Raw genomic sequence first — 104,365 nt, 5'->3', positions numbered from 1 at the left:
TTCTAGTGACCTAAATTAACACTCACTGCTCAGAGATCAAAATGTGTGAAACGTTTTGTGAGATCTTCACATTACAGCAGCCTACAAGCATAAAACTACTTTCACATTATATGTCAACAGGAAATCTCTATGTAACACACTTTTTAATATCAAACATGCATTTATCTGAGAGGCACACACATAACAGTCATTGCAGTCAAGGCCTCTTTAATTTGTGTGCTGTCATAATAAATAAAAACAGCACATTTCATTATCACTGAAGCTCATGAAGCACGGCAACAGAAACATCTTAGTTTTGGCATGTAAGATTTGATTAGAGAGACTGGTTTAATTCAGTTTGAGATTCGGTTGTATTCTGTTTTATTTGATTGTATGTGCATTCAATTTGTTAATTTATAAGATTTTTAAATGTGCTTTAAAATAAGAATGATGCAAACAAAATTGTTCAGTTTAATGTTGCTTCCTGTGCTCATAGATGTGAGAACAGAGCACTGTGTTATTGTGAAGTGTATTTCCTTATCCTGCAGATAAGACTCTATGCTGTCTTTGGATAGACTGTGCTCAACAGTCATAGGGCAGCGATGTCTAAATTATCTCATATTCACTTCAACTGAGATTAATCTGGGACATCATTAAAGATAGCACCGTTTCTATTAACTTAGGAAGTAATATCTCTCTCTGGGTGTATTTTTAATAAGACCTACAAAGAATGCTGAGTAAATGGATTTTGAATTTGTTTTATTTTTACACACTGAAATCAGTAAAGTCAAGACATTGATTCTCTATGGTCACCCCCAGACAAATTAAAACCAAGAGTGATAAATATTCACAGACTTTATTATGAGTAACAGCCTAATAAAACTGAGTCATTCTTGGTGCAATAAAGAAGCGCTGTGACATATCGCTGGGATAGTGCCTGATTGTTATGGTAGGCCTACACTTCAAGTTCCTCAATTTTACTTTGGTAGGTTTCCAAGATACCATCACAGTGCCACTGTATTTTGGTACTTGTTGTTATTGACATATATTGTTCTTGTTCTATATAATCAATACAGTAGACTAATATGCATAAACCTTACGAAAATTAACCATGGTTTTATAATAGTAAAAGTAAAACACTCTCTAATACTTGCACTCTCCATTCCAATTTTCTAAGAGAAAAAAAAAGAAGAAAAAAACACTTGCACTCTCTATTCTAATTCTAAGAAGACATAGAAAAACACGTGACCCTTTAACACTAGCATCCTCTATTCTTTTCAAATTCTATCTTCTTGTTTTTATTTGTATTATTTTTTTTTAAATTGACCTCTAATACTAGCATTTTCTATTCTGTCTCCTTTTATTTTATTTTTATAAATACCCTGTAACACGAGAGTTCCCTGTGCTTTTTTTATTCTATCTTATTTATTTATTTATTTATTATAAAACTTGCTACATGTACTGCCTAACCGAGACTTGTCACAACACTAACATATTGTTCCCCTTCTGATTGCTTCTATTTTCCTCATTTGTAAGTGGCTTTGTATAAAAGCGTCTGCTAAATGTAAATGTAGTGAAGAAGCATGTGTTTTAGAGCGGTGTGTTGGTGTGTTCTAATCAATATCTGTTTAGGCCCCACAGAAAGGTTCCTCCTCCTCCTCCACCTCCTTCGACCTTTAAGTCATGAACTCTGTTTTCTCTGTCTTCACTTCGCATTCCCGGGGAACCGAGCTGAAAGGCGGAGACGACAGATCAGAGAAATGTTTTTCCCGTTCCTCCAGATGAGCCGTGACGACCGACGCGCGAGAAAGCTGTATGTTTAAGGACATGTTTTCATTACCTTTCGGTTTCTGTGAGGTAGGACAATTATTAGCCTGTTCCGACACACGCTGTTTTGTGTCATTTTGTGGCCGTTCCATATTCTTAAACGTGTGTGGTCGTGTAATTCACGTAACTGTTATTCCATGCGAGTTTGTGGGCTGAGATGAATTTGTGTTCGGAGGTTTTGATATTTAGCTAAAGCGCTAACCGGATGCTAGCGACCGTTATTTAGGATAACGTTAATGTACACACAAGCCACTGATAGCCGAGCCATTTGCGGTTTCCATTAGAGACGAGGATCGATCGGGTGCTTGAACTGATAACAACGTTTACTAGTAGTTATATATATATATATATATATATATATATATATATATATATATATATATATATATATATATACCCTTTAGATGTAAACACAGATTCACTGATAGTAGCCTAGGTATGTTTAAGATCCAGAATGGTAATGCATAATTAATATGTGCTTTATAAGCAGTGTTTGAGAGTAACTAACGTTAGTTAAATGTAACGGAATTATGTCAATTAATTAAAGAATAAATGTAAATGTAATCAGTTACAGTTACTGAGAAAAACGTCTGTAATTAAAATACAGTTGGTTAAAATGTTAACTACTAAAAAGGGGGTTACATTAGATTTTTAATTTTTCACACTCAAACACATACAGATTTAATGATTTTTTTTCATAAATGATTCATAAGATTAACTAATAGTTAGAAGCCATTGCCATATATAAGATGAAATATAATAATAAAGTATTTTTATAGTACAAGCAATCAAACCAGCAACAGCTCAAAAATGTGATTGCAAAAATTATGTTTTTTTTTTTTTTTTCCAATTGGGAGCTAGTGTTAAAGAGACCCTGTTGTTATTTTAACATTATATTAATAATATATTTTGTGTGTTTATATTGTATTATTATTATTATTTTTATTTATTTTTTGTAATTTATCAAACGCTTTTATCCAAAGCAGCTTATAAGTGAGGAAACATAAGCAATCAATTGTAGTATTAAAATAACTAAAAACAGATGCAAAACTAAAAGCTAAAACTTTATAAATACTACCTATTCACATTTTAAAAATAAAAGAATTAGATAGAAATGACAAATGCATACAACAAAATGTAAAAATGTAACATTTAAATGAAAAAAAAAAATACGTTTTTTTTTTTTTTTTATATAATGAAAATGCTTAAATGTTCATGCTTACAAAAATTTACCACGATACCTGGGTTCATACCAAAATGTCATAGTTGGTTAATAAAAATAATGCAGAGGCTTGTTTCAGTGGTATAAGTCTTGCCACATGAAGCCTATTTTTACATTTTCAGATCTGAATTAAATGGTTTAAATGGAAAATCTGAATTAAATGGTTTTGTTTTATTAATATGACAGACCACACGAAACAGAAATAACTCCTTAAAGTAAAAGTTGCATGTTAGCACCTTTAAAGCAGCTTCCAGAATATTCAACAAAATCATTTGAAAGGGTTCAGAGCGATTTGGAACTATAGTAACTAGGTTGCTTTGGTAGAAACAATGGTTACGTGTAAGTGAGCATGCTTCATTTCACCTGCAAGCCTGAACATAATACACATAACCGTCCACATAAGAGTTAAAAACGTCACCCGCCATGTTGAACTCATCGTGCATTTCACCTAACATTTTACTGTTTGCTTTAAGCCATTTAAATAGTAGCATAACGATAATAAGTTATACATTGACTTGTGAAAGCGTGCCGTTATTGATCAGTGTGTTGCATGCTTGTGTTTTCAGGTGACTCAGACCAGATGAAGCCTTGTGTGAGATGATCAGGATGAAGTTCAAACAGAGCTTCATGTTTTTAATTTGTCCCATCATGGTGCTGATATTCTTCTACTATTCGTCCTGCAGACTGCACTTACGGATCACAGTCCAGAAATCTCGTGAGTAACCGTGTCCTCATATGACATATGTTTTTCTCACTTGGAACATGTAAAAAGGAGAACTTGTAATATCGTGCTGGTCGCTGTTTTCCGTTAATTTATTTTTGGTGAGCTATGCTTTTGTTTCTCTGAAGTTCTTTTCATAATGGTAATGTTTAATTTCTCTGAGCGGTGAAATGTCACAGCTCTAGATCTGGTTTTCCCCTGATACATTACGTAATGGCTGAAATTAGTTTCTCATTGTCTGTGATTCTGTCTAGTTTTCCTGTTTGGCATCAGGTCAGTGGGGTAGCCATGTTCTTAAACTAGAAAAAGACCCTGGAAAATAAAGGTTTGGTTTGTGATGATGGCCAGATGAGGGAGCTAAGGGCCCATCGCTGACTAAGACAAAAAAGTAGCCAGCAGGCTTAAAATGGTCAGCTTTAATACACAAACTGATCTTTGCTGTGATGGAAGTTTTTAGGGGGTTATTCAGAACGTGTTTGTTTAGCAAAAAGATCTATTTTTGTCCCCTTCACATATCTTGGATTTCTCTGTTGGTTTGTTTCACACTACAGGTCACTGTAGTTTCACATGCATAACACTGCATCACCACAATCATGTCACAAGATAAAATTAGAAGCTGTGGTATCTGATATTATCTCCACCTTAAAACCAATGCGATGATTACACAGCAGAAAGAATCCAGTTTCTACTGACCTAGCAACAAAGGAACTCCTGTCAGAAAGATTTATGTAACGCTTTTGCTCACCAAGACTGCTTTTATTTGCTCAAAAATCAATAATATTGTGATATATTATTGCTATTTAAAATAAGTGTTTTCTATCTGAATATAATCTCTTTTACTAAGACCGATCAGCATCTGTTAGTAATTTTGCTGCAGTTTGCTCATACAACAGACCAAAGCTTTAGGGCCTTTTCTCTTTCACCAGGCTAAAATTGAACCACAAAATGCTAGCATATTGCTTACTGTATAACCAGGGTAATTTATAATCGTGCATGTGCAAGAATGGAAAATTAGCTCTTCAGTGCACACTTTGCTAACGCTGCTGCATTTTGCACATTCCTTAAACAGATATGGTGTGCTTTTCTATGAATGTTCACTTGGCAGAAACACTCGACTGTAAATCAGAATTGAATTTGGCCCTGCTGTTTTATTATGGATGTTTGGTACAATTGTCAAACGGTTTTATAAGATTAGATGGAGTCCAACAAATAAAACAGATCTTCTAGTGAAATGTCCCTGTTAAATACAATGGAAATGGACAGGTTTAATGAGGTCGCCTCGCACCCCACTGAGTAAAATACATTTGTAAAGAACAGGTACATTGAGGCCTTACTCTTTGAGTAAAATACACTAGTTATTGTATTTTTTGTTTTATTATTTTATTTCATTTTTGTATGTGTCTTGTTCTTTTCTGTTAATGCACACATGTATCTCTCTTCTGTAAAGCACTTTGTAAACACTGTTTTAAAAGGTGCTATATAATCTTTCTTTTTCTTTTTTTCCCCCAATAGTTCACTCCAAAACAGCACCCTGAACAGTTGCTCATCCTCAGACAATACAAGATGTAGATTGCATCAGTGTCTCACCAATGGATGCTCTGCAGTGAATGGGTGCCGTCAGAATGAGAGTCCAGTCAGCTGATAAAAACATCACAATAATACACACCTCTCCAGTCCCTCCATTAACATCTTGTGAATTGAAAAGCTGTATGTTTGGAATAAGCAAATCCATCATTCAGCTTTTCACTTCAACAGACATTAACTGATGGACTGGAGTGCTGTGGATTATTGTGATGTTTTTATCAGCTGTTTGGACTCTCATTCTGACGGCACCCATTCACTGCAGAGCATCCGTTGATGAGGAAGTGATTTCATACGCTTCTCCGAATTGGTTCTGATGAATAAACTAACTCATCTACAACGTATGACTTGAGGGTAAGCAAATGTTCAGCTAATTTTCATTTTTGTGTGAACTGTTCCTTTAAGCACTATTTATGTGTCTAGAAAAAACTATTTTCAAGTATCTAGGCAGATGTTTTTCAAGATCATTTAAGATTCAGTCAAGAGTGTCCAGACTTCAATCCAGTATTTTAAATCACATTGCAGTAGCTAAACAGGTTTATAGCTGGTTGGTAAATTTGTATGCATTGCAACATTTCTCATAGCTTTTCAGGAACTGCAGACGCAGGACGTGTTGTGTCTTGTGCTTGTTGTATACAGAATGCAATGTTTTGTTATGCACTGTTGTCTGACCTGCTAAGCAGTGTTTCAGATGCTGAGTGAAGTCACGGCCTTGTTTTGCTGGCATCACTGTAGTCCGGGTGCCGCTGTTAAACACTAAAGGCATCTGATCACACTCAAACGGAGGTGATGACATGCCTGCTTTATAATGAACTCACACTCTTGTGTTTCAGAGGCTGATTTGGATAGGTTACCCTCCGCGGGACGGAAAGTAGCTTCAGGTAGAGGTTTACCGTAAACTGTATTCTACAATAATGTTGGGAGATTCATCTATATAATTGCATTATAAGGGAGAACAATGTTGAAAACGGCTGTGCTTCTTCATATTTTTATGGAAACCATGAAACATTTATCTCAGGATTCTTTGTTTAATACATTATAAATGTCTATACTGTCGTTCTTGATCAATTGAATGCATCCTTGCTGAATAAAAGTAAACATTCATTTACAAAAACAATCTTGCTGACCCCAAACCTTTTAAAGGTCTATGACTATAGAAAACCATTGATCTAATTATTGTTTTCTCAAGCAGCCTAGTTCAACATTGTTTAAAAGTCATGAAGTTTAAATAAAATATAAAATAATTAAATGACTAAATTGCAAATCTGGTCTCCCAACATTATGAAGCTTCTCAGTTGCGTTTGTAGAACTTAAGCAGAATTTTCCCCTGCAAACTCAGTTACAAAGACATCTGACTGCTTCTGTCCGACATGATCATGAAGTTAATAAGGATTTATATGTTTATGCTTTGCAGATTTCTTTTGCCAAATCAAGCACTGGTGAAACAATCTTCTTACCACTATTAAAAAGTCATAAACCTGGAATGATTTATATGCTGTACTAAACATTCATCTATTAATGAGTATATATCAGTACAGTCCTTCCCATAATAAAACTGACAGTCACGATACTGCTACTACTAATAATGTTGAAATATGGATACTGACTTTTAAATGATTAAATTAGTAACAAATGTATTTTTCCAGCAAGAAGCAACAATGTCTGTGACCTGCAAATACTTTATTGGTGTTTATAAAAAAAGTGTTTTTTTTACTGTAATACACAAGTAAACGTTTAAAGCATGCAGCTATTCTGTTGTTTTAAAGGCATTGTCATTAGTGTTGTCAGCGTGTCACAGATGTTGTCAGTAGAGCTTAAGCTGAATTTGACCCAGAATTGGTCATCTTGAATGACGCAGTGAAAAAGGTGGCAGGTAGCTGACAGAAGCACTGTGATCTTTGTAGAGTCCCTGCGCAGAGATTTCTGCAGCGACTAACACCTGCTACAGCTACTGCCACCATAATGCAGCACTAACACAGCTCTCCTGATAATTTACTCCCCTCTCATCCAAGATGTTCATGTCTGTCTTTCTTCAGTCGCAGAGAAATGAAGGTTTTGGATGAAAGCGTTCCAGGATGTTTCTCCATATAATGGACTTCAATGAAGACTGGGGGTGCTGAAGGTTAAACTGCAGTTATAGTGCAGCTTTAAAGAGCTCTACACGATCCCAGCCGAGGAATAAGGCTCTTATCTAGAGAAACCATCGCTCCTTTTCTGTACCGACCCAGTGTTTACGAAGCAAACGTGCAAAGGAAGTCAAACGCCCTTGTGTTGCCCATGTGTGAATCTGCTGATGTGCATCGCAGAGCTAATGCAAAATGGTTAAAAAAGTATTAAAAAAAAATGACAAGCATGAAAATGACTGGTAGTTTTGCTAGATAAGAGCCTTATTCCTCGGCCCTTTGAATCTGCACTGAAACTGCAGTTTAACCTTCAGCACCACCGGTCTTCATTGAAGTCCATTATATGGAGAAACATCCTGGAACGCATGAACATCTTGGATGAGATGGAGGCAAGTAAATTTTCAGGAAATTTGTATTCTGTAAGTGAATTAATTTGTTAATATTTGTTTTCTTACTTTCCTATTTCTTCTTTTTCTGTTTGTGAGTTCTTTAATTCTCTCATTCGTTTGGTTTTTTAGCTCTGTCTTTTGTTTTTTAATACTTGCTTTGTTTCTTTCGTTCTTTTGTCAATTCTTACATTTTTGTTTTCTAAATTCTTTTTTGATCTTTAAATCTATTTTTAAGGGTTCATAGTTTTTATGTTTATTGTTTTCTTTTAGTCAGAAAACAAAACTAACCAAATCTTTCTGTTTTGACCTGTCCACATGATTACTGTTGTATAATAGGTCCTCGTGGGTGAAACTTTATTACTTGGTTCAGTGAACGGTTCAGTCTAATGTTGCATAAACAATAATATCCTTGTGCTTATCTTACATGATGGCAGCCAATCCCCTTTTTATGATTTCATAAACATCGTATTTAATCTTTATTCGTTTTATCAGCTTACGCATTTATATAAGGATATGTGTATATTTTTACATCATCCATATCATTTTTAGTCAAATAATGTTGTGTGATGATAATAAGTTGTATAATGAACTACTTTCATATCCCTCAAAAGTTTCATGCTTTTTTTTTTTATTCTTACACCAATCAAAAATTTGATGTCAGTATTACAAATGTAGATAGTTTCATCAAATACTTGGGAAATGTCTGGCCAGAAGCATACTTAATGCAAGAAAGCAAATGCTTGATCTATGCATTACAAGTGCACTTGTGTTATGGGGAGGTTATCAAGCTGTTCATAATCCACTGGTAACTAGGTGTGTGAAATTATAGCTTCACTAAAGCAAAAATGCTATGCAAACATGCATTGTGTAATAGATTGTGTTCTGCAGTATTTGTAATTCCCTTCTTTTCTTTTTTTTGCGTAGAGTATGATTCAGCATTTTTTTATTCAGAGTAATTGGTACTTTTGAATTCCATTTTATTTAAGTGGCATATTCAGTTTGGTTTCATTTATTGTTTTTGTGCAACAGTCACATGTACAGCCCATGCTGGTCTATAGACAGTAAACAGCCTCTCACATTTCTTTCTGTGTAACTACAATAATAATCTCTTTCTTTATAACACATATCCTTTTCTGACAAAATATTTCCATCCCTTCCTGTTGGCACAGTGACGATAACACAGTGCATCTCTCTCTTCTGTCTCTTTCAGGGATATAAACTCTGTTGATTTCTTGTATTTCTTATTTCTTTCTCTAGAGTACGACAAGCAGGGATTCCTTACCAAGTTTGACAGAAAACTGTAAGTAACACATTGTTGAGCATGTAGATTTCGATGTCAGCATGAGGTTCTTTTCCAAAACCTAGTGAGTTGCCTACTCGGGCAGCATTTGAACATGCACTCTTCTATATAGGGCAAGACTGCTCACTAGGTTTAGTAACAGAATTTGAGCGTGTGCATGTATGTGTTGAGTGCACTTTGGCCTGTACTGTCCAGCAATCTGTCTCTCTTTATAACTCGGCTTGTTGTTTATTTGAGCTTTACTTTGGAGGGATAATTAATGGCGCCCTACAGCATTTCTAATGAATGATCTCTTGGCTCTCACCCAGCCATGTCTGATGTAACAATCCTGATTGTATTTAATGGGAGGTCCTTTACCCGAAGTAAAACATGGCTCAAGCTCTCTTATTACCATCAACGGCCATCTGTATAAATGGCACTGTCAACAGGTCATCTTTATATGTCCAGCTCTCACAGTATTGATGAAAACTTACTAGAAAGTTTCCATTTACCGGCCTGTGAATGGTAGGTTTATTCAGCGCTTATATAAAATAAACTACTCCTCAAGCAAGTTGTCATCTCATTGAGCAAGATTTTAGTGTTGTACATCCTCTGGGCACAGTGAGATTGACACACCTCTCTCCAAACCACAAAGCATTTCATAAGATACAGAGCTCTGTTTTATGCATGCTAATCTGCTTGACTTCCATAATCGTCAAAATTTATGTCAATCCAAATTTAAACCAGTATGGTCTGGAGCATTTTAATTTACTCGACAGATCTCGTTTGGAATTAAGTGTTCATTTAATATGCAGGCATAGTTGGAATAAAAAAATCCTTCTTGTGCATGTTTAATATTTCACTAAATGCATTAGGATAATTTACATTACATTTATGCATTTAGCAAAATCCTTTTATCCAAAGTGCATTCAGGGAACATTTTATTTTACCAGTATGTATGTTCCCTGGGAATTGAACCCACAACCTTTTGCGCTGCTAACACCATGCTCTATCACTGAGCCAAAATAGAAAACTTTTGTACCCATGTAAAAAAAAAAAAAAAAAAAAAAAAACACTTTCCAGTGACTTAAAAAAAAAAAAATCTGTTTAATGTTTCCTTTCCGGAAAAAAAGTATCAACTACTTTTTAGATTTAAAGTTAGATTTAGATTAGATGTTAGATTTGATAAAGCAGTAAATATGTGTTATAAGTGTTGAAAATGAAGACACAAAGTATTGTGACACTGTGTTTGTGGACCCCTAACATGCAGTAGTTAATGTGATTACTCTGTTACTGGATATGGTCTTCTTCTGTCTTTGCTTCACAGGCCTCTGGAGCTGCAGTATAAATATGGTAATCTCAGTAAAGGCGAGTGTAAACCGGGTTACGCAGAAGCCAAGATGACTTCAATCTATCCAAAGTAAGCTTATCTCATCATACGCTGTGAAATACTGGAAGTTCACAATAATATATTTGTAAGTCTGCATGCAGACATGCACCTCATTCTTCTGCTGTTAACATCTCGGCAATTTAGATAAATAATTTAGATTAAGATGAATAACAATCACATTAAAACCAGGAATATGAAAGTACAAAGAGTTTACTCTTCTTGACCTTTCTGAGAAATTACAAGGTTTCTTTATCGGTTCTGTACAAGCATTTCTGGTCAGTTACTGGCAAGCTGGTTACTGCTGCAGATACATGAGCTCAACCAGATATAATCATCTTATAAACACACAAAACAAATCTTATAATGGTAACTAGCAATAAAATGTAACTGGTATTAACCCGCTTTACAGGTTAAGGCTGTTTTTGCTTGTTTGTGTGTTTTTAGAAGGCGTGAGAACATACAGTTTGTTCTTTGGATATTACTTTTATTTTTATTATAGTGGACGATGTAGCCTCAAAATTATATCAAGATATTTTAAGAATATTTGCGATAGCAAACCACAACACCATGGTTACAGTTAGCATTACGCTTCTGGTTTCCTGACGTTTGTCAGCGCTGTTTATAACAGAGATTTCTGTGCAGGGTTTGAATGATTCTCACTAGATCTCGCAGCACTGTGCAGTAACAGTTTCGCGTCGTAGCATGTTTCAAAAGCGGCTCTTCGCATTGCTTCGCTAAAGATAGACGCCTCTCCTATTTTTTAGGTAAGAGTCTATGCTTGAATATGCTCTAGAACCGCCCTCGCAATACTTTGATGTCATAGACTGATCGGGCAGCGCTGCTTTAAGTCGAACACATTTATTTGTGTTGTTCTTGTGCGCACTAGGGAATGTAAATGCGCCATATGTCATTGCTCGTTATATCATTGATATCGCGATACGACACTTTATCATGTAAAAATGTATCGTGGATATCAATATTATCGCGGATGGTACGATATGCCACACCCCTACTGCCTGAACCTTAGAGATTAATATAAACTACAGTTATGGATCTTATTCATTCTTATATCATCAGAATCCTTTTAAAACCACACTTTATTATTATCATTCTTATGTGGGCTGCATACATACATTTGATTGTGTGTTGAACTTTTAGTTAATTTTTGGTTTTCTGGTTCTTGTTTCAGGTCACGTCATCACGATCAGAATTTGAAATATTCAGTTAATAGTTTAGATTTTTTTATAGATAAAGGAAAGGATGGTTTTTCTTTTATGATTGTTTTTATTTGTTTAAAATATTCTAAAAAAATTATTTTAATCATTTACTAAAAAAAAATTAACCACAATTAAGTTGCTTTTCATTTGTTAAAACTGCAGTAGGTAAAATTTTTTTATAAAAATATATTTTTTAAATATTTGTTAAACCTGTCATTATGTCCTGACAGTAGAATATGAGACAGATAATCTGTGGAAAAAATCAAGCTCCTCTGGCTCCTCCCAGTGCTCCTAATGCCATTTGCAGTTACGGACCGCTCCCGGTAAGAAACAACCAATCAGAGCTGCGGTCCGTAACTTTGTTTGTGTTCAAAATGTAGAAAAATTTATATAATAAGTGAGTACACATGAATCCATTTTCCAAACCATGTTTTTAGCTTGTCCTGAATCACTAGGGTGCACCTATAATAAGGGTTTATATTCGGACTATTTTAGATTGCTTCGGGGGTGCCGCTGCGGAGTAACCCAGTACCTTTGTGATTCTTCATAGACATAAACAGAGAGAAGTAGTTCCGGCTACGATGTTCTTCCGCAAGAGCAAGCAGTTCTGTTTATTTACCGCTAGAGCGTCAAAAGTTACCTCCCGCAGCTTTAAAGGAATAGTTCACCCCAAAAAAGATAATTTTGTCATCATTTAATCCCCCTCATGTCGTTTCAATCCTGTATTATTTTCTTTCTTCTGTTAAACATGAAATAAAATAATTTGAGAAACATCATTATTATAATTTTTTTTTCATAGAATTGGCCAATAGTGACCAAAACAGTTTGGTTAACAACATTCTTCGAGAATGTCTTCTTTTATGTTGTGTAAAAATGGGGCTCAGGGCCAGATCACATGACTCAAGTTGGTCTTGATGCTGAACCTTTCTGGGTTAAGTGGAGTCAGATGGGAATATTAAATAGACCATGACATCTACGGTATTTGTTGAGACACTAAACCTACGACATCTAGTTAGCCTTGTAATTAGCATCTGACATGCTTTGTTAAACATGATCCGGAGACCTGACCACTTGGAAATAAAAGCAAAAATTCAGCCAACTAGTAATAATCAAGTGCATACATGTGAAGCTTACAGCATCGCATGCCAGTTATGTTTGAGACACAAATGCATCTTATCATAAATATGGTATGATGAGCTCAAAAGACTTATCAGTTCTATTTAAATCAAAGTATTGAACTTTGATCTTTAATCTTTGATATCTGTGTCCTTTGAAGAGATAAAAAAAGAGAATGAAAATAGTTAGTTAACATGTTCAAAGACAAAAGGGGATTCCAGCATTAAAAATTAAAGTTTAATACAGCTTTCATTTTTGTTTTTGTTTTTCATACATTGGAATTCGTCCTGTTCAATTTCATTTTTTTTACTGTCATTTTTTTGTCAGTCATATTTAGTGCAAGCATCAGTAGATGACATTTCAAGAATGTATTAAAGGATTACAGTGCAGCCCCCAAAAAATGAATCGTCATTTTAAATATTTGCCACTATATCTTTCAAACTTCTAGGTTTTATCTATTTTTAAGCAAGAAGTGTTTAATCATTTAAAATATAATACAATGTAACATGATAACTTATTCTTTAATTTTTACATAAATATATCTGTCACTCTGAACATTATTTCACACATATCTTGACATTTTAGTTTCACAAATATTATTTGCAACATTACAACAGAACCTTTACCATGTTTTCTGTATATAGAATCACTTTAGTAAATTTAATTTGAAATGGGATATGACGTCTTTGACCTACAGTCAAAAATGAAATGAATGTGAATAACTGCTCAGATCATTTGGTCTTGAAAGAATTCGGTGAGAACGTTAATATTGAGATCTGAGCACTATTGTAGTCCTTTAATAACTTCTGAAAATGGTATTGGCAACAATCTCTAAGAAACCCTTTTTATGTTTTGTTTTAATAGCGGGAGGGTTAAACTTACGTCTAAATTGATTGAAACACCTCCTGAAACTTCCTGTAACGGTTCATGTCAACATACGTTCTGTGAAAATATGGCTTTTTAAAAATGTGCATTATTATGAAATGAATGTCCGATTGCAATTTAGGACTCGCATATGATGGGTTCCCATACGTGAATGTGTTTGGAAGATCAAGCCGGTGAGAAACGCGGGAGTGTGTGTCACCTTCACTTAAACTGGTGGGATGTGAGGAAGAGCAGAGTCTCAGTTTTGTTGGTGGGAATGGAGTACAGCGGACCACCTGTGTCATTAGTGCATTACTCCAGGGCTCGGACAGCTGCGCACGGCATCACAGAAGTATTCAGGTGTTGTTTTGTCTGCCAGTGAAATGTTCGGGGGAAGTTTGTGACGTGGATAGTTGTATCAGGTGCACGCTGGGTGGAGGATGTTGACAGAAATCAGGGTGTTTCTCTGTGAAATACAGCTTTGTCAGGTGGTATTTGTGACTGGAATGGGAAGTGTTTTGTTAGCCGTGTAAATGATTGTAGAGCATGTTAGCTGTGCGTGCTACATAGCACAGAACAATAAAAACATTTTTATATAGAAGTACTTGAGAACTATTATAATATGTTGGTCACATGATGCAGTTTGTCTTCTATTCCTTGTATAATGTCTTTCTTTTTTACATGACCTATTTGTGTAGTTGTACCTTATATTTTATTATCTGTATTTAATGTTCTACTGTTAGTGTTATATGTATGCACCAGGGGTCTGAGAGTATATACTGTACATGTGGAGGAATGTAATGCATCAGACATTTTACTTCATTTTTTTCTCATTGTTATGATACAGTAATTGTTTCAAAGTTAGTGTTAAAATGTGTATTTCCTTGTCACAATGCACAAAAATGTGTCCTAAAATAAATGTATTTTTAATATATATATATATATATATATATATATATATATATATATATATATATATATATATATTATATATTCATTTGTATTATAAATGATTAAAAATAGAAAATAAATTCACATTTTTTTAGCCCTAATTTTAAAAATAATTTTATTATATATATATATATACAGTATTGTTCAAAATAATAGCAGTACAATGTGACTAACCAGAATAATCAAGGTTTTTCGTATATTTTTTTATTGCTACGTGGCAAACAAGTTACCAGTAGGTTCAGTAGATTCTCAGAAAACAAATGAGACCCAGCATTCATGATATGCACGCTCTTAAGGCTGTGCAATTGGGCAATTAGTTGAATTAGTTGAAAGGGGTGTGTTCAAAAAAATAGCAGTGTGGCATTCAATCACTGAGGTCATCAATTTTGTGAAGAAACAGGTGTGAATCAGGTGGCCCCTATTTAAGGATGAAGCCAACACTTGTTGAACATGCATTTGAAAGCTGAGGAAAATGGGTCGTCCAAGACATTGTTCAGAAGAACAGCGTACTTTGATTAAAAAGTTGATTAGAGAGGGGAAAACCTATAAAGAGGTGCAAAAAATGATAGGCTGTTCAGCTAAAATGATCTCCAATGCCTTAAAATGGAGAGCAAAACCAGAGAGACGTGGAAGAAAACGGAAGACAACCATCAAAATGGATAGAAGAATAACCAGAATGGCAAAGGCTCAGCCAATGATCACCTCCAGGATGATCAAAGACAGTCTGGAGTTACCTGTAAGTACTGTGACAGTTAGAAGACGTCTGTGTGAAGCTAATCTATTTTCAAGAATCCCCCGCAAAGTCCCTCTGTTAAAAAAAAGGCATGTGCAGAAGAGGTTACAATTTGCCAAAGAACACATCAACTGGCCTAAAGAGAAATGGAGGAACATTTTGTGGACTGATGAGAGTAAAATTGTTCTTTTTGGGTCCAAGGGCCACAGGCAGTTTGTGAGACGACCCCCAAACTCTGAATTCAAGCCACAGTACACAGTGAAGACAGTGAAGCATGGAGGTGCAAGCATCATGATATGGGCATGTTTCTCCTACTATGGTGTTGGGCCTATTTATCGCATACCAGGGATCATGGATCAGTTTGCATATGTTAAAATACTTGAAGAGGTCATGTTGCCCTATGCTGAAGAGGGCATGCCCTTGAAATGGTTGTTTCAACAAGACAATGACCCAAAACACACTAGTAAACGGGCCTGGTCTTGGTTCCAAACCAACAAAATTAATGTTATGGAGTGGCCAGCCCAATCTCCAGACCTTAATCCAATTGAGAACTTGTGGGGTGATATCAAAAATGCTGTTTCTGAAGCAAAACCAAGAAATGTGAATGAATTGTGGAATGTTGTTAAAGAATCATGGAGTGGAATAACAGCTGAGAGGTGCCACAAGTTGGTTGACTCCATGCCACACAGATGTCAAGCAGTTTTAAAAAACTGTGGTCATACAACTAAATATTAGTTTAGTGATTCACAGGATTGCTAAATCCCAGAAAAAAAAAAATGTTTGTACAAAATAGTTTTGAGTTTGTACAGTCAAAGGTAGACACTGCTATTTTTTTGAACACACCCCTTTCAACTAATTGCCCAATTGCACAGCCTTAAGAGCGTGCATATCATGAATGCTGGGTCTCATTTGTTTTCTGAGAATCTACTGAACCTACTGGTAACTTGTTTGCCACGTAGCAATAAAAAATATACTAAAAACCTTGATTATTCTGGTTAGTACATTTTACTGCTATTATTTTGAACAATACTGTATATATATATATATATATATATATATATATATATATATAATTTTATAATTTTTTATGCTATTAATATTAATAATAAAAATCTATTCTGCCAAGGAATACAGGTCATTAGAATAAATACTCTAGATTATTTTCGGCGGTCATTAAGCGGCGTAACCATTCCAGTCGAATTAGTTTTATTTGATTGCTAGAATTTGCAACATTGTAGCCCAGTGTTTTTTATTACATCGTCAGACCTTGAATAATTATTGAATCGAATCATATTACTAACAGACACAATTATTCTGGCTAGTGTCATATGGCATACAGTAAATAGCCTGTTACTTTAGAAGATCAAATCCATCTCAGGTCAGTTTCTACTTCTTTTCCATAAGTATATAATCCATCATCATTTACATTTGCATTAAATATAAAATAAACACAGAAGGGCACGCTCCTTTACATCCATGTCAAAAATATTGTTATTGAATGATGAAGATTTCTTTTCATTCTTTCAAATATAATTTTTGTCCTGTTTTTGCTACAGCCAAAAAAACTAAAAATAGCACTTCAGATGAGAATTTGTGGTTGAAAACATCCAGACTGTGGAGTGATAGTGTGCTAGCTTTGACTTGTGGTTTCTCTCTCTCTGTCTTTTATTGTTTTAGGTTTTCAAAACCAGCGCCTATGTTCCTCGATCCAAATTTCAAGAGGCTATCAAAGATTAGCGGTTACCTGCCTCCATTTGGAGTAAGAACACAAGGTATTTCTTCCTTTCTGAGCTGCTTTGAGTCTGTTTTTATTTCACGTTTATTTCCGCCATGCCATATCACAAGAGAAGGGGGGGAAAAAACATGCAACTGAAGCATATTTTCATCTCAAATATGTATATATTTTGTAACTTAAGTTTTCATTGAGTAAAACTGTGTGAATTTAATTAAAACCATGTAAAAACTAATGAATTCTGTATTAATATATTTGAATATAATCTAGTTGGATATAATGTGTTTTTTACAATATTTTCACACAAATATTGCACATATTCAGACGTCTAAAGTTAAATATCCTCTAAGTGGTTATGTTGTCCTTCATCAAGAGTCCATTATTAAGGCGAAAAGCATCTTTCTAATTTTCGTTACAGTAAAGATGTTTATTTTAAACTGTAATTTATTCCTGTGATGCGCAGCTGTATTTTCAGCATCATTCCACCTGTCTTCAATATCACATGATCTTCAGAAATCAGAATAATATGCTGATTTGCTGCTCAGTTAATACTGATGCACAGTTATTAATAATGGTTATTATTTTTATTATCAATGTTGAAGAAAGTGTTTGCTACTTAATATGTTTGTGGAAAACATGATACCTTTTTTTCAGGATTCTTTGATGAATAGAAAGTTCAAAAGAACAGCCTTTGTTTAAAATAGTAATCTTTTGTAACATTATAAATGTCTTAACTGTCATTTTTGATCAATTGTATGCTTCCTTACTGAATAAAAGCGTGAATTTCTTTCTTTTTTATCTTACTTCAAACATTTGAATGATAATCTATCATGATTTCTAAAACATTAAAAATAATAATAATTTACATAGATGAATCCATTTGAAAATGATTTCATGTAGTTTAAAAAAAAAACAAACAAACAAGTATATGCCAGTATATTTTCCTCTAAATAAATGTCTACACATCACATACAAATTAAACTAATGTCAACTTAACCAGTCACCAAGAGCTCATTTCTCCGTGGCATCTTATTAATAAGGTTTTCAGTGCTTCTTTCATCCATTTAAAGCAGAAACACAAGGTATTTTTCAACTTTCAAATCACCTTCGTTCATGCCTGCCCTGGAGGTTTTAATTGTGATTACCTTCCAGCCTGTTTAAATCACAAATGTGCTTGTTTAGTGATGAGTTTTCCTCTGACTCTGATCTGCTTTGGCAGATGGTGTGGGACATTAAGAGCATTAAGAGCATCCGTCCCGCTGATGTTTCTCAAGTCGTGTCTTTCAGCAGAAACACTCACACATGAATTACGAGTCTGTGTGGGAATTGCTGCTGTCTACCGTGCTCTAATGTGAGGTTGAGATTGAAACGCACTTGAACAAAGCCCTAACACTATGGATTCAACTTTTTATGCTGCAGACATGAATGATGTCTTAAATGGTGTGACATGTTGAGGAAAGGTGTGCTATTACTTTTCCAAACAGACTATAAATGGACAAAGAGTGACTCCGATCAGTGGTTTTGTTGTTGCGTACTTGACATTTGAATCCCGTTCTATTGTCTAGTTTTTTTTCTCGAGTGGAAAGCCTTTCTGTTTTACTAAAAACAGCATGGCTTGATTGTGCCTAAGATAAAGAGTGTTCTAAACTTTGGGGGGTGCTGACAACACATTTTTGTGCAAACCGTGTGACCGTTATTACTGATAACTGTGTGAAGTGATGTGGAACTGTAATGCGGTCAAGAGAGCTGCCTGGAACTACATTCACCGTGCGTTTCCCAGAAAATAATTGCACACCTCAGAACGTTCGTCAGCCAATCACATTCAAGCATTCAACGGCCCCGTAATGTAATTTTGGTTAAACTACATCTTTAACGCAATCCAAAATTCTTGCATAGTTCACAAAGATCTTCCATCCTAAATATTATGTAGAGTTAGTGTAATTAAAAGCCAGATCATGCTGCATAAGCCTGCTAAAGGTTGTGATGAGGAATAAGTGGGCGGAATGACTAATATGGAATCACAGTATGAGTCACTTTAGTCAGTGTCGAAGATGCCTCAATGTGCTGTGGTTCGGAAACAGCAACTGAGTAATTTTCTCACAATCTCACAATTGAGTTATTCCTGTTAGAAAAGCAAAAAATCTAACAGCTGTTTGTTTTTTAGACCACTGAGTCTCCGGTGTGTTTTTATGTAGTTTTTCTCTCTAAATAAGTAAATAATTGTTTCCTCCGTCCACAGAAAGGATCATCGATCATATTTTACAAGCTACAAAGAGATATTCACTAGGTTCAGAACTGGACAGGTAACTAATGTCCACATAAACACTCACTCCTTTGCTCTTACAAGAACATATCGTTTGTTTATTGCATGATGAACCATATCTCATATATTAAAACTTCAGTGCTCTACAGACCATAATTTTCTCTAATGTTTTTTTAAATTTCTCCTGTAGATTAAGTTGTAAGAAGTGTATCATTATTGGCAACGGAGGCATTCTGTTCAACAAGTCCCTGGGCTCCCAAATCGATCAGTATGATGTTGTCGTACGGTAAGTTATTATAAAAGTTAAACAATTCTATTGATTTCTGCTTATTGTATGATGATAAAAGTAGACAAATCTGCTGTTGTTTCACATTTGATGAATGATTATGAATACAAACATTGATGGTTAATAATGTTCACGGTGGATCTTGTACATTATTACAGGAATATTAAGTAAACGAAGGCAATGTTGATTTGTCCCCTGGTTTAGACTGAACGAGGCTCCAGTCGCCGGGTTCGAGAAGGACGTGGGCTCGAAGACCACCATGCGTATCACGTACCCCGAAGGAGCCATCCAGAGACCGGAGCGCTACGAGAAGAGCTCGCTTTTCGTCTTATCTGCCTTTAAACTCATGGACTTCAAATGGCTGCGTCTCATGGTGTTCAAAGAAAAACTGGTAAGACATCCAAAAATCATAAATCATTAATTTGATTTATTTTGCATCCAGCAATAATGTTTCATTTTAAAATGTTTAATGCTATTTTCCTGTGAAATCAGCACAGAGAATGTCTCCTGATAAGAAACGAGTCAAACTATTTAAAAACAGAATTGTGTGATGCACACATGAACCAGTAGGGGGCAGCATAGTGTCTGCTCAGAACACTAATATTACACATGAATGCTTGGGGTCAAAAATCTGGATTTTATTTTATTTTTATGGGAGTTTTTTTGGTGGCCAAGTTGTTTTTTCTTGCCCCAACAATATTTTCACTGGTCACACCAAAAAAAAAAAAATAATAATAATTTTAGAAAGATTTATTTTACTTTTTTATTTATTTATTTGTTACCACATACAGCTTTAATGTGACCATAAATATCAAACACATTTGCTGGAAAACTATTGAATGCAAAGCAAAGCATTACTGATTTTTGCAGGTTTCAACACATTTCTACTGATGCTTTCAAGATTATAAAGTCATTTTTTCACTACATATTATTATCTGGTGACATATCTGCAGAATTTGCATTAAGTTTTCAAGGAATAAAAACACATGTGCAAGGTCAATGAGTGTGACATTTTCGAGACATTGCAGAATGAAACATCAAAAGCTGACCACTTTTCAGTTTGTGAAATCGGTTTTTGACCACAGGTAACTATGAAACTTCTTTTGCATTGTGGGTAAAGTAGAGACGGATGTGGGCTTTGTGTTTGACGTGTCTTTGATATGCAGCTGTGTGTGAGTCAGACAGTGTAGTGTTTCCACAGGTGACTGACAGGAACTCAGTGATGTGCTTAATTGTGTGTCCCGGGCTGGAGAATGGGCATCTTATCTCCCGGGTTTGGGTTTAGTCAAGCAGCTCGTTCTCTGTGTTATCTCCAGAATGCTAATGAAAATGGCGCACACATCTGGCCTCTCTTCTCTCGTGATGAAAGCCGACTCTGGTTCACTCAGCTCAAGGACGTTTCCCCAGCGCACAGCACTGTAATAAAAGTCACCGGTGTGGAACTGGTCTTGAGGAGCTGCTGGTAATATTTCTGTTGTCACGCTTTTAGCACTGGATATTTTTCAGTGACTCTGTGTCATAATAATAATAATAAATAAAATAATATTTTATTTTGCAGGCCAGAAAAGATTTAGTGTAGTCTTCTGGTTTTGAATCAGATTTTGACTTCCTGATTCAAAATTGAGTGTTACACATTCAACAAATTCTTCTCCAATTGAATACTTTTAGAGAAACGGCTGTAGAGATTAATGCAAAGCAAACCAGACGAAGGCCACACACAGGTTGTTTCCTGAAGGTTAGTGGCTTGGATTTGATACTCTATACAGCACACTTTCCCATGCGCAGCAGCTTGACTCAGTCTTTCTCTTTCTAAAAACACAGATACCATGCCTTCTGCCTTCTTTATCCTTCTCCATTAGAATCCCACTGCCAGCCGAAAGGCCATTAGGGCTAAGAGAGAACTGTAGAAGACGAGAGAGAAATTAATTTCTTGAATCTGGGACACAAGTGTTTTTTGTGGGGGGAAAAGTAAAATTTTCTAAATTTAAGGCCATGCAAAAAAGGATCCTGAAGTATAAAAATGTCTAATGTGCTGAAACATTTCTTATTATCATTGTTGAAAACAGCTGGATATGTTTTTTTATTTTCTGAAATCTTCGATGAATTTAAAATTCCATAGAATGGAATTTATTAGAAATAGAAATCTTTTGTAAAATTATAAATGTCTTTACAGTCGTTTTTGATCAATTTAGTGCATCCTTGCTCAATAAAAGTCTCGTTGATGCCCAACTTTTGAGCAGTATAACCATGAACCATGAACTACTAGTATATTTTAGATGCTTTTAAAAGTCTTAAAAAGGATTTACGTTTCATTCTCTTAAAATACAGCTTATTCTGGAAGGAGAAAAAAAAATAGTTTCATGCCATAGCGTGCGCTTTAAATAGATCCGTTACCATTTACTGAAAAAACAGTGATTTACTGAACAGACTGAACAATAAATGAACCAATTTGAGTCAAATTTATTTGTAATTTTGCGTAATGATAAACAGACAAAAAACTTTGCGGCAAAGACCAGCAAATTGTTTTCATTAAAAATGTCTCTTCCATTTTGAGAGCACTATCCATCACTGACCCGTCCACGTGAGACATGCTACAATCACGACTAATTAACACAAGAAATTAAGCAGAACGTGTAGCTTCGGTGAAGGTTTTGAAGTGTGCAGACTGTCTTCCGTTCAAAACATTCAGACAGGAATACTGATGAGGATAATTGAGAGGTCAGAGAGGAAGTAGATGTTTTTTCCTTTGTGTGTGTTTATTGGCCGTAGTCTTTGACGCAGAAATGCTCTCATTACTTGAATCTCTGTTGATTTTAAATTAAATGGCAGGTATGTCTTCAGAAAGCAAAAGAGCGGCCAAGATATCTTGTCGTAAATGATGCGTCCCCACAGCTAAATCATCAGTTTAGACTAATGCCACCATATGTGAGATGTTAGGCCTTTAGGAGGTTTGGGTTGCGTCAGCTGTTCTAGCTGTGGACGGGTCGTCGCTGTCCTCTTGCTTTTGTCTCCTCTTTGAAATCAGCTTCAAACACAGCCGTACAGAAAGGCAAACATGAGCAGGTGGACAAGGGGTCAATAAACTAGCTGCTGTTGTCTCTACTGTTAGTGCAGTGAGTCACGTCGAGCTGCTTTGGATGACTAATTGCAGAAGAGAAGGAACATTGAAAGAACATTTTACAAGAGAAGATTGCATTTGAGAAGATAATATTTCATTTGACTTTGATGATATGATGCATCTCAAAATTTGAGAACATTCAGGAATCGTTTTGAGAGCGTAAAAAATATGGAGAATATATAAGAAGGTTTGATGTGACTCGAGAATAAAGAGAAACATTGCAAGAATATTTCACAAGATTTAAAAAAAATGAGTGTAGTGGAAAAGATAAGATTTCATTTTTTTGATGCGAGACAAATTTTAGGTCATTCAAGATACTTTGAGATCATTTGAGATTTTAAGATTACAGGAAATTTAAGAGGATCTGATTATACTCAAGAAGAGAAGGAAATAATTTCACAAGAAGAATAAGAGAATTATTGAATTTGAAAACAATATTTAATTTGAGATGATTTGATGTGAATGCAATCGTAGAATATTCAAGGTTTAAGATAATTTGAGAACAAAGAAGAAGAAATGATTTGAGAAGGTAAATTTAGAAGAATAGAGAAGGGACTTTTTAAGGACATTTCACAAGATGGTTCAATTTGACTAAGATTATTTAATGTGACTCAAATTTGAGGCCAAGAGAAGAGAAATAACATTTCACAAGAAGATTAAGAACGTGATTGAATTTGAAAATCTAAGATATGACTAAGATGATTTGATGTGACTCAAATTTGAGATCGTTCAAGAAGATCTGAGGAAAAAAATGGTAATATATGTTTATCTACTGTTAATATACTGTCAGGTTAAGAAGATCCAGTGTGACTTGAGAAGGAACCTGGCTGAATTTTAAAAGATTTAATTTGATTTGACTGAAATTTGAGATCATTTGGGAACATTTAAGAAGAAAACATTAAAGATTTGACTTGAGAAGAACATTTCACAAGACGTTTAAAAACAGATACGATTCTGTTCGATTAAGATGATGTGATGTTACACCAATTTGAGAACATTTAAGAAGATTTGAGGTAATTCAGATTTAGTTCAACTCAAAAAGATATGATGTGGCTCTTAATGTTTGATTTAACATACTCAAGCTGAAAACGATTTCCTGAATATAGTGTTTTTCGAACCCTGGTGAACTCCTGTATTCTCTCTCGCCTTGGGCGCCAAATAACCTAGAGCCGGCCCTGGATGGCAAACATGAGGTCTAGGTAGGGTTCGGATCAGAGCTCAAGTCTATGAATCATTAGATGCTTTGTATGACATGTTTGGCTTACACACTGCAATACACTGGTGTGTATGAGTGTGAAGTGTCCTCAGAGTCTGGTGAGTCAGACATGAGGAGACAGAGAGCTGGGGGTCAAAGTCGGGGTCAGCGGCCGCAGAAAACCACACTGGTTTATGAATACCACAGTGTGTGTCAGTCCACCGGAAACTGATGGACTCTGATAACGTCTGCGACTCGCACCTCCAGAGTGTCAGAGCGACCATTGTTGTGTATGAGCCGTGGTGCAGGGAAACACAGGGCCCACTCCACGCCCACAGGTTACCCCCTAACATCATCACACAAAAATGTGACAGGACTCTTTTAACCAAAGGAAGGGAAGTTTGGAGTTAAAAACGAAGGGGTTTGGGGATTTCCCATCTGAGAAAGTATGTGAGTGTGTGGATAACTGACCATCAGAAAGTTCAGTCAGTGACTGATTTATTACGTTGATTTAAGTCATGAGTCTTTTTCAGTTTATTTAGAGATTCGGGTGTTCATGAGTAGATCAACCAAAAGTTTTAATAATGAAAAAAACTTTCTGGAAGCAAAATGCCACTTCTTTTCTCCTTTTACGAATTGAGTTTTGACAAAACTCAAAAGAAATTAAACATACACTATAATCTTTATTCTTCACCCACGTTTGATATTGTGTATATTTACACCATGTTGATAATATCAGAGATGAAAAAGCTTGTTTTTTGATTTCATTAACGACAATGAAAAGACAAAAAAAAGAAACAATGATCATTTATTTCAATGAAAACAATGCATTGTTAATTCATTCATTAACTAGTTATGTTTTGCATTTATTTAGTTAGTAAGTTATAATGACAGCCTATATATTTAACCCCCCATTTTTTAAAGATTTATTTCTACACCTATATTAAATGACTAAAAGAATTTGGAATAATTATGAATTGTATTATACATGTATTATTTAGCATTTACTGGGATTACTTACTTTAACAGTGTGCTGGTTTATTTCTTTATAAACCGATGCAGAACTTTATGTTTGGTCTGGTTCCTTTGTAAGTGTCTTTTAGAACTTTTAGAACTTTTAAAAGAATGATCATATCATATCCAGAACTTAATTGGCTGGAAAAAGGGCAATCATTGATGCTCTTATATTATATCTTATATATACATATATATATATATTCTTTGGTTTATCTCATAAGTTTAATTTAACATTTCAACCAAAATACATCTTGTTTTGCCGTAGCGCTGCACATTCAGCAGTGTGGTCATGGTCAGATTAGTTTTCCTCTTGTTGCTACGGCAGTGTTGAGTGACCCTCTCTGTGAAACAGCACAATGAGCCGTTTGGACGCACTACAGCTGCATCAGCAGACATATATCAGCCAGAGTTGAGAGTCTGTAATCATTAGTCAGCTCTTCTGCAGGTCTGTTTCGAGCAGCTCTGTGATCAGAGAAACTCTGCGATGTAGGAGGGGGATGATTGATACACGGTCTTCCTGTCTTCTTGTTTTTCATGGGGCTTTTAAAAGCCCCTCTGCTCTTCACGGTGCAGGGTATTATGTCCATCTCTCTCTGACCGAGCACGTCACATTTTCCACCTGTGTGTTTATACGAGTCCAGCACCGGACAACAGATCGATTCACCTCTGCTTCAGCGCTCGCTCAGAATATGTCAGGATTTGACCTGCACCTGCTTCCTGCATCATGAGGAATGCCGGCCAGGCCTGAAGTATAGTGAGGACTTTTAGAAAATTACTTAAAAAATTAATACATGCCAAAAGTTTGTGGTCAGTAAGATTTTTTCACACAAAAAAGATTGGGGTTGAATTTAAACCACTGATTCTTAGCAGCCTCATCTTTCAGAAATGAATATAAAATGAATTTACTTTCGCAGCATCTTCTCGACATGATGTTAACCAAACGTACAAGCTACACTGTTTGAGGATGGGTCAAGTTGTGCATGGACGGCCAACGTAGAACATAGGCTAGTGGGATACTGACGACTCGTTTCGGCTGTTTAGAGTCGATTCTTTATTTTGGAAGACAATATCTGTATTTTTAGTGCATTTTCAGCTCTACAGCTTTGCAGATCGTTTACATTGAACAACAGCTACATTACACACTCCATGAAAGGCATAATAAGTGCACTTTTTAAATTCTTGGAAAACCGTTTATGGCGACTGATAGCTGTGAGCATATTATACCGTGACGCACATGCTTTGTGTTACACCAGAAAGTAAGGCTCCCTGGGTCAAAGCACTTGTTGTTTTTGTGTAGTTGTGCGACCCTCTGTAAAAGCCTGTCCCTCCCTTGGAAAGAAAACAGGGGCAGGATGTAATTACACGGCGTGTTTATATGTAGTGCCGTGACTTAGGATGCTCCAGAATGTCCCAGGTGTGTTTCGGCTGCAGGTGAAGTGGGCATCCACTGTGCTCTGTGTTCAGACACGCTCTTGGCTCCAATGCTTCACCCTTTATATTCTTTTATTCAAAGTGAGCGGCTTATTTACTCAGCTGAGAGCGTTATTCAGCGGCCGCGGGGGACTGTTCTGTGTCAGCTTCACTTTCTGCGCTTATAATAGCGTATTCACAGAGCAGGAGTGTTTGAAAAGAAAAGCTGGTAAAGACCGGCAGCGAAGTCACGCAGGTTTATTCGTTTCACCTGTTTCTTGTATTAATTCAACTGTCTTCTGTGTTATGCTCTTGACGTCTTTTAGCGAAGTTATGACGGGTTCTGGAAGTCCGTGGCACGTGTCGTTCCCAGAGAGCCAGAAGACATGCGCATCCTGAACCCGTATTTCATCCAGGAAGCGGCCTTCAGATTCATCGGCCTTCCACACAACAAAGGTGTCATGGGAAAAGGGGTGAGGAGCAAACACTGGATAAATATTAAAGTATATTTTCTGGTATCACTGCAAATTGGCTTTTAACAAAATATTTTATGAAAAACTGAACAAAAAATGAATAAAAATTTATACAAATGTAGAATAATTTATAAATTAAATGCACACACAAATATATACTATTTTTATAATTTACTTGTGTATATATAATAATTTATATGTACAATAATTTATGTTTTTACATTTATTTATTCATTTGTTCAAATATTTGTGTATAGAAAAAATATTATGTATTTGATCAAATATTTCTGAACATTTTATATAATATTTCTGAATATTTTATGGAAAAGGGTGTGTGTGTTTTATGGAAATATGTGTGTGAGCCTGGACCACAAAACCAGTCATAAGGGTAAATTTTTCAAAATTGAGAGTTAGATCATCTGAAAGCTGAATAAATCATCTTTCCATTGATGTATAGTTTGTTATGAGGACAATATTTGGCCGAGATACAACGATATGAAAATCTGGAATCTGAGGTTGCAAAATCCCCTTTAAAGTTTTCCAAATGAAGTTCTTAGCAATGCATATTACTAATCAAAAATTAAGTTTTAATGTATTTGCAGTTGGAAAAGTACAAAATATCTTCATGGAACATGATCTTTACTTAATACCCTAATGATTTTTGGCGTAAAAGAAAAATCAATAATTTTGAACCTTACAATGTTTTTTTGGCTGTTTTTGACACCCATATTCTATTATTTTTTTATTTATTTTTTAACCTGTTTTGTACTTTTGCACAACAAGTCGCTCTTGAAATTGCATCAAAACCTCATCTATGATAGATAGTTTTAGATTGTTTTCCCTAAAATTTAACAAACAAACAATAAATAATCCATGTAGATGATCAAAATGTACTGAAATGACCCCAAACTCTCTTGCACTGGCCCGGGTCAGCAGGTCATCCTTATTGTTGCGCCCCTTGAGCTGATGTTGAGATGAAGTGTTGGACGGTCACATCTTCACCTGATCCTGAGTCTGTTTGTGCTCCGCTGTCATAGAGATGTGATCCGATGTGTTTCCTGTTATCAGCATGCAGCCGAGTGTCTGGAGCTGGATTAGTCCAGAGAGTGTCTCTCTGTGGTGATAAGACTTTCACATTGAGACTCATCTCTCCAGCCTGTGACTGGATGATCCCTCTCTGCTGATACACACACACACACACAACACACTGTGTCTCTGATAAAGTCAGTCACAAGGTGTATTATCTTGTCCTGGAGTGTGTGAGCAGTGCACTCAACTACCCTGAGTGTCCAGTCCATCCCTGGCTGGTCAGTGTTTGCTCCACAAATTTCATCTGTAGTATCAATTAAAGCTTGATTGTTTTATTACTAATAACAGGAAATGAGTACTTGACTACAGGTGTTTTTTTTTTTTTCATGTTACAACATTTGCAGCACTTGAATACTTTGTTTAATTACTTTTGCTCAAACAATATAGTTGTAAATACTAACTGCATAAGTTATAGAGATGAGAGATTTGTAAATGAATGTATGATTCTTTTGAGACGACTCTTTTTAGCGAATCGTTTGGTTTATAAAATTGGTCTAAATTGTTTATTTACGAATATGTCTGAACTAGATTAGTAAGTGAATCACAGATCATTTACAGATTTGTATTTTTTGTGTCACTATTATAAGTATATCATTTTTGTTTATTAGTGTAAATGTTCTTTTAAATGACTTAGACATCAAAATTTTGATTCAGATTCATTTTGATGAATTCAAAATAGTTTATCAATTTTCAGTGTGTTTATATAAATGTTGATGTTTGTGGATATATATAATAAAAGTATATATTTTATGTAAAGCACATTATTGTTTATTTTTCAAATAATACATTTTGTATCATTTTTCACACATAAATGTTCATTTTTCAATTTCACACTTTTCACTTCACATGTTTTCCATAAAACATTTTCTTAAAAGGTATTTTGCAGTAATGACCAGAAGCAATATTTTTCTTCATTAATTTAAAGTTTTCTTAAACTTGAGGGTTCATGAAGGTATCTTTACCTACATACTCAAGAATGACTGTTGGGTGTTTTATACGTGTCTCTAAACTGGTGCGCATGCTAAAAGGGTTTTGTTTTTCCAGAATATTCCTACATTGGGGACTGTTGCGATCACGATGGCTCTTCATAACTGTGATGAGGTGGCGGTGGCCGGATTCGGATATGACATGAACAAACCTCATGCACCTCTGCACTACTACGAGAAGCTCAAGATGTCTGCAATCAAAGAGGTAACCGCACCACACGGACACGTCTCTCTAACTCCAAATCTTAGAATTAAAAGAGGTTTCAACAGAGATACCATAGAAGAACCATTATTGGTTCACCTTTCAGTGAACAGTTCTTAAAATATGTTTTTTTTGTATAGGTTGAAGAATATTTTAATAATCTGCAAAACCTTTTTTTTTTTTTGTCAAAATAACCTTTTGTGCAATAGAAATGTCCCATGGGTGTTTAAGCTTTTCCATGGAATCATCGATACCAACAAAATAATTGTCAAAGTGTGACGTGTTTGATAACAGATAAAAACAGGAATTCACTGAAGTGAATTTGTCCCTCATATTTTTAGGCCCTGAAACCTGATTCATTTCTGACCTCTATATTATCACCGTCAGAAGAAATGTCTTCGATTGACATCTAAAAAGAGTAGAATGTGAATGTAAATGTGTCTGAAGTCCATCAGTGATGTCCGCTCGCTGGTTGATGATTTGGGAATATCCCGTCCGTTGAGTCATGTCCATACACAGGTCACATGACCTCACGCTGTTCTCTGTTCCAGGAACATGCAGAAACCTGAGAGGTCAGAGTAATGAGGCAGCGTTGGCAGTCCAAGCTGTGTGTGTGTTCTTCTTTCAGTGTTGAGGAAACTACTGTCGAACCACTAATAAAGTGAAGCAGTCATTTACATTTTTGCATTTAGCAGACGCCACATAAAATATGTAACTATTTATCCAGTTTAATAAAATAAATGAACACCAATAAAATAAAGTAAAAACTGACTCCAATATTTTTTCCACATCATGCTAAACTTTTAAGACTATGAGACATTCACACTTCCCAGAAAGTACTGATTATGGTTCTTTTGTATTGCAAACATGATACTTGACTCTGAACTGCTGCTAAACAGTATTCTTTTGTCTATAATATTCTGATCAATGGTGCCCGTCTCAAACCTAGATTGTCTACACTTCATCATTTCGTCTGTGTTTTGTTTAGGGTATGCGTACGAGCATCGCGACATCGCAAAACAGTATACCGTCGCTCAGCCTTTTCAAACTTCTTTTTGCCCGCAAACGAAGAACGAAAACGAACTTCAAAGTATTTCGGCGCCTTGAGGGAAATAAATAATAAGGGAATGAAACTTGCAAATGCTTTGGGACCGTACAAAAAATGCATAGTGTTGTTGTTGTTTTGTACAATTATTTTTAAAGAGATATAACCTTAAAAAATATATTTGGGTTATTTTGGACCCGTGCATGTATAGATACAATTAGATGTCACAAATACTTTTGTAAAATCATCTTTAAGTTATATTAGTGTCACAAAAATAAATGTAGCTTTTTTCCCACATCTCACACAGTTTTGAGATTGAATTTTTTTTTTTTTTGATAAACATGAAAATATATACTCCGATTGACAAACCATTACAGCTTGAAAATTGTTTGAAATGTAGAAATTGAAAGTTGAATTTATTTTATTGAGCAGATTATATGTTCTTATACATTTCATTCAAAGATGTATTCAAATAAAATTTCTCACCAGTATTGGGGAAAAATGGTTGTACTTAAATAATATTAAATGATGGTTTTATAAAATAATGATATTTTAGGTCCAAACATTAGTATACCGAAAGCAATATGAGGGTTATATTTGCAAGGCATAACAATGCATGTACACGATTACACTGGCATCACAACACTGGCATGAAAGAATAAAATAAGATACTTATTCGTTTTTTGTTTAGAAGATGCATGTTTTATCAAAAGGCGATTCAACTTAAATTGCAAATCAGTAGATGGCACTGTATTTCACAGTGATTGTTATTTCCTCTCTTTACCCAGAAGAGCATCTCTGTTGTTGTGCATGTTTACTTTAGGTGGGCCGTCCGAACTGCTTTTGTGGCTTGTGAAATCAAAAGCGCAGTCACATATGCAGACGTCATGGCTCTTTTAAAACTAGCACGTGACAGACTTTTGATGAGCGTTCACCCTATTGTGCTCTTTCTGTTTCTCTTTTTCTCTCACACACACCCAGTCGTGGACACACAACATATCCAAAGAGAAAGAATTTCTCCGAAAGCTGGTGAAGGGGGGCGTTATTCAGGACCTTACCAATGGGATCTGACGTCACGTCCCCGTCATGCAGCGGATAGATAGTATTCACCATATCACTGGTGACTGGCCTCCCAGCCGAAAGACTCACACTAACGTGAGCCGTCAGACGACAGAGATGTTTGAGCCAATCGCATGATGCAGCCGGAGGAAGTGACCTCACCTCATATGCTGGACAGTGTCCATGGCAGTCTCACCTCAAACATGGTAATGCTTTATTTAAGATGCCACGTAGATGAGAAAAAGTCCGTCCCTGTGTGCCACGGCGCCCGACAGAGACTGGAAACGTGCTGCTTTCTCCTGCTTTTTTACTCCATTGTATTCAGTATTTATTAGACAGTATTTTAATCGTCGTTGTTGAGATGCTTTACTTTTTAAGCTTAGTCAGCTTGAATGCTTTATCACTGTTCTCTTCAATCTCAGGCTATGCACAAAAGCACACAACAAATGATTGCCACTGTTGATTTTCTGCCGCTCTTCTGACGTGTGCCATTAAACCAATCAGCATCATTTGTTTCCTGCACCTTGCACATGTGTAACCCTCTGTGTATAACCTGATTGTGAGACCAGCCGGATTAAAGTATTATCAAGACTTCTACATTCAGTCTGAAATGGGCTTTTCATTTGAACTGTCAGTTGATGTGTAAGGGGAATTTAAATGCGCTACAAACAGGCTAGATGGAGATGTACATGAGCGCCACGTTTTTTAAGATGCTGTGTCAAGTTAAAAGAATTTAAACTTTTACATGCAGTGCTGCTCATCAGTGTCAGTTCCAAAACAGTCGACCAGTCAGAAGACTTTGGAGGCGGGGCAAGCGTTGCAAGCTTTTGTTTACAGTAGCAAGTTGGCTTGGAAACTGGAAATTGGCGGATGAGGCATTCTGCACTGTGCTTTTTTTAAAACCATTCCTGAGCACCGTGTCTCATGTTTTAAATGCAAGAATGCATTCGGTGTGAACGGCCCCTAATAATGCATATGAATTGTATGTTATAGTAGACCTTCAGTGAGTACTGTGTTAGTAGCAAATGACATTTCAAGTCAAAATACTTTATTCTCTATGCCATTGTTGTACCACCTATAAAATAAGTATTTTAATAAGTAAGTTAAAATAATGACATGTCAATAAAGTAAATTTTATTTCACATTTTTGAAGTACTACATTTTCTAGTTGAAGTACAACAGCTTTTCTCTATAGCGTCATTGATTTTAATGCACCTGTTGTGAGCTACAAAGTTGTTAATTGATACATTACCCATGATTCTGTGAAGAAATTAAACAAATTGAATGTATACCTGTTGAAAATCAGCATATGGATGTTTGGAAGCATGGCTAGTGGTTTATTTTGTTACTCTCATATTTTGCAATAAATTAAAAAAATGTTAACATTTTTATATTTATAAAACTATTATGATATAGTTTTATTATTTTTATTGCACTTAAATTTAGAGTTTATTTATAGTATAGCAATTTTATTTACTTTTATATAGCATTTGCACATGCTGCTTCACATTAATAAAGGAAAATAAGATTGTTGATGTTGTAAAACTGGTTATAAATCTCAGGCAGCTCTAGAGAAAACAATAGTGTTATTCAGCTCAGGTCAGTTCAGTGTTGATAAAGTTCAATAACTGGGTCCGTTGCAAACTTAGTGTCATTATCTTGCTCAATTTAGTTTGAAATAGTCAAAATCAATTTGCAATGCTATATCGTTTTTCAGATGCTTTTTTGCTTCAAATCAAAGTTTGTTTCAACTCATGCTGGGTTGGTTTGGTTCATGGCTCATAACGAAGCCTTGTCTAAAAATTCCCTATTGGAAAAAATAAACTAAAAAATACTTCCAGCACCAAGGCTGCTAACAAATTGGAGAGGCATTAATGCACTTGATTAGTATTTTGAAATGGCAAGCTTTGCCACTCTTTCTGCGCTCGTTACGCTTCTCGACCAATCAGATTCGAGAACTGGATCTAACTGCTTTATATATCAGTCTATTACTCATTATCTTCCTGTTACATGATTGAAAAACATCAGCACCTGTTTATGGAAAGCTCATGTTATTATTTAAACTTCCACCTGATCAACCTGCTTTTTTTCTCTCTCAAACAAACGGATGTTTATGTGTGCGGTCCGGCTGCTTGTCTCATGACTCACGGCGGCGCTGGGGTTTTCAAGAAGTATTAGGAATTTTTGAAGAGTCCGTCCCGTCAAGCTCTGTTCCTGGAAATCCTCCTGTTTGGTTTCTGAAACCTGTACAAATCCAGACCGTATGGATTCATAATCCACCTCTTTTCCTTTTTTTTTTCTTTTTTTTTTTTTTTTTTTTTTTTTTTGGTGGCATGACGTTCTGCTCCAGGCTGTTCAGATTCATGTAGCAACATATCAGAATGTGATTATAGTTTTTCACGTGTGTGTCTAGTGGGTGATGGCTTGTCTTCTGTGTGTTTAACTGTGTTCACCTGCTGGTTTAACCAAGGCTCTGAATCCAAAGACTCTTTCAGCACAAACACGAGAGGTCTGGATCAAGGATATTAATGGTAAAAGATTGAACCAGCAATCAACTAGTTACCAGACTAGTTACAGAGGATTACTCTAGATCAGTGGAAGAAATCAGCTGTTATGTTTCAAAGCAATATCATCATTCTGGATTTGGTTTTCTGTGTGTTTTTATGTTTTAATTTTAAGAAGGTGTGTTTATTTTTGTAACAAATGTATTGTGTCATCGTTTTATGTTAAATAATTTTGGTCGGTGACTTTACAAGTTCTCAACCTGAATATTTTGACCTCTTATCCATAGAATTGAATCAACCTGAAAAGTTTATGAATTTTTTACACTACTATTCAAAAGTTTGTTTTTGGAAAGGTTTTTAAATGTTTTTCAGAGAAGTCTCTTCTGCTCACCAAGGCTGCATGTATTTGATCAAAAATAGAGTAAAATTGTGAAATAATACAATTTATTAATGTAATTTATTCCTGTGATGCACGTATTTTCAGCATCATTCCTCCAGTCTTCAGTGTCACGTGATCTTCAGAAATCATAATAATATACTGATTTGAACATTTGATTATTATCAATGTTGAAAACAATTTTGTAGAAACGGTCATACAGTTCTTTCTGTATTTTTTTTTGATGAAAAAGTTCAAAAGTACAGAATTTATTTGAAAAAGAAATGTTTTATAATGTTATAAATGTGTTTACAGATTTTATTTTATTTATTTATTAGAAAAATATCTGAATGGTAGTGTATATGGGATTTAGAAAAATACACCATTTCGTTTTAGAGCCATTTCCATTTTTTTAATTAAAGTACATCACTGTCACTTTCGGTGGGATTTTCCTGCTGGATAAATATAAACAGTGTGAAAGAGTTAGTGAAAGTTACTGAGTTAATAACTTTTAATAACATCTTCAGTTGGGTTATAGTGAATCATGCCTTATAGTTTTGAGGTTATTAACTATGAGAGGAATAGAGGAACCGGAAGAACTCAACCCCTTCCAAGTGTTTTCCACAAACACTGAACCTTGAGATTCTTTCGAGCTTGTAACGTTTTCATTGATACAGTGACAGATGACTGCATGCTTCGTGGCTGAATGTACACTTGAGAAAACAGTAAAGAACTGTCACAAATCCACTGCCCTTTTTTAAATGTTTGTTATGTTATTAACAAACGTTATAAAGTGTTACCAGATGTCTTTTAATCGGCGTGTTAACAGTGAAATCTGGAATGTAAATCTTGCGAACAGGCATTTATAGATGAATTGTGTGGCTGGGATGCCTTTCCTTCTACCACGCGGCCAACGGTTTATGTGCTTGGAGTGCAGTACACAGATTTAGAAAGTAGTGTGAGATCACAGACAGTTGAGCTATGGACACAACGGGCAGGTGTCTCCTATTTAAAGACAATCCTTGACCTGGTGATACGCCGCGGGACGAGGGTTGGGAGCTGGAGGAGTGAATGGAGGCTGGAACAGGCTCTGACAGGTGCGTCTGTCCATGTAGGTGGGCTTCTGTGACACGACTGTGATGGAGAGGTCACATCCTGACAGCTTCACCCTCGGTGGAGCAGGGTTCGGTTACAGGCGGACTGAAGGCCAGTGTGTGCCGTGTTTTTGAGCTCCACCTGTGAAGAATCACTCCGCTTTGGCTTTATTCTTCCCGACAGGTCGTCGGCTCACACCCTTTCTTTTAAAGTCCAACAGAAAACACACCTTCGGCAGTTTCCACACCATCAAATGGAGCAGTTTAATGCCCTCACGCTCAGAAAGAGTTCAAACCGTAACAAGAGTTTAAATGTGGATTGTGCTTCCTAGAGAAGGGCTTTTCAAAAGAAGGATTTGTACACATTGAATGCATTTTTTGTTTTTACTCATTTAACTAATTTGATATTTCTGTTTCATTTTACTTTCTAGAGACTGGGGAATATTCTATGGAGATTTAGATTCTTGAGACACGGTTGTAAAAACCTCCATATTTAATGTGATTCTGTACACATGTGTGAACTTACGGAGAACTCACTTCATACATCCGATAGAAATCACACACACACACACACAGATGATTAAAAGATGAATTAAAAAAAAATGAAGACAAGTGAAGTTAGTGAAGAGAACAGATCCTGCATGTAAGTGCAAATGAAAACCCTAGTTGAAACAGAAAATAATATTTATTTAATAATCAGATTTAGAATGAGCTTTATTCGTCAAGTGAGTGCAAAAACAAAAGGTTTTTATTTTTTATTTTTTGGAGCTGAGAACAGAAAGAACATTTTAATAAGACTAAGGGGAAAAATACAAATAAATAAAAATAATAATGTAGCAAAACTGGGACAGAAGATTGATGTAGAGAATCAATTTATTTTATATAATAGTATATATATATATATATATATATATATATATATATATATATATAAAATAATATTTAATAAAAAGAAAAAATACATTTACATTTTTAGTTTTTTTATAGTCTAATGTTACTAATAGCGATTAGTACATACAGCTTAATAAACCAAATGTTTTCCAGATAATGTTCTAATTATTTTTTTTATTAGATTATAAAAGGCAATAATTTAATTTAAGGGGGAAGAGAGGAAATTTTATTTTTCTCACATGTTATAAATACACTGTAAAAATTCTGATGCATTTATTATGAAGTTGTAAATAAAACAGAAAGGTTTACATTACTGTTTCAGTCTTTCATCTAGCTCTTTCTTTGTCTTTATGACATTTAGTAGAAGTTTCTGAGTGAAAATTGTTTCAAAGTAAATCCTACACCAGATTCTTATTCGGTGTAAAGAGCATCAAGCTTGAAGTCCTCATGTCCTGGAGTGTTCATCTGTCTCTGTTTCGTAAAGGTCATCGCCTCGATCTTCATGTCACTCTCATCCTGAAGCAGACTCCTTGTGATTGGTGCATCTTAATGGGGTTTAATTCTGTCCGAATGTCGTCTGTAAAGCTACACCATGTACTTGTACCTCGGGGGAAGGACGGGTCTGATGTGGAAGATGAAGGTTTTGAGTTTGAGGCCCTTCTGGGAAGCGCGCGAGTGTGTGTGTGTGTGTGAACCTCAGAGTTAAGCATCCTCTCTATGTGCTGCTGCATTCTCTGGCTGGAGGCACTAAATATAAACTCCAGCGATGTTTACTATAACCTCTTAGTTTATAGTTTGTCTTAAAGAGGTTTCCAGCCTGAACGGCCATTCCTTCAAAAGTTCACTTTCTGCTGCTGGTTTATCTCGTCTCATTAGTGGGTTTGCTAAGACTGATGCTCAGATTTGTTTGACACTACTGTTCAAAACGTTTGGGATTAGCACAAGTCTTAGTCTTTTGCTCAAGGCTGCATCAAAAAATAGAGTAAAAAACAGTACATTTTGAAAAATATTATTGCAATTTAAAATAAGTGTTTTCTGTATGCATATAATGTCAAATGTAATTTAATTCTGTGATGCACAGCTGTATTTTCAGCATCATTCCTCCAGTCTTCAGTGTCACATGATCTTCAGAAACCAGTGTAATATTCTGATTTGCTGCTCACAAAAGTGTATTGTTATTATAACTATATATGTCTTACAAACCCCATACTTTTGAATGGGAGTGTACTTTGACCAAATTATGAGTTGTTATGGCTAATAAAATTAAAACTATTAAAAATAAATAAATAAATATATAGCTGGTTGGTTAGTTAATTAGTTAGTTAGTTAGTTAGATAGTTAGTTACTTGAAATGATAATAAATAATAATGGGGAATAAACTCAAAAAAAGAGAAAGAAAAAAAAAGTTGCTGCCATGGCCACATTTCTCATTTTCAAGTAGTTTAATGTAACGTACTAAAATAAAATAAAATAAATTAATAAATAATTTGAAATTGAATACGACTAGCATTGCAATGATACTAAAATAACACTAGGATAAACCCATAACTCCATAATAATAACCAAATAAAACAAAAAAAATAACCATAAAGTATAACTTTGAGAATGTAAGTCATCCTGGACATGAATGACTCCTCAAGTCTAGCTGTGCTGTTACTTCACTGAGCAGAACGCGGCTCACACTGCTAGAGTCTGAGAGCAGTGATTTAGCAGCTTGACCTGATCCACAGGAGTCTGATCCTGAAGCCGTGGGCCTGCAGGGACCACCCAGGACCCCAGCGCTCCGGAGGTCAGTCTGTGAGGAGCGCAGGCCGTTCTGACCCATTGTTTTCTCATTCCTCATCACAGACACACATGAAGGACAGAGCGACTCGGGGCAGAGGTCAGGTTCTGGGGTCACTGTCCTGAATGCACCCTCAGTCCTGTGCTGATGTAATAATTCTGATCACTTTTGACAAAAGTTGGCTATTTTCTGTGAATGCGTGGGACATCTGACTCATTATATGAATAACCAGAAGAATAACAAAAGTGCAGTAAATGGTCAAATTATTTGCACTACAAACCAGTGTTTATGATTCCGGCAATACATTAAAATAATATAATCACAAGTACCAGTTTGCAATATCAAGCAGCTGAAATAACTGGAAATGAATGACACCAGGAGCATTAAACATTAGAGTTCCAAAAAATAAATATATGCAATTCTGGTCAAAATATATTTTGAATATATGTTGTACATAATGAATCTAAATAAAATTATATATTATTATATATATATATATATATATATATATATATATATATATATATATATATATATATATATATATATATATATATATATATAAAATTTTATTTAGATTCATTATTTATTTTTTACAGCCTTTACTATTTATGTATATATATATATATATATATATATATATATATATATATATATATATATATATATATATATATATATATATATATATATATATATAATATTATTATTATTATTATTATTATTATTATTGATAAAAATATATATTTTTAATATTGTAAAATATTTTCCTTGCTTTTTTTTAATCCAATGTTTCATGGTCCAAGGTTATTATAATCAAAAAGATAATAATAAAAAAAAATACTTTAAGATAACTTCAACTGAAATAAAGTAAAATATAAAAAAAATTAATTTCTCATATTAATTTAGTTTAACTTGATATGCTAAAGTAAAACTGAAATATATATATATATATATATATATATATATATATATATATATATATATATATATATATATATATATATATATATATATATATATAGAAAGTAGACAAAAAAACTAATAATAATAACAGCAAAACAAATTATAGTAAATACATTTTTGAGAAAAACATTTTTTTGTTGTTGTTTTGTATATTTGGAAATATATTAGCAAATATACAGTACAAACCAAAAGTTTGGACACACCTTCTCATTCAAAGAGTTTTCTTTATTTTCATGACTATGTAAGTTGTAGAGTCACACTGAAGGCATCAAGGGCTATTTGACCAAGAAGGAGAGTGATGGGGTGCTGCGCCAGATGACCTGGCCTCCACAGTCACCGGACCTGAACCCAATCCAGATGGTTTTGGGGTGAGCTGGACCGCAGACTGAAGGCAAAAGGGCCAACAAGTGCTAAGCATCTCTCGGGGAACTCCTTCAAGATGTTGGAAGACCATTTCAGGTGATTACCTCTTGAAGCTCATCAAGAGAATGCCAAGAGTGTGCAAAGCAGTAATCAGAGCAAAAGATCCTAGAATATGACATATTTTCAGTTGTTTCACACTTTTTGTCATGTATATAATTCCATATATAATTCCACATGTGTTAATTCATAGTTTTGATGCCTTCAATGTGAATCTACAATTTTCATAGTCATGAAAATAAAGAAAACTCTTTGAATGAGAAGGTGTGTCCAAACTTTTGGTCTGTACTGTAGATGTTTGTCATATGGGCTGGTCGTATGTTAAAATCAAGTGCTCCGTCTGGGCTCGAGCCATCGTGTGCTTTAGATTGATGACGCTGGTCACACATGCAGTTTCACACTGGATCAGACGCAGCATATCTCATATGTTATTTATTTCCCAAGCCATTTATTAATGTAAATTATTCTTTCATTTCCCTGATTAAATATCAGGTAACAAGACTAAAAAGAGTGTACAATTCTGGCTCCTAATGTTGGCACACTGTCAAAATATACCAAATCTAAAGACTTTCTTGTGGAAAAACAGCATGCTTTTGGTTTTAATTAGCTTGATGTTATCCAGACTGGGCTTTTTCAGGAGAACGTTGTGTAGCAGGAATTGTGAAAACCCGGCGCCTGGCTTCCTGAGCGAACTCCATCACATCTCGGCTCCGGCTCCGGCTCCACGGGGACGAGTTTCCCTCACACTCTTACATCGCACAAGCAAAGCGCTTTGTTTTCGCAGCTGAAGAGCGTATCCTTGAATATATATCACTTTGACAGAAGCCGACTGGAGTGAATGAGAATTGAAATAAAATCATATTCGTCATTAGTCCATTTTCACGGTCTGCTTTATTGTCAGAGACATTGGGAACATTCAGTGTGAAACCAACCTGCAGCTGCTCTTCATTCAAAGCCACTTCATTAGATTATTACTAAGTAGAAATGTCTTTGAATTATGTATCAGTGTCAAACCAAGTTGCATTTGTTCAAATGAATAATAGCACAAAACTGTTCCTTCAAAACATTTCTTGAAGAGAAGTTTGTTGCTAAAATGAATAAAACAGTAGTGTTTAACATGTAGATTTGGATGCATTGGGACACTTCGCAGTTGTGCAATGTCCATAGTTAATGTGATTCTCTCCACCTGTGTGCACTCAAGCAGAACTGACTTCATCCATAAAAAACGTTGATTAAAAGAGCAAACATGATGATGAAGAGTGAAGTTAGTGAAGAGAAAAGACCATGCAGCATGGTATGAGATTTTTTATCTTTATGTCCAAAAATATTTATTTTAAAATATTTGATTAGACATTAGACATATTGACATTTCTTGGAAAACTAGTGAACTACTAGGGTGTCAACATTTTATTTTTATAATATATGAATAGATTTTTTAAAATAAAAAAATAAATAATAATAAAAAAAAGTGTGATTTGTGTCCAGAAATATTTTATTTTATTAAAAAATGTTTGATTATAGACATTTCTATGACGAACAGTGTTGAAAAAAATCTACAAAATCTTAATAGAAAGTTAGTCCTTAAGTGGGACTATTGACCAAAGATATTTAATTTAAATTTTTGTTATTTTATTTTATGTTAAATTTATTGATTTTAGACTTTTCTATGGTGACTATAGTGTCCAAAAATATTTATTTATCATGTAATAATTATTTTACTTTTTATAAAATTTTATAAAATTATATTATTATAACTTTTTTTTTATGTTTGATTTTAGACATTTTATTTTATTTTTAGGATATATCACAAAAACAAAAAACAAAACTAAAATACTGGGCATTAGAAAGATACTATTATGAACAATCTATATTTTACTGTTGTACCATTCAGAAAATACTATTGTAACCTTGACAAAAGTTCAGATATAATGCAGTGTGTGGGGGGGTGAGGGCAGGTTTGTCGCTTTAGTCAGAACAGGTGGGCTCTTCCTTGTTTGCTTGAAGCTGTGTGTGTGTGTGTGTGTGTGTGTGTGTGTGTGTGTGTGTGTGTGTGTGTGAAAGACAAGAATCCCTACTGAGACACAGTGTGTCGATCTTAAGGTCTTGTGTCTGGGCTCCTGACAGTCTCCTTGTTTGAAACTGTTGCCAATGTTTGGTAAAAATAGTTTGCGTGTTACTTTCAAGATACAAATAATATATGTGTGACTCATTGTAATCAACTTCCATCATACAGTATATAAAATTATCCAGGCATCATGATGGTGAGTTTAGCATTTTAATTATTCATAATGCAGAGGCTTTCTTATCCAAAGCAATGCATTGCCACTTAAAGCAGTTTAGGATTTGAACCTGTATCCTTTGGATTAGCAGCCCACATCTTTAACTACTAAGCCACATTACCTTATTTCCACCCTGATAGAGGTTTTCCATCAGTACCAGCGAGACATCAGGTCAAGCTTCACCCGAGGAAGGTATTTTAATCCTCTTTCTCCGTCTGTCTCCACAGACATGCTCACACACACACACACACACACACACATCTCAGAAAGCAGAGCAGAAGTGCTTGAGCTACAGCCAATCTTGATAAACTCAGCTGTTCAGAAATCATTGTGGGAAAGTGTGTTGTTTGTTTACCTGTCAGTTATTCTATTAGTCTGAAATCTGGTGTTGATATCAAGCACGCTGATTTCTATTAGAGCTGTGAAGTGACGTAATCACAGATAAGAGAGCAGATTTCTGATCGAGCCAGAAAGCTTTGGCATTTGACCTTTAAATCAGACATCAGTCTCATTAATGTTTATTTAATATGTCACTGATTTTAATTTTCCCTTTCATTTTTGTTTTCCTTAAATAGAGTACTGGTCTTTGGCTGCCTAAGTTTGCCATGTGCCAAATTGAAATATACTTTATTTATTTATTGAAAACGAATGGGTGTGAAACCTAAGACCTTTATGTAATCTTAAACCTTATAGGCTTAATAAAGACTATAATTACTATTAATTATGTTACTTACTATTGTGTGTGTGTGTGTGTGTGTGTTTCAAAATATATGTGCAAAAAAGTCTAAAATATGTTTCAACATATCTACATGAATTTTTTTGGCTTTTATATTTTTTAAATATATTTGAAAAATATAAATGTTTTTAAAAGCATTTAATATATATAACCTATAACTTATATAATATATAAACTTATGTAATCATATAATACGTTTGTATAAAAATCAGCAAGGATTTTACCCAAAAATATCAAAAACAAATCTTGCTTGTCAAGCACTTTGAACTACAAGTGATTTGCACATATTTGGTGCATATTTAATTAGTGATTTGAACAAACTCTCTAAGACTAATTATTAAAATATAGCACTGACACATGAAGACAAATAAACTCACATTTCCTTCTGTAACTGAATACATTTTTAGTGAACCTGTAGAATAGAATAGAATAGAATAGAATAGAATAGAATAGAATAGAATAGAATAGAGCTCAGCTTCTCCAGTGTCTCGCCCAGGTGAGCGCGTCACCTGATCTTCCGTCTTTCACTCATCTACGCTGCTGGCGACGCGACAGTTTTGAACCCATTATAGTCAACGACGTGAGTGACGTAGGCACCCAATGGACCAATCAGAAGGCTCTCATTATAATCAGCGGAGCGCAGCCCGCTCACACGCGTCGCTGATTATCAAGGGAGTGCTGGAGTTTGTCGCGTCGCGTCGCTCGCTTGTAGCGTATCATGTGATAGGGGCTGGAATTTGACACCTCGGGGGTTCAAAACTCTCATGTGTTTATGGGACTTGATTTTGGCAGTGCTCCTGCGCTTAGAGCAGAGAGCGCGTCTCGAGGAGCTGAACGCGTCCGATCGAGCGTTTACTGCGCATCTGGCTCAGTCCAGACAACACCAGTGAGCTCTGGACACAAGTTTATGTGAAAGACGTGGATGTTCAGAATTATGCATCTTCACTACAGGGAGAGGGCCAGAGGAAACATTTTAAGGAATACATTTTCATTATCTGTGGATTATTTTCACTTGACTGTTTCTTAATTTATTTCACTCAAGTCCATGACAGGAGAGGTCGATCAGGACAGAAAGGGTAGGTTTCCTTTCTTTTCTTTTCTTTTTAGATATTTAATTTGCATCATGTTGTAGTAAGGCATTGGTCTAAAGTTTGCATGTTTTAACTGTTTTAGCATAATTAGCTACTACATTTACACACACAAACACACAGACATTTTTTTTTACATATTTATGTCGACAGAACCTTTCTTTTTGTGGCGCTTATTAAAAAAAAAAAGTACTTTTTTTCAAGCCAGATTTATTTCCCATAATAAAAGAAGTATATGTATTTTAACTTATAGATATCAATATTTAATATAATGTTCATGCTTTAAGTGTACGCAGCCAAGTCCTTAAAAGAATCCGAAATAATTTGTCATTTGCCACAGAATATTTGATTCAATTTAAATAAAAAATAAAGTAAAATAATGTTATGTGTATAAAATATAACGTGTATCTTGTCTTTTAAAACAGCGTGAGTTCTTGGACTTTGATTATTCTGGTTCCTCTAAGTTTCCCCTTTCCTTTAAAATGTATTTTTGCTTTACAATAAAGTTAAGTCGAAGTTTAGAACTGCATCAATATGCATCAGTTATTGTTGGATCTGTTGAAACATGGCTGATCCTCCAAAATTAAAGGAAAATAAAAGCTGCTTAACTGCCTGGCTTTCCTCAATCTCATACAAACAGGTTGGAAATGTACCTTCGAATACTAATTAAGTGTATTCCTTTGCTTATTTGACAAGCCTTTCTTTCCCAGCTGACTGAGCTGATGATTGATGATGGGACGGACAGTAAGTGTGCTCCTGAAAGAGCTGTTTTCCTGTCTGGAAGAGATGCAATCTGGATACAGTTAGACGAGAATCGCAGGACTGCTTTCTCCACTCTGGGGTCTTATTAGAGCCGTTTGTGGTTCTTTAAGTCTCATATCTCTGTAATTATAAATTCTCATTCTCAAATCTATTCAGTTCTGGTTCAGGTGCATTGCCTCCCCCAAATCTTTTCTATGCTGGAACAAATGAACATCACGCCACTGCTGTCTCCTCTTGTAAATATCTTTAAAAGATTTGGATTGAAATGTGCAACATTCTTACACAGAACCAGTAGCATATGTAGCATCCTACCTATATCCCATCTGCTTGAGATGATTGGCATGTTTGTTGAGCAGGTAATATTGCATTTCAGTATCAGATTGCAAACACTTTCAAATAGACCGCTGGTACTCCCTTGTATAATGTAAAGCTAGGATCAAAATTATTAATTTATTTGTCTGTTGGCATGGTTTTATGCGACTAAGGCAGAGGTTAGTCTGTGGAATTTGTTATGTCATGTTAAAACATTAAATGGCAGTGTTGCTGAGTCACTGGTGTGTATTTTTTAAGATATAAGTATATGGTATTTTTTGAAAGGGCATGTGATGTGCTTTATGGTGATGCTGCAAAATAGAGTTTGATGGAGTTTTGTGGAACCCCTGTATTATCACAGGTGGGTCTCTTTAGTTTGTGACCTGCTGTATATTCATGATGAAATGTCTTTAATGTGGTGTGTTTTCCTGTTGCTGTGATAGATTGGGTGCGCTGGCACTTAACGCTCAAGTGCCCGAATCACACCGCCTTTAAGAGACACTAATGCAAGCGTCAAGCGCTTTTCAGTTTTACTGTCTAAAGCTGTAATACTGTTTAATCACTTCCATGCTGTCTATTTCTGAAGAATCGCTCACCTGCCAGTGGAGTTTCCACCTAGTCACTGTTTACTTTATAATCATGGATCTTATAGTTCTCACTTTTGCTCCAGGAACCAGATTTTACTGTTGTTGTTTTTTAATAATAATAAAAAAAGAAAACTGATTTAAATTGATTTAAAATCAGATATTTAATTAATAGAAAATAATTAACTATTTCATTACTTTTTAATAACATTTTTTTTAAATAAAAAAAGTATTAAATAGTATGAAATAAAATATAAATAATTAAAATAGTTAATGTTATAAAATGATTAATAAATAATATAAAATAAATAAAGTTTTATTGGACACCTTTGAAACTGACAACAAAAGACACGGAAAGTGTTTTCTATGGAAACACATTTTTGCCACAGAATAAAAAAAGTTCTATTTGGAATTTTTTTTAATCTCAGAATTCTGACTCTTTTCTCACAATTCTGTGAAAAATGTCTGAATTGTAAAACAAATTTAGAACGACATGATATAAAATAAACATTTTGAGAAGAAAAGTCAGAATTGTGAGATTTAATCACAATTATCTTTTTGATTTTTTTTTATTACATGAATTGTGTGATGTAAACTCAGAATTATGAGAAAAAAAGTTAGGATTGCGTGATATAAACTCAGAATTGCGAGGAAGAAAGTCAGAACTCCAAGTTTATATCTCACAATCTGAGAAAAAAATCGGAATTGTGTGATATCAACTCATAATTGCAAGAAAAAAATCTGAATTATGTGATAAAAAGTTTCAATTGCATTTTGTCCTCCTTTTTTAAGGGCAATTATTTATATTGTTAACTATGCACAAATATAAATTGCATTTTATCTTTTTCATAAATTTTTTTTGCCACACATTTTTCCACACATTTTCAACTGTCTTTGTCCCAGTAGAACAGAACCCTGATTTTTCCATGTAAACCGCTGGTGTTTGAATTGCTCAGGTGTATTTTCAGCATCCATTTAATTTTGATGAAGCGATTGCATAGCGAGTGTAGGTTTCGTGACTGTGTGTGCGTGGAGACGGGGCAGTACATGAGTGTCAGGTGATCACACCGGACACAGGAGCGTCGTGGTGTTAGTAAGAATTATGGACCACAGTCACTGCGTGGCAGTCCACCGCTGGATAATTTATTACAGCCTCCACTAATGAACAGTCTAGTTGTGCAATAATGAGAAACACCTGCAGGGTCAGAGTGGGGCAGAAGGACACTAGAGCCCACAGAAGAGAGGGTCCGATTCTTACATAAAGTTAAATGCTAGTTTTGCACAGCCAGGTTTTTGATGTAAAGTCCGGTGCACATTATACAGCTTATGTTGGACAAGAACTTCACACTTAGACATAAAGAGACCAGCTGACTGATAGGACAGTTGTTTAGAGGCAAGTTTATATGAAATAAAAGTATACCACAGTTAAAAATCATTATGGAGAAATGAACTTAAATAAATGCACAGAAAACAATCGAAACCCATCCAGATTAGATGCTCCTAACCAGGTAAATGTTGCCTTTTCATTCAGTGATCATTTCATCCTTAAAACATTGTAAACATGGTATGGTTTCCAAGAGGACTAATAAACGAAACCTGTGTGCTCTTCCTCCCTGAAGTCAGATGAAGTGAAGTTAGAGTTTTCTAGATCAAGAAGTGTTTTCTGGTTTTATGTATGATTTTCAAACAGCTGGTCAGTAAACAGACTGTGAGCTAGACTAGTTAGTCTAGTTAAATGCTAAATGTTTAATTATACCAATGTGAACAAAATAGCAATACATTTCATGCATTCTTACTTATAAAGTTTATGTTTCTCTTATACCATGGTCTGTCTGAATACTCGATTCTGATTGGCTGGCGGGTATGCATTAAAACTGTATAATGCACAGGTAGTTAAAGTCAGTTAAATCACCATTCTACGGTGGCCGAGAGAGCTCAATGTGCTGCCACTTAAGAAAACACATGCAAATTGAAAAAACACCAGCAAATGAAGAAAACATCTTCATCAGTTTAACAACACGAGTGTGATCTTACCACACTAAATCATCTGTGTGTCTGATTTAAAGTGAGCAGCGTGCTGGAACTAACAAGCTGTAACTGAGGAAAATAGCATTTTTACCTTTTCAGTGAAATAATTAACAGCTTTAACTTGTCAATTCTGGGAAATTATTAGAATTATATATTCTATGATAATTATATAATATATAATTCATTATAATTGTTTGTTTTATTCCACTGAGAAAAATCTCTTAATTTTCACGTTTTCTGTAGCGTTTCAGACAAGATCTCAACAATGTCTCGAACTGTGCTCAGATTTAGCAAGATGCCGCTCAAAAGTCAGAGATCTCAATATGAACCTAAACATTTCTCATCAAATCTTCCAAAGTCCAAATGAGCTCATCCTTTTGCACACACATTTTTTTTTTTTTTTTTAGTTTTTTTTTTACTAACCTTATACTCCGTATCTCAACTACTGACTCTCCTAATCTATAAAACAGCAAAGTTTTATTGCAAAAATAAATAATTTTTATAATAATAACAATGCTCTTGGTAAGGATTTGAACCAGTACCATGAGAGTTTAGCTCTAATCCTAATCAAACAAAGTTAATCAAAGTCTTCCGGTTCGTTAGAAAACCACAGGTAGGGCAGTTTGATCAGGGTTGGAGCTGAACTCTGCAGCACATTGATATATAATGTCATTTTTAAGAAGCAGTGAACAGTGTATGAGTTTGTGCTTGTGTAGAGGATAGTAAAATGCATCGAGTTCACAGCAAACTCAGCCGTGTGGAACGCTCTGAAATATCATCCCAGTAAACAAATACTAACACTTTTCAGAATTCATCTCTTTCTGTCACTTCGGTTGAGCTCTCCATCTCAGTCTTCATTATACCTTCAATAACACACATTACCCGGCCAGATTTCTCCTTTGGCTCCCAATTTCTCCATCTGACAGCTCGGACCCCACAGCGAACACACACACACACACTGCTGAAAAGACGCTGGATCTTATTATTTGCGAGATGTTTTTGATTCATCATGTCAGAGAGCAGGTTCATTTGTCTTAATGGAGCTGTCAGATGTGTGTATCTGTGTACACCACAGAGAAACAAGGAGATGAGAGATAGATGGTTGTGTGAGAGTGTGTGTGTTCGCAGCCGGACATCTGGTTCTCCGCTGTCACGCTCACACAGAAGTTTCTCACTACAGAATCCAAACAGACGCCTCTTCATTTACAGAAACAGAAACATTTTTTAAATTGTCCTTCCAGAGCAGCTCATCTCTCTTCGTTCACAGACGGGCTTGGATAAAATGTATACATCTCTGATCATCTCTGTGTCTGTCTCATTCACAACATTAGATCCTTCAGAAGACTGGTGCTTGCCTGTAAAAACCTCCGTCACGGTGCAAGGATGTGGAATTTAGCTTGCAGTTTTTAATGTTTTAAGGTGAAAAATTACCATTTTCGATTCTCTTTCCCTCAGAAAATTGTACACTTTTAAGTGTCAGAATAATAAATAAGATGCACAACACTTGCAATTTTCATGTAGACATAGCATTAAAAAACGGTTTTATATTTGAATATATTGTAAAATGTGTTTTTTCTTTTCTGTGATCAAAGCTGAACTTTCAGCATCATTACTCCAGTAAACCATTTCTGATTATTATCAATGTTGAAAACAGTTGTGCTGCTTCATGTTTTCTTTTTCTTTTTCAGGATTCTTTGATTAATAGAAAGTTACAAAACGAGCATTTATTTCAAGTCGAATTCTTCCGTAATGTTTTAAATGTCTTTACTGTCACTTTCAATCAATTTAAAGAATCTGTGCTTAATAAAAGTAGTATTTTCTGTCAAAAAACACTGACCAGATCTTTTAACCAATAGTGTTTGTCATGTAAGATGTTAAATGGCTAATTTATCCTCCAGTTGTTCTCATTGGGTGAATGTGATTGGCACGAGCAGCTCAGCGTGACGTTTGAAACCAGACACATCGTATCAGTTTCACAATCCATCTTTAACCACATTCTCTTTGATGTATGTCAGGAGGATGTTGACTTAGGTGTCTTATTGTTTGATCTTAATGGCATATATATATATATAACATTTAAATTGAAAGAGAAATTAATATATCGAAATCTAGTTGTATATACGACCATTAAAATGATTACAGTTATATTTATAAAAATTTAAATAAAAAATAAGTTTATTTATTAAATACTGCAGGACTACCATCGCTTTTCTTTATTATTTTTGTTCAGTGTGTTTGAATCGACTGGTGTTTTGTTGATTTTTAATCAATATATGAAGTCAGTTCTCCTCAAGTTCACACCGGTGTCCTAACAGAAGAAACACAGATGATGAGAATCACATTTAAAATCAACATGATCCACTAATGTTTCACAAGTCTCGATTTTCTAATCCAAAATGTATAGATTGGCACAATTAGTGATGTGAGTTTGGATATTTTTGTGGTTTTAGTGACGTTAGCATGCAGACACTTCAGCTTTAATAGTTGCATATGCTTGTAGTTTATAATTGAAGAGTGTTTTCAGTGACAGAGTGTTTTAAATCTTCTGCTGACCTTTATGTCACTCAGTGAAGCTGCCAAACTGAGTCAGTGCACACAACAGCTTGCAGACCTCAGTAGTGGCGGGTCACTCTTAGCAGCAGAGTGCTGTTAGTTTGATATTTAAAGCTTCAGGTGAAACAGTCTCTTTAGATCAGGTCTGAATTGTGTTGCTGCTTTCATCACATCCTGTTGTTTAATCGTTTTATAGCAGCTGCCTTTAAATGTGTGCCATTTCTGTGCAGCGCTTCAGTGCTTGCATGTTTATACATGTGGTCAAGAGCCATGTGATTAATGAAGATATAATGTTGAATTCATACTGATAAGCAAAAATGACTTTAAATAAACATGACATTTGTTTTGTTTTTGAACTTCCTTCTCTTTCATCCTATTCTTCATGCAATCCAGAATGGCAGCACAGCTGAAGGGTTTGTTGAACCTTTAAATCTGAGGCTTATTCAGTTCAATTTTGGTGTGAAAGGGTTTTCAAATTTGCCAAAAATATAACTTTTAGATATTGAAAACAAGCAAAGATGAGTAACTTTCCCCAACTCTGGTTGCCAAGGTCTTCTGTGTGGTTGCTAGGGCATTGCTAGGTGAAAATTGTCCTGTCGCTTAGTAAATTAGTTTTTGGGAACCTGAATCTGTCTGAAAGGGATGGGAGAGTGTCTGCAGGAAATTTCAGGGAAAAGAAACTGTAAAAATCAAGAAAAAAAGTTTATTTTGGACCAGTATTCATTGTGAAAAGCTATTAAAAATAATTTTTAATTTATAATAATAATGATGATTTCCCAAGGGGGTGCTGGAGCATCTGGGGAACATTTCAGAGAAAAGAAACGCTAAAAAAAGTAAGATTTTTTTTTTTTTGTACCAATATTTAATATACAAATCGTATTAATATTTAATACTAACAGTAATAATTGCTATGGTAATAGTAATCTCTAATAATAATAATTTTTAAAGGGGGTGGTAGAGCACCTGAGGGAATTTTTAAAGAAAAAAAAATATTTAAAAATAATTTAACAATACAAATATGACAATATAATTGCCAATTATTTCATTTTTAAATGTTTTCTTTTAATACACACTATTAAAAGAAACGCATATAATATAGTCTTAAAATTGCCTTCATATTAGCCAATATGGAGGTTGTCCTTTGCAAAGACCTTATCATTAATGATCTTATATTTAAAGGGTGGCCATTTGCGCAATTCATTCGGGACGCAGGATTTTAATATTGCATAAAACATCCAAAGCAGTTTGACCAATAACATGCAGGTATTGCACATAATCCACCAATCATGAGGCTTCGCGTGAGAAGGTGAGCTCAACAAGGAATGATAAAAGCGATGCAAATAAGCAGGTGTTCGTTCATTTTTAGTGTCGCTGTGCACTAATCAAAAAAGCACCAAAGTAGGTGCGAGAGCGATTGGAAAGCAGAAGGAGTCTTCTGCTCTGCTCTCTGTAGCTCTAATGTCACACAATAATAGACCTGCACAGTGCAAACAGCATAAACCTGGATATTTTAGGCAATATTAAAATCCTGGCCGGTAAGTGTCCCGTATTAACAGCGCAGATGGCTATCCTATATAGTTACAAACTTTAAAAATAAAATAAAAAACCAGTCAGATAACATCTGAATGATATTTGCACATCTCGGCGTCTCTTGTAGAATGTAGCAAGACGGAAAACAATTAAACAACTTTAATCTTGTGACATATTAAAGAAATTGCTCACAATAACATTCTCTTATTATTCATCTGTCAGATATGCTGCTATGTTTTCACTATAAAATGCAAAAAGCAGAAGTTCCAAAGAGGCTTTATCTTATTTCTGTAGGAGAGCTGATCTTCAGTGATCTTTCCTCCAAAGCTTTGAAATCATGTTCAGAAATGCACTGCTGAAAATAACAGTTCTTTAAGGGCCACTTGTTTAGGGCCATTATATTTGCATGCATATCAAATAATACATCTTTTAATTTCTAGATGCAAAAGGGTGGAGGAGTCTGGAGACCTGCATGGCTGCACCTGCCCGATGTCACCTGAGGAACCGGAAGGTGAGCATTCCTCATATCTTTAGGGTTATCAGCTAATAAATAAACACGAGCTTGATGCTGCCTGACAGGACACCTCTTTGGTCTCGGCTTGCCTGTACTACATTACAACAAATGTGTCAGAAGCGTGTCCGTTTGGACTTGTTTGTGTGCTTGATTTTCACTCCGGCTCATTGGATCTTTTCAGCCAGACACTCCACAGACATTCATTCATTAGAGTCACCCTGAAATATTTACTCATGAGGATCTACGGCGGTGTTGGGTGTTGCTTAAGTAATTAAAGAGGCTGTAGTGTTGGCTGTGTAGGATCACTGGAGGTCTCCTGCAGTTCAGGTTTGGGGATGGAAAGCGTATCCATGTGAATGGGCTGATCGGACATCACGGATCGGTTTACTCTGTCAGGGTTAATATGACACAGACGAGTAATGGACAGGCCATGACAGTGCACTAGATTAACCCTGAGGATTTGTGTCATTGTATTCCCTACTAAAGTGTGTTATTGGCTCTTTCTTTGCAATCATAACAACAGCTTCAGTTCAGTACATGCTGTATCAGTTATCATGACATCTTTTGTTCTTCCTACAGGTGATGCTGCTTGTGTTTGTGTGTCTTCTGGGTCTCGTTGACGGACATTTCCTTCAGGAGGAGAAAGAAGAATCCCGTCCTAGCAAGCTGAGAGCCTCTTCAACCTCTCCAAAACATCCAGAACCAAAGAAAGATCTAGATGAGAGGCAGAGCCGAGCGCCATGGGCACGACTGCACGGTCAGTACATCCCTGACACTGTATAACAAACCGGGGCTAGTTGTCACACTTTCTGCTTCAGTGAATGAGCAACGAGTGATTGAATTCTAAGATGTTAAAGCTGTGAAATATGTTCATTATTATTATTATTATTATTATTATTATTATTATTATTATTATTATTATTATTATTATTGGCTCTGAAAAAAAAAAAAAAAATATATATATATATATATATATATATATATATATATATATATATTTTTTTTTTTTTTTATATATATATATATATATATATATATATATTAGGGGTGTAACGATACGCGTATTCGTATTGAACCGTTCGGTAGGAGGCTTTCGGTTCGGTACGCGGTACGCATTATGTACCGAACGGTTCGCTGGACTAATTAATTATATAAAAAAAAAAAAAAAAAAAGAGAAATATAATGATATGCGTTCAACAAGGTAGCCCAATAACCCAAACGACGTAACAGGCAACGCCCCCGACACCCCCGAAGAAGACACCAACTTATATGTTTATGTTAGGCTACTCAGTCAGGTGGTCGCTCACTCAGCACACGCTGAAGGCTCGTTTCAAAATGTCTAATGCATTTAACAGACCAGAAATAGAAGATCCTCCAATAACCAACAGGTCTGGTGTTTGGGTGCACTTTGGATTCCCTTTAAGCTATAATGGTGATGGCAAGAGAGTGGTGGATAAAAAAACAACGGTATGTCGCATCTGCTACATGACAATAGGGTACACCAGCGGGAATACAAAAAAAAAAAACAACAGCCGGAATTCTTGAAACAGGTCAACTCATTTACGCCGACATCACCTTATTGTGTCAGTATCTGGGAAAAGACGAAAAAAAGGAGAAACATACACGCAACAAACTATCCCCGCAGCATTTAGACACACCATTATAGTTTACAGGGAATCCAAAGTGCACCCAAACACCAGACCTGTTGGTTATTGGAGGATCTTCTATTTCTGGTCTGTTAAACGCATTAGACATTTTGAAACGAGCCTTCAGCGTGTGCTGAGTGAGCGAGCGCCTTAGTGGCCGTTCACATATCGTGCCTAAAAACGCATGGAAAACACTAGTCGCGTCGCTTTCTCCTCCTTTCCAAAGCGCTCGGGCAGAAGCGCTCATGAGGCGTCTGTCTTTGCTAAGCAACAATGACGTGCTCTCTCCATGAAGACGCGGAAATTTCAGCGAAGGATAAATGGATTTGCAGCTGTAAAAATCGCTTGCAGTAGCTCTGCTACTAAATTTATTTCAAAATTGCAATCCATATACAACTATGATCAGCTGTTCCTTCATCTTGGCTGAGCTTTCAACGTTGTTATGGGAAAGGATGAAGCTGATTGGTTGGTTCTTGTCAAATGACCCGCGGTGCGCTTGCGGCATTCTGTAAAGTTGAGATGTTTTTACATTTTGCTGTATCTAAAACGTACCGAACCGAACCGTGAAATCAGTGTATCGTATCGAACCGAACCGTGAATTTTGTGAACCGTTACACCTCTAATATATATATATATATATATATATATATATATATATATATATATATATATATATATATATATATATATATATATATATGATAATGCAAAAAATAAATAAATAAATAAATTCAATTTTTATGCAGCTTTATATAAATAACATTACATGATTATTTATGTAGTGTAATGCAATTTATTAAATTTAGAGTAAAGTTAATGTCATTATCCAGCTCAATTCATTTCAGATTTTGTTCTCATTGGATAGTGTCAGTCAAGTTAAAATAATAATATTACTATATTAATTGTCTTTAAACCCCAGGACAAAATGTATCCTAATTCCTAATTTATGACTGAGCTGTTTCAGATGAACAGATGAAGGTCTCAGTAAAGGTCTCAGTTACTGTATTATTAATTAACTATCAATTTTGTCACGTTTTCTCATTATTCTTGCTTCACGGTGGATTGCAGACTTATAAGTGCATTACCGCCACCCATCTCTCAAGTGGACCATTGATACTCCCAATTGAGACTGTAGATTTTCGGATGAACTATCTCTTTTAGTTATTATTAAGTTTCTGTCTAACCTGTCAGAGCTTTGAATACTTTGGGAATAATGTTTTACACTTGCTGTTACCTCAGACACTTCACAAAGATCTAATGGGTGAATGCACGAAAACTGTCAAAAATATGTCCAGATCATATTTAACCCGATATAATAATATATATTGTGACGAGTCAGCTGCCTCCTCCCTGATTATCACCGGCACCCCGTCCTAAATCGCCGCCCTTCACCAGGCTCCCGACTGGAGTGGGTGTGTGAGAGGAGGGGCGCTGGATGAGTCAGGGCTGGCGGCGTGTGATGGGGCACACCTGAAGGAAGTGGAGCCTCATTACCGCCGCTGTTTAAAAGCCCAACGCGCCTCTCCTCAGGAGACCGGTCTCTTCCCCGTGCATGCACACTGGTGTCCTCGTGGGTTCAGGAAGGGTGCGTTGAGGGACTCCCGCACCACCAAGACGTGAGCTGCCGGACCCGCGATCCGGAAGGGAACCGCACCCGTATACACGGCCGACGGGCCAGGATGCCGGGCCGTCCATCCCCTACCAGCGCCGCGGCCGACGAGAGAGATGCGGCCGCTAGAGGAAGCCGCCGCCCCTCGCGCCCCGGACCAAGGAGGGGAGCGCGTGCGGCCGCCGGACTCCGCCCCTTACCTGGACCCTTCCTTGATGAACACTGCCCGACCCACACAAACCCCGCAGCACAACGAGGACACCAGATCCCCTGTTATTTTGGACACTTTCCCCCTTTGGCCACTTTTATTCCCTTTGTTTTATGATTTCTGTTAATAAAATCCTCTCCGAGGCCTGACGCCACGCCCACTGTGTCTGTCTTGTGCTCCTCCCGTGACAATATATAATCCAGTATTTAAAAAAAAAAAAAAAAAAAAACACTGCCAAACATCAATAGTTCTAGGTTTGGTTCTATCAATCTGTGCCCCCAAGAAGACTACGGATCCAATCTGTTTTAAACACTTGCACATTTTATTAAATCTTTTCTGCTCAACTGGAGTAGGTCTAGGTCTGTGTATTCATGTTCAATGCTGGCAAATCAAATCCTGCTCAAAATACTGCTTTTATGGTTTAGAATGATTTAGGTTAAGTCTAACCTGCATATGACATTTTCATAACATTGTATACAGAATATGTATAACATTTTATTACTTAAGTTGAAAACAGTAGAAAATCAGTAAAAAAACAGTAAAGAAATCTTAGAACAATTTAGGAGCGTTCCAGTAAAGAGAAGTTGGGGGTTATTGTTCTTAAATGTGATTACAATTAATGTCACAATGAAATATAAATAGGACTCACTTTCTTGATGCAAAATATGATTTCTTCTTTCCTTCTGGTTTTTAGGATGAAATGTGGATGTTTATGTGACATTCAACCTTCAACACTTTTTTGGTATTTATAGGGAACATCTTTGTTGAAATCTAAGACGATGTTCTTCTCATCCTGTAATTCTGTGTTATGTCACAGTGACACATTGCTTCGAGGCAAATTCCTTGCAAAATATTCTAATTTTCATTATGTTCACTGGAAATAAAATATCTGTGCACATAATAATGTAGAAACAAGTGGAATGCAAACTTACCATGAGTATCTCCTGTGAGGACCAATACAGTCTTAAGATATAGAAATATTTTCTCTGTAATTAATTCTTTGTAAGGCACTTCTGAAATATAATGCCGGCATGTCCATTTACTTTGTTGTATGCAGTATGATAAACATGATCAGCAATGGTTGAGCCACAAGCAGACATGTTGAGCAAACAAACAGAGCCGTGTTTTTACAGAGCTACAGCCTCACAGTGTTTACACTCTTCAGGAAGTCAACCGTGATATTGACCATTCTTCTGCCACTGAATTAGACCCTGTTTTCAAAAACACTGCCATCAATGGATGCTGACTGGCCGTTAAAATACGCAAACAGCTAAAACGCATAATATATTAACAGATGTGACATGACAGCTACTGCTGGAGGTCTGCAAAGAAGATACATAAAACAAAGTTTAAAAAATGTTTTTGAAAGATGTCTTTTCTGCTCCCCAAGACTGCATGTATTTGATCAAAAATACGGTAAAAACTGTAATATTGCGAAATATTATTACAATTTAAAATAGCTGTCTTCAGTGTGCATATATTTTACAGTGTAATTTATTGCTGTGATGCACATAAGGAATACTTTGTCTCTAAACCTTAAGAAAACCGGTAGTATCTATCAAGTAGTAGGACCATTTTCTGTGTGATATTGTAAAAAAATATATATATACATTACAGCATCAACTGGGATAAGACACTGATGAGACACACAGATGTTATTCACACCCAGTGCATTTGAAATGTTTTCTCTGGCTCATGCATGCGATAGAATAATCTCAGCACGCTCTTCCTTGTCAATTTTATATTCCTCTTCAAATAATCCAGAGCTCCTCCATGCAGGTTTTGACACAGCAAACTGCTCCCTTGGAAGATAATTACTGCAGTTTTCGCCTGGAGAAAGTTTGAATCATGTTTTAAGGTTCTCCTTTCCTTGTGACTTTAAACAAAACTCAATAAGCATGATGTGGCATGTTGTGGGATGTTTTTAGTGCTGCATGCTGCAGTTGCATGAGTTACAGTACAATAGTAGTCCAGTGCGGTGTCAGTAAGGTGCACTGCAAACAGCAGGAGGAATTTCACGCCGTGGAGAGACGTGCACACATTACAATCAGCTGCTGAGGCGTGAACCAGAGCCACTAGTGTTATCACCTTTTTAAATGCCAGTGTTACATTACAGTGTTGGCAGGAATTGAGACTATTTTAATGCATCAGAGCCACATGCCAGAATCTGTATTCTCTGGGGAAATAGATCAACCCAAAATCTTTTACTCATGTCAGCGTCATTCCAAACCTGAATGACTTTCTATCTGTGAAACACAAAAGGTGTTTTTTTTGTGTAGAAAATGGCCACTGTTTTCCATATAATGAAAGTGGATGCTTCAAAAAAGCAAAATAGCATGAAACTATGATACTGTAAGTAGCCAATGTACAGGTGCATCTCAATAAATTAGAACGTCGTGAAAAAGTTCATTTATTTCGGTAATTCAACTCAAATTGTGAAACTCATGTATTAAATAAACTCAATGCACACAGATTGAAGTAGTTTAAGTCTTTGATTCTTTTAATTGTGATGATTTTGGCTCACATTCAACAAAAACCCAACAATTCGATTTTCCTGAGTCTTCAGAATGGTCTCTCAGTTTGGTTCACTAGACTACACAATCACGGGGAAGACTGCTGATCTGACAGTTGTCCAGAAGACAATCATTGACACCCTTCACATGGAGGGTAAGCCACAAAAATTAATTACCAAAGAAGCTGGCTGTTCACAGAGTGCTGTATCCAAGCATGTTTAACAGAAAGTTGAATGGAAGGAAAAAGTGTGGAAGAAAAAGATGCACAACCAACCGAGAGAACCGCAGCCTTATGAGGAGTGTCAACCAAATCCATTCAAGAATTTGAGTGAACTTCACAAAGAATGGACTGAGGCTGGGGTCAAGGCATCAAGAGTCACCACACACAGACATTTCCATGAATTTGCTGAACTACAGACAACGTCAGAGGCTTCTTACTTGGACTAAGATGTTGACCAGTGGTCCAAAGTCGTCTTTTCAGATGAGATCAAGTTTTGTGTTTCATTTGGAAACCAAGGTCCTAGAGTCTGGAGGAAGGGCGGAGAAGCTGATAGCCCAAGTAGCTTGAAGTCCAGTGTCCACAGTCTGTGATGATATATATATGACAATATATATAATATATATATATTAAGAATTTTAACAGTTTTCATTTAGAACTTTAGAAATTGCTAGGGAATAGAAATTGCTAGGGAAGTTCAAATTTAAATAATTACAAAGAATCGGCAAGTAACACATTGAATTAAAGGTACAGGTTGTAGGACCTGCCACTAGAGGGCGCACTAACAAAACAATCGCGTGGTTTGATGACGCTAAGAAGGAGCAAGGAATGATGGGATTTGTTGTCTTCTACCCAACCGCTGACGGCCATCAATCAGACGGAAAGATAAATCATGGATTTAACGCGAGATCAATGATTTGCGCGAGTAGATTACATACAAAGTCAATTCAAATGCGTGATCAGACTATTGATCAGACGCGTCCTCGCACGCGTCTGCCGTGTATACCCCATAATACTAATTAGGGGTGCTCCGATCACGATCGGCCAATCGTTAATGCGCATCTTGTCAGTAAAGCCGGTTCTCTAATCAGCAGTTAATTCCATCAGGTGCGTGATTTCACATAGAGCAGCTGTTACTACACAGAGCCGTTGTTAACTGAGAAGATGCGCAAATCCACGTTCATTTTCAGCGTTTATTGGCGCATCTTCCGCATTTGTCCACGACACTGTTGTCATGTGTTTTCTACGTTAGTAAAGGCAGTAACAAAGGGTAACTAACGTCAATGACAGGCGACTGCACTGTCACTGTTTAGAATGGGAATTTTCTCATGATTTACAAGTAGTTGAAAACATTAGAGATATTGTTAGTAATAAGTTGACAAAAATATATAACTAGCCTAGTGGTTTTTTGATATTTTACTGCAAATATCTTACAAATTGTACCTTTAAACATGACAGTTTTTTAGTAGAAATAATGAAATAGCATTTTCTTGCAAAACATTCTCCTGTAATCTTTGTTTTATTTACAATTTAAAAAAATATTTGGTAAAGTGTACCATTAGATTTTATGTCGTGATGAACTGCATGGTGACACGAAGGTAAAGGATCCAGATGTAGTAGTTTATTGAAGGAATAATCCACAAATGTCATCCAAAGGCAGGCAAAGGTGATGCACAAATAGGTAATCCAAAAAAGTGAGGCTGAGTAATCCAGAAAACAGGCAGAATAACAAGACCAGGAACCAATATACAGGAGAACTAGGATACAAGGCTTAGAACTGCAGTAAAGACAGACACATACAAAACTTGCCAAAGAATGACAATGAGAAGCTGTCTTACATAAAAGGCTAACATTGCTGATGAGATACAGGTGCAAACAATGAGTGCTGCTGAAACCAGGCAGAGGATTGTGTCAAATTATGAGAAAGGCAGAGGATTATGTTTAGTCCTTGACAGAGTGGCCGAAGTCTGAGATGGAGAGCCCTCTAGTGGACAACCAGGGCACTCCAGCCGGGGATCGTGACAAATCATTGGCTCTTTTGTATCTTGTGACCAAATGATATGTGCCATGATATGGAAAATGTATTGGCTATATGTGATTTGAGAGTTACAGTGCAGATTTTTTGTAAATAAATTACGTTTAATATTTTCAGAATTTTTATTTTTTTGATGGCTAATTGAATGAGCTAATCACCATCCTATATGTCTGTAAAGCACTATTGCGAGTGTGATATTGCTTTTCTGCAAGTAAATGTTTTGACAGACTGTAAATAGTAACAAAACGGCGTATATAAGTAAAGATAAACCTATAGTGTCTCAAAGACCCTCTTTTGTGTGAGACTACTTTTAATGCTAAAATGTCTAAAATGTGCCATTTTCTACATTTAATAATCAATGAATCTTTACAGTTTGTATTTTACAAAAAATGTGAAACAGTGAAAAGCCAATGCTGTTGGACTGATATATTGGCACTTATGCAACGCTGTTCGACCAATCAGATCAAGGACCAGAACTAAATGTTGTACAATTTTCGGGTGCTTAATAGCCCCAATTTATCTTGAGCTACTAAGATATTCTTCAAAATTTCTTTCACCTTTCTGTCGCCCAGAAGAAAAAAAGTCATATGAGTTTGTAACAAAACTAGCAATGATGACAGAATCTTTACGTTTGTTCACATTCTGTGGTCACTTCTGTCATCATCTTGTGTTTTCTGTCCCCTTAGAGTCATCCCTGGCCGAGGAAGGCGAGGGTCATCGAATCTGGTGGCTGCGCTCCTCTACAAACAACTCCAGTTCTCGGAAATCTCTGAGAAACCGTAAGGAGCAGCGCAATCGCAAGCGAGGTCGGAGCAGCCAGGACTGTCGTTTGGAGAGGAAGGAGATGAGGGTTCGTGATCTGGGCCTCGGCTATGACTCGGATGAGATCGTTCTGTTCAAGTACTGCGCTGGGACGTGCATGAGCGCCCGTAAGAACTACGACCTGGCCCTGAAGGTGCTGACGGATAACGGCAGCGTTTCAAGCCGCAAGCTGAGCCTTCACCCCTGCTGCAGACCCACACGCTTCGAGACCGTCTCTTTCATGGACGCCCAGACGAGCTGGCAGACCATCAAATGGCTTTCAGCGGCAAACTGCAGCTGTGTGGGATGAGAGAAGCCCAGGAGACACAGCCGGTAAAATCAGTCCAAAGCTCCGGTGTAGAAAGCGAGGAAATTCCAGTGCAAGGAATCGGATGCAGTGCTCCTGATGATGCACTGCAAACGCAGCGGATCTGCTGCCGTCGGCACAGGAGCAACAGGGATACAGGACGTCCTGCAGGGAGATGGTCAGAAAGCATTGGGGTTTGCATTATGTGACCTCAGAGAGCTAAAAACTGTACCTGTGAAGCAGGTCATCAGGTTCCTGCTCCAGACTGCATGGATAGTTCGTGAAAAGTAACTTGAAGGCCTACATTTCGCATGATCTGCCTCTAGGAGTTATGAGATGTTTTAAGAACTTGGGTATCATGAAGGTTCATTTTAATTCACTTGTGGGCTTAGCATGTGTGTTTAATATACACACACTTTCCTCAAGCCATGTGCACATTACAAGACCGAAGTGCGTCATCTTTTTATGTTTGTGAGTAGTCCAGGTTTTTTTCAGACACAGGCCAAACATTTGTTCATGCAGCAGATCTCCGTTTTGACGGCCGGATCTGAACGCTTAGTAGTGGATTTCTGCGTTTGGCAATATAATAATGATCTCGTGCTCGATTACACTGCTTGTCTGGATGTATGCCCAGCTATAACACTCTCTTCCATCATCTGATCATCATTAGATGAATCACTGCTGCCATGATCGCTAAAAAATGTACACAAACTAAACTCTTTTCAACCCCATTCACTTTTAAACAAAATTCTGCCTGCTTTCCATAAGCAGTGCACACATTTAATTTAATAGTGCACACATTTAATTTTGTGTGTATAATGTATACTATAATAAGTCTGTTTTACATAGAAAGTAATCATTCTTGGATTTAAAAGAATGTCAATGACTTAACTTACATTCTTGTTCAAAAGTATTAAATTAAGTATTAAGTAATTAAATACAACAATGTATTAGATTGACTGAAAGTGAGAGTAAAAGCATTTATAATGCTACACAACATTTATATTTTATATAAATGTTCCCTTTGAACTATTTCCAGAAAAATAAAATGAAGGAGCACAATGTTTTCAGCATTGATAATAATACGCTTCTTGAGCGGCAAATCAGTGTATTAGAATGATTTTTGAAGGAGACTGGAGTAAAGTTGCTGTACCAGCGCAGATTAAACAAGATTGCATGGTCAGTAATGAATAATATGGCTTATTGCATGTAAAACTATTTTGTGAGTTCACCCGTGAATGTTTAAATGGCTCATGTTGACATGTTGCACATCTTGTAATGTGCCCTTGGCGTTACACACTTGCACAAACACAACCGACAGCTGACAAGTTCTCCTCAAGCTATATTCCATAAACTCTGCTATAAGAAATACCTCTTTAATTTCAAACTTCTTTAATCAACATTGTCATTTTGTTTCACTGCTCGAGTGGATGACTGATTTTCTGTGCATTTCTATTATGGACTGCATCTTTGTCAGGGTACGTGAGATATCTGATTTGTCAGTTAAATGAAATGGTTTCCTGGTTAAAGTTGGCCGCACATAGCACTGTACAGGTTTACCAAAATGTATTTCAATCCAGGCATTGTCAGATTTCATGTTTTGTTTTATGTTTTGGGGTGTTGACTCCTCTCAGGTAGGGATGTGGTTTACACTTCTATAATCAACCGTCACGTTTTAATCTCATGGTTTACTTTTACTTTTACTCATATATCACTAGTAATGTTCTCAAAGACATTGTGAACTTATTCTTTGTTTCACGCTATAATTTGGTAAAAATAAACCGGATATTTTACAAATTTATTAAGCCAATTTTTAGGATTTTTTTTTTTTTACATTTTCATGATATTTTTATTTTCATTTAATAAATTCAGTACATTTCCCCCCAAATACCCATTCTCAATAATGTAATGTAAAAGATTTATGATGCATAACTTTTACATTGTATTTATGGTACAGTAGTATTTGTTGTACATGCTTTTTTACTGTAGTACATAAGACTGTCACAGTTATGAAAAACCTAATCAAATTTTTTTTTTCATTTCATTTCAATTCATTTTATTTTATTTTTAAACGTGACCAGTCATGAGATTAACCCTTAAACTAAAAGCATTTTATGACTAAGGGAATTTTAAATCAAAAACTCTGTTTTTGTTACTGTCTTTGAATGTAACGGATTTTATCAACTGTTTTGCATTGATATTAAGCATTCGATTAATAGAGAAACCTCATACAGTAGACACCAGTTTAACCTCCTAATGTTTTGTTAGATTACTTGGCAGTGTTTTGGCCCTGTTTGTTACTTTTCTGCATTTCTGTTTTTGAACTCGTAGATCATAGATCTAATAGATTATGTACTATACTACTCAACATTTTAAAGATGTCATATAGTCATAATGTCAGCTTCTTCACTGACACGTCACTCACCATTATATCAAATGCAATAACGTTGTTCTGATAATCTGGAAGGGTTTGGTCTGTTTTGAGTTTTGTTCCTCTAAGATCTGAGGGAAGCAGTGAATTATTTTCCTTTAGGATGGCATCATTTTACCCTTTGGATGCTATGCATCCCCTGCTTTATTTAAGGGAAATGCTATCGTTTGATGTATTTATTGTATTATTATTTTTTCGCATACATGTTATCATAATTATATATTTTATTATTTATAAAATGTATATACCTGGAATGTATTGCTCAGATTTTTATACAGATGATGCATTTAAAGAGAAATACATTTTATCTCTGTGTGTCATACCACGTGTTTCATTGTGTTTTGCTTTGCACCAACATTTTCATACAAGTCACAGTTACTGTCTCTAAACCACTATATAAAAAAAAACACTCAGCAGAACGTTTTCATATGAATGGTGTTTCTGAATGCTTTCACAGCATATGTTTATACAAAACACAGACTGAGACGTCTGATTACTGTCATGCTGTTAGTGTCTGGGTCTTTTACGACAAAAGGTGAGTGAAAGCATGAAATCGAGGCAACTATGCACAATGCAATCTGTCCACTGAACTACTATAATTTTACTTGTCTTTTCTGGTATTTTTCACACAAGAGATGATGAATGCATGATATTTGACCTCTGAGAATCAGAATGCACAAGACCTTGCTGCTGTTGTCAACGTAAATAACACACCTGCGCCATCTAGTGGACAGTCACAGTTAACATTTATATAAAATATGCGCAAAACATCCAGACAAACCTTAGAACTAAGAGTATTCGAATATAATCTATAAATGCATATTAAGCAAATAACAGACACCGCATAAACATTAATGGAAATTCCGTTGTTTAAAACTATTAATTACTGTTATTAAAATAAAATCACTAAGACATTAATAACGTATATATTTCCATTTTGATGCCATGGGCTCACTTACACTGACAGGTAATGACAATAAATATCAATCATATCAAATAAAAAACAATTTGTTTACAATTCTTTATATTTATATATACATTTATATTCTACTGATATAAATATTAAAATTATATATTTATAATAATATTAATATAAAACTGATTAGTGCGTCCTGGAGACGCGAACCGTTTCAAACGATTCAGTTCGAACTGGTTCAAGCGGTTCACTAAGAAGATCTGGTTAAATAGATTCGTTCGCATCAGACGAGACAAAACCAATAAAACTCATTATAAACGAGTTATTTGTTGAATCCAGAGGGGACATAATTACTGATTATAATGACTTCAGCTGTTTTTATATGCGTTGCGCTGCGTATCTTTAAATATAAATGTACAACTGTTTCAGGAAACAATCTTCATCCTCCATAAAATTCGCTGCACACATCTGAATATTTGGGTTGGCCCATTCTGGAACAGTGTTGAAATTCAACTCAACTGATTTCTAGTCTTGTCCTCTTTTGGAAGGCCAAAGTAGTTTCGCTTTCACAAGAAAACACACAGCGACTCCACGACATGGCAACATCTGCAAGAGAGAATAAAGCTCTGCCTTCTTTCTTTGCGTGAACATTTGGGTGGCGTTATGCAAATCCTACCACATAGTGATGTGGAGATGTGGGGGCGTGTTAGAACAAGCCATTTAATGGGGGTGTGGTTGACTGTTAATTTTTATAAAGAACGTCTCTTTGAATTTGAGACTTTAGTCTTTAAGCACCAAGAGCTTGTAACACTCCAAAGAGAAAGGAAAAATGAAAATCGCATCATATGCCCCCTTTAAGTAATCTGCAACCTTACGCATCTGTGTCAACATTTACTTGCGCAGTACGATATTGTTGAAAATGTACGTGTGGTTTTATTTTAGTTTTTGTCAGACTGACTCCTCTCCAGAAAGAGCTGTATAAGGTATCCCTGAAACAGACCAAACCTGTAGAAAGTGTGCAGACCGGGTAAGACCAGCGTGTCTTCTCGGTCATCCATAACCTCGCTTAATGGGGGGGGGTGAAATGCTCGTTTTCACTCAATATCCTGTTAATCTTGAGTACCTATAGAGTAGTACTGCATTCTTCATAACTCCATAAAGTCTTTAGTTTTATTATATTCATAAGAGAAAGATAGTCTGTACCGATTTTTCCCGGAAAAACACGACCGGCTGGAGGCGTGACGTGTGGGCGGAGCTAAAGAATCAAGAGCGCCAGTAGGCTTTTGTGTTGAGAGCATTTGGAAGCTGTGACATTACCTTGAGGAAAAACCCATCATCCAAAACAAACCATGGCTAACAGTCAGATTCAGCGTTTATTTATGATCCAGAATCAGATCCCGATGCTGAAACTGAACGAGAGCAGCAGCAGCAACGACTCGCTCCGAGCGGGGCTCGAACCCGGGTCTCCGGCATGGGAGGGGACGCACTAACAAGGAGGCAGAGATATTTTAAGCAGTTTTACTCACTGCCTGCGGTTCCAACACACGATCGTGACCCTTTTTCGTTGGGATTGCATCATCCTTAAGAAATAAACGATACGCATTTACTTCAGCTGAACATGTTTTTAAGATCATGCTAATAAATAGTACAGTTACAGTTTTTACAGTATTTTTGATCAAATAAGTAGTAGTAGTCTCAAAAATCATTAAAAACCTTATCAAGCCCAAACAGCTGCACTGTGGGCTCAGAGATGGAGCTGCACCACAAGGACCATTCATTTAAGAGACAGAGCTGCACCATCGAACCCTCAAAGTACTTCTGATCTAATCTAGCATGAACTAATCTAACAGTGACAGGTCATGATAGTAGCTGCAGAGGCACTAAACACTAATTTAACACCGGAGCTGTAATAGATTCATTAACTCTGACCCTTATCTACATGACAGTTGTCTTATTTTCAGGGAAGATGCTAGTACTGGACTATATCCTGGTGATGACCAGAACAACAACGAGTGACAAAGTGGTTCTGGTCTCTAACTACACAAAGACTTTGTGTTCACTTTCACATCTAAGAATGATTCTGAAGACATTAGGATGAAGCCTGCTTTCATGGTTAGAATTATGGTCAGTGACGGAAGAAAATGCAAACATTAGCCAGATGTTTTCTACTACTGCTGTGGGTGATATTCTTATTTTGTGGAGTTATTTGACATTAAATGAAGTATTAAAACAATTTCCCACTACTTTGCAGATTATATATTGAGAGCTTTTTTATATATATATATACACTTCTCAGTCTCATTGAAACTTGATGTTTTTATTTGAAGTTCATCAAAGCTGTTACATACCGCGTGTATAACAAACTTGTACATAATGGAAAGGTTTTGATATTTTTGAACTCAGCATCACCAAATTATGTAATATTAGGACTTTTTTTGCAAATCAGCATCAGTTTTTAAGATGCTCAGTGGTGTTATTGAAGTCAAATTCACTTTTCTGCTGTCATGTTTCGCTCCTCCAGATGATTCGGACTGCACCGTGATCGGTCTAAATGGAGGAGATTTCTCAAACTTTTCTACTGTTCAATCAATAGCACACTCCTTTTTCCAGTTGCTTTCATTGTATTTATTTTGTAAACATCTCCATCTTAAGGTGTAATTATACTCAATGTGTTTGTGCAGGTCATTTATGTCCATGTGCTTTTGCTCACAAATGTCTTTCACAAGAGCAGCTGCAGAATTTGTCACATCACACTGATGTGATCTGCCATAGTGGACCTGGAGTCCCAGTCGTCTGTTAATATATTACAGTATGGGAGGAGCTTTCGCAGCGCTTGACCTTTGACCTCCGGGTCACGATCCAGTGGATTAGACCTCAGGTCCAGAGTGAGGCGCTGAACAGGTCTGTATGTTTCCAGCAGCTGCGCGAACTCCAGCAGCTCAGCAGGAAGAATGAAATTTGAGCTGTATGAAACGAGAGATGACATTTATTTAACTACATAACTGAGCAACTAAGAAAGATGTGTGCAACCAAACCAGCATTACCTTAGGTCTACTTTTGTGATTTTGCTTGGGCGGCATCCTGAGAATAATCTAGCAATCTCTATGGCACTTGTTGCTGGAGAAAGAAGAACAGATCTGTCATGTTTATTCCCCGTTGATTCATTCCAAACCCATAAAAAATGTTCCTTCATGAAACACTAACTTTTTTTTTTCAACAGTTTACATATTCAGTCTGATGTTATATGAGAAACATGTTCAGCTGAAGTAAATCATCTTAATAGTTCATACAAATGTACATTCTGTCATCCATTACAATCAATTTAAATCCATCATTACAGTATATACAGTACTTTTAAAAAGTCAGAAGTCAGAAAAAATATATATTTTGGAAGAATATAGGTCTCTTGTGCTCACTAGGACTGCATTTATTTGACAAAAATACAGTTATACAGTGAAACATTACAATTTTAAAAAGCTGTTGTCTGTGAATATGTTGTAAAATTTATTCCTGTAAAGTTTATTCCTTCTTCAGTGGCACGTGATGCTTCAGAAATCATTCTAATATCCTGATCTGCTACTCAAGAAACATTTATTATAAATGATGAAAACATTATTTTTTTGTGGAAACTACCTTTTTTTTCAGGATTCTTTTATAAATAGAACGTTCAAAACAACAGCCGTTATATGAAATATAAATATTTTGTAACGTAAAGATCACTGCTCTAAATTTTTATCAATTTAGTGCATTAATGCTAAAGAAAAGTAGAGCCCTGTGATCTCTGCGATGCAGAAAACGCGCAAGGAATCATGGGATTCACAGTTTAACGCATAATGGCCAGGAATTTGACAAATTTTGAAAGAATTAATAAAAAGTATGTCATTACATTTAAATCAAATCACGATATGGACTAATATCACAGCAGCCCATCAAAATATAAGTTTAAAGACAAGTAATTGCCAGAAATGTATTACTATTGTTCAGCAGAATGTACATAGCCTACTACTACTAAAATGAAACAAACATTATTTTTAAGGAATAATCACGCAACATTTCTTCCATGTTTTAATTTTAATAGTAAATCTCCTTTGTTTACCAAAAAAATAATGTTTGCAAAATTTTAATCTTTTATGCCTTCATTTGATAACCAGAAATATTTTAAAACACACCAGGATTTCTGAGGGGGAAAAACAATCAATTAAATTAAGTTGTTTTTATGCATATTTCAATAATGAGATAGGCTAAAATATAGAATTAGGATACAATAAAACATATTGTGAAGAAAAACATGTTTTTTTTTTTTTTTAATAAATTGATTTGAAAACCTATTTTTCCTAGATTTTTTTTAAAATAATATTTAATTTAACCATTAAAAAAAAAAAAAAATTACAACAGAAAAAAAACGGAATCCAGAAAAATTATAATTTCTTTCAGGAAAAAGAAAGAAAAGAAAATTAAGAAAATTATACTGACTTCAATAAGTCATATAGTCATTCTGTAGAGTGTGTTCAGTCTTACCCAGGCGATTCTGGGCCAGCATCAGGGTCCGGAGGGAGGAAATCCCTTTCAGTGCTTCTACAAATGGCAGCAGGAAGTCCTTCTTTACCGCACACTTATCCAGCAGCCTGCAGTCTCTGAAGGACAGCTCTGAGATCCAGACAACAGCACAAACATTAACCCTTCAGTTCAACACTACCTCTGTTTCTCCCCCGCAGGATCACGTCATACCTTCTAACACAGAACGTTCCAGAAACTGAAGAATCTCCTGGTGATGGTCAGATAAGTTTATGTCTTCCAGCTTTAATACCTTGAGGGATGGATTAGATCCTATGGGGAAAATACCAAACAGAAATAATTCATCATATTCAAATTCTAGATGAAAACCTGTATCAGGTAGGACAACGTTTCTTCATTACATACTCTTCATACATAGTGTTCCTGTAGCTCAACTGGTAGAGCACTGTGCTAGCAAACAAGCAAGCGCAAGGTTGTGGGTTCGATTCCCCGGGAACACATGATATGTAAAAATTGATAGCCTGAATGCACTGTAAGTCACTTTGGATAAATTAAAATAAATGCATACATTTAATTTAATTATAATTTCATTACCTCAGAAATATGTGCATTAATTGTAATTTAATTTAATTAAATTTGCACTTGTAAAAGGTCAAATCTTAAGTGTGCACTTTCAAGAGTTTCTTAATATTATTCATAATATATATTCCTAATATAATTAAGTGCACTTTTAAAAAGCACATTTGAAATAATGTAAAATATTAAATTTTACTTTGAAGTAAATTTTAAATCACTATGTTTTACTAATCTTTTGTCATGCACTTACACTTGATGTATTGACCACCATAAAAAAAACATGCAAAGTACTTGATTATTCAATATTACTAATATATTTTAAATGTTCTACATTGCAACTTAATTTCAAATACGTAATTACAAATATAAATAAATAAAAACACACTTAAGAACAAGTTTCTAAAGAAACTACATTAAAGTTTATTTTAGTTTACATTAAATGATTATTAGTACATTCACAGTACATTTTAACCATTTTTTCAGTCAACTGAAGTAATTATACGTACTTAAGTTTAAGTTACCTTGCAATTAAGTGTCAGAAAACATTACGTTCAGTTCACACACAGAGTATGGTTTTAAAGTATATTTTCTCTTTTACTCTTGACGAAGTGCACTTGGTTTTCACATGGGTGATGAAGAGATGTTGGAGTCATGTGTAAATGTCTGGCTAAACCAGGAACTGATTATTTGCCTGAGTACCTGTTAATGTGTGAAAAAACTCCTGTGACAGATGGATTCCTGTGAAATGAAGGCTGCTGAGTTTTGGAGTTAATTTTAGGACCGGCAGAAAGCACGTCACTGTCATTGGACCAGTGGATCTGACTGTCAGCTTTTCCAGGCAGAGCTCTACAAATACAGAGAAAAAAAAGTGTGATCTAACTATCGATCTATGCCTGATAAACTGGAAATATCAGCATCTCATCAAACAGTACAATTCCTATGAATCTGGATCAAAAAGCTGTGTGTCTGAGCTCTCAGTTCAGGAAGTCATCACCTTTGTGTTCAGTGAAACGCGGCTGCGGTCTCCACTGGTTTCTCTCGGCAGGCGGACAGATCTCCAGAGACAGGTTCTGAAGGGTCAGACAGGCTCGCAGGATGCTGATCACGTGTGTGTGAGCGCTGACGTGACTTATACTGAGATCCGTCAGAGAGCAGCCGGGGTTCAGAAACAACCGTCTGAGAGACTCCACCAACACTGACATCTCCTGCTCACTAATGAGCCCTGCACGCACACACACACACACACACACACACCACAACTTCACTTCACACCATCCTGCATTCACAGACGCCTATATAAAACAAATACATTAAAATAATAAGAAATTAAATAATATAAGTTTGGGGTCTGGATGATTTTATGTTTGTGAAACAAGTCTCTTCTGCTCACCGAGGCTCTATTTATGTGATTAAAAATGCAGTAAAAACAGAAATATAATTTCAATTTAAAATAACTTTTCTCTAATTAAATATATTTTAAAATGAAATTTATTTCTGTGATATGCAGCTGTATTTTCAGCAACATTACTCCAGTCTTCAGTGTCACATGATCTTCAGAAATCATAATAATATACTGATTTGCTGCTCAAAAAAAATTTCTGATTATTGTCAATGTTGAAAAATGTTATCGTGTGTTGTGGAAAGCATGATCATATTTTAACAAATTTGAACAGCGTTCCTTTGAAACAGAAATCTTCTGTAACATAAATATCTTTACCATCACTTTTGGCGTTCTTGCTGAATAAAAGTAGGAAAAAATGTAAAATATTGATATTTTTATTAAAATAATGCATCCTTGCTGAATAAAAGTATCATATATATAAAAATACAGTCAAATCAATCAATTTTTATTGGCCATGTAATTTTCATTTACATGGAATTGGATTTAGTAGTTTGCTCTAAAGTGGCAGAATAAAATAATATAGCAATACTCATAAATTTTTTTTAAAAAAAAATAGTTAATGCTGATAATTTAGAAACCGGTTGTCCAACAAAAAAGAACACTTAATAACATTACATTTATACTTTAAAATTCTGATTTATACTTACTTAAAGTCCCATCATAAACAGATAGTTGTTTTTTTTCACAATTAGATTTTCTTTCTCCCCAAAACTTAGCAGTGTACAGCCAATACAGATCTCAAAAACTGCCACCTGTCCCCCCCATACGTGTACACTTTTAGGAAAAACTAGAGCTGAAGTTCAGCTGTCAGCATGTACTTACAGTCACTGTGAAGATGTAGCGTGTGGAGACACAACCATGTCGGCAGGATACGAGACACTGTGGTCAGGATATCACATTTGGACACTTCAAAATCAAGCGAGTGGATCTGACCTTCAGGGCAGCGGTCAGCAGAGCGGCTTGAGGATGAAAACTCACTGCACAAAACCTCTGGGTTTTCCTCCATGTCTAAAGCGAGGCGTTTGGCAGCAGGTTCCTCCAGCTCTGCACTACACCTCGAGTCGAATTCACCTAAAACTGAACGATGTCCGTCAGCGTGGGATGCCTCCGGAGCACTGGACACCGATAACTGATGACCTCTGCGTCTGGACGTGAGCCAGCTCAGAAAAGATGAATCTGGGTTTCTTCTCAGAACCACTTCTCTAACAGAGCCGTGATCCAGGAGCCGGTGGAGGACAAACAGCACGTGTTTCCGGCCGTGTTTGAACAGCGATTTTGCATCCAGTAATTTGAGGGACTTCACTCCCTTTTCTAGGCTGCTCAGGATGGGCCGCAGGTCCCCGGACGAGAGCCTGCAGATGTTTCTGGTTGATGTGTGGAGAGAAAGGACTCGGACGTGTTTTACAGTCATGGAGAGAATGGAAGACTCGCTGAGATCGGAGAGGTACGATCCTCCCCGTCTGATCTGAGTGAACAGCACCATGTGAAACAGCCTCTCCAAACATCTCTGCTTCACGTCCTGATCGGGCAGTGCTGACTGAAAACATAAGTGAATCAAGTTTAGATCACTTGCTCTCAACATGGGTCTCATCATGAGGATATAGGTTTGAATCTGAGTTCCTGTCACATTCACTTCATTCTGCCACTGTTTCCTGCCTGCACCTTTTGTTATGGAAATAAAAGCTAAAATAAAACAAGCAAGGAATGAAATAAAAATAATAACACATTTAAATAAACAATTATATGATGATTAGTACGATAGTATTGACTTTGTTCTAAAAAGCCAGAATAAAATTTAAAAAATGCGCAAAAAAGCCAGAATAAAATAAAAGAACAGTACATAATTAAATAAATTGCACAAGAAAGCACTTATAAGGAAAGAATCTGACTTAAATTTGTATTAAAAAGCCAGAATAAATAAATAAAACAACAAATAATAATTATTTTTTTAAATAAAACTCACCTATATATATATATATATATATATATATATATATATATATATAAATGTTTATTGCCCATGTTAGTTGAATTTTACTTATAAGTAGTTTGCTCTAAAATGCCAGAATAAAATAAAATAAAGTTTATTGGCCATGTAAGTGGCACTTATAAGGTATTGGACTGGGTAGTTTCCTATAGAAAGCCTGAAATAAATAAATAAATAAATGTAATTTAAAAAAAAACACACAAAAAAATAATAAAATAACTTGCATAAAATGAAAAAATGAAAGTTAACAAGTGCCTGAAAATCATTAAATACTCTGAAAGACAGTATCCTGATATTCTAAGCAGGTTCATCACACATAATGACAGTCATGAATGAATTAAGCAGCAATGAAGAACAACAGACCTTCAATCTCCAGCGCCACGTCTGGTCCAGATCTCTCCATATTGCTGCCCAAATGACAGACGTGGAGACTCCTGAAATCAGCATCAGCTTTCAGTGTTAAATGCGGCACTCTGACTTATCAGATGGGTCGATCCATGTCAAATCAACCAAATATCACAAACTGGTTGAGTTGACACGGATTGACCCTGATATCATTAATATACTGGCCATTATTAAAACTTAGAAAGAATCTGTTTCCTAAAGAAATTTAAAAAGTATTTTTTTTTTTTTTACATGTTAAATGTTACTGAAAAGTGCATAGTATATCAAAGTATATCATTCATTCACATTTTATATCCAGATGCACATTTAATATAATGCTCTCACATCACAGGACAAGCAAACAGAAATGTAATGGAGCTGTACGAGTGTGTTTTTGTACCTTTGGAGGCAGCAGCAGATTCGATTCTGTCCAGATAATAAATGTTTAGATGTGACAGCAGGTCTTTCAGGAGAGAGACAGGCAGATCTACATCAAGACAGGGAAAGAATATCAGAAACGTCCAAATGTTTTCCATCACGTCCTTGATGTCAATGAAAATCCGTTCAATATTCAGTTAAGTTACACAAGTCTTGATTTGAGATTGACAAAAAACGAATTTGAATAAAACTCACTCGCAACCTTTCTTTCCAACAAATGCATGTTTTGAGCGACTTTGACGATGCACATCTGCACCAACGAGCTTCCATTAGAAATCCCCATTTGTTCAACACAGCGCGTGCTGGATACAATTCTTGCTTCCGTCTCCCGTTTGGAAAATAAAAATGTATTAGAAAAAAAACATCGGACAGAAAAGTAGCTTTTCATCCAGGTGGCGCTCGGCGGCTCAAAGCTGAATCTGTAATTAGCGCTGCATTGTTTCTTAATCATTTTTTGGCTAATTGTGGATATTTATTCTCTATGGAGTATAATCGTTTAACTATATATACTATAATAATTAATTGCTGATCGACAAAGGCAAAGCCGCTCGCATAAATCTCTATAAAATTAACTATATATATATTGTACCATTTGATCACTCACGAATGCGATTGGTCCAATCAACTCAGCGCCGAGGAAAGTAACAGATACCATGTGACAACACATTTATATAATTTAATAATTTACATCTGAATAATAAAGTAATATTTATTAAGATATGAATACTCTATATATACAGAACATGTGTGCTTCTAATACCGCCAGTTTAAAAAAAAATCTTATTTAATCTAAATTCCATTCTAGCTGCTCAAATTCTACGGAAAGAGCGCGGATTGGCTTAATGTTAATCGACCTGAACTTCCGGGTGTTGATGTAGCCAATGAAACACGCTGTTGTTGTGCAAGTCCCGCCCAAATCCGATCAGAAAGACGTCAGGATGTTTAAAGCACTACTACAATATTTACTTGAAAAAATAAAATAATAATAATAACAGTAAAAAAAAAATCAAGAATTCATTTCTTTCATTTAAAATTCGCAAGTGTTATTTTGTGATTAGGAAAACTAATTTATTTACTATTTTAATTTAAAAATGTCAAAATGTTCCTTAATTCCTTACCACATAGCTTTTATCTGTAGTGTACAAGTCATTAATTTAAGTTAGTCATGTTAATGTCATATCTATTATGTTCTTTGTATGCTGTTGATGCTTATTTGCTCTTTCAATTCCCAAAAGCAAAGTTATGAGAATAAAGTACTGAAACCAGCAGCTGTCTTTTCTTCTTTATTGTTTTTTTTTGTTGTTGTTGTTATTTGACTTTAGCAATAAAGCCAAATTCTGTCAACATCACCTCTCTACTGATCTCAACAACAGAAGACACATGAGAGATGAAAACATGGTACAGTGATTAACCCTTCAGTCACAATTCAGCAAAACAGATGATTTGAAGAACCTAAGGGTTTTGGTGAATTGTTGAATCTGGAACAGAAATCACTTCTTATATATTTATATATATAAAATCGAGCGCTGAGATGCTCTGTTTATTTGATTGACTGGAAAACCTTGTGGGCCACCTGCAGAAAACAAACAGAGAAGAACAAGTTATAATGAACATAAAAAAAATATTTTCAGAAACAAAAAAAATCGGTCACAAAAATGCATAATTTTCAGAACATTTTCCACAGAAAAAAATACCAGCATACAACTTCGTCATGACAAATAAGATATTAAATACTGATAGAATTAATAATTTTGGTTAAACTACTGTGGTGTGACTTCAAACCTAATCTGTAAACAAGTCACCAGCATCTTGGCCAAGTCAAAGACTCGTCCTAAAATGCAGAATGTATCTGAACCTCTCTACCATCACTGACAACTAACATCAGCACTCACACAGTGGTCCCGAGCGTGCAGGAAGTCAAACAGCTCCTCCGTACAGTCCTCTGTGGTCTCTGAGCGCGAGCCGACCCTTGTCTCACACGCCTCGAGACGCTCACGAGCATGAACACAATGCTCCGTCTGCTCACACTTCTCCCGCACAGTCTCTAACGGGTCCTGAGCAGCAAACATTCAACAATAATCTTCATCCAACGCAGTATGCATTCACATCAAGACATCATCAAGAGATCATCTACAGCGTTAACTGATGTAAGACTTGAGAATGAGACATAATGACCTGACGGACTGACTAAAATCAAAGTGAATAAGAAAAACGTAAGAATATGTGTCCAGTTTCTCACAAAGTTACAATTCTAGGTGGCACCATACATTTAGAAAATCGTCAAAACTGCACAGCTGTGATGAAGGCAAGTCACACAATCTACTTTTCCAGATGTGAAGATCTTGGCCATGTTTTTACACACGTTATGGAGCCTCCATGTGTGTGTGTGTGCGTGTGTGTGTGTGTGTGTGTGTGTGCGCGCATATATATATATATATATATATATATATATATATATATATATATATGAATATAAAAATGTGAAATTATAATTAAGATGATTAGTGTATATAGCTATAAATCCAAAGTGGCTTACAAAAGACAGAATAGAGGGATAACCTGAGGTCTTGATCAAGGGCAAGACGGTATATAAACTACTAAATATGATTTAGAATTAATTAGAATTTATTTGGACATATTATGGCAATAGTATATTGATCTATAATACATACCACCATATCCTCCTCCTCTTCTTCTTCTTCCTCCTGAACACAACACAGTGCATTATTCGGCTATATATAAATGCATTTGTAAATAAGTAGTATGAAAATAACAACAACAACAAATATATATGATACCCAGGATATTGTATTTGCTCATACAAGAAAAAGATAAAATATCACGCAACAGTTTAGACGTCAGACGCATAAGATAAGTTTATACACTGTATGTACATTAGGTTCAGTGTATAGATCAGGATCGGCCTGTTAACCAGAGCGGGTTTAAGACACATAAACCGGCTACTTTAACACACCAAATGGCATTTAAATCGCTCCGTGAAACATTGTATGGTATCATACCTCCTCTGGCTCTCCATTCGTGATCATTTTATCTTCGAAAACCATGTTTTTAGCTGAGATTTCCTGATGTGACACTCGACGGAGGACAGCGTGACCCTTTCCGGAAGTTGTGTTCAAAGACTTTTGTTTTTTGCAAAGAGACGGTCCACCTCTGTTAACTTCCGGTTCACTGTCTATTCACTTCAGCTGTAAATATTAGTCCTGCCATCATCGTATCATTCTGCATTCGACACAGGGTAAAATGAGGTAAAAAATTTTTTCAAAACATCCTTTTCTTTGAGTTGCAATTCAATCTTAGTATTTTAAACCAAAAAAAACAACAAAAATAATTCACACCTCTTTACAAAACATTACCATTTATTTTAATTTTTAAATATTATTTATTTATTTATTTAATTATTAATTAATTAATTTAATTTTTTGCAGAAATTTAATTCAAAAAAAAATTAAAAAAATAATACAGAACAAAGAACATATGGAGCAATGCAGAGGAGAGACGAAAATATTTACAAATTACAATCAACTTAAAATTTTTGTGGATTTCCAGGAAGTGGAAGGAAAGTTGGAGCTCTAGTGCGCACAGTTTCTGTTGATTTTCTACACTGTTGCACAGACACACACACACACACACACACTCTCTGTGGAGCAGTTATGCACCGCTTTAATGTACAGCAGCTTGTTTTAGACATGAATATTAACTGGACGCCGGTGATTACAGCCACGGTTTGCGGTACAGGTGCATTATATCTTTTCTTCAAATGGAGAAAAAACCAAGAGATTCAAAAGAAAATACTAAACGCACGAAAAAGACGAGATACATCTCTCCTGCTGGCTGAACAAGCGGTGCAACAATTTAAAATACAGGTATAAAAGCTAACATGCATATATTATTAATGTAATGTACATCGAATATGCATTGTGTGTAGAGTAACGTTAAGTGTTTATGAATGTGCCTGTCGTGTATTAAAATTATATTGTCGCATTATATGGTGTAAGTTGTGACAATGGAATCTAATCTTTCTATCTTTAAGCAGAAGTGTACTGAATTTACTAGTTTGACACATTTAACTAGACTAACATATACAAGCACTGCTAGAAAGGGGGAAAAACTATTGTGTAATTGGACTTTTGGCACAAAACCTTCTTGTTGCTCATCAAACACTTTAGACAACTAGCCCAAGCCTCCTCTGTTATTTATTGATCGCATAGGATGTGTGTTTCTCACGTCTTTCCAGAACCCAGGCTTTGAGAGCAGCTCTATCGTGTCTCTGTCTCTGTCTGAGCTCGCTGGGAAACTAAAGGATGGCTCCCTGCAGCCAGACGCTGTGCTTCATGCCTTCATGGAAAAGGTTGAGACTGCTACCTTACTTTACATGTGCATAGTGTTTGATATTTATGAGTTTATGGCCAGCTTCAAAGGTTTACACTTTTGAGACATTGAGCTTTGTCTTATGCAGTCTATTCCATGCAACATTTACTAGTAGATTTACTTATATTTTACATGTATCATAAATGTAAGCTATAGTAAAAATAAAAAATATCTCCCCTCTTAAAAGAGGATAAGCAATAATAAAATATAAGAAACTAAACCTATTGCTATTATGGTGTTGCAAATATATATATATATATATATATATATATATATATATATATATATATATATATATATAATTTTATTTAAATGTTTTTCAGTGTATTATTTTTGCTTTCTTTACTTTGGGATTATGGGATGAGTATGGAAAAGTTTACAGGAGCAGCAGGAAAGGAAATTGCTTATTGTTGAGATGTGTGATGGTGTGCTTCAAAGGCTCTGGAGGTGAACAGGGATCTGAACTGCAGCACTGAGATCTTAATGGAGTCTGTGGTGCAGCTGGAAGACATCAAGTCTCAAAAGAAAGGTCTTCTGTACGGAGTGCCCATCAGCATCAAGGACAACATCTCATATGAGGTGAATATTATGGTAAGACGAATTCAAAGAAGTGTCTTCCTGTTTGAGGTGTGTGTAACATCAGTTTGTGTGAGCAGGGTCATGACACTTCCTGTGGTGTGGTGAGTAAGTTGGATCAGCCTGCGCTCGCGGACAGTGTGGTGGTCAAGGTGCTGAAGAAGCAGGGTGCGATCCCCTTCATCAAGACCAACATACCACAAGGTCTTCTCAAGTGAGTAAAATCTACATCACTCTGGGAAAAACTAAAATGGGAAATCCTGGTAATATTAAATGATTTGAAGGCCAAGAAGAGAGATGAATCTTAAGCCACCAGGAGTGTATGAAGAGACCATGTAGTTAGTTGCTCATTTGCTGGAGCTTAGCCATAAAAGGTGTTTTTTTTGCAACATCATTCATGATATTTAAGCTCATTTATCCTCCCTCTGACAACTCAATGTAAAATCTCATTTTCAACAAGGAAAAAAATGCTATATTTATATTGTAAAGAACAGTTGTATGTATAAAACAATGTGTGTACCGGTAGTTTATTTTAATTTTTTTAAAATAAAATATTGTGCCCAGACAGGATGGAAACTAAATCCATAAAAAAAAAAATAATAATAAATAAACTTTGAATTTTTTTTATAATAAAAAAAATAATTATATATATATATATATATATATATATATATATATATATATATATATATATATATATATATATATATATATATATATAAAAATAAGGTAAAATTAAAGTTTTATATTTCAGCTGGTTGCCAAGGCAAAATTTTTTATTTTTGTTTAGTTTAACTTGTTAAATTATTCAATCTAAAACAAAACAAACAAAAAAAACATATAGACATATGTTGTTGTTTTTTTCATGAAAAATTACTACAACTTTAACTAAAATTCACCTGAAACCAGAAATAGAAAATGAAGATATTGAATGAAAACTAAAATAGAATCTCAATGATACCAAAACAACAATGTAAAAGTTTGAGAATTTGGGATGAAAAATACATGGGTTTAAGATAGGTTTAATTTTATTTCATATTATTTAATTCTTTCTTTTTTTCCTTTTATGAAGAATATAATTTCTTACATTTTCCAGGAGCCTTTATTTATTAAATTCAACTGTTCACCTCAAAAATCTATTTCTGTGTTACTATTCCTTTAACTAGTTTGTGCTTCTAAAAGTACTTCAGTTCTCTCCTGCAGACCTCAGTATTCATAACAGAACAGATTCTTTATTTAAATGAAACGTATCGTATTATGACACTATGGTCTGCTATGACATCGAATGCAAAGTATCTAAGGTTTAGCTTGTGCTGAAATCATGATTTTCCCAAGATCCTGTACAGTTCAAAAAACAAAGAGTGGTTTAACACCATTCATTAACACCTGGGGCTCCACAATCATTGTACATTTTATGATGAATAAAAGTTGATTTTAATGATCTCAATCACAAATACCAAGTTTTCCACCACTCGGGAACAGAGAGAGTGAAGGTTCTGGAAAGCTACTTTGTACCTTTCTATCCACTGTTGTTACTAACTCAAACCCTCTGTATTTGCATCTACTGTAGTTATGACTGCAGTAACCCCATTTATGGACAAACCTTGAACCCCTGCAACCTTCAGAAGTCCCCTGGAGGTTCGTCCGGAGGAGAGGCAGCTCTGATTGGAGGAGGAGGCTCTTTGCTAGGCATAGGCACTGACATTGCTGGGAGCATTCGTATCCCAGCATCCTTCTGTGGGATTTGTGGATTTAAACCCACTGCAATGAGGATAAGGTTCATCATATGCCTCTTAAATCTAATTTGTGTGACAATACTGTATGCGGTGAGGAAAAGTTTCATATTCAAAAGCAAAGGGTTCACAGTAGGTATTTGAAGTGTACTGCTTTAATCTAAAAAACTAATATATGTTGAGATAATAGAGAGAGAGAGAAATATATATCAGTCTTGATACTGTTTGTATTGTGAAAGTCATCTTTCAACTTTCACCTTATTCAACCTGTTTGCTTTTTTCTGCTTTTTTTTTATTTATTTGTTTACTTTTTTTATTTAACTTTAGTGCTCGTGGAATCAGTTCTTGCATCAAAGGCCAGAAATCAGGTCAGATCATGTTTGTCATCATGCTGTTCTAGTTCTGGACTTTGCACCAACAGAACATCATGTTCTTTACTTTGTGTAATTGTAACATTGTGTTGGTGTGTGCAGTGTTGTCCTCTTTTGGCCCTTTGGCTAGGGACGTCGAAAGCTTGTCACTGTGTATGCAGGCGCTGCTCTGCCAGGACATGTTCTCCTTAGACCCCACCGTCCCTCCCATACCATTCAACCAAGAGGTTGCACATTAAATATCACACCCCAGATACCTTTACTTGTTGTAAGTTATGCAAATGCAGAATCTGTGATACTTTGCTCTTGTTAAACAGATGTATGAGAGCTCCGAGCCCCTGAGGATTGGTTATTATGAGAATGACGGGTATCTACAGCCGTCTCCGAGCATGGCCAGGGCCTTCAGGGAGACTAAGGACCTGCTGGAAAGAGCGGGGCACACGGTACACAGACACACTGTAACCCTCTACATTGGGAGTAAATCACTCACATATGCGACTAAATCTACACCCCGGCGACTAAATGATGTCTAATATTAGCCAATGGCTAATAAATGATCTGATTTTACTTGCCAGTGTTGAAGGCTAAGTATAAGTTTAGCACAGATATATTTTCACTCGCAAACACTCTCTTCACAGCTCTTCAGAGTTTCACTCTCCATCAAGCGCTCTGTGCTGTTTTCAAGTTCATCTCAATGGATGCGCAGCGCAGTATTTAATGTACCGTAAACTCTAGTGTGAAGGCGCACAAATCGCCGTCGCTTTCTCTCACACACCTGCAGAGAGAGAGAGAGAGTGAATTGACGTGATGCATTAAAACAGTATTATTTGTTGTATTTTCCTGTCAAAATATCGTCAATCCTATGGAACACTTCAGCTTTCAAAAACAGCAGGGTTTTCCGGTAGTGGGTGGAGTTCATGTGCAAACGGCAATCTCATTGGCTGGCGCTCACCTGTTATCGTCCCTGTTTTCAGCAAATCAGTTCGAGCGAAAGCACAAAACCTGATTTATATTCATGAATCCAGCAGCTCAGTAAGCCTTGGTGTGTTTTATAGTTCTTATTAGTAGAATTGGTATCATTATTACCAGTATTTTTTTTGTAGTTTTTTCCCCCAATTTCTTTTCTTATTTTTTTTTTACAGAAGCACTGAATGACCAAAAAGCACCACCACCAGTCCAGTTAAAATGACTAATATGCATTAAAACATGGTCATCACCAGGGCCGTTGCTGGCCAAATGGGTGCCCTAGGCAGGATTGTATTGTTGTGCCCCCCTTCCTCAAATATGATGAGAACAAAACAAAACACATACTTTAGGGTTGAAAATGTTAAATGAAATAAAAACTTTAATAAAATAAGCTAATAAATAAATGAGTAAATTGTATTATTTACAAATTACAATTGTAGCTCTCGACATTTACCTGTGGCTATAACTTTATTATGACTCTTATTTATTTTATAGTTTATTTTATATAGTTTATTTAAATTAAATGTTTGGCAAATAGCCTAAAGAAGGATTTGATTGTCCTGTAAGTGTAGCAGCAGCAATTACCTTTTACAGGCATTTGAAATAACATGTTTTGTACATAAATTATTTATTTTGTATTAGCCTACATTATGTATTTTCAACAGTGTTATTAACCAAATGCCTCATTGTTTTTATATAATGCATTTTAAGTTTTTAGTTTTAATAACAAGAACAACAACAAAAATATTACAGTATATTAATACTTCTTTGTCAATTGTTATTTGAAGTAACAAAACGATGGGTAATTTGCAGTTACCATGGCTAAAAAAGAACAATAACTTTTGGTGTTATTCTTGTTAAAACCATGGCTAATTTTTGTAAGGGAACCTGGAAAGTCAGAGAGAATACTAGATGCATTTGTGGTGGTGAAATTATTTCCAACATTTAAACTTATTATTATTAACATCAACAGGCAAAAAAAAACCTTTCACAGGAATCTGCCTGAAAGTGACACAAAGGCCTCGTTTTTACCTAAGTGATTCACAATTTATTTGAATAAATATTTAAAATCTATAAGGTGTGCATTGTAGCGGACACCTAAATGAATATTTTTTTTACAGTTGTTTTTGACTGTATTTCTCCTCAAATGCTATTGAGCTTCAAACTTGCATTTGAGCCCATTCAGTTGTGAAAAAGTAGCATCATTTACATATGATTTTAATAAATATAAAAAAAAATTAAAGGTGTGCATTATAGTTGATGATGATTAGATGAACAATTAAGTTGGTTTTTTTTGACTCCATAATTCTTCTCAAGTACTATTGACATTAGAAAAGTGTATTTTTTTTAAAACTTTTTTTGTGTAACCTTAGAAACGTTTTCTTAATTTGTGAATATCGAACATACAGCTTGTTTTTTTTTAGTTTCTTTAGTTTTCTTTTCTTTTCTCTGTGCCGGATTGCTGATGTCTTTGCTCATCCACTGGGCAGAGATGTCCATCCATCAATTATGAACATACAGATGCAAACATGAGATGCAAGCATTCAGCGTTTTCTTTTTTCCTTTGTTTTTTTGAGCACCTATGATGCCGCCCCCCTGAGAGTTGGTGCCCTACGTAAACTGGATACTCTGCGTATAGGGAGCGGCGGTACTGGTTATCAAGCTTACTTCTAATTACTAAAGTTCTATTCTTAAATAATACTTGATTATTATAAAGCCTAACTGATTGATATTAGTAGTGTACTTTCAGATATTTGAAAAAAATGCGCTATTTTACAAATATTTATCATATAATCAATCTGGCTAGTAAACAAAAATATTTACTAGCCAATGGCGATTCAATTGCCAAGGTGTCTGTAGAAGGTTGTACCGCATTAACTGTTATGTAAACCAGTGGCAGATTGTAGTTAAGAAAGAAACACCATGTAGCAGTGGTTATGAATCGATCGTGAAAGTCCACTGTAGTCGACTCCATACATCTAAGGCTCGAAAGCTGTGTCAAAAGACTGCTCTGATGATGTTCAGGTGTGTCGTTCACCTTTCAGCTGGTTCCATTCCAACCGCTGCGGCTCTACCACGTCTTCCATGAGTTGACTATCAGAGGGATCATGGCAGACAAAGGTCGGACCCTCATCAGTCATCTGTACGTCTGTTATCCGTGCATTTAGATTGACATTAAAGTCACTGTTGCCACGTCTTATTCATAGTAACCACGCATCTGTTGTATATTGTGTGCGTTTTGTGTGATTTCAGGAAGCCAGGTCCCATTGACCCGTGTATCCGCAATCAGGACGTGATTTTGAGCACTCCAAGCTTCATAATGAAGCTCATTTCTTTTGTTCTCAAGCCTTTTGTGAGTGATGTAATTGCAATTGTTTCCTGCTTCTCATTAAGCAATCAGTTGTTTTGGAAAGAGGATATTCAACCTAATATGTTTTTCTCTGGTCTTGATGTTTGTACTCTTCAGTGTCCACGGATGTCTGCAAGCATAGATGCTACTCATGGAGTTGGGTCAGTTATAGAGATGCACATTTTATTCATTTGCATAATTAACATAATTATGTTGATAAATATGATTTGGTAGAGTGTTATGTGAGTTGGTTACAATAACAATATATTATTATTATAATGTTTTTTACAATTTAAAATTGTAGAAAAATTTGAAATACACTACCGCTCAAAGATTGGGATCAGTGAGATTTATTTTATTTATTTTTTCAAAGAAATTAGTACTTTTGTTCAGAAAGAATGCATTAAATTAATAAAGCAACAATAAAAATGTACAATATAAAAAATAAATACGCAGCAGTATAACTGTTTTCAGCATTGATAATAATCAGAAATGTTTCTTGAGCAGCAAATCAGCATATTAATGTAACCTTTGACTCGCTTAATGAGTTCACTAGTAAACCATATAAGAACAGACCAGCAGTCAAAGCGGGGTTTGTTGCAAATGCTTTTACACAGTAACTTTATTAAAAATAACAAACTTATTGAACAAGTTAAAAATGGAAACGGGTAATACACCAATTCATCCAACTTCAGCCGAGTATTTTCTCTCACATGATTTAGTGTACATTATGCTGCATAGTTGCTATATCCTTTCTGACACACATTTCACCGTTCAGTTTCCCGTTCTATCCTCTTCCTTTAAAACATCCGCATCATGAGACACAGAAGACTGGAGTAATGATGCTGAAAATTCAGCTTTGATCACAGGAATAAAATACATTTCAGAGTATATTCAGATAAAAATAAATAAATAAAAGTTCAATTGTAATCAAATTTCACAGTATTACAGTTTTTGCTGTATATTGATCAAATAATTGCAGCATTGGTGAGCAGAAGAGACTTCTTTCAAAACATAAAAAATAAACGTATCAATCACAAACCTTGAATGGAAGTGTATTTTCACACAAAACTGAAAAAAATAAGTATTTACTTTTAAAATTAATTATTTACCCTTCAAAACCTCAAAAGTGTTTTTTTTTTCCCTCTTGTTAAACATTTTTTCCATACAGCAAAAAAAAAAAAAAAAAGCATAGTATATATTCACAGTCTTCAAAAGTCTTCTGATAGCTAATAATACATAAATTAACTTTTTCTTTTTTCTTTTTCAGGTCTGTGGCTGAATTGTGGAGAATACATGCAAATATTGAGGTAGTTTTTTATTATATAGATTTTTTTATGTGGTTTTTCAACAGCTTTCCTCGACACTACTGTAGAAATGATTATCAACTTTATCAAGGGAAAAAGAGCTAGAGGCATAACATTTACAGACCTGGCTTTATGTTTTTTTTAACTGAAGTGGGCTTATTGCTGAAGTACATTAAATGATGAAAACCAGCATACACCTTCATGGCTTCTTCACATCTGCATATCCTTACTGAACCAATAGCTGTTGCACAATTCTCATCTAAAAACGTCTTGTTTATGATATTATGTGTCCTTGTTCAGGTGTATTATAGTGACTCTGAGTAACATCTCCCTGCAGTTGATCACATTCCTGTTCCTTGCACACACTGGATATGAAAGATTCTTATTCTGATGTGATTTTCTGTTTTCAAATCTGTAGGAGTACATTCATGAGGTGATAGCGGAGTGGAGGAGACTGAATCTGGATGTTTTGTTGTGTCCCATGCTTGGACCAGCCTACAATTTCACTTACTGCGGGAGACTCAACAGTACTGTCTTACCTCATATCTACATTAACATTACATTTAAATTATCTTTGTGTCCGTAAGCTCGGGTTTGACAATTTTTATTCTATAATCTTCTTCTTAATCACTGTACCACATCTTCTCTTGTGTTTTAGCTTTAAATTCCTACAGCATTACTAGTTATCACTACCTTTACCTTTTTTTTTTTTTTTTAACCTGTCATATATCTCCCTTTGATTACATCTCCTTGATGGTTTTAAAGGTATAGTTCACACTCAGACCATCCGAGATGTAGATGAGTGTGTTTCTTCATGGGAACATATTTGAAGAAGCATTGCATCACTTGCTCACCAGTGGATCCTCTGCAGTGAATGGGTGCCGTCAGAATGAGAGTCCAAACAGTTGATAAAAACATTACAATAATCCACAGCACTCCAGTCCATCAGTTCATGTCTTGTGAAGTGAAAAGCTGTATGTTTATAAACAAAAAATAAAAAATAAAAAAAATCAAGAATTTTTTTACTTCAAACCATTGCTTCCAGCTAAATTAAAATAAGTCTTCTCTCTATAATATAGCTTTCTCCATTGAAAAAGTCTCATCCAAATCAGTAGTTGTCTCATCCAAATCAGATCAAGCACCGTTTACAAGCCAAAAAAGTCTCTCATTCTGACGGCACCCATTCACTGCACTGCATTGGTGAGCAAGGGATGAAATGCTACATTTCTCCAAATCTATTCAGAAGGAGAAACAAACTTCTACATCTTGAATAAAAGCTTACTTGTTCAGATGAGGAAGCAAACTTCTCTATATATCCTGAATGCCCTGAGGTTGAGTACATATGCAGCAAGTTTTCATTGAGTGAACCATTCCTTTAAATGAAACATGTATTATTACATTTGAACTGTATTTAACTTGTAAAGCTAAGGGGAACAAAAGCTTCCATGCTTTACCTGTGTGCAAATTTTATACTTCCTGTTAGGGATTTACTTAAAAGACTGGGCTGATGTGGATTGTGATTCTGTGGTTTAATTTTACTTTTTAACTGGACCGTAATGATTTGAGCATCACATAAGATCAGTAAGAGTTAATTTTCTCGGCTCTGAAGGTGCTCTCAGTTACACCAGCCTGTATAACCTGCTGAACTTCCCTGCCGGGACGGTGCCTGTGTCTGCTGTGACGGAGGAGGACGAGGCACAGCTCAGTCACTACAAGGGTGCCCATGGGGACATGTGGGACAAACTCTTCGTTAAGGTGCGTCTTCACAGTTCAAGTATTAAATTGCCATTAAATGCATGTGTTTTGGTCAGTCTTTGTAATCTTTGTGTGGGTTGAATGCCTGACCACCACATGGAGGCAGTATAGTCTATAGTCGATTACAAAGAATTACAAAGAAGGAACCACACTGCAAGCGGCAGGCTGACATTTGTTTTATTGAACTATAAACTTTATATTTTTACTAAATATCCATATATGACACTGTATTTTTGGGTTATTCTAACCTAAGAAGACTGCACTATTTGCTTCCATTTTTATTATTGCTATTAATAATAATTTTATTACAAACAATTAAAAGGTGTCAAAAATAGTTTTTCCATGTCCATTTCTTTTTTTATATTAGACCAAACCTAAATAAAGGATGACAATCTTACATACTCTGAGTTTTTTGTTTATATTCTGATATATCTTTTTTTTTTAATGTGTTGTTACAAATAACACATTATAACATGAAAAAAAATTGAAATAATAATTCCAAGCATGCTTTGTCTCATCTCCATAACATTGTTACAATTGATGTAGAATGTAGAAATTAATACTTTCTTTTACTGTGAATAATGTTTCATTTTGTTCATAAAAATGTTTTTCTTGACGGTTTGGGTTAAATACATATGAAGACTATATAAGAAACTTATGAGCAAAACATTATCACTCTTTTAAAAACGATCAATTCTAACCATTAGTTATAAAGCTGGAATGTCAAATGCAGTGCATTAAAAAAAGCCTAAAGTTTTACATTATTTTCATTTTAATGTTATTTTATGTTATATAACATATTAGACTATTTACTGTAATGGTGATTACTGTGAACATGTAGATTGGTTGACATTTAGACAATTTTTTTTTTATTTACAATTAATTTTGAATAACAAAGCATACCCAAGTTAATGGTTAATTATATCAATAATTTGGCATGGAATGCAAATGTGGCACAAAAACAGTGTGTGTGTACATCTTTAGCTAAACTTGTAAGGTGGCGAAAATCCTCACTTACGGTACATAATGAAATATCATGACATCTAACTAGTGAGGACATTGTGTGTGTCATCACTAGTTAAAAAGTCTTATTCAGTCAAATCATGTTTCATTATCACTGTAGTGTTTTCACAAGTTTCTGTAATGTTAGATGAAAGGCCATATAAAATCTCATAACCTGACGAAAAGAAAAACAGTGGAAGTCAATGAGATGTCCTCACTAATATAGTGTAATGTGTGTGTGTGTGTGTGTGTGTGTGTGTTTTCAGGCGGTGAAGGGTGGCGTTGGTCTCCCTGTGACAGTGCAGTGTGTGTCTCTGCCGTGGCAGGATGAAATGTGTCTGCGCTTTATGAGAGAGGTAGAACATCTCACAGCCAAGAACAAACTCACCAGGAAACATTAATGACTGAAACTCTGCTCTGAATGTTTGTGGGCTGCTAGCGGTTCTACACTCAATCTGCGACCGCAGAAACATCTACGGATTCTACAAGTTCTATCTTACAATTAAATCATACTAATTAAAAACTTATGGGTATGTTTTTTGTTAAGAACAAGTTCTGCTGTGTGTTAAGGTTTTGGAAGAATGGTACTCTAACATGTACTGAATTTTTTTTAATTGTTAAAATAGTTTTTCTTATTTCAAAATAATATACTGATATGATTATAATTGAGCCATTCGTATCTCTTTGTCTTTAGATTTTGTAATAACATTTTTGTGAAGATTTTTCACCGCTGAAATTTTACACCTTTAAATAATAACAACTCTCAATCATTCTTCACAATGTTAGGAATATTTATATATCACAATGAAAAATGTGTTTGCACTCACTACAGAAGCAGTAAAGCTTCATCAAAATTGAATGAAGATTTGAATGTTTTTCTTCATTTCTGTATCATATTGTATAATTGAATGCTTCACAAATTCATTAAACTGAAATGAATCAGAGCTGTAGTGCATCACATGTTCACTGGAAAACCATCGTCACTGAGATGAGCAACACTCATTTCTGTGCCCTGAATGATGACTTTGGTTAGAAAGGCTTTAACTGGACTTAATGACACATGACTCTATCAGCTCCGCCGTTATGTGAATATTTGCCTGTTCTGGGTTTTGCACACATTTGACATTCTTCATTTACAGTCATCAAAGATGGGAACATTTAGACATTTAGGACATTTAGATTTCCTATCATTTTATTGTTCTCTTTCCTGTTTCACTGTTGAAATGGATCCTAATTCTAATTCTGGCCTGGAAGGTAATGTATTCAACAACAACAAAACATTGCTTTAATAATGTAACCTTGACAAACGTTCAAAAGTTGAGGATCGGTAAGAATCTTTTTTTTTTTTTTTTTTTTTTTTTTAATGAAATTACAACTTTTATTCAGCAAGGATGCATCAAATATACTGTAGGTCAAAAGGGACAGTAAAGACATTAACATTTTTACGAATTATTTCTATAATATCTATTCACTGTCAAATCGATGTACTAGAATTGATTTCTGAAAGATCATGTGACTCTAAAGACTGGAGGAATAGCTGAAACTGTTGAAAATTCAGCTTTGCATCAGAAATAAATGATATATTCAAATAGAAAACAGTTATTTTAAATATTAAAAATATTTCACAATATTACATAGCACATTATATTATATTTGCCCTCGAAACCTGTCCTTGATATCTGGTTTTCAGTGATTTTCCCAACAATAATTTTAGGCATATCACAACAACTCAACTATGACAGTGTAGATGTATTTGGTCTTGGTGGAAAGGATTACTGCTGCTGTTGGTTATTGCTTTTGTTGTAGATTATTGCTGCTGCAGTGCAAGTACAGGAACTTGAGCATTGAAGTGAGTATTTGAGACATACTACCGCTGCACAAATAGCATACATAATAAGCTGAAGCAGATCTATACAGGTGGAGCTGGGGAAGGTGGAGGGTTTCAGAGGAACTCTAAAAGTGCGCTGCAAACTGTTATAGTGAATGTTAATCAGCCATTTAAATGTAAAACAGTAAGCTCATTTCCTGCATATGCAACATAAACCAGCTTGAACCAAGAAGTTTAACACTGTGAATATCATCAGTTTGCGTTAAAGACCCATCAGCCCACGCAATATAGCATTTCGTGACAGAACTTGGCATTTCTTAAAACTGATCAGTTTAATTTATCCAGTTTCACTTTAAGGTGTCCTTGTTACAGTATAATTATACATAGCTACTATCTATCCCTGGTTACAGACAGGTGATTTTTATTAGGGTCGACCCTAAACTCTGTGTGAAAGTGGGCTTCGAGGCCCCTAGAATCATGCTGGCTAGTGTTTTTCTAGAAAAAATAAAATGCATATTTCATGCTGTACAGACACCTGGCTGGAAGTTGAAAAGTATGTCTGGCCCGGCATGTACAGCCAGATTATGGGATAACGATGATTGTGATGATTTCTGGGATTCAACAGCGTGATTCAGGGTTTGGCGGCTTTTGGGTTCTTATTGCACAAACGGGAAGCATCGCCTCTGGACAGGATTCTCTTTTCTCCCGTTCTGCTTCTTTTCTTCTTTCCTCATTTTTTTTGCGTCACAGCACCCCTACTGCGCTTCTGCTACGTTTGAGTTTTCCTTTCTTTGCTTCGGCTGTGAGCTCGCCCCGAGGCCCTTATAGCCAAATTGGTTTACATTGGGGAGATAAATGCTCTGCAAATGCGCTTAAACACCTACAGTAAAAATGCAGACAGTGCGTATCGGGATTACAGACCGAGTCAGAGAGCTGCTGCTGGTTTCATCCACTCTCTGGAAGAGTAGAGGAGGATTTAACATATCCTTGCCTGTCAGTAGTTCCTAGAATTATATAATGCCTCGTCCACAATAAAAGTCCGGCGGTATTGTGAAAGTATTGTTTTGCAGGGCTGGCAGAGAGAGTCTTCCTCACTTAAACCTCTGAAGTGACGGATGAATTTCTGCTGAGCGGCTTCTTCTGTTGTTTTAGCGCGAGAGCGGTGGAGGAGTTTGATGTTTCATGTCGCTCCTACAGAATGTTTTGCAGAATAAATTATTCTCAGTGTATAGGGTACTGAAAAAGCGAGTGTTTCTTGTGGTATTTTTTTGTGCTACATTATAACTTCTGAAGGATTCACGGTCACTATCGTTTTAAGGACATGTGCTCCTACCTTGAATATTTTGAGCACATAAAAAAATTTTAGGACTGCAACGAAAATATATTTAAAATGTTAATAAAGGGACACGTGGAGCCATTGACTGTTTTTTTTAACAATTTCACACTGTATTAATTAAATAATTCTAGAATCAGTTAAATGTAAACATTTAATACAGTTTGTTGTAACCAAAATACCAATAATATATAGAGAAAAATGTTCTGTATTTATAATAATAGTAATTATATTAGTAATTATAATAAGTCTGAAATACAAGGGGCTCTTATTTTGAAATGTATTTAGCTACTACTTCCAGCTGATTATTCAAAACAGTTAATTTGCAGTCTTAAAAACAAATCTAAAACATTACAATATAAACACCATAAAGTTATCATTGTCACAATATATTACTTTTTAAGGACATGAAGGTATATTCATGCACATACTCCTTAAAGCATTTTACAGTTTGCACACATTTATCTTTAGTCACAAATGTGATTGAAATGCTGGTGCTGTTGGGCCCTGCTTCCTCCCCTCTCCAAAACCGTAAAACTGCCTTGGACTTTTGTTACATTAGATGAATACATTTAATACAAGACCGCCCACATTGATATGTAAATAGCACCTGTTCAGAATCTTGGGTTGTCCTTTCACAGTGAGGCAATGAGGATATTGCTTGATACTATTATTTAACACCAGATGAACCAATTATAGAAGTAAAATAAAAAACAGGAAATAGTCAGAACACTGACGGAATTGTGTGAAAAAAGAAACTTTTTTTCTTTGCTCTGCACCCAATGAGATGGAGTTTTAACTTATAAACTTTATAAATACTTTTATGTAAATGCTTGTTCATGCAAAGCCTCCAATCCTCCGAGTGTTAAAATCAGACGCACTCTGATATTTCCTGACTTTTCTATTTTATGCACACCCAGCAAGGTTAGAACAAAACTCATACCATGCCATTGAAACAGCCCTTTTTCACACTCCTTTATGGCTCTTCTAAAGGTCTTAGCCGTGCAGCAAAGGAGAGCTGTCACTGGGGAACCTGATCCCATTGATGAACTGACAGCCACTGCCAGAATATGATCCTAATCCTGTTCCCAGCATTCTTTAACCCATCGCCATCGCAGTACCGCCACATATTCAAGCAGCTGTCAACTCAGAAAATCCCTATAACAGAGCACAACCCTGATACACATCAAAGAGCTCAAGACAACCTCAACAGCTTAACACACACTTATACGTACAGAGAAAGCACCCAACCCAAAAACGGCGCACACACATTTTTACATTGACATACACACACACAATATTGGATGTAACTGTCAAAGAGGAAATTTAACATCTCATACTTGGCATCAAGTTCATTTTATTATGGTGTAATTACATTAATGATCAGTAAAGGGGTGGTTCTCAACATGTTTTGCTTTGCTTTGGACACAGGATGTTGGAGATTTACACAATAACAAAAAATTGCATGGTTTGTTTAATTTATTTATGCACAATCACTAGACTGGAACAGACTGAATAAGAAAATTGATGGTTTTAGTTTATTTAGTCTTGACATTTAATTATTTTGTTTTGTTTCTTAAATGTGTACAATTACTAAAATGGCATAGACTTAATGCATTTTTAACAAATGGTTACATGCTCTTGATGGTTACCAATTCAGCTCAAACTTTGTTTATCCTTGTGATAAAAACTTGAAGCTGTATTTCATGTAGTCTGGAATTTTTGCAGAAGAAAAGGTTTGAAAGGAATTTTCTTCTTCCTTTTAATGTTGATACATACTTATTTTATCATAAATATTTATGTTTATATAATTAATTAAATTTTATTGTTGCATTTAGCATTGGGTTACACAACCCCCACCCCGTCTATGACAAACAATTTGAGAACCAAGGCATTAGAGATGTTAACCGTTATTATGTTTTTTTACAAAGATCTGGTCTTTTCTCCTCCCTTTTCTTTCTGAAATGTGAATGAAATCCATCTTTAAACGCACTGCGTTGCCAGCATATAACAGGTGTCTGAACACGACATGTCTTCTCACTCCATTCCTTTGTTCTTCCTGAAGTTAATCCACTGGTATCCTGACCCGTGTTAATCTTCTTACTGCGTGAGTTCTGCTGCAGAGCTGCCAAACCTCTGACAGGTGGGTGGAGATGGTCTCGCTGAGGCTGATGTGGCTGATGATTGCACTCATTTTCTGCCACTATGTTTTAAGCTTTTCACTAGATCCGTTATCAGAATCAACACGAATGTGAAAGAGGGAAACAGCCAGACAGAGGAAAGGAACAAATGGAGGAAACATTTTGTTTGTTTGTTAACCAGGTTAAAAGTTTTCCATCTGTTTGTAATGATGCAATGCATTATCATTAATGCATTAAAAATATATATAGTTTTCGAAATTAAACATGAGAAATGAGCATGATTCAAAATCTAATCCAAATGTCTCGTTTTGATTTCTTCCGGATTATTGCTAATCCTAAAATGAATAGTTTTTCTTCAGACAATACATTTTTACAGTATTCCTGTGGTTTACTCTTATTATTTTTTAAATAAACCTCTAATTAGGATTTTTGCTTTTTTATTTAATATTTGTATTAAAACAATTATTTGTATATTATTTCTAATATTTAATAACTCAATTTCCTCAAAATAACACATGTAATTGTATTTTATTATTTTTATTTGTTTCTCTTTTACCTGTGGAAATGTAAGAAATGCATATATTTTTTAAATCACTTTTAAATAGCACATTGAAATAAATGACTCAGTGGCAAAATGTGTGACTTTAAATATTTTCAGACATTTAGGCTGAACAGAAAAGGGGAAATTTGTAAAAAATAATATAAAAATGTAAGTAAATATAGAGATAAGTTTAAGAATACAATTATTACTGTTAGAGGTTCAGATCATACAGTATATGTGGTTTATTCCCTTTCATTCCACTCATAAATTAACATTTATTTAAACAATTCAGGGATATCCGATAGACTCAGGAGCGTCAGTCTGAAGTCTTTCTGAAGTTTGCAGAGACTTCATCCATTCATTTGCTGTCCCTTAACAACATCCACAGTTGGACAGTGAAGACATTTAACCTTCTTTTAATGTACAAACGGGAATCTTCACTAACCTTCTACCAAGGCTGTGGACCTGAAGCTTACTTACAGAAACAAAGTGCAAAGCCAGGGGGTTTGGAAAAGTTAAAAACCTCTGCCATGCAGCCGGACCGAAACGTTTAAAAGTCGTCCAGACTTCTCCACTCAGCCATGCTATTTAATAATGAAACAGCTCCAGCTGTTGATTTGAGCACACTAATGTAATGTAGATCCTGAACACAAGAAATTGGCGTCAGAAATGCATTGATTTGCATCAATAAGTGTCAGTTTGGAAGCACGCCCAAGCCTAGTGATGCAGCATGTTGCTTGGCCCTCAGACGCAGGTTCTCGATGCTTGTGGTTTTGCTGTTGAGGGCCGGTAGACGACCGGATCCCTGCAGCAGAGGGCTGCTCCACATCTGCTGGGATTGGGACAGGCTCTGATAGTAGGGCTGACATGGCAGGGATCCCAGCGGAGACGCCATGTTCACGTTCATGCCAGGATAAGGTAAGGAGGGCGGCGTGGTCACATCAAAGGCAGGATAGTGCATGAGGTTGTTGGTGGCAGCCATGTGCTGGCGAAACTGTTCCTGCAGACGGAACAGACTGAGAGGAGATGAAGCGTAGGAGTTAGTCTGAGTCACTCCGCTGCTCACGCCACTGGAGGAGGGAAGAGCTGGAGAACCCAGCGGCTCATCTGAGGAGAGAGAGGAGACGGTGTAACACTGTTAATGCCAAAAAACCTTTCGGTGAACAGTTTTTAAAAGAAAAAAAAATGTTATTAGTGTGACGGAAATTGCAATAATATAAAGAATCTTTTTTCCACTATAAAGAGCCTTTTGTGCAGTGGAAAGGATCTTAAAGGTCCACAGATGCACTTTTAACCCAATTTGACTTTTGAGTTTTTGTAAGTACTGGTTAACCTTTTTCTTGATATTTTGTGACTTTTTCTGATTTAGAGTCATGAACATGCATACAGAGTTTCAACACTCTGATATGTTGTGGAATGTGCATAAAATGTCTTACGTTTGTGACGTTTCCGGGTCAGTTTCATGGTAAAAGGTATACTATATATATATCTACAGGTATATATAGATATAGATATAGATATATATACAAACACACACACACACATATATTTTTAAAGTGTTTTATGTCATGTCAGTTTCTCAACTCCCTCTACAGGTGTTATCATTTACCTTGATACATGTATTCGATGCTTTTATTCAAAGAAATGTATTATATTTCTTTCATGCAGTTACATTAGGAATCAATCTTGATGTTGATAGCACTTACTGTTGAGTTTCAGAAAATGCCTTTCCAGATTTCTTTTTGTTTTAAATGTTTTAAAAATAGTTACAATACTTTTCATAAAATGTACAATTGTAGAAAAGGTTATTATTAAAAAAAAATACAGTTTAGAAAAAAATCGTTTGCTCTTGTGTTTATTTATTTATTTTGTTATTAATGTTCATTGCTTACTAGTATGTGCGACCAGGAAGACAGAAAGGGTGTGGAAATGATGACAGTAATTAGATTTTTGGTTGAAGTATCTCTTTAGTTCCATTCATTCCTTAATCTATTTGAAAAGTGTTTCTGTTTGAGCATTGTGAAGGAAAGGTCATATATAGTTATTCTTACCTGATTTAGGGCTCATTGGTTTACAAGAAGGTGAACTGTGGTCTGTCGTCAGGGTTGGCCCCTCCTCTTTTGTATCATCTTTGATGGACAGTGATTCATCCTCTCTGTCAGTCATGTCCTCAGCCCCTGACTCCGCCCCTGACTCTTCCGGTGAGGTGACATTCACCTCTTCACTCAACTCACATGATGGAGGGGGACATGTGGGGCCACGCCCATCTGAAGGGGAGGGCGGGGCTTGTGTCTCAGCAGGCGGAGCTTCTTCTTTCCTCTCTTCCTGGGCTCCTTCTGTCCCAGCATCCTTCAGCCGCTGAAGCTGCTCTTTCTGTAGGCTACGCTGCTTCTTGCGGAACTTCGCACGACGGTTTTTAAACCACACCTGTTAGTGTGAAGACATCGGTATTTGTGAAACTTTAAAGACTGTCAATCGCAGAATTAAGGTGAAAATTAAGGGTAAAATTCTTATCTGATTGATATCACCATGCATCCCTGGTTAATTAATCACAGTACACTCATACAGTTGTTTTGTATTAGCCTACACTTTTCTGAAATGATATGTTTGAATATGTAAATGATGTATTGTCTACTTAAGTAATTAGTCAATCTGAATGTTGGTCTTTTTGTTGATCTTCAATTTTGTTTAAGGGTTAACAAAGAAGGCATTTTTGATTTTTTTTTTTTTTTAATCGATCCATGTATCAGAAAACATTATCAATCAGTAAAAAACCGAAAAAAAATTTTCACCATGTTTTAGGGAAAAAAAACACATGTGAATGATATGAACCAATGTCTCTGTAGATACCTTTAAGATTTAAGATTTTTTGTGCATTGTATGTAAGTGCTGCTGAATTGAAGATTTCTGATTCAGTGCAGGAGAAAAAAAAATATTTTGAAAAAATATATGTATTCTAATCGAAAAGCAAACAAATCAAATTGAATAAAATCATCACTTAAGTGTAGCTGGCTGTTTTCTTTCTATTAATCTGAAAGAAGATTGGTTTTGTAAACCTAAAACTTGCCCAGTGCATGGAAATAAATAAATAATAAAAAACATGGTTTTAGCTGTTGTGCCTAAAGGTCTTAAGTTTATAATTTGTAACAATGTAATTCTGCAAGCAACCAGCAGTAAAGTTGTGCACTGGTAAGATTTGGTTGCTTTGGGATTTTTGTTTTGTTTTGTGAACTCACTTGTACTCGAGCTTCAGGTAGGTTGGTGCACATGGCCAGACGTTCTCGCATGACCACATCAGGGTAGTGAGTTTTCTGGAAAGTTTTCTCCAGCGCCTCGAGCTGCTGCGCGATGAAGGCTGTGCGGCTGCGGCGCTGCTTCCTGTGCTGAGAGCCGTAGCGCGCCTCCAAGATGATGTCTGAACATGTGCAGTCATTGAGCATGAAGACTTATACTCAGTTTTATAATATCTATCTATCTATCTATCTATCTATCTATCTATCTATCTATCTATCTATCTATCTATCTATCTATCTATCTATCTATCTATCCAGGGGCGATTCTAAGATTTTGATTTTAGGGGGGCTCAGCCCCCAATAAGGGTATGATTAAAAAATATTATTTTACTATTAGGGTAAGGTTGTATACTACTAACCTTATTGCAATCCACTATTCCATTGTATTCCCTGTATTTCATATATGGGAGTAGGAGTACTGACTGAGCCATATATAACACTGTAAAAAAAAAAAAAACTAATACAGTTTTTTACATGTGACCAGTCACTGGAAAATTTTGAATTGGGAATGTAGATTTTTTTTTTTTTTACAATAAAGACTTCCTGATTCAGTATTAGGACATTCATGTTTATCCTTTGATGATACCACTGCTTTTTCTTATGAAATGTACGTGGAAATTGGCAGAAAATTAAAACAACATAAGGGTTCAATGACTGCAATGAATCTTGGGAACACAGTGGTATTGTGTGTGTGTGTGTGTGTGAGGCTGTCTGTTCTATTCTCACCTGACTGTTGCTCATTTGCAGACCTACTCCCGCACGACAAAAAAAATGTTGTATATCCATCTACAATGAAATATAAATTATTATATATTATTTTTATTATTATTATTATTAATTTTTAGCTTTTTAGCCTTTATAATCAACAATACGGTTGGTTATACATCAAGTCAGCCCCTGAACATTTATTTCATTTCAAATCATTTAACTAACCAGCTAATATTCATTAAGAATATAGACAAAACATGTATTAATGTAATTGTCTATTGGCAATATGTTTAATCTGTTCTATATTTATTTATATTTATTAAAAATAACATCATTATCAATTTCTATAAATCAATTACTTAAAAAAAAAAAAAATCACAGATCCCTTTAGCCTACTCTTACTCTAATATATGTATCATGATACACTAATGATTAATTATTACTTAATACAAAATTATGTTTAATAATAGAAAACAAAATAACTCCACATGATGTTTCTCTCTCTGTGCCATACTTTCAGACAATGATGTGTGTCATTAATAATTTATTTTGCATGGCTGCATAATGTAATGCCGAAATACACAATAATATGTTTTCAATTTCAAAAAGTAAATTAAAATAAATCATGATCGTTTTCTAAAGTATGTTTTCATGGGTGTTAATCGCTTTATTTTTTGTTGGAAGAAAAAAAAAATCTGTCACACTGTGATAAAGGCTGAAAGTGAACGCAGCGAAGACGTACTGGTATTGGATGCGAGAACACACACACCACACGCACACACGCACGCACACACACACACACACACACCTTGTACTCTCTGATGTTCGCTCTGCTCGGCGCCCCTGTGGATTGAAAAACGCGCTGAATCCATGCAGACTCAGATAAGGGGAGGAGCCGGAACTTGATGCAGCTTGCCACCGTCTCAAATGAGATTTTAAAGGGGACTGAAGCGATCACTAATTAATTAATCAAATAATTTTTAGGGGGGCTGGGCATTAGTTTAGGGGGGCTGAAGCCCCCCTAAAAAGGGCCTAGCGACGCCCCTGTATCTATCTATCTATCTATCTATCTATCTATCTATCTATCTATCTAAACGGATGCCACTCTTACCTGCCAGTCTCTCCGCGAGTGTGAGCGCGTGCACGGAGGGCCGGTAGTCGGGCGCGTGCTGCGCGTGCTGTGCGGCCTGTTGATGTAGGTTGTACATGGCACTCAGAGAGTTCATGGCGTGCAGAGAGTAGCCGTTCACCCCGTAGTGCTGCATCGCGTGCCTCTGATAAACGACAGACAATGCACATAATCAGTCTAATGTCATGACTAAAACAATCATTAGTTTATGAGTGCATGGTGCTTCTGAGGTTGCAGCTTTGCGTCTATAAGTATTATATATATATATATATATATATATATATATATATATATATATATATATATATATATATATATATATATATATATAACATATTTATATTCATGAAGAGAAACGAATAATGCAATTCAGAAATGTATTGTAGCTAATAACCTATTTTGCATATAGTTTAAAACGTTTAAATATGCCACGTGCTGCACCTGTATCTTTTTCATAAATAGCCTAGGCTACTGTAAATATTTTTTTCCTCCGCATGCAGTATAATTTTACTTTCAATTAAATTATTTATACTCCTGATAAATAATAGAATACTTATTTCTCATATGCTGTTTTCACAGAATGTGCACTGCAATAGAATAGAAGTTTCTTACAACAAAATATGTTGTGTATCAGTCGGTCTCTTACACAAACAATATGTGGTTATAAATGAACTTTATAAATTAATCTTGTAAAACGCTTATTAACGCATATTTAATAGCTTCGAATAATATTTTTAGGATACGTATTTTGTCATTTTATTTCATTTATTTTGAATCATATTTAATTAGTCTTCTGTGCTACTTGATGCTAAGGTTTACTTGTATTCTTTTAAGCAAAGAATCGGGTGAATAATGTAGGCTACTGACTTTTTGACATAACCGGCAAATATTATAACGATAGCCTACATTGCGTCTATTCACCTTTATACAATTGGGAGGGGGAAAACTTAAGAGAAAAGAAAATAATAATCTTGGGATATGAAAGAAGTAATAGAAGAAGAAGATAGGCTATATTCACAATTGACGCTATCGATGACGAATGTTTTCGTTTATTTTGCAAACAGCCGTGAAAATCTCTGATCGACAGGTCGTCTATCAAATTAAATATAGGCATAGCATACATGATTAATTCAAGGTATGTTTAAAATATTCAACAATTCGTATTAGGCCTAATTATTGCGCATTCTCTTTAACAAGAAGGGCATAAGTTTTGACTATATCCATGTGTTTTGAATGTATAAGGTCTTTAATCGATGATAATTGGCTACAGAGGGAATAATCTCTTTATTAGTCATTATTATTTTTTGAAGCAGGAATAAGTGTAAGCAGCCTGCGGGTTTAGGATTTAGTCCTCACTAAAGAGCCCATGGCAAGTGTGTCACTGACACCAAACTCCTCAATGTAATCATATTCAAGCCACATGGGAATATTTTAATTCGGCTGAACAAAAAGTGCTTTGCTAAACATTTACTTTGCCCTCCCAGTGTTAATCTCAGTTGGTGCTCTTTATGTCCTTCATCTCCGCTGGGCTGCATGGTTTCACTGGAGATGTGTGCATTTATAAGCGCGTCTAATGTTGGTGCAAATAATATTATTACCAGTCTGACATGATGGAGCGCAAGGCAGTTTGTGTTGATGACACTTGGTGCACCTTTTTATTATTACTATTACAAATTTTTAGCCATAACAAGACGACACATATTTTTCCTTTTTTTTTTTTTTTTTAAATAAATTTGGGCGATCGGTAAAGACACTAAAATGCAGATACATAAACATATATTTGTGTCTTAAATTTTTGTTCTTAAAATTTTCATTGTACACTGCTCAACAATCAGGGCTGAATGTAGAAGCTGCATAAATATTTGAATATATTTAAAACTCATGACATTTACTTCACACAGCCTAGGCCTAATATCTAAATGTAATTTTAATAATTTCTAACTAAACTGAATATGCATTAACGAATGCTCCGTCGAGCATTAAGATAAAAAATAAAAATAAAATAAAAATGGTTAGGAATAATATCTAAATAAAATTTCATTTAAAAGGTCAGAATTTGATTGAATATTACTAAATCATCCCGATTTACACCCGCCAATGTAATTTATCAATCCGATAAATATAAATATTTATAAATAGATCAACAAAAATGCACATAATGCAACGTTTGTTAAAATCATTTTGAGTTTTCCATTTTATTAGTCTAGACTTTAAAAAAAGACCTAAAGTCATAAATAATAGGCCTACCTTGATAATAGACTGAACAAAACAAAATTTAGATTTCAACCTCAGTCAAAAGCAATTAGATTTAAGCGTGATACTTTTTCAGTGTTCTGTTTTAACTGATGACAGCAGATTTTCACAGGTTCATAGGAATTTTGAAAGTGGTTACTCACCTCTCTGGGAAGTTTTCTCTCTCTCTCCTCGGAACAGTAACAACGTCTTTGTAGCAACTGAAATAATTTTTCCCAGTCTGTATATCCTGTTGTAAGCCCAAAATATCCGAGACTGTTTGCAGCTGCTGTGTTCTGAAGAATGTTTGATGTTGGTCCTCAAAAAATATCACAGCCTCCCCGGGTCAGAGCGCCAGGAGGCCCCGCCCACCAACCAATGAGGAACGCGATGAGATCACAGAAGAACCTCAGTGGTCAGTTTCAGTGTCAATCAAGTTGTTTTCCGTCACCTTCAGTTCCAGCAGTCCATGGGTTCATGCTGACCTGTGCAAAAGGGATTCTTTTCTGCCTGTCTTTATACGACTAAATCTGTAAAAATATATATATATATATATAAAATAATAATAATAATAATAATAATAATAATAATAATAATAATAATTGGACAGAAATAATTAGAAGTAACAGTTTCTGTTATCATAAATAATAATCTAAACGTTTTAAAAAGCTAAAGATTTTTAAACGTCTGATGCTTAATTGCATGTTATGCTTTTAGGACTTTCTCATGAATGAATATGATTTATTATTTTTACACCATTAGCAAACTGCAAAAATAGTCAGATTAGGAATTAAACTATAGAATAGGCAGAATCTCTCCCGGACTGGAGGATTTACAGAGACAAGCCTTTAAAACAGTCTCAAAGTGACGGATGGTAAGAAGATTAAACCAATAATGCCCTTCTCTTCTCCAGACAAAAAAAAAAAAAACCTGGAAATAAGAAGTGGTCTTTAAATGTAAAGCTTGCATATTTTGTTGATATGCAGGGTGATATTTTCAGTCATGGCAAATACATTAAAGCCTTTATTCATGGGACACGGGAGAGAGAAAAAAATATTTTATAATAAAATAAAATAATTTTATTTTTTCATGTATTATGTATAAAAAAAATAGTATTGCATTTTTTATTAAAAGAAATCAGCTAATGAATGCATAAATAAATAAATTAAAAATACTACGTAGCGTCATGTACACTGTAAAAAACAATCTGTTGAGTCAACTTTAAAAGAAAAACAACAACAAACCCGTTTACCTCGCTCCTTTTATTTTTTTCGGTGTCATGTAGTTTTTTAAAGATGCGTTTTTGAGTTGAAAAAGTTTAACTTAGCTGAGGGCCAATAATAATGCATTAAGTTTGATATGACAATTTATAATAGCCACCTGGTGAGTCGTCTTTCTTCTATTTAGGGAATATTGCCAAAATCGAATTTTATTAGTAACTGAAGCGATAAAGTGAACGAATTTCCTCTCCAAATGGATTTCAGTGTGAACATTTACAAACATCACTAATTAAAGTTCCTTTTAAATACATTTTCAGGATGTAAATTGCATATTCCAGCATTTAAAAATGTTTGAAGCAGAGAGAGTTTAATGCTGAAGCTGAGTCCCTACACTGTAAAAAATTTCTTGTTGTTTTTACAAAAACTTTTTGGCAGCTGTGGTTGCCAGAATAATTTTGTAAAAATACAGAAAACTGTAAACACATTTACGTCAAAAACTGTTAATTTTACAATATAAAGCTGTAATTTACAAACAAGAAAATGTGAATATAAACCAGTAAATTCTACAACACACAAAATTAAATCTGTTTTGTACCTTGAAAATACTGACAACCACCATAATAATAAAGATGGTACTGTATAAGAGAAAGCCACATGAAGTATCAAAGCTCATCACAAGTAGCTTCACCACAAGCAGAAGTATATATTAACATATAGAAGGTGCACATTTATGGAAACACAAAACACCATCATGGTAACACACGTGATACTTAAATAATGCAAAAAACTTTCATTAAGCAACAGAAGATGTAACATAAAGCTCAAATGTACATAACTGATAACAAGAACTATTTAAAAACATGATTATTTAAACAAAATACTTTCAAACGTGGAGTGTCACGCAGGGAATTCTGGGAATATCAGTTTACAGTTTTAGACTGTAAATTATACATTGATTTGTTCTTTTTTTACTTCTAAAAGCTGTATAATTAACAGAATTTTACTGTAAATTTACATTAAATGCTTTGTTAGATCTTTTACAGTTTTTCCCTGTATATAGTACGGGAACTTACTGTTAACCTATTATCAGTTTTTTTCCGTAGCGTTTTTACAAAATTTTACAGTTAAAATTACACTTATTTTTTACAGTGTATGTTTTAGGATGTTTTGCTCTGACCACCATTTCTAATCACTTTTGCTTTTCTGGCCCACACCCCTGTTAACATATTCAGTCTTCATGGACATTGTTCTGTGGCATCAATCTCTGTATTTCACTCCGAACAGGCTTCATCACAAAAAGCCTCTTTAGATGATTTTGTGTCTTTCCTCTTGGAGATGATGCTCTTGCATAGCAGATCAGAAAACAAAACTTTATCCTCTCTTAAAGCTCAACCGACCAGCCAAGATGTGCCAGCTTACTAAATGAGCTGTAAAACCAACTTTAAACCAATGAGCCAAATGCAATGCCCTGGGTTTTAGTCAGCCTTCTTGAATTTCATATTTAGGATATGGATGCATCCAAGACTTTATGGTCATAAGTCTATCTCTGAGAGACGTACTAGACAAGGAACACTTGCAAAATGATCTCTTATTGTGTTTTGAATGTAAACACCCTACTTTACCATTCATAGTGGGCTGAACCTCTCTATTTCTGGACAAGGGTATTGTAGTATGTGCTGATAGGGAATATTAATCATTTTGATGAATGGTTTTAAGCTGCCTGCAGCCTGGGGACTCTTGTGACAAGAATAGCAAAACAACCTGCCAGAAACAATCTGTTAAAAGTGTTATTATTAAGACATTTAGTTCAAATGTTTTCTTTGAGCTTCTGCTGAACCTGATTAAAAGTGGCCAAAATAACACTGCCAGCACAGTCCTTCCTCAATAATACTGAACAGCACTGAGATTTTTTTCTGCTTTAACATAAATGCACATGGTCAGCACTTAGGGTTGAAATATTTTTTGGGGATGGTTAACACAGCATGATGTTACTGCTGAAACAGGGATTGTCTAGCTATGTTTTTCCTCTTCTGAAAAA

The 104,365-nt window shown here is 35.5% G+C and overlaps 6 protein-coding genes across 11 annotated transcripts; 3 read left to right on the top strand and 3 right to left on the bottom strand.

The window, feature by feature from the left end:
* Window positions 1-1,618: 1,618 nt before the first annotated feature.
* LOC128015249 (CMP-N-acetylneuraminate-beta-1,4-galactoside alpha-2,3-sialyltransferase) lies at window positions 1,619-31,864 on the top strand. 6 transcript variants are annotated; one of them, XM_052598927.1, is made up of 12 exons: window positions 1,624-1,792; window positions 3,595-3,743; window positions 6,164-6,211; window positions 9,100-9,142; window positions 10,449-10,541; window positions 17,070-17,164; window positions 19,364-19,427; window positions 19,578-19,673; window positions 19,878-20,064; window positions 26,740-26,886; window positions 29,020-29,166; window positions 31,190-31,864. In XM_052598927.1, exons 2-12 carry the CDS (start codon window positions 3,626-3,628, stop codon window positions 31,277-31,279), a joined length of 1,128 nt encoding a protein of 375 aa, XP_052454887.1. In that variant the 5' UTR covers window positions 1,624-1,792; window positions 3,595-3,625; the 3' UTR covers window positions 31,280-31,864. The 6 variants fall into 6 exon arrangements, with proteins under 6 accessions (XP_052454891.1, XP_052454887.1, XP_052454889.1 ...); XM_052598929.1 differs by lacking the exon at window positions 31,190-31,864 and adding an exon at window positions 29,715-29,934 and having other exon boundaries at window positions 1,635-1,836; XM_052598926.1 differs by having other exon boundaries at window positions 1,639-1,836.
* An 11,116-nt stretch (window positions 31,865-42,980) lies between these two features.
* LOC128015248 (neurturin-like) lies at window positions 42,981-61,523 on the top strand. The gene is made up of 4 exons (XM_052598925.1): window positions 42,981-43,392; window positions 51,614-51,684; window positions 52,267-52,444; window positions 60,383-61,523. Exons 1-4 carry the CDS (start codon window positions 43,362-43,364, stop codon window positions 60,805-60,807), a joined length of 705 nt encoding a protein of 234 aa, XP_052454885.1. The 5' UTR covers window positions 42,981-43,361; the 3' UTR covers window positions 60,808-61,523.
* Window positions 61,524-66,452: 4,929 nt separating this feature from the next.
* lrrc41 (leucine rich repeat containing 41) lies at window positions 66,453-74,005 on the bottom strand. The gene is made up of 10 exons (XM_052598922.1): window positions 73,649-74,005; window positions 73,416-73,502; window positions 72,995-73,065; window positions 71,467-72,181; window positions 70,237-70,464; window positions 69,942-70,088; window positions 68,880-68,978; window positions 68,670-68,798; window positions 67,196-67,268; window positions 66,453-67,114 (listed from the first exon to the last, which is right to left on the bottom strand). The coding sequence occupies exons 1-10, from the start codon at window positions 73,902-73,904 to the stop codon at window positions 66,895-66,897; spliced, it is 2,025 nt and encodes a 674-aa protein (XP_052454882.1). The 5' UTR covers window positions 73,905-74,005; the 3' UTR covers window positions 66,453-66,894.
* Window positions 74,006-74,723: 718 nt separating this feature from the next.
* On the bottom strand, window positions 74,724-76,609 carry LOC128015247 (cytochrome b-c1 complex subunit 6, mitochondrial). The gene is made up of 4 exons (XM_052598924.1): window positions 76,474-76,609; window positions 76,126-76,158; window positions 75,346-75,507; window positions 74,724-75,026 (listed from the first exon to the last, which is right to left on the bottom strand). The coding sequence occupies exons 1-4, from the start codon at window positions 76,516-76,518 to the stop codon at window positions 74,994-74,996; spliced, it is 273 nt and encodes a 90-aa protein (XP_052454884.1). The 5' UTR covers window positions 76,519-76,609; the 3' UTR covers window positions 74,724-74,993.
* A 278-nt stretch (window positions 76,610-76,887) lies between these two features.
* On the top strand, window positions 76,888-88,846 carry LOC128015246 (vitamin D3 hydroxylase-associated protein). The gene is made up of 15 exons (XM_052598923.1): window positions 76,888-77,337; window positions 77,709-77,822; window positions 78,281-78,421; window positions 78,499-78,632; window positions 79,989-80,195; window positions 80,479-80,519; window positions 80,625-80,749; window positions 80,840-80,965; window positions 83,534-83,631; window positions 83,742-83,841; window positions 83,956-83,999; window positions 85,109-85,148; window positions 85,564-85,672; window positions 86,755-86,900; window positions 88,169-88,846. Exons 1-15 carry the CDS (start codon window positions 77,125-77,127, stop codon window positions 88,301-88,303), a joined length of 1,773 nt encoding a protein of 590 aa, XP_052454883.1. The 5' UTR covers window positions 76,888-77,124; the 3' UTR covers window positions 88,304-88,846.
* Window positions 88,847-94,344: 5,498 nt separating this feature from the next.
* LOC128015126 (diencephalon/mesencephalon homeobox protein 1-B-like) lies at window positions 94,345-99,011 on the bottom strand. The gene is made up of 4 exons (XM_052598812.1): window positions 98,858-99,011; window positions 96,982-97,160; window positions 95,797-96,172; window positions 94,345-94,852 (listed from the first exon to the last, which is right to left on the bottom strand). The coding sequence occupies exons 1-4, from the start codon at window positions 99,009-99,011 to the stop codon at window positions 94,440-94,442; spliced, it is 1,122 nt and encodes a 373-aa protein (XP_052454772.1). The 3' UTR covers window positions 94,345-94,439.
* Window positions 99,012-104,365: the final 5,354 nt, after the last annotated feature.

This window comes from Carassius gibelio, chromosome A6, assembly GCF_023724105.1.
Source record: "Carassius gibelio isolate Cgi1373 ecotype wild population from Czech Republic chromosome A6, carGib1.2-hapl.c, whole genome shotgun sequence".
Taxonomy (NCBI): domain Eukaryota; kingdom Metazoa; phylum Chordata; class Actinopteri; order Cypriniformes; family Cyprinidae; genus Carassius; species Carassius gibelio.
This window is presented reverse-complemented; position numbering and strand designations above follow the sequence as displayed.

Bases quoted from the DNA above. Each gene is read 5' to 3' on its own strand.
- lrrc41 (XM_052598922.1), bottom strand. From the start codon at position 73,904: ATGATTAAGAAACAATGCAGCGCTAATTACAGATTCAGCTTTGAGCCG. The intron at 70,465-71,466 runs GTAAGTACATGC...GTGTGCGTGCAG, and splicing joins GCTACATCTTCACAGTGACT to GGCTCATTAGTGAGCAGGAG. The intron at 70,089-70,236 runs GTGATGACTTCC...CTGTATTTGTAG, and splicing joins GCGTTTCACTGAACACAAAG to AGCTCTGCCTGGAAAAGCTG.
- LOC128015246 (XM_052598923.1), top strand. From the start codon at position 77,125: ATGCACCGCTTTAATGTACAGCAGCTTGTTTTAGACATGAATATTAAC. The intron at 80,520-80,624 runs GTCAGATCATGT...TGGTGTGTGCAG, and splicing joins CATCAAAGGCCAGAAATCAG to TGTTGTCCTCTTTTGGCCCT. The intron at 85,149-85,563 runs GTAGTTTTTTAT...TCAAATCTGTAG, and splicing joins GAATACATGCAAATATTGAG to GAGTACATTCATGAGGTGAT.
- LOC128015247 (XM_052598924.1), bottom strand. From the start codon at position 76,518: ATGGTTTTCGAAGATAAAATGATCACGAATGGAGAGCCAGAGGAG. The intron at 76,159-76,473 runs GTATGATACCAT...TGTTGTGTTCAG, and splicing joins CGAATGGAGAGCCAGAGGAG to GAGGAAGAAGAAGAAGAGGA. The intron at 75,027-75,345 runs GTGAGTGCTGAT...TGTTTTCTGCAG, and splicing joins TGCACGCTCGGGACCACTGT to GTGGCCCACAAGGTTTTCCA.
- LOC128015126 (XM_052598812.1), bottom strand. From the start codon at position 99,011: ATGCAGCACTACGGGGTGAACGGCTACTCTCTGCACGCCATGAACTCT. The intron at 97,161-98,857 runs GTAAGAGTGGCA...GCACATGTTCAG, and splicing joins ACTCGCGGAGAGACTGGCAG to ACATCATCTTGGAGGCGCGC. The intron at 94,853-95,796 runs GTAAGAATAACT...CTCTCTCCTCAG, and splicing joins ACCAATGAGCCCTAAATCAG to ATGAGCCGCTGGGTTCTCCA.
- LOC128015248 (XM_052598925.1), top strand. From the start codon at position 43,362: ATGACAGGAGAGGTCGATCAGGACAGAAAGG. The intron at 43,393-51,613 runs GTAGGTTTCCTT...TTTAATTTCTAG, and splicing joins GGTCGATCAGGACAGAAAGG to ATGCAAAAGGGTGGAGGAGT. The intron at 52,445-60,382 runs GTCAGTACATCC...CTGTCCCCTTAG, and splicing joins GCCATGGGCACGACTGCACG to AGTCATCCCTGGCCGAGGAA.
- LOC128015249 (XM_052598927.1), top strand. From the start codon at position 3,626: ATGATCAGGATGAAGTTCAAACAGAGCTTCATGTTTTTAATTTGTCCC. The intron at 19,674-19,877 runs GTAAGTTATTAT...CCCCTGGTTTAG, and splicing joins CAGTATGATGTTGTCGTACG to ACTGAACGAGGCTCCAGTCG. The intron at 29,167-31,189 runs GTAACCGCACCA...ACACACACCCAG, and splicing joins AGATGTCTGCAATCAAAGAG to TCGTGGACACACAACATATC.